Consider the following 106,590-nt stretch of genomic DNA (forward strand, 5'->3'; position numbering starts at 1 on the left):
CAAGCTACGTGTTTTAAGCATGTCATCATGCAATCTCTCTGGACCTGTTGATTCTTCATTTGCTAAGCTTCAGTCACTGACTGTTCTAAACTTGAGCCACAATAATATGTCAAGCACAGTGCCAGAATCCTTTGCAAAATTGTCTAAGTTAGTCCAATTGCAGCTCAGAAGTTGTGGTTTGAATGGCTCATTTCCAAAAGATATCTTCCAAATTCCAGCATTGCGAATCCTTGACATATCAGACAATAAGGGTCTTAGGGGTTCTTTACCAAACTTCCGATCACATGGTTCTCTTTACGACATGAATCTTAGCAATACAAATTTCTCAGGAATGCTTCCAGGTGCGATTTCTAATCTGAAGCAGTTGTCTAGAATTGATTTATCTAGCTGCCAATTTAATGGAACACTTCCAAGTTCAATCTCTGAACTCACCCAACTTGTTTATCTAGATTTGTCTTACAATAACTTCATAGGTTCACTCCCTTCTTTTAATATGTCCAAGAATCTCACATATTTATCCCTCTATCATAATCATTTGGCTGGTGTGTTATCACCCAATCATTTTGAGGTTCATAAAAATCTTGTCAGCATTGATTTAGGATTTAACTTTTTCAGTGGGAAACTCCCCTCATCTCTTCTTAAACTCCCCTGTTTGAGAGAACTTAAAGTACCTTTTAATCAATTCAACGGTTCCTTGGATGAGTTTGTTATTGCCTCCCCTTTATTAGAGATGCTTGATTTAGGTAACAACAACATTCATGGTACAATTCCTGCGTCTATTTTTAACACTACAACACTTCGCCTCATCCAACTGAATGGAAATAAGCTCAATGGCACAATACAATTGGACAAGATTCGAAAGCTTGGTAACCTAACTTCATTAGGTCTCTCAGGTAACAATTTGTCAGTTGATACATACTATAGGGATGTTCATGACCTGTCCAACTATCCTAATCTCAGAATTCTGATGTTGTCATCTTGCAAGTTGCGAGAAATCCCCAGTTTCTTGAGAAATCAGTCCACACTACTACGGCTTGATCTAGCTGACAACGAGATCGAGGGCTCAATACCACACTGGATATGGGAAAATGAATATCTTTCTCACTTTAATCTTTCAAAAAATTTTCTGACGAGTTTTGAAGGAAGTTTCTGGAACCTTAGTTCAAACCTTTTGCTCTTGGATCTTAGTTTCAATCAACTACAAGGGTCTATTCCTTTCATTCCAACGTTAGCAAATTGCTTGGACTACTCCAACAATAGATTCAACTCTGTCATTCCACTGGACATTGGAAATCGTCTTCCTTTCATAAATTTGTTGTCTTTTTCAAACAACAGCTTTCAGGGACAAATTCCTGAATCCTTTTGCAATGCTTCAAGTCTTCACCTGCTAGATCTTTCCCACAATAACTTGGTTGGGACGATTCCCAAGTGTTTTGCTATGATGAGTAGTCTAAGGGTGTTGAATTTTGGTGCTAATAAACTCCGTGGTTATATTCCTAATTCAGTGCCAACTTCATGTAATCTAAAGTTGTTGGACCTAAATGAAAATCTCTTGGAGGGTACCATCCCAAAATCTTTAGCCCATTGCCAGAATCTACAAGTCCTAAATCTTCGAAAAAACTCATTAACTGACAGATTTCCATGCTTCTTAAGTAATATTTCCACCTTGAGAATTATGGATTTAGGGTTAAACAAACTTCACGGCTCAATTCGATGCCCAAGAAGCAGTGGTGATTGGAAAATGCTGCATATTGTTGATCTAGCCTCCAATAATTTCCATGGTGCTATACCAGGAGCACTATTAAACAGTTGGAAAGCAATGATGCGTGATGATAATGGTGTGTCCGAATTTGGCCACTTATTTATTGATCTCTATGATCACTACGATCCCAAGAATTTTCAGGATTTATTGTCCAGTGTGGACAAATCTCTGTTAACAAGAATAACTAAACTTTTTACAAACGTCTCTCGCTCCATCCTTGACCAGTCATCGACTGAATCTTATAATGCAGTGGATATTTCTCGACTTCAGAATTCAATTACCATTACCAACAAAGGTAAACAAATGGAGTTGGTCAGAATCCAAAAGATCTTCACGTACTTGGATATGTCGAGCAACAATTTTGAGGGTCCAATACCAAATGAGCTAATGCAGTTCAAGGCCTTGAATGCTCTTAATTTGTCAAATAATGCCCTTTCTGGTCACATACCATCATCTATTTCAAATTTGAAGAATCTCGAGTCTTTAGATTTGTCAGAAAATTATTTTGATGGGCTAATTCCAACAGAGCTTGCAAGTCTATCTTTCCTTGCATATTTGAATCTCTCATTTAATCACCTAGTTGGAGAAATTCCAAAGGGTACACAAATTCAATCCTTTGATGCAGATTCCTTTGAAGGGAATGAAGAGTTGTGTGGAGTTCCTCTGATCCATAGTTGCAGCAATGATGAAGGGACATCACCTGAAACACCAATTGCACATTCCCACAGTGAGAGGTCCATTGATTGGAATATTTTAAGTGCAGAGTTGGGATGTATTTTTGGCTTTGGAATTTTCATCCTCCCTCTTATTTTCTCTAGGAGATGGAAGTTATGGTATTCCGAACATGTAGATGAGATGCTTCACAGGATCATTCCTCAACTTGAATTTGTGTATGAACACAGTGGAGAGAATAGATACAAAACTCTAAGGTGGAAGAACTGAAGGTAAAATCCTTTACTCAGTTGGCTTCTGCAACAGGGAAAGCTTGTGCTTCTGTGTTTCATCCTTCTGTAATATTTAGTTTCAATCACTGTTGTTAGGAATGCGGATGCTTTTCCTGCCTATATTATTCTTGTTCAACCTACAATTCTCTATTTTCTTTTCTTGTTGTAGGACCAGATAATTTCTCTAAGTGGTGCTAAACAGAATTTGAAATACATTGCCCCTTAAAAGTCTTGACTTTTATTGGAGATTGATGTCATCACTTGTTTCTCTCTTTCCGTTATTGGGTTGTTGGCTTCTGTTTTGGTGTTCATCGAATTTGACCAAATATTGGGGTTGGAAAAAAGTAGAGAAATCTGGAAAAAAAATTATGTGGGTCCTTGTAACAGTTAGAAATTTATATACTGAAACTAGTTTTATATGAATTTTACTTGCATTTTTTATTAAATAGCACCTACTTTCGGAAAAAGTACAAATACCTGTATCGAACCCTTATTGTATTATATTTTTTTTTTTCTTTTATCTATGCTTACCCAAAAAGAGAGTACCATGAAAATCATATTGAAATACTAATATTTCAAAAATACAAGTATTGTAACCAAATCCTTTTATGGGTAATGGCCTTATGCGAGAGGTTAGGGGTTAGGTATTTTACTGATAGACATTTTTCTATAAGCAAAAAATATATTGGGTTAAGTATATTTTTAGTCTCCCAATTTTGATTTAAAATTGGAATTCGTCCCTGTCTAAAACTTCGATACATTTTGGTCCCTAAACTTTAGAAATGAATGAATATAGTCCTTTTAACCCAATTATGTTAACTTTTTTGACGTGTCAAACACTTTTCATATTAGTATTAGAGTTTTTTACACTGTTTGACACATTCTTGGTTCAATATCTATTGAAAAGTATGTTCGACACTTCAAAAAAAGTTAATGTAATTGAGTTAAAAGGACTATATTCATTCATTTTTTAAAGTTTAGGGACCAAAATATATTGAAGTTTCGGACATGGATGAATTCCAATTGTAACGTCTCATTTAATTATTAAGCGAAATTAAAAGAGACGTCACACAACATAGTAACATGGAGTAGTCCGGGGTTCCTTGACACAACCCCTACAACCTGGGCACACCACAATGCCAACGGGAAACCAGATACAAGTATATCAAAGAGAGTAGAGTAGTAATGCATAAAGCGTTACATGGGCCATAGCCCTAAAGAAATCATGAATAAGATAAATCCAGCCCAAAAGGCTAAGCAGCGGAATCATCATTTCCTTGTTGACCACGAGAACCTCGCCCATCTGCTCCTATCAATCAAATTGATGATCATCGCAAGAAAGAAGAACCACATACAAGACAACCATACAACAAACAGGGTAAGCTAGAGCCAACAATATTTCCATCATACAGTCAAATATACTTTCACCATCTAATATCCATACAACAACCAAGCATGTTTTGACTTTTCAATCAATACACTACGACTCGACTCGACTTATCCGGATACGTATAACTTGATCGGATTCAGCAGATGTCCGCACTTGTGGTGGATACCTCTGCTCACCCCCGAGCTATGTGTTACAAGTGTCACGATGGATCAATTTTCCCTCACCACAAGGTTAGCCCTTAATGAATTTCGGGCCTCCTACTACTCTCACCACAGGAGTCAGTCCACTCTAGGTGAAACTAACTGACCCCTTAGAGTGTCAGGATGCAACCTTACCTTGAATCCTTACCTAGTTATACAGATGGGGCACCACCATAGACACCCACTACCAGAGGCCATGAGATTACGTCCTGACCACTGAAGCGCAACCCCGGAGGTCCCACCTAGAGACCCCAAGGAATTACACGCTGACACGGACCAACATTCATTAATCAGCAGTAAGAGAACATTAAATCATATTTACAATTTCATACCAACCCCTGAGATTAATTCCTCATACACATCACATTTTGAATCCATACATCTGATCATCACCACCCATGAGTCTAGGGCCTCATCTCATATCAATACCATGTTCCTTTAGTTCCAAACCACTCATTCATCTCACGCATATATAGCAATCCATTAGGCATATATCCATACATATGTACATGTTTCTCATCATGGCAGTCATACCCATACAATTCCAATCATAAGAGTGTAAACACACAACCAAACACAACACTATCTCGCCCAATCCCTCGCTCAGGTTGAAGGGTCTCGCTTAGGCAAGTCCCCTTCGCCTAGGCGAGGGCTCGAAAAGAGCATCAGAAAGCAACGCTGGATCTCGCTTAGGTGAGACCCCTCTCGCCTGGGCGAGATGCTCGCTCGCTCAAAATAAGGAGCGGGTCGCCTGGGCAACCACTCGCGTAAACTGGCCTACGCGAGCCCCTGTTTGTCTCACCTGGGCAAGATTAACAGGTCTCACCACTGTTTCACCTGCAGCAGCCATGTTTTCCAACCAAACAAATCATGCAAGATATTCTCACGCATCAAAACGAAAGATCGAACCATAAAATCAACAACCAACTCATACACAGTTCAAAACGACTCGAAACTAGAAACCCTAACTTCACGTAACTGGAAAAGGGTTAACTGAGCTTCGACACAGGACCTCGGAGCGCAACAACTCAAAGATGGGTTCGCAGAACTGGCGGGACAGCGGAACAGAACCAGGGAAACTGAGTTAATGGAGGCTTTTAATCGAAAACCCAAAACAGGATAGCAAAAAGGGAACTAGCACGGCTGGAAGAGACACTTACATGGAGTACAAGTTCCTTTAGCTTAACGTGACAGTGGAACAAAACCCTAGCGGAGGGGGGTTGACGGCTGCAGCTCAAGTTCTCTAAAAATGGAATGAAAATGTAACTTAAAGCAACTGGAAAGGATTTTATCTACTGGGCCAACCCCTTAGACCCACTTATAAGGGCAGCCCTTTAGTTTAGGGCAAAAAGAATAATGAATAATATTAACGGGCCTTACACCAATTTTGAGTCAAAGTTTAAGGACTAAAAACATACTTAACCCAAAATATATTAATACTATGTCACTTGCTCTAACCCTGTTACAAAACTATTTAAAAAAACCATAAACACAAGATTTCATGAGACATACAAATCAAAGCACTCCAAAGTTCTTCTATTTAAACTTTCATAAAGTTAGAATTCCTATACCTTCCCACATGTGGTTCTCTTGGATGCAGATATCATATGCCTCATTCCTTTCCTTCCTTTCTATGCATCCATTAGTGTTTTGTGGTACGGCTTCATATTGATTGTCCCATTAGAGCATGTTATTATTGATATTTTCATTTCAGCATCAATCACAATTAATCCACATTGTTGTCTTATGAATTGAAGTTGAGGAAAGTTGAATTTATCATAATCATAGACCTTACAAGCTAGAATAACGCTCATTTATAAAATTATTTTTATAATTATAATATTTTTTTATTTTTTCTTAATTACTCGGATGGTCCCAACTTTGGTAGGGTTTTTGAATTTGATTCCCCCTTTTAAAAAAGTTTCAATTGCGTTCTAATTTTTGAAAAAGTGTCTCAATTAGGTCCCTTTCATAAGAAAAAATTACTAACGCTATTAACGGCGTGTCACGTGTCAATTTATGATTTTTTTAAATTTTTTAATATTTTAAATTTTTAAATTTTTTTAATTGTTTATTTTTATTTTTGTAAAAAACTTTTGTTACCATGTGTCAAGTCCCTAGTGTGACATGTGGTACTGTCAATGTCATGTGACAAGATAATGCCACGTGTTAGTGTCACTATGAAATTTCGTTGTCTTGATTTCAATTTAGTCTCTGTATTTGTCTCTTTAATTCAATTTACTCCCTACTTACGTCTCTTTTGATTCAATTTTGTTCCATTTTTTTTTCAAAATAGAGCAATATTGTCTCTATCCAATTTGAGACGAAATTTATTATTTATATAAATGTTATACTAATTTTTTTATTCAAAATGACTTTCTAAGATATTACATTATTTTATATTGTTGACTAATGTTTTGTTAATCATTACTTTTTTTTTCAAAATTAAACAATATTGTTTCTCTTCAATTTTAGACCAAATTTATTATTTGTATAAATGTTATACTAATTTTATTACAAATAACTTTTTAACTTATTATATTATTGTATATTATTAACCCATACTTTGTTAATCATTCCTTTTACCACTAAATTTTAATATAAATATGAGTACTTAATTTTGTAAGAATATTTATACTTAATAATTTTTAATTTATAAAAAAATGAATTAAAAAAATATTTCAATTATTAAAAATGTTAAAACAGAATTGAATCATATATATATATATATATAAAGACTAAATTGAAATCAAGAGAATAATATTTGAGAGTGATATTGACATGTGGCATTGTCCTACCACTTAGTAGTGATAGTGTCTATTTCACACCAAGGACCTGACACGTGACAACAAATTTTTTTGCAAAAAAAAAAATAAAAATAAAAAGACAATATATTGACATGTGACATGTCATTAACGATGTTAGTAATCTTTTTTTCAAAAAGGACCTATTTGAGGCATGTTTTCCAAAATTGGGGTGCAATTGAAACTTTTTTGAAAAGCAAAGATCAAATTGACACACCCCTATCAAGATGGGAACAATCTGAATAATTAAACATTTATTTTCTTACTAATTTTAAAGTAGACAGACATATAATACATGTTTTTCTCCTTAAAAATATAATTATTTGGTATAATCTAGAATTACTTCTGTTGTTGTCCAACAAAGAAAATTGTCCAAAATATTTAAAAATTCAGTTGAGAATTCCTTCCTACAATATCTTTTTCCATGTAAGATATGATTATAGATAAATATACAATAACCACACAAGCATGCAAAACAAGGTAAGCAAGTGTTTTAAATTTTGGCATGTATGTATATATAAAAAATTATATACTTAAATTTTATAATGTATGCATGCCATTGAAGTTACCCATTCATTAACATACATGTTTCACAATATCATTAAGCATTAAGCATATATCATAGTGAAGTGTCTAACTCATAGTTCACTTGCTACCTCTCATGTCAAAACTCATATATCAATATCATAAAATACTTTACTAAATCTAGAAGACATGTTTATTGAAGATTCAAATATATGCATATTTCATACTATATTCAGCATTTTCTTTACGTAAACAATTAGCAATCATATTTAAATTAACTTTTCTTCGTAAAAAAATTTACTTTTTAATCTCTTTAAAAAGATAGCTTTGTCACATCATTAAATATTATGTAAACAATACACTTCCCTCCTCTCACAAAAGTAGCCTTTTATAAAGATTCCAATCTTTCTAGTGATATGCGGGAAAAACTTCATTATAAGTTGTCCAAGTTGCCAAGAAATATATGAGATCTTTCAAATTTCTCGTATCGTTTTTTCATGGATTAGCATCTCGATTATGTCAATTTTTTTCTTATTGGAACAGGAGAGACAAAAATAGACATATGAACTATGATGCTCTAACACGTCTCATAAATGGCGTGTTCTGTGTCCGATACGTAACAGACATCGACACTCGACACGCATATGATACTTGTAGGACACATTATGTCTAATTTGAAAGATATTTTTTTATCTTTTCCATGATTTTGACAACTAAATTAAGGAACAAATCTTATATTATCACTACTTTTCGCATATTTGATATTAGATAGAGAGATTATATTCATTTTTCTGTTAGTTGAAAATTTGTTAGTTGATAGTTTCAAACTTAACATGTATATACACGACGTTTCCTGTGTCCTATATTTTTTTAATTTAACCATATCTTTGTGTCCATGTCCGTGTCGTATCCATACCCGTTTCCATATCCAAACAACATAGCATATGAATGTCCTAATAATAACAAATATAGATTATTGTGTTCCTTGTTAAAATATAACAATATGCTCTCATTGTCTGAGTCTTGAAAAAAATTGACTTTCTTAGAGGCAGAACTCAAACAATTATTGAATTTGGAGAAATAAAAATGAAGAAATATAACATTTATCATGAGTTTTTCACTTACTTGCTCACTGCTATTAATTAATAGCTAATGTTGCCATCTTAGAGTTGCATAGGTTTGACCTCTGTTGGTTGCATATTCAAACAGAGAATTTGGTTAATAACTTTCCAATACCATATCATGCATTGCTTCCAAAACAAGAGTGGACCAAAAATCATTCCATGGCCAAATATGAGTCCTACTTCCACACTAATAAAATTCCACTCAATTGTAGAAATTAATGTTTCATGTTCTTGTACCATTCGTGGCTGTTTGGGATCTAGTTCTTTAGTCAATGGAGGACCGTAGAGTCCATCATTTCCTTGAAAGGAAGAAGCTGGAAGTGACTGAAGTTGGGACATGTTGCGATCTTTCCCACTAAATGATTAAAGGAGAGGTTCATGACTGATAGGAAGGATAAAGTTTCAAGTTTTGTGGGAATGTTTTGTTGACAAACAAGTTTCTCTGGATAAACACTCTTTGTATTCAGATTTGTTGTGTATTGAAATGAAGCACTACATGGTCCTTTTATAGGCCTTTGGACATGACCCTTCAACTACATTCATTAAATATAACTACTACCTAACTCACAATTAATGAACTCTATTGCATGCTTAATCATAGCTAAACCCACTCTCAACCTTTTGCAATCTCCTAGACAATTAATATAGCAACTTCCAACTACCCACATTTAAGTTTACCTAACAAAATTCCCCCGTAAACTTAAATGCTCTTCTTATCCTTCATTCCAAGTATCATCTTGTTGTTCTCAAAAAGAGAGGATGGCAACGGCTTTGTAAACATATCTACAGCTTGTGCTCGACTTTCAACGTGCTCCAACTCTACATTTCCCCCTTTCACTTGTTCTCGGATGAAGTAAAATCGAACATCAATGTGCTTGCTTCTCTCATGATTGACCGGGTTCTTCGCCAATTCAATGGCCGACTTGTTATCAACTCGGATCACGGTCCCCTTTTCTTGCTTCAATTCCAGTTTGCTTAGAAGGTTTCTAAGCCAAACTGCATGGCAAACACTCCAGGATGTTGCAACATACTCTGCTTCACATGTTGACAGTGTTACAATGGGTTGTTTCTTTGAAAGCCAGGTGAACGCTGTGCTCCCCATGAAGAATACATATCCAGACGTGCTTTTCCGGTCATCAACATCTCCACACAAATCACTGTCTGAGTAGCCGACTAGTCGGTAATCATCCGTCCTAGTATACATCAGACCAAGTGACACAGTTCCTCTTACATACCTTAAAATTCTCTTTAGGGCCTTCCAATGAGTATACCTTGGTTCCTCCATAAACCGACTTGTTATTCCAACACTCAGCATTAAATCTGGTTTGGTATTTGTAAGATACCTAAGACTTCCAATCAAACTTCGATATTTGCTCGCATCAACTCGGTCTCCATCTGCATACTTAGAAAGTTTTGTGCCCGGTTCCATAGGGGTGGAAACCGGGTTGCAACTCGTCATCTAGAACTTCTTTAAGACATCCTCAGCATACCTTTCCAGCGACACAAAAATACCGTCCTTCCCTTGAATGACTTCCAAATCAAGGAAATACTTCATCAGACCTAAGTCGGTCATCTCGAACTCCTTCTTGATCACTTTTTTAAATGCTTCAATTAGCTCAACATTATTCCCCGTGAAGATAAGATCATCGACATAGAGGGCAATGAACATCACATCTTCTCCTTTCTTCTTTATGTAAAGAGCATGTTCATAAGGGCACTGCTTATACCCATTCTTCTTGAAGTAAGTGTCGATTCTTTCATTCCATGCTCGTGGAGCTTGCTTCAGCCCATAAAGTGCCTTCTTCAATCTCAGGACTTTCTTCTCTTCGCCTCTTCGCATGTATCCACGTGGTTGTTCAATATATACTTCCTCCTCCAAGACTCCATTCAGAAATGCTGACTTCACATCCATCTGCAAGATTGTCCATCTGTGTTGAGCTGCTAAGGAAATCAACAACCTGATTGTTTCCATCCTCGTCACTGGAGAGTATACTTCATCATAGTCTATTCCTTCCTTCTGCTTGTACCCCTTCACTACGAGTCAAGCTTTGTATCGCTCAACTTCTCCTTCAGCGTTTGTTTTCTTCTTGTACACCCACTTTACGCCAATAGGTCGAGCTCCTTTGGGTAGATCGGTTAGCTCCCACGTGTTGTTGCGTTCGATTGCTCCAATCTCTTCATTCATTGCCATTTGCCACTTTTCCTCCTGCACGGCCTCTTCAAAGCTCAAGTCTTCTGAATCTGCCAAGAAACATACAACATGTACTTCGTCAGTCGAGTTGTATATGTCTTGCAAGCTTCGCGCTCTAGGCTGTAGAGGTTCATCTTCTTCATTAGAAGTCTCATGATCTCTCACAGCTGGTGGTATATCTACTTCCAAGCTTCTAGACTCCTTCTCCGAGTTGTTCCACTTGCACTCGCTCTCTTCATCAACTTGAACATCTCGGCTAATAATCACCTTCTTTGTTATTGGGTTGAACAACCTATACGCCTTAGTTTTTTTATCGTACCCAATAAACACGTACTTCTTGCTCCGATCTTCAAGTTTGGTCCTTTGTTGAACTGGAACATGACCATAAGCAATGCTGCAAAACACTTTGAGGTGAGACACACTCGGCTTTCTTCCACTCCAGACTTCTTGCGGTGTCTTCTCGTTCAGCTTAGCATGTGGACATCTATTTTGCACATAGATGGCACATTACACTGCTTCCGCCCAGAACTCCTTAGGCACGTTCTTGCTTTTCAACATTGTACGAACCATGTCAAGTATGGTTCGATTTTTCCTCTCAACTACTCCATTCTGTTGGGGTGAGTATGGTGCTGTCAGAAATCTCCTTATTCCTTGCTCCTCACAATACTTCATGAGCTCGGATGAGATGAACTCACCTCCTCGGTCAGACCTAACAAATTTGATAGGCATGTCGGTCTCCTTTTCAACCATTGCTTTGAACTTTTTAAACACTTGGAACACCTCAGATTTCTCCTTCAAAAAATACACCCATGTTTTTCTTGAAAAATCATCTATGAAAGAAATGAAATACCTTTTCCCACTGAAAGATTCAGGGGTAATTGGTCCACAAATGTTTGTGTAAATTAATCTGAGTTGTTTCTTTGCCCGGTACTCGGCAGTCCTCGGAAATGAGGTCCTTGGATGCTTCCCGAGCACGCACTCTTCACAAAATTTCTTTTCAAACTCCACTGTCGAGAGTCCTCGCACCATCTCCTTTTTCACCAACTCGGCTAGTCCACCAAAATGCAAGTGGCCAAACCGGAAGTGCCACATCATAGCTTCATCCTTCACATCAAGTTTCAAGCACCTCTCTTGGACTATTTTCAAGTCCAGCTTGTACATCCGGTTCTTCTTCATCTCTACTCGGGCAATCAATCGATCTGACTTGTCTTTCAAGTATAGTACTCGGTCTTTCATCAAAATCGAGTAGCCTTTCTCCATCAGCTGGCCCATGCTCAATATGTTGCTCTTCAGATCGGGTACATAGTACACATCTCTGATTTCTCCAACTCGGTTGTTCTTCTGCAGGTATCAGATTGTACCCCGGCCTTTTACTGCCACCTTTGATGCATCCCCAAATGATATGTGTCCAGCATCAACTTTGGTGAGCTCCTTAAAAAGATTCTTGTCCCCACACATGTGGTTGCTTGCTCTTGTATCAAGGTACCAAACTGAGTTGTCAGAACAACTCGGAATTAGCTCGGCACCTGATCTCCTGGACATCATCAATATTCCTTCTTCTTCAGCATCTTCAGAAAGGAAGTTCGTTTCCTTCTTGTTTTCAGATCGGCAATCCTTCGCGAAATGTCCAACCTTCCCACAATTGTAACATTTGATTCCTGAGTAGCAGTCTTTAGCAAAATGACCGTACTTACCACATTTGAAGCACTCAACTCCTGAGTTGTTCGAATGACCTCCTCGGCCTCTATCACCACGACCTCCACCCTGTCCTCGTCCACGCCAATTTTGTTGGCCGACCTGTTCTTGACCTCTTTCATATCCTCCCCTACCTCTACCACCTCAGCCTCGAGTGTTCTGAGTATAAGGAACCTTCTTCTCCCTAATGGTTGCCTTTGCTTGGAGTGCTTGATCAAGGGACTCCTCCTCCTTCTTCCTTATCTGTTGCTCATGCGATTCAAGCGACCCAGCAAGCACTTCCACTGAGAGCGTTGTCAAGTCCTTTGATTCCTCTATTGCACAAACTATATTCTCGAAGTCGTCGGTTAACGACCTCAAGATTTTCTCCACCACTCGGCAAGCGGGCAGCGTCTCTCCATTTCTACCGAGCTGATTCGCTACGGTCTTAACTCGGGAGACGTACTCGGCAACCCCTTCATCTTCCTTCATCCTCATTCTTTCAAGCTCGCCTCTGAGAGTTTGAAGCCGAACTTGCTTCACACGATTATCTCACCCTTTGTATGCCTTCTCCAGAATATCCCACGCTTCTTTTGAAGACATAGCATTTGCTATCTTCTCAAAGCCGGACTCATCAACAGCTCGGTACAACACGTACAAAGCCGTTTTGTCCTTTGCTCGTGTTGCTTTTAACGTAGCAATCTGGGCTATCGTCATTTCTCCAACATCCTCTGGCTCTTGGTGCCCATTTTCGACCACCTCCCATACTTCTTGGGAACCAAGGAGAGCCTTCATTTGTAGACTCCAGTCATCATAGCTGACGCCTTTTGATAACTTCGGCAGGGGCATGCTATTAGCTAAGCTGGCCATCTCGATCAAACTCTCTAACTCACTCAAACACTCAGGCTCTCAAGCTCTGATGCCAATTTGTTGATAAACAAGTCTCTCTGGATAAACACTCTTTGTATTCGAATTTGTTGTGTATTGAAATGAAGCACTACATGGTCCTTTTATAGGCCTTTGGACATGACCCTTCAACTACATTTATTAAATATAACTACTACCTAACTCACAAGTAATGAACTCTATTGCATGCTTAATCATAACTAGACTCACTCTCAACCTTTTGCAATCTCCTAAACAATTAATATAGCAACTTCCAACTACCCACACTTAAGTTTACCTAAAATGTTTCCTTCCGGTGAATTGTTTGATAAGTCACGGCATCATCCAAAAGCACAAAAGGGGGATTTCAATGAAAGAACACTTTCAAATAATTGCTTTTAACAGTCGATCAACTAATGCATTCATTCGAAACAAATTTGCAAACTAACTCTAGCAAACCCTCTTTTTCTCCCCAATGCAACCTCTTCCGGCGATGAACCAAACACCACCGTAGAAGAGAAGAAGGAAGCACCTTCGTCAAAAGAAAAAACATAATCAGCGAAAGGTGCGAAACCCTCGTGCAAAATCACCACACGTTGCGCCTGAGCCACCAACGCCTGCGACCAGACCCACCGCAAGCTCTGTCGCGACGCAACTGCCGAGGAAGAAGAAGGTGCCATGCCCGTCGCAAGAAGATACAGCGCAATACGTCTCCACCCAAATCGCCACTGAAACCCCCGCGACGATACAAGGTCTTGACGACAAAGCCATTACGACGCTCAGGCCCATGGCAGGTCACCTTCGCTATAGAGATCGACGCCGAACGCGCCACTGCTACAAAACCATTGGTCCAAAAGTTGCAGGATTTAACCTGTGCAAACATAAATGGCCTCGTCGGTGGTTGCGGCTAGATTGGCCATGGAAGACAAAAGAGCATCGCTTGGGTTGCGAGCTCTATATACCCACGAGATTGGGTTTGTCGAAAGAGAGAAATATGAGAGATGAAACCAGATACATGAAATGGCATGCACATAACAGTGAAAAACACATTCGTCATAAGGGTTGCAATCCAATTGCACAATTCATTCGATTCAAAAAGAGATTTAATAATACATGGCAGCGGAAAAACAACATTAACAATTATTTATGATCTCAATTTGAAATCAAATTGCAGCTGAAGACAATAAAAATACCCAAAATTAAAAATTAGGGTTAGGGAAAAAAATTAGGGTTTATGCCAATTAGGGGTTAAAATTTAATTACAAATCTAACATGCTGTAATACCAATTGTTAGATTATGTATCACAAAGATCAATCATATAAATAATAAACATTAAAATAATTAGACAGTTCTCAATACTAAAAAACAGAACGTGGAAGTGTATCTGGTTATTGAGAGAGTATGTGAAAGATTAGCACATTTAGAGCACATGAAATCAATGAAAGATCTATCTTTCTATAAGTGTGTTGAGACTATATTGTTCTCTTCCTTGTACTAAAACATATCTGAGTATAATTTTAGGTCATCATAAAAGCTAATTAATGAGTATCAATTTTATAACCTTATCAGCAGAAAGACGAGTGACCTCTCAACAAGTTATTGAATATTTAAGTTCATCACATATCATTTATTGAACAATCTAATCCATCACGGACCGTTCATCATAAACCAAATATGTATTATTCATAAATTAATAATAATTGTGTCATATAATTGATATTTACAAATAATAAAATTTATTAATTAATTAATATTAACCTACGATAATAACAAAATAGAGAATAATAATTTTATATAATAAAATTATATAAAATACAACATGTAGACGATAATTATGATAAAGACACCCATAGACAAATGTTTTAATTGTAGAAAAACGGAAACAAAAATAGTTATTCCCATTTCCAAACGCTTGTTTTTTATGTTTGAAAGCTCGCAACCTCTACGGGAAAGTCTTTGATCAATGTTGGCTTTCGTTCCGAACCCACTCATCCTCACTCGGGGAATGTCCGCGTTTTGCCTGTTGAATTTTCGTACAATACTTCATGTCTACACTTATAATTAAACTTGGAAAATGTTTCACATACGTTTAAATTAGTGCTTATACATTGTATACACATACAAAATCATTTCACAGACGTGATCTATATCTTATATACGCATACATAGAGGAAAGAGAGTGACATGTTTACGTAGATATAAGTTAGAACAATGAATTAGTTTTTCATACGTTTAAAACAAGAATCTGTTGCAAAGTCTGAATAGTCTAATCTGAAAATTAATACATAGGTTGCTCTTTTTCGTTTTTGTGATTGTTATTGCATTAATGTTAAAAAGTTTCCCATTTAAAACCACTTGCATCTTCAAATAGATTTTTCTTGACAAAATCACAAAGGTGGATGAATTTATTGAATACATAACATTTATATAGTATTTCAGATCTTTATATGAAAATATATGTTGAATAAACTTAACGAAGGTAGTTGAGAAAATGCAAAAGATAGGAGTGCTTCATAGTAATAATTATGGAGTTCATTTAAAGTTTGGGGTTTAAGTCTAGAAGTTCATTAATAAGACTTTGATAGTAGTTGTGTAGCTCTATTAATTGTGGCTTAGTAGTAATTATATTTAATGTATGTGGTTAAAGGGTCCATAACATGTAGTACTCATTGTGAAATACAACAAGTTGTAATATACAAAAGTTTGCAGATGAAGGCCTTCCCTGCTTCCTAGGATGTATTATACATCTCGTGTTGAGATATATACATCTCATGCGTGGGTAGGGATGGCAACAGGGCGGGGCGGGGACGGATTTCGCTATCCCATACCCATTTTCGTAGAAAAAATTCATCCTCATCTCCATACCCAAATCCAACGGGTATTAAATTTTTGTCTTATCCCCATCCCCACCGGATAACGGGTATAATCTCGTACCCATACCCATACCCGTTTTTTTACTACTTCAATATTAATTTTAATTAATTTAATAAAATAATAAAAAATTACAGTAAAGGAAACATAATATTATCAAATATTCAATATTAGGAGGATGATTGTTTCTATCAAATACTTTGAAATAAATTATAATTGTTTACATTTTAAATTAGAATACCAAATAAAATTTTATGAGAACCAAAACATTTATTAAATTTGCAAACTACAAACATTAATGAAACCTAGTCGATAAAATTTAAAAATATTTAAAAAATATATATAAAAGGAAAACAAATATTCAAATTAAAATATATTTTAAATGTTTGTTTACTTTAATTTTTTAAATTCTAATGAATCTCTTTTTTATGCAGTAATAAAAATGATAATACATCACTTCATCAAAATGACGCAAAGAACAAATAATAAACATAATAATAAAATTTTGACATAGGTCTTGTATCTTTTGAACTCTAATTTATGTTGAATGGTGATAAAAAAATTCATGGCAATTACATTAAATTTTTATATTATAGTAAATAAAAGTTATTTATACAAATATGGTGAAAAAATTACAGTATGATTGATAATGAGTTAGAAAATAAATTAGATAAAATATATCAAAATAGTATTCTACATGATGAACATAAACAATAAGTAAAAATATTTAAAAAATTAACAAATGTGTGTCTGAGAAATAATTTGAAAGACTATTGAAAGAAATCGCACAAAGGAAAACAAATGTATAATTAAGAGTATGATAAGATGAAAAATACCTTACAGATCTAAGAAAACTTTTTAAATATCAATATATATACTTAATGGTTAAGAAATAACGAAAATTATTTTAGTGAAACAAAAAAGTTCTTTAAATAAAACAAAAATTAATAATAATAAGTAAAAAAATTATATTACCTAGTAAATGAAATGTTTATGGTATTAAACACTTAAATTAAGAATATTAAACATACTCATTGAAAGAAAAATATACAATAAATAAAAATATTAAAAAAATAATAGAAATATTCAAATATGAGACATAAAAAGTTTTTTATTAGAGATACGAATGCGTTTCATGACAAACCAAATAATTAAAAGAAATAAAAAGTATATATATATATATATATATATATATATATATATATATATATATATATATATATGTATGTATAGATATATATATATATATATATATCTATATATCTATATATATATACATATACATGTATATATATATACATATATATACTATACATGTATATACATGTATATGTATATACATGTATATATATATACATACATGTATATATATATACATGTATATATATATATATATATATATATATATACATGTATATACATATACATGTATATACATGTATATATATATACATGTATATATATATATATAGGGTTACTTAATTAATAGTGAATATTTTAATAATTTAAACGAGGACGGAGATATGACGGGGACGGGTATTATGGAGGGGATATGTACATCCCCATACCCATCCCCATACCCAATTAAAGAAGTCAGGGATTCCTCATACCCATATCCAAACCTAGTCAATGTGGGGATTCCCTGTCAAAACGGAGACGGGTTCGGGCAATACCCACGGGGGCGGGTGTATTTGCCATCTTTATGCGTACATGTATATATATATATATATATATATATATATATATATATATATATATGTATATACATATATATATGTATATACATATATATATATATATATATACATATATATATATATATATATATATGTATATATATATATATATAGGGTTACTTAATTAATAGTGAATATTTTAATAATTTAAACGAGGACGGAGATATGGCGGGGACGGGTACTATGGAGGGGATATGTACATCCCCATACCCATCCCCATACCCAATTAAAAAAGTCAGGGATTCCCCATACCCATATCCAAACCTAGTCAATGTGGGGATTCCCTGTCAAAACGGAGACGGGTTCGGGCAATACCCACGGGGGCGGGTGTATTTGTCATCTCTATGCGTGGGTCTAAAAATGGGTGGTTTGTTAGCGGCCTGGTTTCAGGTGGAACAGACAAAATCGACTTGTAAGGTGAGGATTGCACTCACTTATATATTGTGAATTGGCCTTATCTTTAGTTGATGTGGGACTTCCAACACACCTCCTCACACCGAGGTATATTCATCTTGTGCGTGGGACTAGAAATTAATGGGTGATCCGTTAGCGACCCGATATTGGGTGGAACAAAATGTCCAAGAAAGCTCGCTGATATAGGCTCTAACTTGGCTTTAATACCATGTTAGAAGTGGAGTTTAAGCCTAACTCAACTCCACCAAATCGATTTGTAAGGTGAGGTTTGCACCTCACTTATATACTAAGAAATGGTCTTATCTCTAGTCAATGTGAGACTTCCAATGAGTTTTGAACTGGCATCTGGGCTAAGAGTTAACTTTTCCAAAATCAAAGTTGGGGGTTGGGCTTGGATGCATCTTTGTTAAACGTATTCTTAACCATCCTAAACTGCAAACATATGAAAATTCTTTTTGTGTACCTTGGAATGCCAATTGGAGGTAATCCAAGGTCTAAACAATTCTGGCAGCCTATGATTGAGAAAGTCAGTAGCCGGTTATCTAATTGGAAAGGTAAACTAATAAGTATGGCTGGTCGGGTATGTCTAATTAAATCATTCCTATCTGGTGTTCCTTTATATTACATGTCTTTTTATAAAATGTTAAGAGGTGTGAGCAATAAAATTTTAAGAATCCAAAGAAACTTCCTTTGGGGATGGGGCTCGAAAGCTAAGAAAATAGCATGGGTTAAATGGAAAAATATATGTAAATCTAAGGAGGTAGGGGGCCTGGGCATAAGAGATATTCAGAATTTTAATGACGCACTATTAGCAAAATGGAAATGGAGACTAGGAATGGAGGATAAAGGTTTATGGACACAAGTCCTAGAGTCAAAGTACGGATCGTGGAGGAACCTTAACGATTCTAACATATCAAGGTCTGCTTCTAGATGGTTGTTGGACAATTACAACGTGTGTGGAAGTACGACGAAAGGACTTTGGTTTAATAATAACTTGGAGTGGGTTGTTAGGTGAAGGGAACAAAGCGAAATTCTGGGAAGATAAATGGGCAGGGGAAGAAACACTTAAATGTAGGTTCCTTAGATTATACTCAATATTAGAGTGTAAAGATAAAGTTATTGGGGAGGTTGGCCACTAGGAAGACAACTGTTGGTGTGGAACCTAACCTGGAGGAGACAAAAATTTGTTTGGGAGTCAAATATGGAGGAACAACTTCCCCTGGCTATTAATGGGCCACGATTACGTAAAGGACATCTAGATACCTGGAAATGGAAAGAAGGTGAGGATGGGATGTTTTCAGTAAAATCGGCCTACAAAGCATTGCAAAAAAATGATGAAGAAGAAGCGATTGAAGAGTTTACAATGTTATGGAGCACAAGGGTAACCCCAAAGGCTCAAATACTATGGTGGAAGGTATTCTTGGAGAAAATACCGACTAAGGATAAGTTACTAGTGAGGGGTTCAATTACAACATAATCTTTGTGACTTGTGTGGTAATCACGAAGAGATCTAATATGTACATATTAGATCAGTTGAAAAAACAACCGATCTAATATGTTTTCTGCACTACAAATTGCGAAAACCCTTTTCATTTTTCAAACTTCGTCTTTTCTCTCGTGCCTCCTTTGGTCTTCTCTCTTGCACCTCCACTGCTTATTCTTCTCTTCCAAGCGCCATTGACCACTGTCGCTGTGCCCTACCACCGTCGCACCGTGCTTCAACAAGCTTCTTCTTCTTTTCCATGCCATTCTTCAACAGCCAATGCCAAGTTAGTGTTTTTTTCCCTCATTTTCTCATGCCTACGGTTTTTGTTTGTGGAGAAAGCTTTCCTTGTAGTTTTCTTTCTCGGTGCTTGGTGCTTTCCCATCTCCTTTGCAAATGAAGCAAATTTGTGACGCTGCTACTTTACCGAATGTGTGCCGCTAGTCCTCATGGTGTTTCGTGAAGTCCTTTAGTCAAGTTTGTGGTTGGGGTGCGGTGTTCTCCATGGTGGTTCGTTGGTGGTTCACTTGGTGGTTCGTTGGTGTTGGTCCGTGGTGGTTTGTTGGTGGTCTTTGGTGGTTCGTTTCTCCTTTGCCCCTTCGCATGCTTACTTTCAATTTTTTTTTTCTTTTCAGTAAAAGATATTAGATCAGTTGTTTCAGAACCGATCTAATATGTCTTTGACATATTACATCAGTGTATATTAGATCGGTTGCGGAACCGATCTAATATGCGCTCCAGAACGATCTAATATACTTATTTTGCACTAGTGATAGAGGTGGTGCCTGGGTAGAAAGGAACTCACATCAAGGTTAAATTCATAGTGCTCCTACATGAGAGGCCGATGGAATCTGGGACAACTAGGATTCTATTGTTGGAGGTTTAAAAGGATATATCTGTAGTGATTATGATCTCCCTCCACTGTATTAGAGTTGATTTTTTGCTGTAGCACTTTTTGCATTTTACCACTTTCGTCTGTTCGGTTCTGCAGCAAAGAAAATATGCACAGAAGCATTGTTTGAGGAAGTTGGTTGCTGTTACAATTGACTAATATCCTTGAAAGTGCTAAGATTAGGCCTGGTGTAATTTCACTACCTTAGAAGGGAATTAGGCTAGCAATTCATAGAAGGCAGATTAACTTTGTTTTGCAGAATCTGTTGTTTCTGTGTTGGGTTCACTAAATTATTTCACATCTCTTTGTTTTGGCTCTAGTTTTTGTTTTGTTTGGTAGTGCTATGATGCTAAACTAGAGCGTTTATATGTTCATGTTTGATTTTTGTATAAGGGTTCGAGTACCTCTTAAGTGCTCTTTTAATTTTATATTCATTCATTGCTGATAAAAAAAAATGGGAAGTAGTTGAAAATTGGTACCAAGAGTCATCAGACACGTAAGGTTTTTCGAATGGCTAGCTCACTATGTTGAGAGCATCACGAGTGAAGAACAAAGCAACTTTGTATGTGTTCTATTCACAATAGAATCTGGGATCACATACTTCTAAAAAGAAAATTTTATTTGAAAATTTATTTATTTAATTAGTTATTATTTTATTTTGCATTCATTTTTTATTTTTTTTTAAACTTTGTATATATTTTTTTGTAATTTTAATAAATGACGAATTTACCTATGGAGAGAGTTTTGTTAAAAAAAAAGAAAATTTGACCAATCCCGTAAAAAGTACTCATAAGAAACTAAATTGATGAAATATAAGAAAAACAGATTTTTTATTTTTTATATTTTTATACTTTTCAATCAAAAAAGTAAATATTCTTTCATTTTTTTATTTTCATATTTCACAAAAGCGGTGTGCCAAAAGTAAAAAAGTATCGTGGAGACATGATAAATGAAATAAAATAAAAAAATAAAAGTCAAGTCTAAAAAATGAAAAATGAAAAATGAAAAATAAAATAAAACAAATAAAGTAAAATAAAAATGAGTACGTGTGAAAAAAAAAAAAGAGTATTAACGAAAAAATTGTTGCTACGACTAAAGCGTATACACTCAAATATTCTCATCCGTTAATAAACCATGCAACAATTATATTATGTAGAAAAAAGACACATGCGTGCACGAAAATCAAAGGCACCAAAGAAGTACACACCAAAACCACAACCGAAAGCTTTGTCAATTGATACCCAAAGGAAAATAACAGATGAAACAGAGGAAGACAACAAACCAAAATAATGAGGAAGAGAGGAATGAATACCTTACATAGACTTGGGATTTGGAAGGAAAACCTATACTGCTACTTGTGCTACATATGTGGTGCTTATCTTCTGGGTGTTTCCTATGTTAAAACCCTTTGTGTTTTCCTCCTCTAAGTTTTCTGTTATTCTCGTATGTCTTCCGTATTATACATTAGGCTTTTATAATGAGAAGGGGTTTAGCAGGGAGTGTAACTCCAACGTCATGAACCACAAAGAAATTAATCCCGATACTTGGTGCGTGTTTGATTCTATATTAAAGTGATGTAAAATTAATTAGAATTTATTTTCTAACACAAAATTAGTATTTGATTTTCAAAATCAATTAAAAAATATAAAATTTATGTTGAATAAAAAGCAACTAATTTTTGTTTTTTATTAGAGAATCATCGATTCTCCAACGCTGAACCAAATGCAGCATCAGAGTGATGAAACAGATCTTCTTCTTTCTCTATTTGCTCCTTTTTTATTTTTTATTTATTTTTCTTCTTTTAAGAATCATGTATTAGATGTATTTGCTTTAAATTATGTAAAAGTTACGACACATTTATACTTTCGAAGTGGATTCTTTTTAATTTGCTTTGTTAAAAATAAATTTATCTGCGTGCTTATGAATTTTGTCAACTGAGCAGTTACTAGGAAAAGATTGAGTGGAAAATCAAGATAATGTGTAATTCAATCATTTCTTCTTCTTTTATTTTATTAGGCTTTGATTACTTTAATTGTAATTGGTTTTGGTATGAGGAGGGGATAGAAAAGAAGTCACCGCACTCTTTGTTTGGACTATAAAAATGAAACCTTTTTATAGCTTTATAACTTTTTTAAAGAATTACCAACCCTCCTAGGGACGTAATAAGCTGAGTTTCTCGGTGCTTATGAGTTTTGTCAACTAAGCAGTTGCTGGGAAAGATTGTGAGTGGACAATCAAGATAATGTGTGTTGGAATGCGTTTCCTTTTCTTTTATCAGGCTTAGATTATATTAATTGTTATTGGTTTTCGTGTGTGGAGGGGACAGGAAAGAAGTCACCGCTCAATTTCATTTTCTTTGGACTATAAAAAGTGAAACCCTTTTTTGTAGCTTTATAAAATTTTTAAAGAATTACGGGCGGTTCTGCCAATAGTTTTCTGTAATTCCAAAATTTACTATTTTGCTCTTATTTAACATATAGGTAAAAGTTGGCGAAAGTGGTTTGGGACATAGTAAATTTTATTTACTGTGTCGTTAATTTGCCTGTACTCCCAAAACATACGATTACTATTTCATCTTCTCCTGTTTCTTCTCCCTCCTTCATTTAAAAAATCAAAATGTTGGGGAAACGGATTACATAATCTGTTTCATAGTGAAACGGATTCTGTAATCCGTTTCCCATACATTTTAACGCGAAACAGCTTAAATTCCAATCATCTCACCCCATTACTTTTAAACCTTACTCTTTTCACCCTCTTGGTAAATAAACTTTGCATCATAATCTCTTCAATTATGCATATTCATCACTTTAATCTTTTTTACAGTCAGTTTTCTTTGTTCTCGATTCCATTTCCAGTTCCGACAACACAATGTGCAAAGAAAAGAAGTGGTGAATAAGATAGCCAAAACATAAAATAGAAACCAAACATATAAGGTTCTGACAACATAAAACATACAAGTTCTGAAGCATACGTTCACATCGACCCACTGTTAATTAAGCGTATGCTTTTCATGTATGGAATATAGATACTGTTTCAGACAACCTGATATAAGGCATGATCATTCATCAAAATACGTTTGAACCTTTTCATTAGTGATTTAAATATAATAATAGGTAGAGTTTGAAGTGTTTGTTATTGTTTGTCACTTTCTCAAGTGATCTGCCAGGTCAAAAAAACGGTTTTCAAATTCCGTTTCACTTTTGTAAGAAACGAAATTGGTATTCCATTTCCCAAAAATATCTAATTTTTACATATTTTTTTTGCAAACGAGTTCTGGGATCTGTTTCATATGTTTGTGAAACGGATCAGGATTTCATATTTGTATTTTGTGTGTTAATGGATTCTAAAATCCGTTTCGGTGTCCTACACGGATTCCATAATCAGTTTGGGGTGCAGGAAGAAGCCCCCCAAACTCAGTGTCAAGGAGGTCCCTATCAGCCCAATATCAAACCAGTACACTGCCGCCCAACTCAGAAACACATGGAGCAACAACGTAGCCCTGGAGATGTAAGTGCTTGGCGCCACCACACTCTGCGCCTGCAGAAACTTCTGTATGGGGAAGTTCACCGCGTAACCGAAGATCTGCGAGATCAAACCGTACACAAAGACCGCCGCAACTGAAGCAAGCTCACGGGGTTCACCCAACAACAGAAGAATAGGCTCGCAGAAGATATACGCCACCGTTAATGGAATCCCAGTCACAACTAAAAGAATAATTGTTCTCTGCATGTACACGCCCAACATCTCATGCTTATTTGCTCCGTACGCTTGTCCACATAAAGTTTCCACAGCACTTCCCATACCCAGCTAAATCAGTTAAACACACAAAAACAAATACATAATCACAACTATTTATGAGTAGAAAAGAGAAAGTTTGTAAATGGTGATCCGTATGCAAATTTACCAGTAGGCCATAGGCGAAGAGCTGAATGCCACTGTTCCCGAGATTGGCCGTAGCGAGTTCGAGGTTTCCGAGCTTGCCGGCGAAGGCTTGAGTGACGAGGGACATGAGGTTGTTGATGACATAAATTGCAGGTCCTGCAAGGGGAAATAGGAGGTTGAATTCGATCCATGTGGCTGAGAGGATGCGCTTGGAGAAGGGTATGGTGGTGTCCGATAGCACCTCTTCCAGACGGAATTCTGTTACGTGTGATGATTCATCATCATGGCTTGAGCTCAAGAAGGCTTCATGTAGTTCCTCTTCCCGTTCCATGTCTTATGCTTCACCAACCTTTCAATAACTTTAAATAGTAATAAAATGTAAAATTAAATTATTTAATTAAAATGTATACTAAAATATTAAAAAAATAATAATAATAACTAGCTGTATAGTAGTAGTGCAAATTTACGGAGTTGTTCATGGACCATTAATCTGTCAGAAAGGAAAAAAAGCTTGATAGATACCCGTACCATGCAAAACTAAATAAATACAAATAAGCAATATATGGCACTTACTATCATAGTACATGATTAAAAGGTTGTATAAAGTTAGTTATAGAATTTTACAAATTTAAAAATAAATTAGATATCTATTTTAAAAAAATTATTTTATAAAACACTTATCATATCTTATCATTTTTTTAAAAGGAGTGCATGTAGAATACCACATGTTTTTTTATGAAAGCAACCAATTGAAGCTGCCAACAACCAAATGCAAGTTTGTTGAATGGAATCATTGCAACTTACACATACAAACCCCTTTTGGTTCTTAGGTGCAACTTTAAGCTCGGAATTGCAAACTTGTGATTTAGGATTGCACTAAGGGACGGAAGCACCGTTACTCTGGAGTCACATGGCTCCCCCTTCACGTCTCAAAACGGATTCTAAAATCCGTTTCAGCGTCTTATACGGATTCCATAATTCGTTCCTGTAAAAATAAAAATAAAAATAAAACGGAATGTGTATTCCGTTTCATCGTCCACCGACACTGATTCTACAATCCATTTCACTAAAATTCAAAAAAAAATGTAAAAACAGAATGTGTATTCCATTTCATCGTCCACTGCCACGGATTCCACAATCCGTTTTACTAAAATTCAAAAAGAAAAAAAAAACGGAATGTGTATTCCGTTTCAGCATTTAGGAAAACGGATTTCACATTCCGTTGTTTCGGTGCACTCTTAAAACGAAAAACGTTTCTCAATTTTGATGAAACGGGTCTTGGGATCTATTACTAAAATCAATTAAAATACACACACAACCATTCCTAAAATAAATTACAAATTTAAAAACATTACTAACTGGCCAAATGGAGTTGCGCGAGAAAACGAGAAAAGGGAGGCCGCAGATGAATACTGTGTGGACGCTCCAGAGAAGAACTGTGTGGAGGTTGTGTGCGAGAATGTGTGGGAAAAGAGGAGAAGACAAATGAAGACTGTGTGGAGGCTGTGTGGGAGAAGAGGAGAATGAGGGAGAAGAGATGGTGCACTAGGTCAAAGATTACTGATAGGGTGGAGGGAATCAGATTCTTGCTGGGATTTGTTTTGGGAATGCAGACCGTCAAGTGGTTTTCACTGGGGTGCAGGACATTTTACTGTGTTTTCTCTTTCTTCGTTACCTTTTTACTGTGGGCAAAGCTGAAAATATATAAAGTTTTGGGGTACAGGAGAAAGGGTTGGGAGTGCAGGGAGAAGCTCCCAAGAATTACCCACCTTACTTAGGACAGAATAAGCTGAGTTCAGAAAACTTCAAAGAAATTCCTGTGAATTTGGAGGATAAAGAAACCTCCAAGATCCACGATAGCAGCAACCATGAGATGGAGGAGGGACTACTTTTAAAGAGAGGATACAATGTGGTTTTAGCATTTGTAATTTTTTTTTACAATTTAATGATTTCTTTTAGGTTTAGTTTAGTGTAAACTTTAAACATTTTTCCCTTCTATTCTTTAGTTTTGATTTTTTAATACTGTTGAATTATTTAATTGTCTTTGGAGGTTTTTATTGTACAAAAATCATTCATTTTAACGTTATTACTTTTTCTTATTAACTATTTCATTTTATGGTGGACACATTTATATTTGAGTGTTTTTTTATTTCTCTATATATAACTTCTTCATAAATATTATTTGATCAAGTTTATTTAACGATTTGTTTAGATGTTATTATTTTTTCTTTAGTAAATGCTCCTTTAGTGCATGATTGGTTTAGATGTTATTATTTGCTTTCTATGTTTATATGTGTTTTCCCAAGTATATGCAATCAATTTCAATCATCATACTGTATAATTGTCAATGTTATAATATCTATAAATTTAATGTAGTTTAGTGCTTTTATATTTATCAATATATATTTAATATATTTAATTATTTAGTCAGATGAATTCTAAATTGATTTTTAATATTTAATTGTTTACTCATAATCAATTGTGTTTAATAAGTTCTATGTGTGCACTATTTCTTTTTAGTTCCCAAGGCATGCAATAAATTCAAATATTGGGATGTACAGTTATTACTCTTGAACATTGGTGGAGACCCGTGACATTGGAGACTGTTCAATGCTTTAATATTTCTCAATATATAATTAATTATTTATATTTAATTATTTAATCATAATCGTTGTTATTTAATAAAGAGTGTAAGTGCAATGTTTATGTGTACTTTCCAAGGATATGTAATAAATTTGAACCATTATGATGTAAAGAGTTGTTACTCTTTGAATACCTATCATTAATTTTTCTCTTTATATAAAATTACCGTTGATTTCATTTATATTTCTCAAAAAGTAACGATCTTCTCCTTCTCTTATTAATATTCTTCTATTACCACTCTCCAAAGAATTTGTTTATGGAAATATGACAAATAATGAATCTGACGACATATATGAATTGTTGTAAAGTTGATACTACATAATTTATTTTTCTACAGTTAATAAAACATACTAACAGTTAACCAAATAATTAAAAAAACATTTTAAAAATAAAATTAAGTGGAAAGATATTTTACTTCATCATTGTGAATAAAAATTTGGAATTTTACTAAAAAATATGTTTGTATATAATGTTCCATTATATTTTAATAAGTCTTTATGTATATTACAAAAGATAAATTTGAGTGAAAATATTAGATTTAATGTGAAAATAATATTAAACAAAAATTCAGCGACAATGATTTTAAATTGATTTAAATGTTTTATAAATAATTACAACATATTAAAATATCTTAATTGCATAATAGCCAGAATTTATAATATACTATCATCATCATAATTTTACATTGTTCAAAAATATTTTCATCTTACAACACTTTTTTATCATTACATTGTTCGGATTCCAACACATTGTCATCTAAATTGCATAGCAAAACGTAATTTTGAAATAATAAACTTTTATTTTTCAAATTTATCACAAAATCAATTGACATTGTTTCTCCAACGACTTTTGTATAGGATTGAAAGATAGCAATAAAGTTTGAATTTGAAATTTAAAATCAAAAAAACTATAATAATGTGGAAATAAAGTTTTATTAATTGTTTAATTCTGAATTAATCAATTTGGTAGAACATATAACATCAACATTAATTAATTTTGACACTAACATATTTTAAAAGTATGTTTACAGAAGAGTAGTCTCATTTATCTATGTATGCAGTGATTAAAAATGACAATTTCATAATTAAAATTTTAAATATTGTAATTGATTATTCAAGTATTAAACGTCATAATCTTCATAACACAGGGAGTCTTCCAAAAGGATAGTTTCATAATTTAAGTCTTTCATAATTTAAGTCTTAATTTTATTTATTTATTTATTTGCTTATTTATTTTTTAGTTATTATTTATATTTATTTATTATTGTATTAAATGTTGTGTAATCATTGTTTCTGGATTCCTAAACCACTTTTTTATAATTTTAAATAAATATTAACATAATTGAAATATTAACAAATGGCGACACATATCAATTGAATTTATTTAATAAATTAGTTGGACCTTCTCATTTAGTCTTTTGAATTTAGAGTTTAGGGAATAACGAGGTTCTCACTTCAGAATTTCAAAATGCCATTATTTTTTGTATATTTACCATTAATTTATTGATTTATTCATCCATTTATTGGTTACTTATTATTTATATTTATATTTATTTGTAATCATTGTTTCAAATTTTTATAAAACTTTTCAGATTATTGATCTTCACTTTATTATTCAATCACACAGGAAGATTGTATGTTTATTTTAAATTTTAAATTTTAAATTTATATTCTAAAAAATAAGATAATTTAAATAATAATAAATCACACACATATATATATTTATTAAATATAATGTTACCTACAACATATAAATTTCTAAACTTGTGAACCACATACAAGTCGTCATTTATGGATTTCAATATCAATATCAAAATTATATCCCAAATCAAAATCAAAATAAGAATCATATACATAATTAGAAATATATTAAATTTAAATATTCAAATATAAACAACATTTACACATGTAAAAAATAAAAATTATAAAGTTTTTAAACTTTTGAAGATATGAAAATACTTACCATTTAAATTTCAATCTTATTTCAAGATTAAGATTCATATAGTAAAATTTGAAATATATATAAATAAAGTTTGACTTTTAAATTTGAAATTTCAAAAAACTATGAAAATATCCTACTTAAGTTTGATTTTGAAATTCAAAATCCAAAAGAAATAAAAAATTTAAGTCTTTTTAATGGATTATTTTAATACATTTAAACAACTCTCAAATATTTCTAATCTATGAGAAAAGTCACTTATTAAGTTATTTATACAATTTACAATTTGTTATTTCAAAGTAAAGTTTATAAATAAAAGTTTGAAACATGAATTTGTGGTAAAACATGACAACTTTATCACTAGACAATCTATTTTTTATATTTTTTTTGCAATGTCTTTCATTTGTAGTTTTAAATTGTTTACTATTTAACATTTGTATTTTGAGAGAATATAATAACATTAATACTAAACCTGAATGTTGATTAGCTTCTCTCACAATTTTTAATAATAATATTAATATTAAAATTTTATTGCTATACATTTATTTTTAAAATAGAAAGAAATTAATATTAAAATATTCAAAATATTAATAATATGTGGTTCAATATTAACACATATTAACACTTGAAACAAATTTATGTAAATATGTCGTAAAATATATTAATGTTAATAAATAATTTTTAAAAAATTATTTGTACTTATTTATATAAATATTAATATTTAAATTGGATTAGACGTAGACAACGGCGGATGTTTTGAGGGGTACGGAGGGGCTATGGTCCCCCCTAATTTTTTAAAATTTTTTATATATTATATGTAATTTAGAAAATGTTAATGTTTTTTAAAAAGTTTAAATTATATGTAGTTTATATTAAAAAAAATATGATTATTAAATTAGGTATTTTTTTAATTTGTTATAAAGTATAACATTTAATAATAATAAATGATAAAATATAAAATCAAATATAATAAAAATTAAAAATATTTATTAAGATACCTCTTTTTTATTATCTTTTTGAGCTTTTTTACATATTAGATTTATCTCTTATTCTCACATGTTTTCTTTTTGTTTTTGAAAAAAAAAAAGTTGGATACAAACTTTTTTTTTCTTTTCATTTCATTTGTTCTCTTTCACTATTGAAGAAAAAAAGGAAATTCTCATGTCTTTCTTGATCCTAAAATATTTGTTTAATAGTTAGCATTATCTTTTATCTCATAAGTCTTATGTTTATTTTTTATGAATATAGAAGTAAAAGTAATGTATGATGTGTTTTTTCATAACCGATTTTGAATTGTGACTTTATTATCATAGATTTTTTTAGGAACTCTCATTTTTTAATTAGATTGTAATAACTTATTTTTTGATTTTAATCATTTTTAAGAACTCTCAATCTTTTATTAGGTTGTGATAAATATTAATGAAGAATAAGATAATAGATTCATTGTTTTAAAGTGATAAAAGAAAAGCTACATGTAAAGATGAAAACAAGACTAATTCAATTTTTTACATATTTTGAAACATAATACTAATGATCATATTGTTCAATTAGAGGATCATTTTCTTAAAGTTCAACGAGTTACATGAGAAATTTCCTATTAATTATTTAGAAAGGTTTTCATATTTATATTAAAAGAAATAGCTGAAAATTTTAGTTTTTATTTAATTATTGATGAGTTCAAGAATCTGAAAAAACAATACTTTAGATATGTGTGATTTGTTTTGTAATTACGGTTATATTAAATTATGTATTAATTTTTATTGTATAGTGACAATAATTAAAAATATAAATTTTGAGTACATTTTTTGGCTCCCCCAATATTATTGGGCAAGATCCGCCACTGGATGAAGACCTCTATTTCAAATTTGAAAAACTTCTCTTACATATAAATCCACATCACAAATGCATTCCAATATACTATTCCTTTTCCTATGTATTAATTGGATATGCACACATTCTTTTGTTTCCCTTTCTCATTAATACTATTATATTCTTCATTTTTCAGTCTTCATGTTCATTGCAGACCATCTTTTTAAGTAAGTTCTTTTTACTACTCTCTCCCTAAACATTTGGAAGTTTGCACAAAAGATGTGATATGATAAATTGTTCTATTACTTTTTCAGAGGTGTTGACTAACTATTGGAACTTTAGTTCATAAAAAAATAAACCTTTTTTAATGTTTTTGAACAACTGTCACGTATTTTCACCTTTCAATAAAGCTTAAACATTAATTTAAAACATTATTTTGATAACAATGACATAGGTGTATTATTACAAAGTGAAAATTATAAATTCTTAAAAATTTTAAAGATATAAAAATCATTAAAGATTTTAATTTCAAACTTTTTTCTAAAATTAAGATATATATTGCCAAATTTCAAAATCGAAATATATAATAATAAAATTTGAAATTAAAATTTAAAATCTTAAAAAACTATAAAAGTAAAGTAACAAAGTTTTAATTTGGAATTCAAATTAAAAAAAAAAATCTAAACTTTACCAAATAAATAAAAGTATATGTAATTTAATATATAAATACGATACTTATATTTAACAAAATTTATTATCTTATTAAAACGATTTATTTTATATAAAATTATATATAAAATCAAACATGACAATAACTAAATAATATATATATATATATAATTTTCTTTTTAAGTTATAGAATATCAATTGATTTTCGTCTATTTTATTTATTTTTTTTAAAACTATTATAGAATCATTTCCTTATTATTAAATAGAAAACAAATAGATAAGTTATTTTTTATAAGGATTTTAAAAAATGAGTTACAATCTGAAATTTAAACTATACAATAATGATTTTTTTTTAATTAACATTTATATTGTCAACAATACAGAAAATTTACAATTTAAAATTTAAAATTTAAAATAGCAAAAATTGGGTAAAAATATGATATCAAAGTTTAAATCTAAAATTTAGCATCCAAAGAATCGTAAAACATTAATGTCTTTCTAATGAATTTTTAAATATTTTTGAACAACTTTCACTTCTTGACATTTTCTTAAACAATAATTAAAAAAATTAATTTTATAACATAAAGGTCGGTGTATTGTTACAAAGTAAAAATTACAAATTTTAAATATTTTTAAAGATATAAAAATCACTAATGATTTTAATTTTAATATATTTTTTTTCTAAAATAAGATACATATTGTCAATTTTAAAATTCAAAATATAAAGTAATAAAATTTGAATTTAAAATTTAAAATTATAGCAAATTATTAAAATATCTAAATATCTAACATTTAAAGTAACAAAGTTTAAATTTGAAATTTAAAATCCAATAAAACTATGAAAAAATAACTCCAATAGAAGAATCTGCAAAATATCTAACATTTGTATCTTGGTAGAGTATACTTTTTATATTTTCTTAAAATCTAACAATTACATCTTGAAAGAATTTATTATTTACATTTATATGCACAGTCTATCATTTATAGTTCTATGTCGTCTACTTTTCCTATTTTTTATATTGTCTAACTTTTGTATTTTTATTGAGTTTACTCAACAATTTTTATATTGTTCATTGTTTTTATTATCAAAGAATCTACTGTTACATTTTTTTACATTGTCTACTCAATAAATTATTTAAAACTGAATTTGATTTCTTAATTTTATTAACTCATTCTTAATATATTATTTAAAATAATTATACACAATATATTTTGTTAAAAATATATATAAACAACTTAAATATATTTTTACCATAAAATCATAAAAAATATTATTTAATTTTATAAAATAAAATATTTATATTAAATTTAATTATCTTTTTATAATTTTAAATTAATTTAATAAATATATTATAATTTTAAACTTTTAAAATCCTGTGTCCGTGCGTTGCACGGGTATAAATGGTAGTAACATACAATGAAACAAAAACGAACATGCAAACACTAGGTAATTATCATACATTCGTGCGAGAAAGAATAAGACAACCACATGTAAAGCAGATTAAAACGTGACAAGATCGCAGAAAGAAGTCAAAGAAAAGCTGGTCAATTATGACACATGTGCCAAAGGCCTATAGAACTAGGAAAAGTTATAACACACCTGATATACACGCATACACAGTGGTGTGACTCGTCGATGCAAGAATTATATCAAACAGATGGCAGACACATGCATAAACAAGACACCACAACTCTTGATACCACATGACATGAGTCTTTTCTCATATTTCTGATTGTTTTCAACACAGAAATTGATTCATGCGTGTTTTATTCGGTGGATCTATCAACCTAAGAGGAGCAAATCGTCTTTAAGTATTTTCAATCGGTTGAATCACATGAACTACACATTATAAGCGAATGAACCGATTTAAAGATCAAGAAAAAAGAAGGAACAACGATAAATAGAAGAACTTATGTGGTTGACGCTTCCTTGCTCAACCACGCACTCGAAGAGGTCTCTCCTTGCACCAGGGAACTCGAGCAGATCCATTGACCGTACTCCTCATGGGTTAGAAGAAAATCACCGAGAATTTGGAGACTAGATGTAAATACACACCACTTAGTGGACTGAGATAAGTATAGAACTGTTACTTGACTACAAGCTCAAGAGAAAGAGTTTCGCATTACAACGCTTCACACTCGAATTGCATTCAAACAGAGTGTGGCTACTATTATTCTCCAAAATTGTCATGATATCATTGTTGCTATCCATTTATAGAACGAAAGGCTACCATAATCAACAGCTAATCACATACTAAACTATGATTAAAAGAAGAGTATGAATCCAACTATCTACTAACAAGCGTGCAAGAGAAGCTAAAAGGTCAAACATGCACCCCACGCCATAGTTGTCTAAGTTCAAATGCTACGGTGCAAGCTGCCCTCAAGTTTGGGTGAAAACTGTCCACACTGAGATCAACCTGCCGTTGGCGCATAATCCTCTTCGGTTGGCGCCTATGAGTGCACCACACAAGTGAAATATGCTCTTGGTCACTATCTGTTGATCCTCAAGTCGCATCACTCTTCCCTCAACATTATAGAAACTTATGGTATAAGATTAAGTTTTACCTGCCCAAACAGTGAATGCCAAAATTTTCTAGTCAAAAACTGGAGAGACCTCAAGACTAAAAGCATTTAGTTTGTCATCATCTTTTTTTCTTCATATCTATACTCGTTTTCCTTTGGCCACCCAAATTCCTATCTCTTTAATATGATTAGAATCCTTTAAAGTCTTTATTCCCTCCAATAAACCGCCTAGTATAATAATAACGTCTATAATTTTGTTGCCCATCCCCTCAACTACCTATTCATGTCTATTCGTAAAATACCTAACCCCTAACCTCTCGCATAAGCCCCATTACACATAAAGTTTTGGTTATAATACTTGTATTTTGAGATAGGACGATGTTACTTTAACCCATTTTTTTTACCTACTTTTAACCCACCACTTCAATCACCGTTAGATCATCACATCACATCACTAAAAAGAATAAAGAATAAAAAAAAATGATCTAATGATGATTAAAGCAATGGGTTAAAAGTGAATCCAAAAAAGTGGGTTAAAATATCATTTTTCTTTGAGATATTAGTATTTCAATCAGATTTTCACGGTACTCTCTTTTGGGCAAGCATGGATAAAAGAAAAAAAAAATCATACAGTACAAGGGTTCGGCACATCAGTTTAAAAATATAAAAACAGGTCATTCTACTTTACCGAAAGGAGATGCTATTTAATCAAAAACCCAAGTAGAATTCATACAAAACTAGTTTCCAGTATATTACTTTTCACCTGTTACAAGGACCCACATAATTTATTTCCCAATTTCTCTACTTTTTTCCAACCCAATATTGGGCAAAATTCGATGAACACCCAAAACAGAAGCCAACAACTTTAAGTAGCATGGTAGTTCAAATTCTGTTTAGCACCACTTAGAGAAATTATTTGGTCCCACAACAAGAAAAGAAAATAGAAAATTGTATATGGTACAAGAATAATATAGCCATGAAAAGCATCCTCATTCCTAACAACAGTGTAGGAAACTAAATATTGCAGAAGGGTGAAATACAGAAGCGCAAGCTTTCCCTGTTGCAGAAGCCAAGTGAGTAGAGTTTTTTACCTTCAGTTCTTCCACCTTAGAGTTTTGTATCTATTCCCTCCACTGTGTTCATACACAAATTCAAGTTGGGGAATGATCCTGTGAAGCATCTCATCTACATGTTCGGAATACCATAATTTCCATCTCCTCGAGAAAATAAGGGGAAGGATGAAAATTCCAAAGCCAAAAATACATCCCAACTCTGCACTTAAAATATTCCAATCAATTGCACTCTCAGTATGGGAATGCGCATTTAGTGTTTCAGGTGTTGTCCCTTCATCATTGCTGCAACTATGGATCAGAGGAACTCCACACAACTCTTCATTCCCTTCAAAGGAATCTGCATCAAAGGATTGAATTTGTGTACCCTTTGGAATTTCTCCAACTAGGTGATTAAATGAGAGATTCAAATATGCAAGGAAAGATAGACTTGCAAGCTCTGTTGGAATTAGCCCATCAAAATAATTTTCTGACAAATCTAAAGACTCAAGATTCTTCAAATTTCCAATAGATGATGGGATGTGACCGGAGAGGGCATTATTTGACAAATTTAGAGCATTCAAGGCCTTCAACTGCATTAGCTCATTTGGTATTGGACCCTCAAAATTGTTGCTCGACATATCCAAGTACTTGAAGATCTTTTGGATTCTGACCAACTCCATTTGTCTACCTTTGTTGGTAATGGTAATTGAATTCTGAAGTCGAGAAATATCCACTGAATTGAAAAATTCGGTGGATAACTGGTCAAGGATAGACAGAGATACGTTTGTAATAAGTTTAGCAATTCTTACTAATAGATATTTATCCACATTGGACAATAATTCCTCAAAATTCTTGGGATCGCCGTGATCACTGAGATCGATAAATAAGTGGCCAGATTCAGGCACACCATTAGCATCATCACGCATCATTGCTTTCCAACTGTTTAATAGTTCTCCTGGTATAGCACCATTGAAATCATTGGAGGCTAGATTAACCATATGCAGCATTTTCCAATCACCACTGCTCCTTGGGCATCGAATTGAGCCGTGAAGTTTGTTTAACCCTAAATCCATAATTCTCAAGGTGGAAATATTACTTAAGAAGCATGGAAATCTGTCAGTTAATGAGTTTTTTCGAAGATTTAGGACTTGTAGATTCTGGCAATGGGCTAAAGATTTTGGGATGGTACCCTCCAAGAGATTGTCATTTAGGTCCAACAACTTTAGAATACATGAAGTTGGCATTGAATCAGGAATATAACCACGGAGTTTGTTTGCACCAAAATTCAGCACCCTTAGATTACTCATCGTAGCAAAACACTTGGGAATCGTCCCAACAAAGTTATTGTGGGAAAGATCTAGCAGGTCAAGACTTGAAGCATTGCAAAAAGATTCAGGGATTTGTCCCTGGAAGCTGTTGTTTGAAAAAGACAACAAACTTAAGAAAGGAAGACGATTTCCAATGTCCACTGGAATGACAGAGTTGAATCTGTTGTTTGAGTAGTCCAAGCAATTTACTAACGTTGGAATGAAAGGAAAAGACCCTTGTAGTTGATTGAAACTGAGATCCAGGAGAAAAAGGTTTGAACTAAGGTTCCAGAAACTTCCTTCAAAACTTGTCAGAAAATTTTTGGAAAGATTCAAGTGAGTGAGATATTCGTTTTGCCAGATCCAGTGTGGTATTGAGCCCTCGATCTCGTTGTCAGCTAGGTCAAGATGTAGTAGTGTAGATTGATTTCTCAAGAAACTGGGCATTCCTCGCAACTTGCAAGATGACAACATTAGAAATTTGAGGTTGGGATAGTTGGATGGGTCATGAACATCCCTATAGTTTATATCAACTGACAAATTGTTATTTGAAAGACCTAAATAAGTTAGATTACCAAGCTTTCGAATCTTGTCCAATTGTATTGTGCCATTGAGCTTATTTGCATTCAGTTGGATGAGGCGAAGTGTTGTAGTGTTAAAAATAGACACTGGAATTGTCCCATGAAAGTTGTTGTTACCTAAATTAAGCATTTCTAATAAAGGGGAGGCAATAACAAACTCATCCAATGAACCGTTGAATTGATTAAAAGGTACTTTAAGTTCTCTCAAACATGGGAGTTTAAGAAGAGATGAGGGGAGTTTCCCTCTGAAAAGGTTAAATCCTAAGTCAATGCTGACAAGATTTTTATGAACCTCAAAATGATTGGGTGATAACACACCAGCCAAATGATTATGATAGAGGGATAAATATGTGAGATTCTTGGACATATTAAAAGAAGGGAGTGAACCTATGAAGTTATTGTAAGACAAATCTATATAAACAAGTTGGCTGAGTTCAGATATTGAACTTGGAAGTGTTCCATTAAATTGGCAGCTAGATAAATCAATTCTAGACAACAGCTTCAGATTAGAAATCTCACCTGGAAGCATTCCTGAGAAATTTGTATTGCTAAGATTCATGTCGTAAAGAGAACCATGAGATCGGAAGTTTGGTAAAGAACCCCTAAGACCCTTATTGTCAGATATGTCAAGGATTCGCAATGTTGGAATTTGGAAGATATCTTTTGGAAATGAGCCATTCAAACCACAACTTCTGAGCTGCAATTGGACTAACTTAGACAATTTTGCAAAGGATTCTGGCACTGTGCTTGACATATTATTGTGGCTCAAGTTTAGAACAGTGAGTGACTGAAGCTTAGCAAATGAAGAATCAATAGGTCCAGAGAGATTGCATGATGACATGCTCAAAACACGTAGCTTGTGCAATGAAGATAGAGCACGACACCATTGTTGACCTTTGGCAGATATTGCTACACCATCAAGATACAATTCTGTTATATTTGTAACGTTTGGTAGTAAAAGCATTTGTAGATTTGGCTTCTCAAGTATTAGCCTGTGGCTTGAGGAAAACGAGGAAGACAAATCAAGAGTAACTAACCTTCTGAGTTGAGAAATCTCATGCGGAATCTGCCCCTCAAATCCAGCATTAGACAAGTTCAAATACCTCAAATCACTTAACTTGTACAGTTCTGAAGGAATCACTGAACTTAAGTTATTAAAAGCCAAATTCAAGCTTTGTAGATATTGAAGGTTGAAAAGAATGCTTGAATTAACAAGTCCTTCTGAGATAGACTCCTCACTGAGATCAAGGGCTATAACACGACCCTCGTTGCAGGTCACTCCAGGCCATTGACAACAATCTTCACTTTGGTTCCAAAGAATAAGTTTTTTTGATACTGCAGGGTTAAATATCAGGTTATTCTTTAAATGGAGAAGCATGGAACACTGATGGCCAAGAAAATAACCATATGCTGGAAAAATGTTGGCACTATAGTTTAATAAGTAGAATGGTATCAAGAAAAGCCACAAGAGAGTGTCTGTCCTCATTGTAAGCTTTGAGAAGGTGGCCTGTGTTTGTAAAAATTATGGTAAAGACATATTCTCATTCAAAACATATCACTATCGATTTATAGACTACACGTATAATTATTGATCATGTTCCAATCTCCTAAGTCTAACATAAATTGGAAAGCACAAGAACCACTACTATCAAAGTATTGTGAGTAGGTTTCCATTTTCCTAATTCATGTACTTCACATTAGTTATATTATTATGCTAAAAAAATATTTTAAATTTATCTCTACTCAGCATAGTTTTATTTTCTTTCCTTTCAAATATCTTCGTTTATTTCATAAAAAAGTTTAATAAAAGGTTGCAATAAATTTTAAGTTTAAGTTTCAGATTTTATTAATAATTAGTTTTTTAAAGGATATGTGAATTTGTTTTATTACCTAGTTATCTAGGGGTAGGTGAATCGAAGGTCGGAAGTGTTGAATTGTTCAAACAATGTTGATATGAGATGATCGAGTGCCATTTTGAATTATTCCTCCCTTAAAAGTCATCATGCTGGTCCAAATGGAAGTCTTTTTCGCACATTTATATATTGACAATGGTTCCACAAGAAGAAATTTAAAAAATTGATATTTTTCATATCGAAGTTGTGTATTTTTTTAGAATTTTATTATTTTAAAATTTTGAAAAAAATTATTGTTAAATATTTGTTTGACAGAGTATAATTAAGATTAAAATTTTAAGTAAATTTAAATAAAACATTGGCAGTCAAAGCTGAAAAAAAAAATATTTTTTACCTTCCATTATATTTATTGCAATAAACAAACAATATTTATTTTATATCTTACAATGTGAAGAGAGGGCAAATATATGTGATAGAGCACCGAGAAACTTGTAGAGTTTACTTTGCTTAAACGTAAGATATTTTTTTTTTCAAAATTACTTCAAGCACTGGTCTTTGGTTTTGTTTAGAAATTTTAGGTCATCATTATATATTCGTTGAAAAAACAAAAGCATCTCTAAATTTTTTAATGAAATAGTCGGACTTGGTCAACAGTCTCTTTTCCACAATTGCGGAAGAACATAGAATTTTTGTAGTAAGTGGAAGTAGCAAACAGATTTTGAAGACCACAAAGTGGAAAGTATTGTTTAGGAAGTCCAGATAATCACATTTAAATTTCTATACACAAATAAAAATTGTGATATTATAATAATAAATAACAATAGATTCGAGATAGACTTGATGAGAGTGAAGAAGAAAGGGTTGTTGATGATGATGATGGTGGATTTGGCATGGATAATGATAGTGTTGCACATGATGTGCCACGTCGAAATTTTTAGCAGGTATTGGAGAGGTGGAAAAGATTGAAAGTAAAGTCCAATTTGGTTAGGAAAAAGAGAGATGTTGGTGAAGGGTCATTTGTGACTAATGACTGCGTTGGACAACATGAAATCAATGAAGAATATGATAGTGAGCAACTGTGCTCTGATGTTGATATTGATGAAGGTGTTAGTGATAAAGTGCCAAAATTTGTGAAGTATAATGCTGAAGATATGAACAAAAGCTTCAAATTCAGATTAGAGATGAAATTATGTTCCATGAAGGATTTCAAGCATGCCCTTATGGAGCATAGTGTATTGAATGGGAAGGAAATCAAATTTGTCAAGAATGATGACAAAAGAGTAAGGGTTGTTTGTAAAAATAAGTGTGGCTTTCTAATAATAGTGAGTAAGGTTGGTGGTAGCCAAACCTTTAGAGTGAAGACACTTGTTGGTAGTCATAGATGTGGGAGGGTTATGTTCAACAAGAACGCAAATAAAGATTGGGTTGCACAGGTTTTGTTGGACAAATTTTTAGATGTGGGGAACATGATTGTAAACCAAATAATTGATGAAGTTAGAAATAATTATAGTGTTGGGGTAACACCTTGGAGAGCTGCCAGAGCAAAGGAAATTGCAATGGACTACATGGTGGGAGATGGTCAACGACAATATGCTCTCCTTTATGATTATGTGGCTGAGTTATTAAGAGTAAAGGCTGGAACCTTTAATTTCATATTCTTTACCTTCGAATTCAGATTCCTCTTCATTAACCCACTCAAAATAGTTATAGTGTGAATTAGACTGCAAAAGAAAAAAAATTAAACCATTATCGTAGATCAAACTCAAGCAAAAGTGATGGAATTTGTTATACTTACAGCCCAATTTCTACATCTCCAAAACAATCTGCCCTTGTTCTTCACAGTAGTTGCCTTTAGGAGTAACAATCTTTCCCCACACCCACATACTTTTGATGCTATTTCCGAAGACAAGGCACAACTCTGCGACATTTTCGAACCAATCTTCCTTTGCGTAAAATCGAAACATGTGCTACCACTCTTCATCACTGACTCCAGACGAATGTTGTTGCCTCAGTTTCCCCAACACGAACCAATCTTCCTCTTCAGTCACACTCTTTAGCACCTTAGCACCGTTCCAATCCTCAAATCGTAATGTTAGGGTTCAAATCCTCTCTTTGAAGCTTCTGAGTAAAATAAAGTAATTAACTTTCGTTTTGCCACGTTTCATTGTAGCTTAATTGATTCTTAAAATAACGGGTGACATGGAACTCTGTTTGCCTGCTAAAAAAAAAAAACTAACGGCGTCCTAAAATGGGGACCAATTCCACGAGTTTCAGAAGATGGGGGACCAAAATAGATTAAAGTTTGAAGGAGGGACCAAAACCAAAAACGCTCAATAGTTTGAGGACGTAAAACATAGTTAACCCAATTTTTAAATAGAATAGGTTTCTATTTACTCAATAATTTTTTTTTCTTACTTTTCAAATATATCAATTAAGACAATTAGTTCTATTTGAGGTCAATTTTAAATGAAATATAGCCTTTTGTATAAATAATGATTGAAAACACTCTAATAGGGTCGGTTTGAATAATTGATATGAGTGTGCAGACTTGTTGGACGATCCAACCAATTAGTGGCGAAAGTGAAAAAGCTAAATGAGCTTAGGTCACATTGGGAAAGCCAATTTCTCGCTAGAAGAGTTATTATGGTAAGAACTTTAAGACACTACTCGCTAGGTGATTATAACCTCTAGTGAGACAAGCAAGGCTTCTATAGCTAAGATAGAGAATTTTTTGAGAATTTTCAAAAAATTGTTTTTAAATGCTATAAAATGTTAAAATTATTGATTTTTCATGATATTGTTCTTTTGAATATATTTTTTTGAATATTTTTATATGATGATACTTGAAAATAAATTGAGATAAAAAAAATATGTATGATTAATGAGCTACTATGAAATTTGCATGTTATATGAAAAGAAGATGAGGGAGGTGTTCTTACACACCATAATATGCAGCATGGTTTGTAGACTAGTTAATTGGCTCACTTTTCATGGTTTGGCCCTGGCCCACATGGGTTGGGGCTAAAAAAGCCCACAGGGTCAAAAAACCCCTCATTGAAAAAGTCCATAAGGCCAAAAATCCCACAAAAGCCTTGTGGTATAAGGCCAGCCCATGGGCTTTTTGTTTTTAGAAAAAAATATTCATTCTAAATACAAGAAAAAATGGAAATAATTGAATAAAAAAACACAACAGAACAACATATGCATCTTCATTGTTGGGAAGATCCTCAACAATTCCTTTACATTAATCTATTTTACAAATGGAATGTTTGACTCAAATAATTAAACACCAAATATATTTAGATAATGGACTAAGCATATAAGAGAACTTGAAGAAATGTTATTGTTGGTGACTTTCAACATCTTCAAGAAGTTTAGACTCATCAATGATTCCCTCGTGGCCAAAAATATCTCCAACAACTTCATCTATCACATAACCAATTGATACAATCAAATCACTAGTCTAGAGTTAACTATTTAACATAAAGTGACTTCAAAACAAACAACATATAGACTTACCACTAGGATTTTCAGAAAATCCATGTAACCAATTTTGAGTACAAATCAACATTTGCACATGATTAGGAAGAATGGAGCTTCTATATTTAGAGAGTAATGGGAATACTAAGCACGTCTTGAGCCATTATAAACAATATAGAAAATTTTTTCTCATTAGTCTTCCAATATTTGAGCACATCAAAATCTTAATTGTCTTCATCATCATCTAGTGTTGGTTCATCTAAATAAGCATTTATCTCGTTATTGCCAACAATAGATTTTGATTCATTCCAATACATTTTAAAATCCTACAATGCATTACATATTAATTATCAAAACAAAACAAGAAAAAATAAAAACAATGAACACTAGGTATAAAATGCTTACAAAATTAATCCTCGATCTCTTCAACTTTCTCCCTTCGGTATTAGATTGAGACATTGAAATGGATTCATTAGGTGATTGGGAAAGAGAAATACCAAGAATAGACAAGTTTTTTACATATTCTTTAAACAACCTCTTGAACTTCTCTAACATTTTCTTTGTTTTCTGTCCATAGGTCTAAGGATCTAATTTTATAACAATACGTTATAAAATCAATCTTTAGTAGTGGGTCAAGAATAGCTCCAAAAGCTAATCCAATACTATATTCCTTCCAATACTTTTGAAACTTATATTTCATATTCAAAGTCATTTCCCTTAAGATGACATCTTCATTCAACAAATTCTCTTCACCCAATTTCGTCTGGGTAACAATGATAAAAAAAATTAATTAAAGTTTAATTGAAAAAAATAAATCAATAATTAATAAAATAAAAAAAAGGTAAAAAATATGTTTTAGTTTGAGAAAGAATAAATATCTATTTTATTTATTATTATTATATTTATTTTAATTTAATTTAATTTTGTTTTTGTTTTTGTTTTATTTTATTTATTTATTTATTTATTTATGCTTTTTATTTTATTTTTATTACTACTATTATTTCATTATTATATTATTTTTCTTTCTTTTTATTATAGTTCTATTTTGTTTTGCATCTCTCATTTTAGTTTAATTACAAAAAGAAATAGAAGAAAAAAAACAAAAGAAAAGAAAAAAAACAACAAAAAAGAGAAGGGAAAAGAGAAAGAGAGCTAGAAGTAACGTAAGGTCTCTATAAGCAGACCCATGCCTTTTTAGAGCAGACCTGTGTGTCAGCTATGCTATCATTGTTTTTGTATTGGGAATTACCTGATGCCTTTTTAGAGCAGACCTGTGCGTCAGCTATGCTATCATTGTTTTTGTATTGGGAATTACCTGATGCCTTTTTAGAGCAAACCTGTGCGTCAGCTATGCTATCATTGTTTTTGTATTGGGAATTACCTGTAATAGTTAGCTAAGCATGGTCATGATGGCTAAAGGAGCAAGAAGCAACATCTGCTCTCAGTCATATCCCACATCTCGAGATTGGAAGATGCAAAGAAAGGTGATCAGAATAAAAGAGAGAATTGCATAATAAAAGAAAAAGATTGATGAAAAGGGGCATGGGGATTTTTTTCGGAGAAAGGAAGGCACCAGAATTCAGAGAGGGAGAGAATGACTCAAAACTGAAAATGGAAGCAAACTGTTAATACATTGAGTTTTATCTTCAAGGTAACTACTTCTTAGCTTTTGTTACTATGACTTGATACTGATGTTCATGAATATATGAATTGGAGATGATGACTTGATACTGATGTTCATGAATATATGAATTGGAGATGATTTGAGTTAAGCATAGTTAAGTCTGTTATTTATTTTGTTCCCGTCCGCTCACCTGCGTAAAAACAAAAACAAATCATTATCAAATAATGGCTACCATACAACACCAACATAAAAAAATCATCCCATCCCCTTTTCCATTATCAATCCTTGTTTAGGAATCCATAACCAGTTAGAATCAACCACCAATCCCCACCCTTCTCTGCTCGTTCACTCTAATAGAGTTGGCATCATCAATAAACCCTTCTCCATTCGAATCCCGCAACATCCCATTCAACTCCTATAGCATTCCTAGAACCACCACCTCAACATCACATTTCAACCTGCACATAGAACGCACAAGCAAAAAAAACCAGAATCACAACTCCACCCCTACAATTCAAGTTCACACCGAAGCAGAGCCCCATTTTAGTGCCAAACATTATAATCTCATCTTCCCTAATCACCCACAACCAATCAAAACAGATGGATAAAAAAGAGTAAGGAAACAATTGTCGGCGGCCCTGGGTGTCGCGCGGAGGCAATTCGAGTCACGCTTGCGAGAGCAAAGGTCGAGCATCCCTGGGTTCTTGACGTAGACGCCCCTAGGGGAAGCTGGTGTCGCTGGTGGTGTCTTCGACTAGCTACGGCGGAGGCGGCGAAGTCTCAATCTTGGTTGGCTGTGGAGGTTCGACGGAGGGCACAACGGGAAGGATCTTGCGGAGACAAGGATCTCGTGGAGAAGAAGAGCAATCGCGTCAGGGTAGTGACCGCCGACGGTGACTCTAGCTTCGACTATCGCTAGTGATGGCAATGGCGTTGGGTGCTCGCGCGAAGGTGGTTCGAGTCGCACTTGAGAGGAGAGTGAAGTTTGCACGTCTCCGGGCTCTCGTCGTCAACGGGGATTGGCGTTGCTGGCAAGCCCGCTGCGTGGTGGCGTGGTGGTGTGGCGTGATGGTGTGGTGGTGCGACGGCTGCGAACTTCGCAAGGGAAGAGTCGCGTGTGAGAGGAAGATAAATAAACCCTTTAGGGTTTCTGTTTTTAAGAAAATAAGGGGTTGGGTTTGGGCTGGCAACCAGACCCATCATTCTTTGTGCATTCCCACCTTAATCTCTGCACCCCTGTTTTCACTTCAAACACCCCCATATTATGATAACTTACATCCCTATGTCTTTGTTTTTTCATTTTTGGGCCTATGTTTATGCATTACTCGCTACACCCTCACATTTACTTCACGCACTCCACCTACTTACTGCGTGCATCTCCATATTCTGATAACTCGCACCCCTTATGTCTTTGTTTTTCATTTTTTGGTCTGTGTTTATGCATTACTCGTTGCACCCTCACATTTACTTCACGCATCCCACCTACATACTGTGCACACCTCCCATATGTGATAGTTTCGCACCCCTATGTCTTTGTTTCTCATTTTTGGGCCTGTGTTTATGCATTACTCGCTGCACCCTCACATTTACTTCACGCGGCCCCTATGTCTTTGTTTCTCATTTTTGGGCCTGTGTTTTATGTTTACTTCATGCACCTCACACATTACTCATGCACCCTATTATTGCTATTTTTTTTTACTTTTATCTTTTTTGTTATTAATTTTTTTTTTCTATAAAAGAGAAAATGAAAATATTTTAAATTATAAAAAATTACAAAAAAATAGAAAAAATCTAAAAAATGAAAAATGTTCTCTTTTGCTTTATTATGTCTGTCTGGTCATTCGTACCGTGTGACACTCATATTCAAAAATACTAAAATAGTTTTCTTTCTCTTTTAGTATATGTCTGACCGCTCACGTCGTATGGCACATATTTTCAAGTAATTCAAAAACACCAAAAAAATACAAAATATAAACATAAAAATATCAATATTTTCAAATAAAAAAGGTTGTTTTAAAGAACTACGTGATCCTTGATTCTCCAGTGTGAGATACGTAGGAGCAAGGCCAGTCCTTGTTATGTTCACTTCCAAAAAATCAAATCATTTTCCAAATTTCTTTTTAAGAACTTTGTGACCTTGATTTCTCATTTTCAATGAGAATACGTAGGATCAAGGTCAATCATTGTTGGGCCCAAAAAAATTGTTTCTTTTACATATTTTTGTCTTATTATTTTTGGGGAAAATTAATATTTTGAAAACCACATCAACTTGTGTGTTTAATTAAGGGTACCGCCCTTGGGTGGGCGCGGTAGGGTGCTAACACCTTCCCTACGCGTAACCGACTTCCGGATCCAAAAATATAGTTTTTCGTAGACTTGTCTTATTTTTATAGTTTTCCAGAAATAACTATGGTGGCAACTTCAAATCTCTTTTAAAACCCGTTTCTTTTTTGGTTTGTCTTCCCGTCGCAATTTCGGTTACGACAAATGATAAGCTGAATTTTCCAAATTTGCATAAAATACAAATTTGAAGTGGGATAAGATGAGCATACATCATTTTGTGATCTTATAAAATGGTTCTAAGAATTGACACAATTTCTCTGCCCTATTCCATTCCTCAGAAGATGGATAATGTTTATAATTCCTATCAACCACTTTGAGAATTTCAAAAGCTTTCTTGTATTTGATTGAACTTTCAAGCATCAAATAAGTCGAATTTCATCTTGTAGTTACATCTAATCTCAAACCAATGCTTATATTTATGCTAGCATCACTAAAACATTCTTTGAATTTGAGAGTTCTTCCATCTGACGATTTAACATACTTAACACTCTCTCTAATATTATGAAGTGCTTTGTCAACCACCTTTAAACATCATAAGTAACTGCAATCCATGTTGGGTTATATTTTTCATCATACGGGCTATAATTATTGAAAGATTATGGTTTTATATATATGACATCGGTCTTACACATATATAAGACATTTGACATCACTTTAATCCCAAAACCTTAAGGCAATGGTGTTATGTAACTTTGTCTTTTTTATCCAATGTGGGACCCCTTTTTCCTATAGTTATGCAGTCAATCACTCTGAACCATCAACTCTGATACCACTGTTGGGTTTATATATTTTTCATATGTGGATTATGTTCATTGAGAGATTGTGGTTCTATATACCCAAAACCTTAAGGCAATGGTGTTATGAACCTTTATTCTTATATAGTGTTTAACTTTGTCTTTTTTATCCAATGTGGGACTTTGACTCACACTTGGACTATTCCCAACAGTCAAAACATGAGAAGTTAAACAAATTCTATTAGGAATCCTAGACATGCTTTGCTTAACTTTATCCATCTCTTCCATGTATTCCTTTTCCACATCTAAAGCAGTAGTGTTCTTACATTTCATGTCAACATTAGGATTAATGTATTTTATCCACTCTCTAATTCCTTCATGTTCAACAAAATTATAAGGAAGACTATGTTTAATTATGGCTCTCGCAAGTAACTTACGATGAATCTTTTGATTGATTCTTCATGTCCCAAACTTTCCTTCTTGATAAAGATTCATATCCATATTTAAGCTTGGAATACTTCTACACATATTGACATGCCAACTTAGATGTGAAGTCCCATAATTGTTTTTAGTAATAGGATTTTTTCCAACTTTATAGGTATTGCCACAATACTTACAAGTAGCCTTTTCAATGCCATCCTTGTATTTTCCTACTTTTGTGAAAAAATTCCAAACATTTATGACTTCCTTTTTATTTGTGGTTGCACTTTCAGATGGACTAGGAGTTTCAGATGCAAGATCATCAACCAAAACTAAAGGGTTATTCTTAGGGTGGTCCATATTTAAAACTCTTCAACCCACTATCTAAAACTCAAAAAAAAAAAAAATTGAAATGCGAGATCATACAGGATAAAAAAAATTATCATTATCTTTTGTATCCATTAAGCCAACCCAAGATAGAAGGAATAAAAAAATAAATCTACAACACTAATATGCATAAATCAAAACAAAATAATTTATTGCTAAGAAAATATGCCTTCTACATTAAAATATAACGACTAAGAAAGGTGAATGGGATAATATTATTAATATGTGATTGGATTCAAACAATTATAAATAGCATAGAAACATTACATGAGAAAAAAGCATTTAGTCAAAGTTCACAAGTACTAACCCTCTTCGTTTCTAGATGTGATCCAAGCAGTAGCTTCAAAATTTCTTCAACAAGATGCCTAAAAGATCAATAACATTCAACAATGTTTTAGTTGATCATCTAGACCGAATGGCATGCTGGACCAGTCGAATACTAACACTACAAGAAAATGCTTCATTAGTAACTAATTTTAGTGACTAAAAATTTGTAGTCACTATAGTGACCAATTTAGATACCAATTTACAAAGTAAAAAATTATTGGTTACTAAAATAGTCACTATTATGAATAAAAAAATATAATTGGTCACTAATTGGTCTTTAAAATTAGCTACCATAGTTTTGGCTACCAAAGAAAATTGGTCACTAAAAATTAGCTACATAGGTTTTGGTTACCAAAATGACTTAGTTTCTAAATTGGTCTATGTAACATCCCGACCTAATATTACAGGTTTAAATAATAAAATAAAATAAGAACACAAAATCTCATTAATTATAAATCCATTTTTCAAAAACGCGGAAAATTTCAAATAATTTATTTCATAATAAAGATAACTCTAAATTCAAATTTCTCAAAATTCAATAAAATACCAAAACAGTCTTATAATAGTTTACAACTTTATTCCAAAACCATAAGTGATAAAAACTCAATAAAATTGTTCCCATGAGTTTTCCCCGCTCCGCTGCTAAGCCTCACCAGATCCACCTGCAACATCATCTGGTCCCGTGTACCACGTACACGATCATCGTCAAACAAAAGCAGATATGGTGAGCTAACAAAATAAACACACACACACACACACATACACACACACACACATACACACACACACACACACACACACACACACACACACACACACACATATATATATATATATATATATATATATATCTATGGCACAATTATACAAATCACACAATCACACCAAAGGAATTCCATCCTTTGATATTCCATCACATGGCCACCACCATGTCAAACGTGTTCTACATTTTCTAATGAGTACCTCAAGGTGTCTTGCTGCTATACCTATCGGCCACAACCGATAGAGCACGTGTGGGAAACCATGGTACAGATCACACACCGTAACGCCAGGTGGAGTTCCCCAATACGAACATAGTCGTAATGTCCTAAGACTACCAAACTCGTCAACTAATTACTGAGGAGGGCAATCCATCTGGATCCATACGTACTGGCCACAACCAGCACACTCACACCGGCAACACTCACCAAACCGAGCCCAACTGAAGGGTTCCTTGTGTTCATCTGCCATCCCGAGCTCAACTCAAGGAATGCCACGTGCTTAACCCCTATCCCAAGCTCAACTCAAGGGATACGTTCTGAGCTCAACTCAAGAAACACCAGTAAGCCGACCTTTAAAGTATACTAAAAGCCTTGTAGATCATCCACAAAGAATTAGTAACCCAAGGTTGCTGCACCAAAATCGCCTGGCAGGGGACAAGTACCGCTAAACGCTGCAATTTCCAAACTGCTTGGCGGGGGACACGTACCGCTAGGCGCGTAGTGCCTCTCATTCATCAACATTGCAGATACCGCCTGGCGGGAAGACCCTCACCGCTAGGCACACACGTTCAAGTAGCTCTCTGTTGGGCAGCTATCGCTTGGCGGCTTCAACTTTGCCGCCAGGCGCTACACCAGTACAACAGTTGTACTGTTTTTCTGCACTTTGTTTATTTACAATCTTCCAGTCACACACTTACCCACTTCTAGAGTATCTATTACCCCTCTATTCAGTACTTTACTAGTCTATACATTGTATTCCTTGGCATATAATTTCCTTCTTACCTTTATTCACTTATAGTCCTTTGATTTAAGTCTTAGATTCAACATGTCTAAATCAGATTACCACTATTAGCTTCATGTCCTTCTATTAATTAACCAATTGTTACCAAGCCTTCCCCAAATTCTACATGAAATGGCCCCCATCACCTAGTCATATTTACATCATTCTTCCCACTTATCAATTCCAATTACTCTCACCATCCCTTATTTACCCTAGCAACGTCTTTTTATGATTCACATTACAGTAGATTATCCACACTTTATATCTCACACTAACTGCAGTTCCTACTGCACTACCATGACAGTCATCTTACATTCAAATCCTAGAGGTTACACCCCTAACCCTAGCATATCATCACCTCTGCTTCTATTCAATTAATCCTCTAATTCCCCAATTAGCACGACCTGACTCACCAAAAATCCAGAACCATAAACTAACACTCGTGACCACATCAAACCCCAGTCTCTGCGGTGGCGCATGGCGGCGAGCCCCGTGCCACCAGGCGGTGCATGCAATTCTGACGAAATCCCAGAATTTCTACATCTGCACTTCCCTGCTACCTATTACTTGAAACTTTCCTCTGCCTAAGGTCTTTGTTTCTTACACGATCCACTTCATAGTGATACCAAGACTCCAACTGGACTATATCCAACACAATTCTATGACCAATTTACCATAAACACACATAATCATAAAACCATCGATATGTCAACCCTAAAATTGGTTCATATATCACCACTTTCATTTAATTCTCTTGTGCCGCACTAAAAGTTCACAATTTAATCATCTCCTTTTTATGAATTTATAATCACAATACCAATTACGTTGACCAACATATCCCAGAACCCCGAAAATACGAAAATCAAGCCAATATGGCTTGCATCGCCTGGCGGTTCCATCACCACTAGGGATGTAAAAAATATCCGTACCCGCAAGTATCCGCGGATAAAACCCGCAATGGGTAGGAAACGGATATTAAAAATGGATACCTACTACCCGCGAGTACGGGTATTTTTGATTCCTGCATGTTAACGAGACGGTTACGGGTATCATAATATCCGTATCTGTGGATACCCGTACCCGCTAAACTTTAATTCACAAAAATTCCCTTATATATATATATATATATATATATATATATATATATATATATATATATATATATATATATATATATATATGTAAAAACCATTTTGACCTAATTTTTTCTCAAGAACCAATCGGAAAAAGTGGGCTCTTTGATCAAAAGACTAATTAAAGAATTTTCATTGTGTTGAACGTCATTTTATATTTATTTTTATGATTATTTGGACTTGTATGGACTTGAGTTTGTTTAAACTTTATTTAAAATTTATGATTAAATATTTATTTTTTAAATAATTTTATAAATACCCACGGATATCCGTGGATACCCGCAGATATGAAAAAAATAGTCGGGTATCCGACGGATATGGGTACGGGTACGGGGTGGATATTTATCCAGCGGGTAGGATGCGAGGGAGATACTACCAGTACCCTACCTGCCCCGTTGACATCCCTAATCACCACCGCCAGCCTCCTCATCAGAAAACCCTGAATTGGGTAAGCCACCAAGTGTCGCCTGGCGGGCCGTCTCGTGTCGCTAGGTAGTTCCATCTCTAGAACCCAAAATTAGCATAATAGGGAAGAGTCGCCTGGCGGAAATTCATCACCCGCCAGGCGGTTTCTGGAAAATTTCCAAAAACGTGAATTTGCACAGTTTTTGTAAGAGCCAGAAAAAAATAAACTAAAGGGAAACACATGGAAAAAAATTATAGTTTGATTAATATTGTTGAATTGTTTAATTTAATTAGGGTATAAATTTATTAAATATGGAATAATTATTATTTAAGTGATGGTTGTATTTTATTTAATTAAATGAGTGATTAAAGTTGCAATTTATCTAATTTAAGGAATTATGGTTTGTGGAGTATAAGTGCTTTAATTTTTATAATGCATATAATATTATGTTATGGTATGTAGCCTAGTAGTGAAAGTGGCCTACAGAGGTGAGTAGGTGCAGGGTTCGAACCTGGCTAGCGGAAAGTTGTGTTTTTGTTTGTTTTAGAATTCAAAATTTTTCTCTCCTTTAAAGGTGTGGGGCCCATGCAGCGTAAATGGATTGTGTTTCCATGAGCATGCAGAAATATTGGATTTCAAAACACTACAACCAATTTGTTTTATTTTTTATTCGAAAATGATATTCGAACATAATTTTCGAACTCATTTTTTACATAGGTGACGTGACAGCCTTTTTTATTTTTAATTTATTTTTTTAAATGAAACTGAAGGGGTTGTCATGTGCGTGGAAGTTAGCCTGTAAATTATTTTTGCCAAAACAAAATGAGACGGGGAGAGAGAAAGTAAGGCAAAGTTTCGACTTAGTAGAGTGTTGGTGAGACAGGGAGAGAGAAAGGCGAGAGGAAGGTGAGAGGGAGGCGTTGCAGAGTGGAGACAGCGTGAGAGAGAAAGTCGGAGGAGAGGCGGTGAAAGTGTTGTTTGTGCGACAGAGAGAGAAAGGCGTAATCAAACGGAGAGAGAGCAACGTCTGGGTAAACTCCAGTTGTTAGAGAGCAACGTTTTGGTATTCAGATTTTGAAATAAAAAATGGAACACCTAGCAAAAGGTGCACATCATCATCACCTCACATTCATGGAAATGAAATTAAATTAAAGTGACAAAGGGCTAAAAAATGCTTCATCTTCCTTGATTGGAGGTATTTCCAAATAAATAAAACAAACAACAGCTCCCAGAGGTGGGGAGTGCTCTCATATTACATGGGGAGTCATGGCAAAGATTTTGGTATTCAGATTTTGAAATATAAAATGGAACACCCACCATAAGGTGCACAACATCATCACCTCACATTCATGGAAATGAAATTAAATTAAAGTGATAAAGTGGGAGCGGTTGTTTGTTTTTATTAAACTCCCCATATAATTTGAGAGAACTCCCCACCTCTAGGAGCGGTTGTTTGTTTTATTTATTTAGAAATGCCTCCAAGCAAGGAAGATAAAGGATTTTTGAGCCCACTGTAACTTTAATTTAATTTCATTTCCATGAATGTGAGGTGATGATGATGTGCACCTTTTGCTGGGTGTTCCATTTTTTATTTCAAAATCTGAATACCAAAATCTTTGCCAGCACTCCCCAAATAATTTGAGAGAATTCCCCATCTCTGGGAGAGATTGTTTGTTTTTATTTATTTGGAAATGCCTCCAATCAAGGAAGATGAAGCATTTTTGAGCCCTTTGTCACTTTAATTTAATTTCATTTCCATGAATGTGAGGTGATGATGTTGTGCACCTTATGGTGGGTGTTCCATTTTTTATTTCAAAATTTGAATACCAAAATCTTTGCCATGACTCCACATGTAATATGAGAGCACTCCCCACCTCTGGGAGCGGTCGTTTGTTTTATTTATTTGGAAATGCCTCCAAGCAAGGAAGATAAAGGATTTTTTAGCCCACTGTAACTTTAATTTAATTTCATTTCCATGAATGTGAGGTGATGATGATGTGCACCTTTTGCTGGGTGTTCCATTTTTTATTTCAAAATCTGAATACCAAAATCTTTGCCAGCACTCCCCATAAAATATGAGAGAACTCCCCACCTCTGGGAGCGGTTGTTTGTTTTTATTTATTTGGAAATGCCTCCAAGCAAGGAAGATAAAAGATTTTTAAGCCCACTGCAATTTAATTTAATTTCATTTCCATGAATGTGAGGTCATGATGTTGTGCACCTTAGGGTGGGTGTTCCATTTTTTATTTGAAAATCGGAATGCCAAAATCTTTGTCAGCACTCCCCATATAATTTGAGAGAACTCCCCACCTCTGGGAGCGATTGTTTGCCGGGGGTGTTGGATTTTTGAAAGCTCTAGTGGCCGTCTTCTTTGATTAACTGTGGAAACGTCGCCGTCTATGACTTCTAGTCACACCTCTGTTCTCCGGCAACCACAAACATCTTCTTCTATGGCTTTGTATCTCTCTCTTTCTCCGTTTTTCTAACAACTGGAGTTTACCAAGACGTTGCTCTCTCCGTTTGATTACGCCTTTCTCTCTCTGTCGCACAAACAACACTTTCACCGCCTCTCCTCCGACTTTCTCTCTCACGCTGTCTCCACTCTGCAACGCCTTCCTCTCGCCTTCCTCTCTCCCTGTCTCACCAACACTCTACTAAGTCGAAACTTTGCCTTACTTTCTCTCTCCCCGTCTCATTTCGTTTTGGCAAAAATAATTTACAGGCTAACTTCCGCGCACGTGACAACCCCTTCAGTTTCATTTAAAAAAAATAAATTAAAAATAAAAAAAAGCCTGTCACGTCACCCATGTAAAAAATGAGTTCGAAAATTATATTCGAATATCATTTTCGTTTTTTATTTTTTTCCTTTCTGTTTTTTTTTCATATCTTTGGGAGTTAAATGATAAGAAAAATAAAATGGACTAGAAATCTTAACTGAATTATTGGGTGGGATTAGATAAAGCTAAACCCTAGAAGTTTCCGTTAGAAAAAAAAAAGGGTTAGGACGGGAGAAGGAAAAGAGAGAAAGAGTGCAAGTTGGAGTTTTTCGGTGACTTTGGTAGAGAAGAGGAATCATCTAGAGAGGTAAGAGAAGCCAACTTTTTGTATGTTATTCTTTTCGCTTTTGCTTCTTCTTTTGGTTGTTTATATTGTCATTGTTGTCATGGATTATGTGGTTGTATTATCATCCCAATATTGCATGAAGCTTTGTGATAATTTATACGTGTGCATGGTGCCACTGTTTTTAATTGCATTATTTTTCTCTTCTTCCATGCATGAGGGGCAGCCACGGATGATGGCTTAGTCAAGAGTTAATGGTATATAAGAGTGGAGTGAAGAACATGCGTAACTGCATGTTCTTTGCGGGTTCCGTTTTGTTTTTGGTGCATGTGGGAGCTTGCACTTGTCCGTTCTCTTTGGCTGCCATAGCCTCAGACCCTTGGTTTGGTTAACTGGGTTCCTTGTGAAATTGGGTTCTATGTGAAAGTGGGTTCTATGTGAGAGAGGGTTCTATTAACATGCAATTCATTTATCATTCTTCCTGTTACTCATGGTGGAGGGGTACACAAAATTCACTTTTCTCTCTCCTCTTAAAATCTTTCTCTTTTTTTTTTCTCTTTCCTTATTTCCGTTTGGTGCAGATAATTACATTCACGTTTCCTTCTCAATGGCACGGTTCCTTTTTCTTTCTTTTTCTCTTGGCAACCTAAAGTGTTAAAAGCTTGTATAAGTGATGGGATGGGGGGCCGAGAGTTTTGTGTTCCAGGGGCACCAAATAAGACTTAAAAATTTGGGTTAGAGTTATAATGTTTGGTTATTTGGTGGGACCTACAGGACTTTTGTTTTATTCCTTACAATTCATGGTGCAGGCTTGACTTTCTCTTTCATCACATATAGCATGGCGTTTCTCTTTGGTTTTATTAATGAGTTATGTATTAGTTTTTCTCTTTCTTCTTTTCTATTATCTCTCTCACGTAAATGAATGGGTTCATGAATTAGTTTCTCCCTTTCTTCTTTTCTATTCTCTCTCTCACTTAAAGGAATGGATTCTAACTTTGGAATTGGTGAGCCACACATATATATTAATGTTTTTGTTGTAGGGGTACAGTATGTTTATTGTATAGGTTTCTCATGTTTTTAGAAGGTTAGGTTGTTGCATGTGTGCATGAGTGCAACCTTTTGTTCCATGCGTTTAAATGAATCATGTGATAGTTTTCTCTTTCATCCTTTTTCTATGCTATTTCGAGTATAGGCATAGCATGTGTATACATTTATTTTGAGATGGTACCGTATGCATGCAGGTAGGTGGAAAGAGAAAGGTTAAGTGAGGATGTTAGAAGTTTGGTTTATTTTTCTTTCGTTGTTTAAATTGTTGGTTCTCTTTAATTTCTCATATTTTTTGTTGGTATTTTTCATTTGGTGTTACTAATTATTTTATGTGTTAATGTGTTGGTGGGATATTATGAGATGGGTGGTCCTTCTTAGTTTTCATGGGTTGTATGGTTATGGAGTTAAAGTGGTTGTTTGAGGATAATTACTTAAGTGTGATTTTATACTGTGTTTGAATGAATGTCACTCGTGGGGTTCATTATATGAATGTATTATTTGATAAGTTGATGGGTTTATATTATGGTTTATTTTCCATGCATGATGTGATAGTGAGTACTTTGTTGGCAATATGAAATTCTCATGTGTTGCATGTTGAGAATGTTTTGCCTTGCTTGAAAGCTCTTGGTGGAATTTAATGAAGATTTTGATGAATGTGATGCTACGTTTGGTTTAGTATGATTGTTTGGATTTGGGGTTTGTGTGTTCAAACCAAGGATGGATTGTGATCATAAAGTTTCCGTGTTACTTGAATGCGACATTGAGTATTATTGGACATGTTTTATTTATGAATTTCTTTTATGTATATCATTGTTTATGGTTAGCTTACCCTTATTTGTTTGTTTGTGTGTTTGTTGTATGTGCGATGATCGTATAACGTGTGTGTTATACGAGAGCAGATGATATTGCCGATAATCTTGGCATGGAGTAGATCGACGAGAGGCTGCGGTGAACTAGGGAGATTTTATAATTTATTTAGTTGTTTTAAATCAGATATTAAAATATATTAAATTTTATTTTGTCTGCAATTGATATTGGAAGTTTTTGACAAAGTGACGTTTGAAATTATGTAATTTAAATTCAATTAAAAGTTTTTTTATTAGTATATTTTCAATGATAATTTTTTTTCATCAAATGTGTTCATTTTCTAACTATTCGTGACATCCCAAAATTGGGGTGTTATAGTTTTATTCCACTACATGCATCTAATTATTCAATTAATCATGCAATATTAACAACACAAATAAAAAGAATGGAGTCCAACTCCCGTAACCTGGTTTCCTTTGCTTAAAACTTGAGTAGCCCTTGGTTCTCCCTTGCTTACTCTGATTTTCGTATTTAATGATCCAAAACGAAATTACAATTAAACTAAGGTTAATGCCATTCAATTTGTTGTCTTATGATGGGTTTTCAGCCCTCCCTTTGCTGCCAGGGTTTCCTTGCCCTTTCACCTTCATGCCAAACAACATTTTGGCAAAAATAAAGTTTAATTTGGATTCACCAAGGTTTGAATCCCTCACCATGCCAAAGCCAAATCAATGTTCAACCATTTAACCATTCATGTTTCATGATGATTAATATAATTTAGCCTAAGTCCTCTCGCACAATCAACATACTCTAAACCATTTAAACTAGTATTTTTCCACATCATAGCAATCTGCATTAAATGCCTTAAAGGCTCCCACTACCCGCATTTATTAAATAATTATTTAAATTTCTCGGGTCTTACATTCCCCCACCTTAAAAGATTTTTGTCCTCGAAAATTGGACTTACAAGGAAATAAGTGCGGATAGGATTGCCTCGTGAGGTCTTCCATCTCCCAAGTCATCTCTTGGGTTGCCTCGTCCCAAAGGACTTTCATAGTCTGAATCTCCTTCCCTCTGAGTGGCTTGACTTGAGAATCCAAGATTCTTACTGATCCAACTCTCACTATTAGATCCTCATGTACCTGAACGTCGTCATCCTCTTAGACAAGTGTAAGACTTGCAATGTACTTCCTTAACTGTAAATCCCATATACAAGTTTGCCAAGTGCAATGGTAAAGCGATCTCATAGGCTGCTGGACCTATTCTCCGTGTTATCTGATAAGGTCCAATGAATTTTCGAGTCTGCTTCCTTAGTTTGATCGTTCTTTCGTTGCCAGTAGTTGGAGTAATCCTGAGAATCGCATTCTCTCCAGCCTAAAACTTCCACGACCTACTCCTCATATTTGCATACAACTTTTGTCTGTTCTGTGATGCATTCATCTAATCTTGGATTAAACGAGATTTCTCTGTGGTTTGCTACAGCAACTCAATCTAATAATCGCCAACTCCCAATCATGGTATTCACACATCTATATTTTGCCTCTTTTACCACCCAACGCCTCATATAGTCCTATTCTGATCTTGATTAATACTTCACTAAATTGGTTTAAATCACTAGTTTCTTCTTAGCGATCCACTAAAACTTGCAATCATTATAGTGTTTACACTGAGTCCTTGTCATCAAGTCTTCAATATCTATTCCTCTGCTTCTCTTTCTTCCCATTCCCCGCGAAACCCTCCGATTAGAAACTATTGACACCAACTCTTCCTCAGGTACTAATGCAATAAAGAACTTCACCACTCCAAAGTGAAATTCTAGTATCTACTTGAAAACGAGTCTAGGACTCTTCCACCATTGAGATGCTCTACATTTATTTTTCTCTTGTCTTTGCTAAGTAACTCTAGTTCACATGACATTTTGTCCTCACCTTTTTGATCCATCTACAATTGATACAACATCGTCGATTTATCTCTTTAGATCATCGAACACCACTTTGTTGAGTACCACACCGTTCCAGAATTAGATTGGAAAATAACCTATCCACTCTTGTGTTGATGTCCCAGTCTCACAAAAGAGTCAATTTCAATTAACCTTGAGTATGAATTCTTCAATCATCTCGAGACACCACCAAACCCAAGTATTTCGCACTTAGCCGCAATTGTAGAGTAAACCAACATCTAACTACCAACTCCTTCTTGCAGACAACCAGAACCTAATTCTCATAATGGCAATACCAAGGAGTATATGATCTCGATTAAAACCAAAACGTATACCCCAAACACCACTTTTCTATCTTGTATCCTTTTAATTATTTACTTTAATTGATCTAACACCAATTAGTAGAGACATTCCTTCAGCTACATAAGAATTTTCTCTTTTCTTTTCATCCTCCCTTGTGCCATGACATTACCAATTGCCTCATTCCCACAAGAACAACTTGACGAAGTACTTCTTCTTTCGATACTTGAAACTGTTCATCTCATGTCCCAAGTCAAACCTTTCTCTCTTGTGAGCCCCTTACTTAGGACATCCATTATACTCCTAATTTAAATTGTGGTTATTGCCGAGAAGATTTAACTGCCTCTCATAGAGGTTGACCGGCATAAAACCTTGAACATACGGTATTCTTATCACGTGATTGGTTTTCCCCCTTTCTTAGAACATTGCCTAGTCGACCTATTCTTTCGAGTTCTGCCTCAACTTTACCTTCTGCTTGAGATTCTCACTTACTTGTCTATACTCTCTTAGTTTAGCCTTAGCCTCATAAGTTTCACTACTTTCCACTCCGACCTCAGACCCATGTTAGGATGTAGTACCAATTTGACTTCTCAACTTTGCTGCACAAGCATGCATTGAACACCTCTCCTTATTCTAACCTTTGAATTTGATTCCTCTCGCAAAACTTGTGGTATTCATTCCAAGAACCTATTCTTGCCCTCAGTTTAACGCGATGTTTCTAAACTCCTCCGGTGTTTTTCGCCTACAAATCCACAACTTAACTTCACTCGTACACTGATACACAACCTTCTACATATTTGTATCTTCGATCAAGAGACTATCTCAAAGGACCTACTCTAACCCCTGCAAGGCAAGCAGATCAAGTTTGACCTTGAATCTGCATTCCTTTGCCACCATAAATAACAAACACATACCACAAAAGTGCAAACATAACAAGAAAAGGTATAGGAATGAAACTCAACCTATAACTTCTCTCTTTTTTACCAAAACCTTTAGAATTAAGAAAGGAAACTATCTCAGATATAGTCATGAGTGTGCACCCCCATCACTCTACCAAGACATTTTATGTTCTTAATGCTTCCAGTTCACAAGTTCCTTTCCTGCGCACCAACGCTTCTTGGAAAAAACCTCTCCCCTTGCGCACCAACGTATCGGGAAAGACAAGTAATACCCCTTACCTGCTCACCAAAACCCGGTAAGAGCATTACTTTCCTTAGGTCTTATAAGCAACTACCCTTGCCTGCTCACCAAAACCCAGCAAGAGTATCACTCTTACCTGCTCACCAAAATCCAGTAAGAGCGTTGCTTCTTCTAAGACCCGCAGGCAACAACTCTTGCCTGCTCATCAAAACCCAACAAGAGTATCACCCTTACCTACTCACCAAAACCTGGTAAGAGCATTTCCTTCCCTAAGACTCACGAACAACAACCCTTGCCTGCTCACCAAAACCCGGTAAGAGTGTTGTTTTTCCAGAGCCTCACAAACACAACTCTTGTCTATTGAACAAAACTCGACAAGAGCCCCACCCTTACCTGTTCACCAAAACCCGATAAGAGCGTCATTTTTTCCTAAGCCTCACAAGCAACATTACTTGCCTGCTCAACAACACCCAACAAGGACACTGTTACTAAGCTTAGACATATAGAGTTAAGAATTAAAACTTAACCACAACACACAAGTTACAACCGAAACGAGTCAAGCTCACTCCCCAAGGCCCAAAAATCTTTTGAAAACCATTGCTCTGATACCAAATGTAACATCCCGACCGGATATTACGGGTTTAAATAATAAAATAAAATAAGAAAACAAAATCTCATTAATTATAAATCCATTTCCCAAAAATGCGAGAAATTTCAAATAATTTATTTCATAATAAAGATAACTCTAAATTCAAATTTCTCAAAATTCAATAAAATACCAAAACAGTCTTATAATAGTTTACAACTTTATTCCAAAACCATAAGTGATAAAAACTCAATAAAACTGTTCCCATGAGTTTTCCCCGCTCCGCTGCTAAGTCTCACCAGATCCACTTGCAAAATCATCTGGTCCCGTGTATCGCGTACACGATCATCGCTAAACACAAGCAGATATGGTGAGCTAACAAAATAAACATATATATATATATATATATATGGCAGAATTATACAAATCACACAATCACACCAAAGGAATTCCATCCTTTTATATTCCATCACATGGCCACAACCATGTTAATCGTGTTCTACGTCTTCTAATGAGTACCTCAAGGTGTCTTGTTGTCATACTTATCGGCCACAGCCGATAGAGCACGTGCGGAAAACCATGCTACGATCACACATCATAACGCCAGGTGGAGTTCCCAAATACGAACATACTCATAATGTCCAAAGACTACCAAACTCGTCAACTAATTACTGAGGAGGGCAATCCATCTAGACCCATCTGTATTGGCCACAACCAGCACACTCACACCGACAACACTCGCCAACCCAAGCTCAACTCAAGGGTTCCTCGTGTTCATCCGCCATCCCGAGCTCAACTCAATCCCGAGCTCAACTCAAGGAATGCCATTTCGAGCTCAACTCGAGGAATGCCACGTGCTTAACCTCTATCCCGAGCTCAACTCAAGGGATACGTTCCGAGCTCAACTCAAGGAACACCACCAAGCCGACCTTTAAAGTATACTAAAAGCCTTGTAGATCACCCACAAAGAATTAGTAACCCAAGGCTGCTGCACCAAAATCGCTTGGCGGGGGATAAGTACCGCCAGACGCTGCCATTTCCAAACTACTTGGCGGGGGACACGTACCGCCAGGCGCGTAGTGCCTCTCATTCATCAACATTGCAGATACCGCCTGGCGGGAAGACCCTCACTGCCAGGCGGGAAGATCCTCACCGCCAGGCACACACGTTCCAGTAGCTCTTTGTTGGGCAGCTATCGCTTGGCGACTTCAGCTCTGCCGCCAGGCACTACACCAGTACAATAGTTATACTATTTTTTTCTACACTTTGTTTATTTACAATCTTCCATTCACACACTTACACACTTCCAAAGTATCTATTACCCCTCTATTCAGTACTTTACTGGTCTATACATTGTATTCCTTGGCATACAATTTCCTTATTACCTTTATTCACTTATAGTCCTTTGATTTAAGTCTTAGATTCAGCATGTCTAAATCAGATTACCACTATTAGTTTCATGCCCTTCCTTCTATTAATTAACCAAATGTTACCAAGCCTTCCCCAAATTCTACATGACATGGCCCCCATCACCTAGTCATATTTACATCGTTCTTCCCACTTCTCAATTCCAATTACTCTCACCATCCTTTATTTACCCTAGCAACGTCTTATTATGATTCACATTACAGTAGATTATCCATACTTTATATCTCACTCTAACTGCAGTTCTTACTGCACTCCCATGGCATTCATCTTCCATTCAAATCCTAGAGGTTACACCCCTAACCCCAGCATATCATCACCTTTGCTTCTATTCAATTAATCCTTCCAATTCCCCAATTAGCACGACCTGACTCACCAAAAATCCAGAACCATAAACTAACACTTGCGACCACATCAAACCCCAGTCTCTGTGGTGGTGCTTGGAGGCGAGCCCCGTGCCGCCAGATGGTGCATGCGGTTCTGGTGAAATCCCAGAATTTCTACTCCTGCACTACCCTGCTACCTATTTCTTGAAACTTTCCTCTACCTAAGCTCTTTGTTTCTTACATGATCCACTTCATTGTGATACCAAGACTCCAACTAGACTATATCCAACATAATTCTATGACCAATTTACCATCAGCACACATAATCATAAAACCCCCAATGTGCCAACCCTAAAATTTGTTCATATATCACCACTTTCATTTAATTCTCTCGTGTCGCGCTAAAAATTCACAATTTAATCATCTCCTTTTTATGAATTCATAATCACAATACCAATTATGATGACCAACATGTTCCAAAACCCCAAAAACACTAAAATCGAGCCAATATGGCTTGTGCCGCCAGGCGGTTCCATCTTTGGAACCCAATTTTAGCATAACAGGGATGAGTTGCTTGGCGGAAATTCATCACCCTCCAGGCGGTTTCTAGAAAATTTCCAAAAATGTGAATTTGAACAGTTTTGTTCCACTACATGCATCCAATTATTCAATTAATTATGCAATATTAACAACACAAGTAAAAAAAACGGAGTCCATCTCCCTTAACCTGGTTTCCTTTGTTTAAAACTTGAGTAGCCCTTGGTTCTACCTTGCTTCCAATAGCCTTCCTTAGTTCTCCTCAATTTAGCCTCAATGTCTCACTCAATACACTCACCTAATTCCTCTACCTATCCAACAAAACCAGCCACAAAACCTCTCTCTTTTTCCCTTAATTTGCCAATAATTGGTGTCTTAATGTGGGTTTAATGATGCAAAACGAAATTACATATAAACTAAGGTTAATGCCATTCAATTTGTTGTCTTATGATGGTTTTGCAGCCCTGAGGCTAGAGTTTTCTTGCCCTTTCACCTTCATGCCAAACAACATTTTGGCAAAAATAAAGTTTAATTTGGATTCACCAAGGTTTGAATCCCTCACCATGCCAAAGCCAAATCAATGTTTCGTGATGATTAATATAATTTTATGATTATATTATCACTCAACATGCTTTAGCATATTATTAAAAATAATAATAATTAAATAACACACAAACAACATACATAGGACTTGAACCTAAGTCCTCTCACATAATTAAATACTCTCAACCACTTGAGTTAATACTTTTTCACGTCACATCAATCAATATTTAATGTCATAAAGGCTCCCACTACCCACATTTATTAATTAATTAATTATTTAATTAATTAATTTTCACATGTCTTACACTGACTATACCATAGACTTTAGTCCAACTTTCTCTAAATTCTTTAGCATTGCTACATGCTTAAATCCATAGATCCATAGCTATGAAGTAGTTCTCTCCTATGAATTGGAAGTTACAAATATACATTAAAACTAAGTACTTCAAAAAATAAAATCTGCTAGTATATTGTACAAAAAGTAAATGGGGATAACATTATAGGTTAGCCACTTTCATCTCACCCTATTTAATACCAACTCCTTTTTAGAATGAAGATAACAGAGGGCCTCATCCTCATCTTCTTTTTCTTTTCTAGAAAAGAAAAAATTAAAAGAGGAAAAATAAATCATTGCCCCATTCCTCCCATCTTTCCACAATAACCCCATTAATTGATTTTCAAACTCAAAGTATATAACTTTCCCAATCATTTTCAAAAGTTATAAAAATTAATGAGGAACATAACTCACAAAATATTTCTTAAACTATAACCAAACATAGTCATGTCTGCAAGTACCACAAATATATCCAAGCCAATTAAAAGTTATAATTTCCCTTGGCCAACATCCCTAGAAGAAAATTCATCGAACATCAATTGTATATTGTAATAATAAAAGTCTAAATCTAATAAAAATAAACAAAATGGGGTAGAATTTGACGAACCCATATAGGCAAGAATCAGATGAATTGGGGCAATAGGTTAAGGAGAATACGTTGTGGTCAACCTTGCACTCTCTATAAGCAACTAGAAGGTGATGAAGAAAAGAAGAAAGAGGATTTTGTAACACTCGAAGATGATGGAGGATAGTGAGCCCTTTCGCACCGTCGTGAAAGAGAGAGAACGACAAAACTTAGACGAACAAGTGAGTTCTGATTCGAGAAGAAGTGAGTTTTGATGGAAAGAAGTGGAAGAGAGAACAAATTAATTTAGTTATAGGGTCGGCCCCACCATAACCCTGTCCCACCACACTTTATATGGGGTTTAAGGGACGGGGGCTTTAGAAAAGTCCCCTTTTAAGTGGGCTAAAAATATAAGGTTTAATTTCAGATGGGGCTAGGGTCAGTCCATGGGTGAAAGGCTTAAATGACATCTCTAATGGTTTGTAATGAACTTACTCTGATTCTTTGTAGTCACATATATAGGATCATATATAAATTGATTAATTTAATTATTTAATATATGCGCCTATGTTCTAATAAAGATCTCCTAGCTTGAGTTATAGTGTAAGTCTATACTAAAATATCATCTCCAAACTTAATTACATATATTAGTCATGTCAGTCACGTGTGCAAACCTTTTAATCCACATATGCTTAAAATGTATTTCATTCCAAATATCCCTTTCTAGTACTAATAATATCAAAGTTAACATAATTTCTTTTGAAAAATAGTCTTATGTTAAGTTTTGTTAAGATGTGCAAGTTAACTACAAACAACTTAAAAAATGATTTGCAAATTCAAACTTGGATTTTCATCTTGTTATAGGCTTCATCTTCATCATTACATATTCTCTTAAATGATTTTATGATGAGTTACATCAAGAAAAAATTCATATATTAAATTATTTATTTTTTGCAAAAATTGAACATGTTTTCTATTTGCAGTTTGATTATGTTTATCACATGAAAACAATTAAAACAAAACATTAATTCACAAAAATATGATGTTATTTGTTATGATAAAACTATGAAATGTATTGTTAGGACTATTTAGATCGATAGACTAAATTGTCATGGAGATAAAATTATATTATTTAAATGTCACCTTACCCTATCACATACATAATCATAACATTTGTCATGGTTGTTGAAAAATGATCACAACAATATTGTAATTAAAAAATATTTAAAAATCAATAAAATTAAAAACAATTTAAAATTATAAAAAAATTATTTTCATTAACTGAATAATAAAAATAATGGTAATAATAATTTATAATCAATTATGAAAAAATGTAGAACTTTATTGTTGTTCCTGTTTTAAAATTAAAAGAAGTTCGAATGGAAATAAAAAATGTCATTTACTTAATGAAATCTTTTTTGTACGAAAATATTTATTCAAATAAATAAAAGGTTATACAAAATTTGTAACAATTCATTAAAAAAATAATTTATTGAAATTTGTATACTTTTAAATACTAATTAATCTTTTTGGAATTTTAAAATGTCAGTTTGAATGTAGTGAATTTGCTCTTTTAAACAGAAAATAGTCAGTAATCTATTATTAAAAAAAATATTTTAAATCCTGATTTAATACATGAAACTTTTTGATAAAACAATTATTTTAAAGCTCATTCAATAACTCTTAAATTAAATATAATTAGTGAAAGAAATAATTAGTTTAATTATGTTTTAAATGTCTTGTAAAATTAAAAACTTTCGATAAATTTTGGTGGTATATTTATTACTTAATAAATTTAATTATTTATTTTTTTGAATGTTTTGAATTTTTTGAATTGAGTCCAGTTGTTAAGTTTAAGTTAAATGAGTGAAGTGATAGCGAAGTGGATGATGTGTTATTATTTGTTATGCCGCCATGATCGATTGTTATTTTAATTTTTTTCAAATTATACTTTATGATTATATTTTTAAATTTTTAAAATATGATTTTTTTACAATTTTAATTAAAAATTGTATAATTAAAAATTATGATTTTACGATTTTAATTCAAAATTATAAATATATCACATTTTTATATTTTATTTAAAAATATATAACATCATAAAAACTCAATACTGATAAGAATATTCAAAATTCAAGAACTGTAAAATGATATATGTAACATCCCGTTTTCATAGTTTTTAAACTATTAAACAAAACATTTAAATTTCTAATAATTCAGAAGCAGATGATGACGTGGGTAAAAAAAAAAATACGATACAGTCATCCTCAAAATAACCATACATACAGGTTTCACTAAACAAGGGTTACAAAACACCCTAAGCATCTACAGATGAATATAGGACTAATATTGTTGGAAACATCCTGGAAACCCGATTAACACCTGTCAAGGAAGGGTGTATCTTCGCCTGCACCTTTATCTGCTCACGTCATTCAATAAGGACGATCATTGCAAAAGTAAAAGACACACGGGACACAAAAGAACTAGAAGAGTAAGCTAACTTGAACGAAAAACAAATCATGCAATTTTCATACTAAGGCAGAAAACAGACTTTCATTTCACAATCAAATAAATCATCCAATTTATCTTGACCATAACATCACACATCATTCTAGACTCGATATCCGGATTATGTAAGTGGCATTGGAGCTCTTGGTGACTTGCACTTGAGATGGTTCCTAAACTCTGCAGAGTGTTAGGCACAAGGGGTATTCAACGAACCACTCTCAAGGTAAATCCCATCACCTCTATGATGGATCGGAATCATAGACCAGGACCTCCTGCTACTCCCCCGACGTAATCCATCATACTCTACGTGAGTCTTAATGGTTACTAGGAACATTAGGATGTCACTAATCTGAGTCCTCATGCCCTTACATTCACTAAAACCACATTCCTTAGGACTCCCCTTGAGATCCTAACTCCAACATAATTCCATTCACTTCAATTTCGCACTCAATTCCATCACACAGTCTATCATGCATAAAGATCACATACAAGATCAACTATCATCATTTTAAAGCAATTCAACATAGCCTCATGTAAGCCAAACAGTGAGAAAGCTAACTTTTGCAGGGGATTTCGCTTAGGCTAGAGAGTCTCGCCTAAGCTAGAGAGTCTATCTCGCTTAGGCGAGTTGATCTCGCCTGGGCGAGACACCATACAGTGGCGAATTACAAATCCTGGGCGAATTCTCGCTCAGGCTAAACTGGCTCGCCTAGACGAGATGTTATCTCGCTCAGGCAACCCCAGCTCGCCTAGGCGAGATTTCGCACAATGACAGGGATGAGCTTCTGGTATTTTCGCTCAGGCGAGACCATCTCGCCTAGGAATAACTACCAGGAAATCATCCCTGTTCTGCACATGCAAGCTCGCACCAGGACGTCCCCCACTCAAATACACACATCAACAGTCTCAAACACCAATTAAACAAGCAATCATTCGATTAAAACACTCACAAACACAATTCACATCAAAATGGGTTACAGAGTTAGCTCCCCTTACCTTTTTGCCAAGACTTTAAATGGTGGACTCAAGCAGATTTACAAGACAACGGAGTTTTCAGCTTAACCTAGAGGAATTCATCACAACGACATGGAGAAGAAAGAATTTCGTGATTAGATTCAGAAATCAGCAAGTAACTAGAGGATTCTAGCTGGAACCGAACCCAATTTTAAAAGAAACCTACCTAGGAGAATGGAGGTTTGAGGGAGGGAGCTACTGAAGTTCCTGTGGATCACTCCTTCTTGAATCTGAGTATTGAATGGATGTATTAGTGAGAAGTGGCAGCAGCAAAGAAAAGGGATTAAGAGGTTGCTAGTTGTAGAGGAGTTGGGAAGTGAGGATAAAAGAAGTAAGGCTTCTGCCTTGAGGAAATTTTTTTTTTTAAAAGGGGTATCACAATATTTATGCGATTTCAAACCTTTTAATCTTATTTATCAAATGTCTTCATGACTTTCACAAACAAATCCAACTACATTTTTAGATTTGAAGATTCTATATGTAGTATTAAGTTTATAGAATGAAATATAACATTGTGATATATTTTTAATATTTAATTCAATTATAAATCATAATTTCATAATTATACAATTTTAAATTATAGTAAAATTATAAAAATATATAATTGTATAATTATAAAATTATAAAATAATAAATTACAAAATATAAATATAAAATTTTAAAATAATAAAATATTATGTTATGAATCAAGATAGCGTAACAAAATAATAACAGTCAAACACTTAACGATTACATGATACACGATTAACAGAAAAAGTGTTAAGAAAAAAAACTCAATTGAAAAAATTAAGTCTATTAAATATTTAATAAATTATAAAAAATTACAAAACTTTAATTAAAAACTTCCAAATTTATCAAAAACTTGAAAGATAAGCTCCGAAAACATAATCTTCTCGTACTCTAAACTTTAATTAAGGAGAAGGAGAAAGATCGAAGTTTTTCTCTTTAAAAACTGTACAAATATTAAAACCCGAATTTCACAGAAAACATCACATTATATTTTCATTGTTTGTGATCTAAATTCGCAATGACAGTTCGAACTTGAAGATGGACATGATGGACGTGGATGAAACTTCTGCACCCAGAGGTTTTCTTCTAGAACCTTCACTTCATTCACGAAATGAATCACGGAATTAAAACCCTTTTGGTGATTTTGTGTTTCTCCATGTCTTAAATGCAGAGGGCAAGCCCGTTTTGGTGATCCTGGTGGGAGCACCTGGGAGTGGCAAATCCACCTTCGGCGAAGATGTAATGCGTTCCTCTACTCGACACTGGGTCCGCGTTTGCCAGGTTTACTTCACACCCTTGTACCTGTTCGATGAAATGTCTCAATGAGTTCCACTTTTTCCACTGGACTTTTTGTTTTATTAGGTTAACTGTCGGATAACCATGAAAGGGGAACAAACAAAGTTTTATTTTTTAGTTGTTGTTTACGACCACAATCATATCATGGTCGTAATATGAAGGTTTCCTGATGCATTTGCTGCGGTTTTGGTATTGGTAGTACAGTAACAACTACGTTTCAAAGTGTTACGGAAAGGTTAACCCGTTCGTACAAGACACTAAAATCCCTTAAAAAATGTTTCTCCTTCTGGCACCTCTCACCTGACAGCCCAGTGAATTCGGAACTCCCCTTTGTTGGAGTAAGTTCCTCCCCAAGGTTCGAGACACTGGGTTCGTTGCAGGACTCTGATACCATCGTTACGAAAAAGTTAACCCGTCACCAAAATCCCTTAACAAAAGCCATTAAAACAGGCTTGGGGGTGTTAGTTCGTCGTGGGGAATTGATGGGAAATGGTTGATTTTGACAGTGTCAATAAGTCTGAGTTGAATCAGGGTAGCTTTTTGTGCCTTGGGCATTTGCGTATTTGTGAAAAGATGTAGACATTTGACATGTTTTTATTGCATGTGCCAGTTTATGCCTGAATAGGGGACTTAAGGGTATGTTTGGATGGAGGATAAGAGTAAAAGATGAAGGGTTTGGAAGATATATCTAAATATATATTTAATTGTTAAAATACATTTTTAGCAAAGTATATTCATTCTATAAAAGAAACTTTAACGTTAGAACAAAATAAATGAAAATTGTCATTTACCTTCCCTACTCCAGCCAACACTTTGCCCTTATCTGATTTTCTTTGATTTATTTTCTCTCTCCTTCCCAGCTCCTAACCAAATATACTTGTATAAAATGGTGCAATCAGTATACTTGGTGAAAGCAAATTTTATGTCTTTGTAACGATTGATTTGTTTTGGCCATATATAAACACAATTTGAATAATTTGATGCATCCCTTGATAAATCTGTTAGTTACTACCATATACAGAGAGATTGTGCGGTTCTGTGTGTTCGATGTACAAAATCTTATCTTTGTGTGCACAAGGACACTGTTATTGCTAAAATTAATGATGATGAAGTCTGAAGACAGTAAATTTACTATTTTTCTAAGGCTCATCATTTGGTTCAACTCTGTTGACAGAGAGAGAGAGAGAACAGGTTCACCCAAATGCCTCTGATCTTATCTAACACTGGTTATACTGTTTATTAAATTGTTTTAGGACACTATTGGAAATGGCAAAGCAGGAACTAAAGCTCAGTGCCTAAGCAGTGCAACTAGTGCATTGAAGGAAGGGAAGAGTGTATTTATTGACAGGTGCAATCTTGTCAGAGAACAGCGGTCAGAATTTATACAGCTTGGTGGTGGACTCCAAATAGATGTCCATGCAGTTGTACTTGATCTTCCTGCTAAGCTCTGTATTTCTCGATCAGTCAAACGAACTGGGCATGAAGGAAATTTGCAGGGTGGAAGAGCTGCTGCGGTTGTGAATAGAATGCTTCAACATAAAGAGCTTCCCAAATTAAGTGAAGGCTTTAACCGGATAACATTTTGTCAGAATGAGAATGATGTAAAAAATGCTATTAATACATACAGCTCACTTGGGCCACTGGATAGTCTTCCACATGGTTGCTTTGGCCAGAAGAATACAGATTCCAAAATTCAAGTTGGTATAATGAAGTTCCTAAAAAAAGCAGAGGTCCCACTTGCTGCTGCATCTACAACGAGTGGCACTGAAGACCCTACTTCCCAGACTCCGAGAAATAATTCATACTTCAAAAACAAGGAAACACTTTCCTCAATTTCAGATAATGCCAACTTAGAGACAAAGGAAGTAGAAGGGCAAGAAGTTGGTTCTGCTGATTCCCATGCCAATCAAGTTTGTCCGGATGATATTCCAACTCTGGCATTTCCCTCTATTTCAACATCTGATTTCCAATTCAACCTTGAGAAGGCAGCTGATATTATTGTTGAGAAGGTTGCAGAGTTCTCAAATAAGTTTAGGAATGCCAGACTTGTTCTTGTTGACTTATCTCATAAGTCAAAGATTTTGTCCTTAGTTAAAGCCAGAATCGCAGAAAAAAACATGGACACGCAAAAGTTTTTTACCCATGTTGGGGACATTACTCATCTTTATTCCAGGGGAGGTTTGCGATGCAATGCCATTGCTAATGCTGCCAACTGGTAAGTTCTATTGCTATGATTGCAATGTATAAGTAAATGCGTTTAACATTAATCCATAATTATGATTTAACAACTTGATAAACAGAAGACGACCCTCACCAGTGTACATGTGTGATTACTGACCATTATGACAGTTAGATGACATGCCACTTTGTAAATTAGTATTGCCCCGATCTCTCAACTTATCTGAAGTCACATGAGGAAGTTTTTGTCGACTTTAATTTGATGAGCAAATTCTATATCTAGCAATTATTGTATGCCAAGTACAATCAGCTGCTAATCAATCAACTAACTTCTTTGATTTTGGCTTCCATTCTAATTATTTCAGTTCACACGAACACCTGTGTGTTGATTGATGTGTATCTCATTATCTTTTACTTATTTCGGAGGCCCCACTGTTGCTCTTTAAACTTGTAATAAACTATATTTAAGTCAGATCTGCCACTTCCAAATTTTCTCTTGGTTAAGTGAAAAATCCTTTGCAGGAGGTTGAAACCTGGAGGTGGAGGTGTTAATGCAGCAATTTTTAATGCTGCAGGTCCTGAACTGGAGTCTGCAACAAAAGATAAAGTAAAATCTCTATCACCTGGAAATGCTGCTGTTGTCCCTCTGTCTTCATCTTCTCCTTTGTTCACAAGAGAGGGTGTAACCCATGTAATACATGTTCTTGGACCTAATATGAACCCACAAAGACCAAATTATCTAAATAATGATTATAATAAAGGCTGCAAAATTCTCGAAGATGCTTATACTTCACTCTTTGATGGTTTTGCATCTATTGTGAGGAACCAGCCAGGGATACCAGTTGGAAAAAGTGAAAAGGTTGAAAGGAAGTCATTGGAGTTGCCGGTTCAGTCTGATTGTTCTGCCAGAAAATATTTTACAAGTACTGAGCAAAAGAGTAAGAGAAGTGATGATCATGGTTCAGAGAAAAGCAAGAAATGCAAGGGAACTCTGGATGGCTTAGGATTGGCCTTTACTGATTCTAAGGATGAAAAGGTAGATTCAGAGCAGAGAAGAACCGAGAGGAGCAGGAGTAAGGCTTGGGGATCATGGGCTCAAGCTCTTCACCAAATAGCTATGCATCCTGAAAAGCATAAGGGTGATTTGCTTGAAATTTCCGATGATGTTGTTGTATTAAATGATATCTATCCAAAGGTTGAATTAGTCACTTTTCTTGGTTTTCCCTTTTTCATTTTTTGTTCTGAATCTGCTTCTAATGTATCAAACTGAATTTACTGATGTTTTGCAGGCACAGAAGCATGTTCTGGTGTTGGCACGAACTGGGGGTCTTGACTGCCTCGCTGATGTCCAAAAGGAGCAACTTCAGTTATTGAAGAAGATGCATGATGTGGGTGTAAAGTGGGCTGAGAAGTTCTTGACCGAGAATGCTTCTCTGGTATTTCGACTTGGATATCACTCGGTATGCAGAATGTAAATTCAAGAGCTATTTTTCCTCTATTCCGTAAAAAAAAAAAAAAAGAGGAAAAGAATGTTCTCCTTTTATTAATGATTGACTTTAGTACATATGTTTTCTGTGAAAACACATTTGAGTTAGGTGATTCTAAATTGGATTCACATTAAAAACTGAGTTTAAAGATGACTTCTTTTTGTGGTAAAACTTATCAATCAATAACTCAAGGTTTTACTGATAAATACTATCAGTGATGTTCAAGAAGGAAAGTTATTGAAAGGAATATTTTTAAAATTGTGAAAGAAATAAGCTACTAAAATATTTACTTGTACTGTTAGTACAAGGTTCAGGTGTGAGAAGATTAGTCATCGAGTTACTGCAAGTGAAACACTATGGGTGTGCTATTTTCATCTGTTGGTCATGGTTTTGAGTGTCTCATTTGTAAACTGAAATCTTCAGTAACTGCTAAAGTATTTTTGTTCTGTACTATCTGCAGGTACCATCGATGCGACAACTACATTTACATGTTATTAGCCAGGACTTTGAATCAACACAATTAAAGAATAAGAAGCACTGGAACTCGTTTAACACTGCCTTCTTTCGTGACTCGGTTGATGTAATGGATGAAGTCTCTAGTGATGGGAAGGCAACGTTGAAAGATGATGACAAGCTACTCTCTATGGAGTTGAGGTGCCACAGATGTAGAAGTGCCCATCCAAACATACCCCGGTTAAAATCTCATATCAGCAGCTGCCAATCTCCCTTTCCCGCTTACCTACTTCAGAATGGACGTTTAGTGCATGCTCCGGGGGAACCTCGCAACAGTGTCCAGTAGTACTAGTTTCTTTGCTTCCAAAGCTTTCAAGCAACACTAGTTTTGATGCTCTCTTTTGAGTACACGAGATAAAAACCATTAATGTGTAGTGAAAGATTGAAGTATTTTTGCGTTCTAGAGGAAGGAAAAGAAAGGAGAGTTTCTTTTCAGCTTACCTTGCATATACGAGTGGTGGTGATATTAGATGGTTTAATTTTAACTCCTGTAGAAGGAATATTTCTCCTTGAACTTGGTCGTTCCTTGAGATTGCATTCCGTATAAATATCACTACAAATTGGTTTGCAACATCTGCAATCGTGTCAAATTGGAATTTAATATTTAGGGATATATTCAGAATGAGTGGTAAATTCGACACTTTAGTCAATGGTTTTTAGTTTAGTGAGCCCAACTCTAGTTCAATATTATCTTTAGCTTAAATATGTTTCAGCAATAAATTTTTAAATTTATTCTGAGTGTCTAATAAAATTTAATTATTTTCTCTTACTAATAATTTATTTTTATTTTGTTAGTGGTTTTCAAATCTCTTTAGCTAGCTTCCAAAAAGATTTGGAAAAAAAATTCTTAAAGCATAACTGAACCTTTTTTTTTCTTTTGTTTTTGTGTTCAACCGAAGGAGAATGTAAAAAAAAAAAAAGAAACTTCGTAATAAATAGATATTTCCGTCAAAATTGTCAACATTTATTGATCCTTTTGTGACTTAAGTGAACAATAAGATCATTAGGTTCTACCAGGGGCTTGTATTTTTATTTTTGTTTGTGTGACATTATAAAATTCAGATTATTCCCCTGACACAAGTGCCCATAATGTGATTTAGTCAAGACTAGAAAGTAACAAACTATTCTTCCAAGGTTTGAGATCATTTTAAGTCACCAAATCTTAAGCTTAACAAATAAATGTTGCCAGAAACTAATTCAAGTACATATGGACTAACTATGTTTGCACCTCTTCCATGGTTTAAGTCACGTAAGGCTCTCCTTAACCTAAAAGCGCATATATATTCAGCTTTAACACATAACGTAATAATGAGTTTCACGCAAGCAGATTCATTTAAAACAAAAACCACTATAGATAAGGTAAAAAAAAATCAAATCAACTTTAACCGGGAGTAAAATTAAAATCATTGGGGCACAAAGTGATTGGTTGAAATCAATACAACTTGTACTAAAATCCAAAGATTGATTACAGAGTTTAGCCAGAGTGGAAATCTAAGAACAGCGAAGAAAACTAAAAACTAGCTGAGAAAAATCTTAGAACCAAACTCCGTAGCCGGTCTTTCCTTATCTTCTTATGGTGCTTTTTTCGATTTCAGGTTCAGCATCTAACATCATCATAGGCGAATTCTGTGGCTAGGGTTATCTCATGTAATGAAGCCTTCATCAGTTATGCTATCAATATCAGTTTTCTTTTTCCCATGGAAGAAAGTAACATCATTTCAAAACCCTTGATGAATTTTATATGTAATTATTCAAATGCATCAGCACAACTAAACAGGTTTTGAATCGATAATCCTTTGGGAATGCAATGCAAGTACTTCAAAAGCAAATTCATGCAATATGTTCAGCTGACCCGATAACTTTCACCGGCCCTTTAATGAGGTAATGGTTAATTCATCATTTGAAGTCTCTTGTTTTAGATTTGAGCTTAATTTTCCTTGGTCCGAAATCTTCGTGGGAAAGAAACCAGGCTCTTTTGGGTTAACCAGCTTCATTTCACTCCCTAACATTTGAATAACCGATGTCATGGTAGGCCTATCATCCGGGTATTGTTGCACGCACAACAGACTAACATGGATGCATCGAAGTACTTCTGAGACAACACATGAGCTTTTTATGCTTGAGTCAATCAATTCTAAAGCATTTTGCTCTTTCCAAAGTGTCCATGCCTGAAACATGAAAGAGAACAAAATTAGTTATTCATGTTCGAACTCTACCATAATCAACAAGTTCTTGCACTACTACATATTTATTCTTTCATGTGTGGTGCTACACTTGATTCTTTCAAATAAAGTCTCAAATTGTGTGGAAGAAAAGGAAGAACTTACCAAAGATTACAATCAATTTCTTAATGGAGATTAGTGATTGGTGAAACCAGTATTCGTGACAAGAAAAACCCCAACATAGATAATAATAAGTTTGTTGAGTGCTTACATAGCCAACAAGGTTCAGAGTTTGGTTTCCATGACAGAGAGCTCTATTTTTGTTGCCACATATAATCTCCAACAACAAAATACCAAAGCTGAAAACGTCCGATTTGATTGAATATAGTCCATCAACAGCGTATTCTGGGGCCATGTATCCACTGCACCAAACATTTAGATTAAAAATATATCATAACACTCAAAACTAAACAAGTGTGGTGTAGTATAGTTAGAGAAACAACACTCACTAGGTTCCAACAACTCTATTTGTGTTTCCTTCTATTTGGTCTCCTCCAAAAGCCTTGGCCATTCCAAAATCTGATATTTTTGGATTTAACTTTTGGTCAAGTAAAACATTACTTGCTTTCAGATCTCTGTGAATAATCCTCAACTGGGAATCTTGATGTAGATACAAAAGCCCTCTGGCAATCCCAAATATTATGTGCAAGCGTTGGGGCCATTCCAGCAATTCACCTTTTGTTTTATCTGTTTTATTTTTTTCACAAACATATATATGTTGTTTAACATCAGGTATACAAGAGGAATAAGCTGCAAAATATGACTGATCTAGGGCTGTTCAGTAAATTTATTTGTAACCACCTCTAGAGGAAGAAAATATTAAGAGAAAAGGTAACTAAAACTAACTTACACAAGTTCAAATATATTTTTTTAGAAATTAAATGAGAGAAATTCTATAAATTAGTTTCTACATAGCTTATTCTATAAATTGGTTTCTACATAGCTTATTTTAACTTTTGTAGAATTTTTGTTTTCTCTGCTAAATAAAGTGCTTGCGAGAATTTTTATCTCAACAGACTTCTCATCTATGCATTCCTCAAATTGCATACCGAAAAGGAAGGTGTCTAGGCTGCCATTAACCATGTATTCATATACTAGTAACTTTTCTTTTCCTTGAAAGCAACAACCAAGGAGCTTTACAAGATTTCGGTGTTGTAGCTTTGCTATCACATTCACTTCTGTCATGAACTCAGTTATTCCTTGTCCAGAGCTTTGTGAAAGTCTCTTCACAGCAATTTCACGATCATCCACTAATTTTCCCTGCGTAAATTCATTCATTTAATTTCAGGAGATGTTTTCATAACAATACATTTCTGGACTCTAGTTGTTTCTTTTGTGTTAAGTGCTTAAATATTTAATTACCTTATATACAGGTCCAAAACCACCCTGTCCAATCTTATTGTTCAATGAAAAATTGTTAGTGGCGGTTCTGATTGAAGAAAGATCAAACAAAGTCACATCCAGAACACGTAGCTGTCTTTCAATGTCCTCTTTTGTCTTTGACTTATCTGAAAAAGGAAGAAAGGAACAAACCATTCAATAATATTATGAAAGATGAGGGCATTGCAACTGATTTATGGACAAAGTTATAGGTGAATAATTTAGCAGCAACGTTCTTTAGGACTCTGTATATGACAAAATGAAAAATAAAAATGCCACTAATTGCACCAACTGTGGTAGCTATTATCTTTAGTTGTGTCCCTTCATGGTTTTTTTTGATCAAACACGTAAATAATCCGTGAGTGCAGTAATTATTGACAAATAAGTAATGAGAGATCTAGATCATCCACATATTTCATCGTTATTTTCTGCTTTTGGCTCCTCTGAGAAACGAAAACATGAGAATTTGAGATTGTTTTTATGTTCAATATCATTAAACTCTACTACTATGAAATTATGTCAAAGAGACACGGATATAAGGTAATTTAACCAAGATTCCAAAGGATTCTCCATAAGATGAATAACAGCACTTGTCAAGCGAATGAATGGACAAATAGCAGAATTTCCATTTGGAATATAATAATAGAACTATTCACTTATAATTGCAGTGAAATGTGAGAGAAGAGAAGAATAGTTTTACCTGAAGTTTTCCTTCTGTAGACAAAATAAATAGCAAGCATCACTCCACAAGTTGCAGCAATGGAGGTTACATATATTATTGCAGGGTTCTTGTTACTGATAGACTCTTCACAGTTGAATTGGATCAAATAAAACAACATTGGTTCAATTCCGTGTTGAAGGACCAAGATTAAACTCTCTCACACAGGATTGAAACTCGGAAGAGAGAAATAATAAGAGATCAAACTGCAAAAGTATTTACCTGATTTTGTAGGACTGGACCTTATATATAGGCGCTGCCCCATTTCTGGATTTGAATAGAGTTTGATGTCAAATAAATCACCAAACCACATGACACAGCCACTGCCTGCTCCACTTATATTTAAATTGGTATATGCCATGCAGGAACAATTATTCATGCACTTGGCTCTGCATTGTTTTAAATCAATAGTCTCATCCACAAACGTATATTCAGTATCCGGCACTTTCAAGCCATCCATGAAGAAAAAACTATCACCCAACTTGTCTTTGCAGCTAAGTGGATGTGTGAGGACACATCCTTGGGACCATTCCATTGAGTTCCATTTCTCAGGAGACTTAGGCTTGAATCCTTTTAAGCAACCACAAGTTGCTGATGCAGAAGTGGTGCAATAAGTATTGGATCCACAAACTCCATATTGATCACAGTGGTCATCTGGCATAGTTGAAGACCAAATCCATGATTTCTCTGACCATACATAAAGTTGACGCACTTGTGCAGTTTGGTTCAGTACCACTTTTGTCACTGAATTAGTTTCCTTGAGGCTCCATCTGAAATAAACCTCTTCCTGGTTGGAGACAAACTCGTAACGGTGAATGGTGTTAAGTGGCCTTCCACTGAAACGCAAACCATTCCATGGCCCAAGTCTCCAGTGCTTTTTTGGTCCCTTCATCATATACATCTCAGGATAAGGATGCAGAACAACGCCCCAGTATAAGTCTCCTGGTGTCGGATCATCATCACTTTTCCAAGCTTTCAGGAAAATATTAAGATTTCTTTTGAGGTCCCATCCAAGCTTCATTCCTGGCACCAATGTATTAGATGGATGATCAAAGCTTTGCCACAAATATGTCTCTGCCTTAGTTTCATTTTCATCTCTTATCACAAGATTTCCAGAATCCAAGAGCTCTGCCACTGGATTCTGTGCCTTTTCTGCAGAACTTGTGCACCAGACAACCGTGTTGTTTTGTGTGAGGACCAAATTGCCAGAACTGTTTAATTTCAAGATGGCTGAAGAGTCCTTGATTGAGATGGCACTGTTTGCAACCCATACTATGTTTTGTACAGGGATATTCTTATACCAGATTCCGAGGTAGTTTTTTTTGGGATTTCCTAGGTTGAAGAAACCGAGTTCAAAAATTCCACCGGGGGAAACTAAGGTCTCTCTGTTACTGAGAGATTGGGATTGTGTAAGGGATGAAGTCTCTGCTGCTATGAAAACTGTTTCAGAAGGTAAAAATAGTTTATGAACTATGCAACTCATTAGAAAAAGAATAAACTTCATGCTGCGGAGGACTAAGAAAACTGAAACCACTGAATATTTTGGAGGGGTTAACAAAATTTATGATGCACAAGCTATAATAATGAAGTCAAAATTTTTGGGTATTCTCTAACTCATGAAAACCAATAAGATGCATCATCAGTGGTGAGACTAGCACAATTTTCATCAACTCCAACGCATACATTTCATACATGCAACTAGATATTTGTTGGTGATATGATAAACATACAATAAAGGTCATACAGAAATTAGATATTTGTTGATGATCTAATCCAAGTTCAATAATGGATAAATGCCATAAGTCCATCAAAGACTCTATACATGTAGTTTAAACCTCATTTGACTTTAATTTTTGGGATGTAGAATGTCCAACAAACCATAACGGTCTGGTTTCACTCACAGATACAGTAGTCCTAGATGCCGTTTTCCATCTTTGACTTTGATAATTTAAAGTTGAGACTTAGTCTTTAATTTGACTATTATTTTCCCTTTTTTTAGAGTTTTATTTTTCTTTTAGTATTAATGTGAATGTAAAAGTGAACAAGTTGAAAACAACATAAATATAATGCCACTTTCAAGATCAAGTGTACTCATATGTTTGAATAACTCACTTGTTAATAAAGTTTTCTCCAGCCCTATATGAATTTTTCCATGAAACCATTCTGGTTGCTCAAAATGACAAAATTTCTTTCTTTCCTAGAGCATTCAACACGTCCAAAACCAGTTGAGTAGTTGTTACAAATAGACCAGAATAAATGATAGCTTGTGAGTGATGGTTAATGCCTATACGAAAAGTTTTAGTGAATAAGCTAAGATCATGCATTAGTTTTTCTAATGAATGGATTGTAATCAGGTCTTGTCAATAGACTATTCTTAAACGTTTTGCCGTGGGCATGGAACAGGGAGGATCTTTCAACACTTGTTAAACCTCATTTTCTTTTGAGTAACCAACGCGTCAAGCCTCTCTTTGACATGTTAAGATTTGTTAAAGGCTTTCCCTTCTTAAATGGACATTTCTACAATATATACTATGGATAATGATACACCGACCCCTTTTTTACCCCTTTTTGACCCTTTTTTACCCGCCTACATGGCATACCATATTTTAATGTTTTGTTAAATTTGAAATGAGAACTGACGCGTGAGGTTAAGAAGCGTTTGTAGGTCATGCGCGCGCACAACAAAACAGAGAAAGAAAAAGTGAAGAGTGCGGTTTTGGGAAAACAGAGTTTTCGTATCTTCTTCCTCCACAAGTGCAAGTCCTAATTTTTCTGTTGTTCTTCCCCAAATCAAAGGCTAATTTGGTATGTTTTTCTTCCCCGACTGATTTCCCGTATTTTTGTGTTGTTCTTCCCGAAATTAAACCCTATTTTCGTATGTTCTTCTTTTCGAATGAAAGGCCATGTTTATCTGTTCTTGTTCCCCAAATCGATGCTCTCTCAATCCTAAATGTTGTTGTGGACTGTTAATTCGAAGTGTGTTCAAAAAGCTAAGTAATTTTAGATCCCAAAAATATGTATTTATTTGAAACTGTTTTGAAAAAAAAGTGAACGGGTTTGTGTAAGCAAAAATGGTTCGAATGTGCGAATGCTTTTGAAGAAGAAGCGTTTCGACAGTTAAGCTTGGGTGGGTACAAAATGCGAAGTGGAGTTGTGTTATTGGATGTTAGAAAGTGAGTTTATTGATTTCGGCATTTAGACTTGGGTGGGTACAAAAAGAGAATTGGATTTGTGTTGTTGGATGTTAGAAAGTGAGTTTGTTGGTTTTTGACTATGTTGTGTGTAATTTTATTGATCTGTGCCGAATTTGTGTAAATTAAATTTGGTTAGTGCATTTGATAATGTCAGTTCAGTTGACATGAGTGACGTTAGTGAAGGTTCCGTATGTAGTGAAGGTTGTGAAGTTGGAGATTGTAGTGATATAAGTTAGGTATTTTAGTTTTTGTTGCTTTGTAATTTAATTTATATTTCAGTAGAATAAGTTTAACATATGGTTTGTAATACGAATATTTGCAGATTAATTTCAGGCATTTTTGTAGAACACAGTATATTGGTTTGTTTAACAAGAAGTTAAGTGTGGAGCAAAAACAATGTATTCAAGGAACACCGTTTTGGTGGTTTGTTTTGTTGCATGAAAGAGTTAAGATTAGTCGAAAGCTTCTATTTGAGTTAACTAATGTGTGGGTGGAGAGCAGAGGAAGTTTCATAATTAACTCTGAATTTGTAACGTTTAAGTTATTAGACGTATGTGTAGGCCTGGGGTTGAGGGTTTATGGAGATATAATTGATTTAGAGATTGACGTTGATAGTGTTTGTAGGAAGAAATTTTCTGAAAAAACGGTAACAGTTACTATACTAAATAATTATCTCTTGACTAAGTGTGTGTGTCTTGATGTAGAAGATTTTTGTCGGCTGTACATTCTGTTAGGCATATATGAGTTTCTTTTGCCTAATAGAAATGGAACAGTCTTTGTTTCACTTTTTAAAATTGTAGATGATTTGACTAGTCTAGTTAAATATAAGGGGTGGTATGGTTTATAAGTACTTGGTTGGTAGTTTGTGTATTCCGTCAGTTGTTTTGAAGAAGCAATTACATCGAAAACACTTCCATGTTGTCGGATGTGTATATTTATTGCAGGTAAGTAAGTTAGTTTTTCCTGAATTTTATGTTGTAGCATTTTGGTTTTTGTTATGAATCAGTAACTTTATTTTAAATGAATTGTATTTATGTATGTTGTAGCTATGGGCTTTTGATCACTTCCTATTTGTGAAGAGAAATGGTGCAGTTATTCAATCCAAATTTCCAAGGTTGTTACGTTGGATTGATTACAAAGTTGGAGATGTTTCAATAAGAAGTAGTTTCAAAAATAATGTGGTACTTTCTATTATTTTTTCGTCCAATGTTTTTTGTATGAGTTCTTTTAGCAATTTAATGATGTTGTTTCTTTGAAATTAAATTTCAGATTGTGCATGATCTTTGTCTAAGGAAGAACTATGTGTGTTAGTTGTGAAAGAAGCTTTATCAAAAGGTGATGGTGAGTGTGACAAAAGAAAGAGAAAATAGTGTGTCTCTGGTGGAACCAAAGAAAGCAGTAGCTTATGAGTGTAATTGAACAGCAAGAACATGATATTCAGGAACTTGCTGGAGTCATTGCTAAGTTAAAATCAACTTTGGATGAGAGGAAAACTAAAAGAACTAAAGATGAATTTGTTTCTCCTATTAATTTGAATGAAGTGCATGTTCCAAGTGAAGAGCAGCATATCCTTGAAAGACAAGCACGATGAAAGACTCCTGTGAAACGAAATGCCTTCAGAACTGCAAAGAACAACTTAGTTTCAACAATTGGCAGATCTTAGGTATTATGTTACTCTCAACGTTGTAAGGTGGAATACAATAGCCAAGGTGAAGCTACAAAAGATAAAGATGTAAGCAACAACAATATGTACGTGCGTATAATGAATCATCCACGATTACGATTCAAAAGCCGTGTAATCCAAACTTCGTTCGCAAGTTATGGTCCAAAGAAGAAAAGGATACCAAAATAGTTGTTGGAGTTGCAACAATATCTATTTGTTTTGTTTTGTTTGATGAAAATGAAATATCATTTTGATTTATGTAATTTAAATGTATGAAACATGTAGTTGTGAACAATTTGTTTTGTTGTGTTTGTGTACTGTTATGGTGCAGTTAATGAATAATGACTTTTCGAAAGTCTTTGTGGTGATTTGTAATGAAATTATTTAGCAGATAAATGATGTCAAAAAAGAATAATTCTGGTAACTTTGTGGTACAGAAACCATATCTCAGAAAGACACTTATTGAACTATAAGAAGGCATGTTTTGTGCGAGATATTAATAGGTTGTAGTTGACATGTGACTGATATTTGTATTATTTTGGCACTGAGAAGTTAAAGTTATGTACTTAAAATAAATTGTAATGAAAAATAAACTGTTTATAAAATGTCAAGTAAATAAAATTCAACATAGAAAGAATACCTAATATTTTTGTTCTTAGAATTAATTATATTCTTCTGCCTCAATAACTGTCTTTTTCAACTGTACATTTAGTTCAAGGAGTACTGGAAGTGTTTTTCAAGTATTTTTTTTTCAAAAACAGTACTATGCACCCAATGAAAAACAGGTTGAAATGTTTGGATTAATGTTAAATCATCAATAAACCTCTCAAACAAGTAAATAAAATTGAACATAGAAAAAATACCCAATATTTTTGTTCTTAAAATCAACTATATTCTCCTGCCTCAATAATTGTCTTTTTCAAGTGTACATTTAGTACAAGGAGTACTCGAAGTGTTTTTTTTTTCAAAAACAGTACTATGCACCCAATGCAAAACAGGTTGAAATGTTTGGATTAATGTTAAATCATCAATAAACCTCTCAAACAAGTAAATAAAATTGAACATAGAAAAAATACCCAATATTTTTGTTCTTAGAATTAACTATATTCCTCTGCCTCAATAACTATCTTTTTCAAGTCTACATTTAGTACAAGGAGTATTGGAAGTGTTTTTTTTTTCAAAAACAGTAATATGCACCCAAAACTAAACAGATTGAAAAAAATTCGATTAACGTAAACTGATAAATAAACTTCTCTCAATGAAGTCACTAAAATTGAATTAAAAAAATTAACATTTGTCTTTGTAAATTTAAGTATATTAATCTGCCTGTATAATTGTCTTTTTCAAGTGTACATATAGTACAAGGACTACTACAACTCTCTTTCGAGTCTGTTTTGACAACAAATTTCGTTTGCCATCAATGGTAATCACATTGAAATGGTTGGATTACCATCAAATCATCAATAAATCTGTTAATGTACAAACTAGCAATTAACTCTAGCAATGGACCAACTTGCATGGCAACAAAAAAAGAATGTACAAGAGTAAAATTTTTTATACAAAATCAGTGCTAAAGACCTCTTGCATGACAACCAGTAAGCTACAAAAAAGGTATTGTAGTCGCTTAATTTCAAAACACGTCTGTTTGTAACTCTTTTATTGTTGTCATGTAAAACGAAATTATGCATTCGACAAAGCACTTTGTCAATTTCAAAGAATTTTTATCAAAAAATCAAGTTCAACTAAATATGATAATAATACCGTGTATATGGGATTCATTATGATTCTTTGCAGCCTTTGATTCATCTTCCTTTCATTATACATCATAATATTTGTTGCAAACAATATAGTCCACAACAACACAATAGTCTACAATTAAATTATTGTACATTATACATTAATTACTAACATGAACACGTAATTTAGGTTCTTACCATTTAAATGGAGTATATTGTCGTTTAACTTTTGCCTTTCTAACACCCTTTTGTCCACAACCTTCAGAAACCTTATTGATGTCAACATGATCATGAACTTTATCTGTACTAACTTTTGTCATATCATCAAAACAAGAAGGCTTTTGTCCGCTTCTTTCAAAAATATCAACCTTATCATCTCCAACATTAGTCTCTTTTTGGGACGACCATTTACCACGTAAGAATACTTCATCCTGCAGCATCTTAAGCTCTTTCTTCATGACAATTAGTTCCCTTTCATTCATTTTCACTTTCTTCATGCAAGCCTCCTCAAAATTAGATTCAACATTGTCATCATCATCTTCATTGATTGCTTCACCATCAATATTCAGTGCAGCCCGAACATATGGATTTGATCTACATTCAATCGTTAATGCCCAATCCCAAATAATCTACAAAAGAGTTTAAAAAATCAATACATCATAATCAATGATATCAAAATAATGAATATAACCAAATAAATAATTTTAAATAACAAAATTCATTACCTTCGGTTTAATCAAAAGCCTCTCAATGCTAGTTGTCTTTAACTTCAAACTTGGCCATCACAAAATTCTTGGGAAAACAATTTCTCTATTGGGCCCGCCTAATCCAAGTTGCTCAAACGCCCAAATCTACAACATAACACATAAATGAATCAAATCTAAACACAACAACAATTACTAAACCTAATAAATAAACAATACAAAAATACATATTACCTGTAAGACCAAAACGCATCCAGGTAAGGTTATGTTATGTTGATTTTTTTGCTTGCAATCTACCAAATGTGCACAACTTAGTCCATTAACCAAAAATGTGTGAACTGCCCCACCCTAATTATAGTTCATCAAAGTATCAAGATTGTCTAATATCCTAAACAATATGTTACACACACATTTTGAATTTCTTGGAAAGTACAGAACAACAAAACACAATAATATATACAACCGACAAACACTGTCAACATCATCCTGCTCGGTGCCTATTTTACAACTAATCAGTTTAATAATACTTTTGATTGTTATACTTTCACCACTAAAAAGTGAACCAACACAACTACAACCATAAGCATCAAACTCAACATCCTCCCCAACTACACTCAAACCCAAGCTCATATATACATCGACAATAGCAAAGGGGACAAGACGCTGCCAGATACGAAAACATTGCTCACATGAATCCCATCGACGAACCATTTGTTGTTTTAAAGGAGTACATATATCTAAAGATCTCTTAATCTCCAAACAACATTTGAAAGGTGTCACTCCAATCCGTGAACGATGTGCATCCATCAACAAATTATTCATTTGAACAATATATTTTGTGTCCACAAAATTAATTAATTGCACCTCTCATTGAAAACAAGAAAACACACTGCATTATTAACTATTCATATCACAATTTTAAATTTTGCATGCAAAACATCAATTCAACACACTCACTTGTTCCTCTTCTACGACTTTCTCTTTTCTACTCTTTTCACCCATGATTCATCAACCTATAAAAATATAATAATAATACAATAAGGAATCACAACGAACTCCATTCAAGAAAAAATCCACTTCATAAATCAAGGAATGACAAAATACTCCATTATAAAACCACACTAATTAAATACAATCCCAAATGTAAAACAAAGACCACAAATACTTATGCCTAAACAACAACGAAACACACCATGTTCAACCGTAAATTCAGAACGTACCAGCAACGAAGTCAAAAAATACCCTGATTTTATTACGAAAGCCCTATTACATAACAATCAACACAACTTCAACTCCAATTTCACAGCCATTTATCCGCAAATTATTGTCAAAAATAAAACAATGAGTTCAAATGCAGAAAACTCGTTCAACTATGGAATAAAAAGCTTACATTCACCTACCTTCAACAACTAAGCATTTCAGGACTAACACCCTTCAAATAGGGGTTTTTGACAAAAACCTACCGGGCAAAGATTAGTTTTGTGAATGGCCTTCAATGAACCAAGAACAACGCGACTAATACTGCGGCCAAGCAATGCGCCCAACAGTAGCCACCAATTTCCGGTGAACTTCGGCGTCCAACAACCCAATCCACTCTCGACAACTCCGGTCTCCGCTCCGATTTATAACCACACAAAATATCAATGACAACAACCTTTGTGAAAGAAGCTTTGTAGAAGAAAAGGCTTTGTGGATGAAGAAGCTTTGTGGAATAGGAACCTTTGTAGAAGAAGAACGAGGGAAAACGTTTGTCCAAACTGTTCTTCTTTTATTGCAGCACGTTGGTTAATATTTTTTAAAATCTTCTTTCCCTTTCACGCGCGTGCACACCACACAAAGTAAGCTTATAGTCTGCCTCAAATCACGTTAACACTTTTAAAATAATTAAATATGGTATGCCACGTAGGCGGGTAAAAATGGGGTCAAAAAAAGGGTCAGTGTATCATTATCCATATACTATAGAGGACACAATTTACATTGGTCTTAAGGCAACAATGGTGTGTGTGGGCCAAGTAAAAAAAATTAAATTAACCCTATTTAGTGGTGCAGGTTCAGTTCATTGTAAAATTGTAGCCTATTCTTTAAGTGGCTGAGTATAGGCTATGAAGAGTGGAAACTATGTTTGTTAGAGTGAAAAATGGAGGTTTTCCCTCCCTAGGAAAGTTTTCCTTGAGCCTATTTTTCCTCTAGTGAACACTAGTGCACTAAAGGGATATGGTTCAGTTTTGTTCAACACTATACTACGATTCATTCATGAATCATAGTATATTCAAGCATAGTAAAAAAGGAAGGTTATTGGCTATAGTTGAAAATCGTACCTATAATCAAGGATAGGTTATAGTTTCATCAGATAACCATAGCCTAAAACCATTTTCAAAGAGGGGTATAGGCTATAGTTCTAGAGAAAATGTAGCCTAAAAGCTTCAGGACAACAATTTTTTTTTAAAAAAATAGAAGTATAACATACGATTTTGGGTAGAACTGTGACCTATACAACTAATAAAAAATATTTCTGTACCGCACCTAACCAAACTCGACCAAATAAATAAATAATGTATATATCAAGGTAGCCAAGTATTCAGCCTTGGCCGAATCAGCCTAATTGGTACCGATTTTAACCTACACCTCATGTAACCTCAGATAGGTAGCCGACCCAGGCCGGCTACTCCGGCAGACCCAATAAGATTAAATCCCAGACCGATAACTCCAATTAACTTAGTGAAAATAGAAGCCCCCGCATTCAATAGGTCTTAAGGGCCTGGGTTAGGGCCTGAGTCCATTCATGGCCCAAGCTAGAGCTCAAGTCAAGGCCCGACCCATGAGGTAATCATGCATCATTATTGCTCTATAAATACACATGGATCCCAGTAATTAAAGGTACGCATTCATTAATCACTAATTTGACCCTCTTAGAACTTTGACTTACTTGAGCTTCAGAGACTCTTCTGCAGGTAACCCCTCATGGGTTCAAACTGACATGTATCAACTGGGGAGAGGCCAACTGAGGAGATAGCGGACTACATGGTAAGGTGACGCTTGTGCCTAACTCATCTTATTTGTTCTCTGCAGGAATAATTGGCGCCCACCGTGGGGCACGAGACGAACACCTTTAGTACCCGTTCTTCTCTGAAGATGGTTTCCACCCGTAGCAAAGCTGGAGTGAACAAGCATGCGAATGCTGGTCCCTTTGGACCTCCTGGCATCACCCCTGATCTGGCCGCCATCCTAGACGGCCAAGCAAAGATGCAACAAGAACTCGCAGATTTGAAGAAACACAGCGTTAACGAAATGGAGGCGCTACGACAAGAGAACTCTCGCCTGAGGCGAAGGATCGAAGCTGATCCCAATCTGAAGGGAAAAGCCAAGGAAACCTCTGAAGCTGTGAAGTCTCCGGCCTTCCAGCCCACAAAGGAAGAAAGCGAGTACAACCTCACTCCTCACACCTTCACCACCACTCAACAAACACCCATTCCCTCTACCCATCCCCTTCACTTCCCATCTACTCAACCGGGGCTCACCGCACCCCCAACCCCTACCGCTACCCTCCCTACCACCCAGATCCCCTACAACATACCCACCACCCTACACACCACACATATTCCACCATACAACCCACAATACCTTCTGATAACCCACACCCCCCCTCACAACCTCACCTCTACCTTCCCCGCTATGATCAACCACCCCATCCCACCTCACCTACTCCGTCCCCACCAGCCCAGACGCCGTCACCCCTTCACTAACTTTATCGCCAACACCCCTCTTCCGGCCCAGTGGGAACCTTTCACCCTGGATCGCTATACTGGCGAAACTGACCCTGACGAGCACCTTAAAGTCTACATCACACATGTCGCCCTGTACACATCCCAAGACGCAGTCTTTTGCAAAGCCTTCCCCACCACCATCAAGGGCCCTGCCCTAGAATGGTTCACCACCCTTCCGCCTTATTCCATCGACAGTTTCGATGTCCTCTCCCACATGTTCTCCACCCATTTCGCCAGTAGCCGCCCACACCAAACTACCACCATCTCCCTCGTGGGCATCAAGCAAGAACAAAACGAACCACTCAGAGCGTTCATAGATCGCTTCAGTAAGGCAGCTCTTCGTACACCACACCTCAATCAGGAGATGATCCTCCAGTGCCACAACTCTTCTTATAACCCGACCCCTTCGCCAACAATGTCTATCTCCACCCACCTGCCTCCATGCACGAACTCAAGTTACGTGCAGCTAACTATGTCCGCATGGAGGAAATGCAAACCCTCCACACCAAATTTTGCAACGACTATGCAGCCACCACCGCCAACCCCACCCCACAACCTAACCCACGTCCTGATACCCGCCCACACGCTCCCGCATCCTCGACGAAGCCCTACAAGCTGATCTAATCCCTCCACCACGCAAGACAACCACACCTCCCAACGCCGATATGACCAAATATTGCTGCTACCACCGCAACCATGGTCACACTACAGAAGAATGCAAAGCACTCCAGGATAAAATAGAAGAACCGGTCCGTGCTGGCCACTTTTGCCGCTTCATCCGTAGAGAGGACCATTCCTCCTACTCTCGATCCCGCCACCCCCTCGATCTGATCACAAACGTCCTCCACATGACTCCCGTCACGACAAACACCCCGCCCAACCCACCAGTCAAGAACCGGAGCTGGCCCGCACTGACATCACCCCTACCGACCCTCCCTTGCGTGGCACCATTAACACCATCTCTGGTGGCTTTGCTAGCGGAGGATCCACCTCTTCTGCCAGAAAAAGACACCTCCGCCATATCTAATCTATCAACCACATCACCCATTCCCACCACCTGCCTCTAATCTACTTCACAGATGATGACTTTCACGGCCTCGACCATTAACAAGATGACCCCATGGTTATCACGGTTGAAATAGAAAATTACGCTGTTAAGAAAGTCCTCATTGATCAAGGCAGCTCCGTTGATATCCTCTACTAGGCCACCTACCAGAAACTTCAACTTCCTGACACCGCCATGGTTCCATATGACGAGCCAATATATGGCTTTTCTGGTGAACAGGTATCCACTCGGGGCTACATTGACCTCCACACCGTCTTTCGGGAGGGGACCCAAACTAAAACCATTCCAATCCGCTTCCTTATCGTCGACGCGCCAACATCCTACAACATCCTTTTGGGCCGTCCTTCCCTCAATACCCTTGTCGCCGTCATTTCCACCTCTCACTTGGCCATGAAGTTCCCTGCCCTGTCCGGCGACATCCTTACCATCCACTACGACCAGCGCTTGGAACGCGAATGCTACATGGCCAGGTTGCGACCACAACTCCTAATCCAACAAACCAACCATATCGAACGACCCCCTGGTTCTAGCATAGCCCTATCTGGCGAAGATCTTGACCCCAGAATAGGCTGGGATGTTCGCCTTGAACCAGTTGAGGACACCTCCCCTCTAGAGCTTCCCAATGGTCACTCTATTAACCTAGGCACCGGTTTAAACTCTGACGAGCGTGCCACCATTACACCCATCCTCATCAACAACACTAATCTTTTCACCTGGTCAGCCGCCGACCTCCTTGGAGTGGACCCCCAAGTCGCATCCCACAAACTATCCATATATAAAGAAGCCCGCTATGTATCCCAGAAAAAATGCAAGCTTGGCGAAGAACGACGACAAGCAACCAAGGTTGAAGCCGACAAGTTACTAAGCGCAGGATTTATAGAAGAAGCTCAGTACACCACTTGGCTTTCTAACGTTGTCTTGGTGAAGAAAGCCAATGGCAAATGGCGGATGTGCGTAGATTACACGGACCTAAACAAGGCTTGCCTTCGTGATGCTTACCCCTTACCCAACATTGATCGACTCGTGGACGGCGTGGCAGGGAACAAGGTGCTTAGTTTTTTGGATGCATATTCTAGGTATAACCAAATTCCCATGGCCGCATCAGACATGCACAAAACTGCCTTCATCACGGACGATGCCAATTACTTCTATAGGGTCATGCCCTTTGGCCTCAAAAACGCCGGAGCAACTTACCAACGACTAATGGACAAGGTTTTCAGCCACCTAATGGGACACTGTGTCGAAGTATACGTCGACGATATGGTTGTCAAGTCCCCAAGTCATCGCCAACATGCCGAGGACCTGTCAGCAGTCTTCTCCGCACTACGCCAATACAACATTCGCCTAAACCCTAACAAGTGTGTATTCGGCGTTGATCTGGGTAAATTCCTTGGTTTTATGTTAACCCAAAGCGGCATATAGGCCAACCCTGAAAAATGCAAGGCCATCATCGAAATGCGCAGCCCCACTACCATTAAGGAGGTCCAACGTCTCATTGGCCGTCTCATAGCCATTTCCCGCTTCCTACCCAAACTAGCCGAACAAACCCAACCCATAATCCAACTCCTAAAGAAATCCACCCAGTTCACGTGGACTGATGATTGTGAACAAATTTTCCAAAAATTGAAAACAACCCTAACCTCCCCACCTATCCTCCACAAGCCGGACACCCATCAACCCCTACTTGTATACATCACAACCACCGATTATACCGTCAGCGCCGCGCTTGTCCAAGAAATAGAAGAGATGCAACATCCTGTATATTTTGTGAGCAGAACGTTGCAAGATCCTGAAACGCTGGCCCTATCTTTGGTCCACGCGGCACGCCGCCTACGCCCATATTTCCAAAACCACACCATAACCGTGCAGTCATTCAATCCGCCTTCGAACAAGTCCGCATCGAACACATCCCAAGGACCGACAACATCAGGCTCGATATTCTCTCCAAATTGGCCAGAACCAAGCTGAAAAACGGTCACCAATCCTTACTACAACAAACATTATCCACGCCTTCCATCACACACACTTGTCAAAGTTTAACCCAAACCCCAGCTAACAACGTCACCCTCTCCCAAAGCCAAAACTGGATCACCCCCTACATCCAATACCTCCAAACCGGCACCCCCTAGATGCGGACAAAACTTGGTTGGCTAAAGCCGCCAGGTACACCATGATAGGCGATGACCTCTACAAACGCGGATATGGTCAACCCCTCCTTAAGTGTGTCACGACAGAGCAAGCACAGTATATTATCAAAGAGCTACACGAAGGTATTTGTGGTTATCATTTCGGCGCACGCACCATGGCTACTAGAGTTCTTAGAGCCGAATATTTCTAGCCGACCATAGAAGCAGATTGCCAAGATTATGTCAGAAAATGCAAACCATGTCAGAAACATGGCAACCTTATTCACTAAAAACAAGAATAACTACACCATATACTATCCCCATGGCCATTCACTAAGTGGAGAATGGACATTCTCGGCCCCTTTTCACCCAGCAAGGGGCAGGTAAAATTCCTAATTGTAGTCGTTGATTACTTCACTAAATGGATAGAAGCCAAGCCTCTAACTACCATCACGGCCCAGCAAGTTGAACAATTTGTGTGGAAGGACATTATATGCAGATATGGTGTGCCACATACCATCATCACAGACAACGATCGACAATTTATTGACAAAGAGTTAGCCAAATTCTACACTGGCCTAGGCATCAAGCACATCACAAGTTTTGTTGAACATCCACAAACCAATGGACAAGCAGAAGCGGCAAATAAAGTTATCCTCGTGGAGTTGCGCAAGAGATTGGATACCGCCAAAGGCCGATGGCCCGAAGAATTAATAGAAGTACTATGGGCTTACAAATGCACCCCTCAATCATCAACAAATGAATCCCCATTTAGCCTAGTCTACGGCGCAGACGCCATGATACCAGTAGAAATTGGCGAACCATCCCTACGTCGAGAACTGTACGACCCAAACCCACAATCACCAAAACATGACCTTACACCTTGACCTTCTACCCGAACTCAGAGAAAAAGCCCAGATACGCAATTTAGCTGCCAGGAAATATAATGCAAATTTATGTCCACGATCATTCGTCATCGGGGACCTAGTATGGAGAATGGCCAGCAGTGCTAGAAAGAAGGATGGCAAGTTCTCGACAAATTGTGACGGCCCGTACCGCATACGCGAATATGCAGGAGGAGGAGCTTATCACCTAGAACACTTATCTGGGGAAGAGATTCCCAACACTTGGAATGTATCCCACCTCAAGTTCTACTTCAGCTGAATGTATATTGTAATCAAACCAATACTTGTAACCCCGGGTGTACTCTTTTTCCTGACCTAGTCTTTTTTCCTTAAGGGTTTTGGCCAGGGAGGTTTTAACGAGGCACCCCTATTCAATAAATAAAAAGAAGGGTTCCCAACTATACGACTTTCCCATGTGTTTTCTTTCACATTCGTTTAAGTTCCCCACCCTTACTCCAAGTAAGCGGCCTAGGTCGAACATCCTCTACTCGTGGTTAATTCGTTTAAGTTCCCCACCCTTACCCCAAGTAAGCGGCCTGGGTCGAACACCCTCTACTCGTGGTTAATTCGTTTAAGTTCCCCACCGTTACCCCAAGTATGCGGCCTGGGTCGAACACCCTCTACTCGTGGTTAATTCGTTTAAGTTCCCCACCCTTACCCCAAGTAAGCGGCCTGGGTCAAACATCCTTTACTCGTGGTTAATTCGTTTAAGTTCCCCACCCTTACCCCAAGTAAGCGGCCTGGGTCGAACACCTTCTACTCATGGTTAATTCGTTTAAGTTCCTCACCCTTACCCCAAGTAAGCGGCCTGGGTCGAACACCCTCTACTCGTGGTTAATTCGTTTAATTTCCCCACCCTTACCCCAAGTAAGCGGCCTGGGTCGAACACCCTCTACTCGTGGTTAATTCGTTTAAGTTCCCCACCCTTACCCCAAGTAAGCATCCTGGGTCGAACACCCTTAACATACAATTCATCGCGTCACACATACATCACAAACTATCAAAACTCAGCATACATATAAAATACAGAACATTAATCACATTAAACATAAACGTAAGTATACCAACGTAACATAATTTACCGGCTATTACAGACATAGGCTCAAATATTTTCAAATCAATAAAAGTTAAAGTCCTATTCTGCTGCATCAGGAGCTACCTCCCCAGCATCAACCGCCTTATTCACCTCTTCAGCCGCCTTCTCCTCCACCCTCGCTTCCGCTTCCTCACCATCACTGTCGACATCTTGATTCACAAGCCTCTCGTCAATAACATCCTTGTTAACATCAAACTTCACGTCCGTAACATCGATTTTCCCATGGAAAAATGCCGCTTGGCGTAGCCCTTTCTCAAAACCGTTAATGTGTTCTTGTATGATGCTATTCTTCAAATCATCGAGCTCACCAACAACTTTGTCATACTTCTCCTTCAAATCGTCATAATCTTCTTCCAATTCCCCTATTCTCTTGTTTAATTTCTCCTCAAAATCTAAACAACGAACCCTCCAGGTAGTCAGCCTCTTTCTCTCTGCGTCCCAACTCTCCTTTGCCTTCTCCAGCGTAGCCTTCTCCTCTTCTAGCTTGTCAACCTTCCTCTGCAACTCCTCCACCCTCTCCCGACCCCCCTCCTTCACTTCTCTCTTATATAGAGACCCCACACGGCAGCTCAATACTAAAGCCTTGCTTCCAAACTCGACCATCGTCCTAACTATATGGTCCGCATCCATGCTGTCAATGGAGTTTACAATGGTATCTGGGAAGGTAATTGAAATATCCTTCCTGACAGATATCTCTAGCAATTCGATCAAACCAGATTCCGGCCCTTTCTCCCCACTGGCCGACCCTGCTCCACTAGCCGACCCCGTTCCGAGCAAAATCGCCCTCACTCTCTTCACATCTTTTCCTCTCCCGTGTCGAGGCGGCAACTCAGCCTTCTTCTTCGTCCCGCCGTGCACATGCACCTCCACCACAGATTCCTGCAAATTGGGAACGTCAGTCTTTCCAGCTGCCTTGGCCTTAGCGGTCATCTCCTTCCTCAGCGATTGGAAAAGCGCCAAGTTTTTCTTTCCAGATTGCGCCATGTGCCCTATAGTAATACATTACAACTCGAATAAAAAAAACTTAGAATTATTAACACAGTTTAAGTAATAAACAGAGACCTTCGATATCTATTATCGGATGCACTGAATTATAAACTCTAACTAGGCCCTTAGTGGGCAACTTATCAACAAACTTCAACAAGATCTCCACCACCTCCTTATCACCATCCGATAATTCATCCATCCCCATGTCCTTATACCGAGAAGGATTGCCTGTCCAACTAAAAGGGAATTTGGTACTCCCATCTGCGTTCAAAAAATGAGCCTTGCCTCCTTCTTTAACGACAACCTTGAAGTACCCGTCCTTGAAATTCTTGAAAGACTGGGAAAATGCGTCCAGTCTGCTAATACTAGGGCGACTTATCAAGGATAGCCAAGTAGCCGGCCGGCGGGGTCTAGTATTGTAAAAATATAAAAAACCGTAAGGAGTGGGCTCCAAATATAAGGATTGGCACAAGATGCGGAAAGCCTGCAAGTAGGTCCAACTATTTGGATGCAGCTGCGTAGGTGCCACATTCAATGCGCGCAATACGCCCATAGTGAAATCGTCTAACGGTAACCGCACATGAAGTTGAGAAAAATGGCACATATACATGTAGAAAAACTTCTCTATAGCACCCTCCTGCCCATGGCATACCCGATCGATGGCACTAACTCTCTCCAAGGAAACAATGTCCCCATTGACGCCCTTGGAGATGACAAGTGTGCAGTTCAACCAAGAGTTCAGTAGACAAGACCACCAGAACAAAGACGATTGGTTACGGACGTCGGCAACCACCCACCCATAGCCACCTTTAGCCGGCCAGTTACTTTCTGCCATCTCTTCAGGGGGATCTTCTCGAACCTCCCTCACCGTTTCCATTAGAATACCACTTGCCATGCCCCCAGAACTTGTACCCTCTTCGTCAAATTGTCTACCCCTACTTCTCTCAGACTCAGTACTCTCATTACTACTAGACGTAGATGACGATATACTATCGCTACTAGACATACCTGTTTTCGTGTTTACGGGGAGATGTAGGCTGAATTTGGGAACTGGTCGGACAGTATGGTGCGCACAAGATCTCTGAATTCAAAACTCTCGCAAATGAACCATATAACCCCTCACCTGTTTCGAAACATATATTTATAGTCCAGAATCCCAAACAACGAAAACCCCTTCCCGCCAAAACAATACCCCAGGCCAATCGACACCATCATTGCGAAAGATATAACTTTTAAAAAACGACGGCGCCAAACCTCATTGATTTGACCCCTGACACCCCTTCACCTACCTTCCGACGGTTACCACCTTTTAGCCTTAACACTGTTCATCACACTTAAAGGCTGGGGGACTAGTGTATCACACCTGGCCGGTTCCGCTAGCATATCAACACATATCACCCTTGACCGACAAATCTTATCGGACAAGGCTGAGGGACTGGTGTACCGCACCTAACCAAACTCGACCAAATAAATAAATAATGTATATATCAAGGCAGCCAAGTATTCAGCCTTGGCCGAGTCAGCCTAAGTGGTACCGATTTTAACCTACACCTCATGCAACCTCAGATAAGTAGCCGGCCCAGGCCGGCTACTCCGACAGACCCGATAAGATTAAAGCCTAGACAAATATCTCCAATTAACTTAGTGAAAATAGAAGCCCCCGCATTCAATAGGTCTTAAGGGCTTGGGTTAGGGCCTAGGCCCATTCATGGCCCAAGCTAGAGCCCAAGTCAAGGCCCGACCCATGAGGTAATCAGGCATCATTAATGCTCTATAAATACACGTGGACCCTAGTAATTAAAGGTATGCATTCATTAATCACTGATTTGACCTTCTTAGAACTTTGACTTACTTGAGCTTCGGAGACACTTCTGCAGGTAACCCCTCCTAGGTTCAAGCTGACATGTATCAACCGGGGAGAGGCCAACTGAGGAGATAGCGGACTACATGGTAAGGTGACGCTTGTGCCTAACTCATCTTATTTGTTCTCTGCAGGAACAATTTCAAAATAAGGCTTAAATATCTATTTGGTCCTCATTTTCGCAGTGTTTGTTGCTGGTGGTCCTAATTTTTTCCAAATGTTTAAAATAATCCTCATTTTTGCAATTTGTGTTTAATTTGGTTCTTTTGTGTCATGTCGTTTAAACGAGTAATGGAGCATTATACATGTGACATTGTTTGTATTACGTCTTCCATTTTATTTGATTACATGGACTATTTGTGTATAGTGAGCTAGATTAATTACAAAGTTGGGGATAAATAGGTGAAGTAGGGTTTTGAAAATGAAATGGTGGCCTAAAGAAATTTTGAGAGTATTCCTTCCTCCATTCCCAATTCGTTTTGGTGCCTTCATTATCTAGGTATGTCGTGCCCCCAATCTTCTTACTCTACCTCTGGTTGTAATCGTTGGAGGAAACAGTGTTGTAGCACTTCCTGCGATATTGATGGTTCAACAAGAAATGGTTTAACTCCCATTTGTAACTGTAGAGAGATGGCAACTTTGAAGATGGCAAGAACTCCTAAGAATATTGGTAGAAAATTTTTAGGTTGTCACAATTACAAGGTGAGATTAATTGTACAATATGAATATTTTTTTAATCAAATTTGGTGTGTTATTTTGGGTTTGTTGATTGATAGAGTGGTTATTCCAATATTTTGTGTTGTAACTTCTTCAAATGGTGGTGTGAGAAGATGTTGACGAAAGGGATGCCATCATCATGACACAAAGGAGGCAGATAAATGATTTGGAGAATTCATTGTAGCTTTCTAAGAAAATGATGCAATTAGTAATGGGGTTCACTTGTGTTCTTATTGTATTTAACGTAGTGTTGTTGTGAGACCCACAAAATTTAAATAATTAAATAATAATTATTTCATAAATGCGGGTAAGAGAAGCCTTAACCTTCTTGATGTGGAAAAGTGCTAGCTCAAGTGGTTGAGAGTACTTTGATTGTGTGAGAGAACTTGAGTTCGAGTCCTATGTATGCCAATTATGTTATTTAATTCTTAGTAATTTTTTAGAGATGCTTGGGTGTGATAAGTAAGGATATAATATTTGACATATGAATATTATCATGTAATCTGACTTGGTTGAATTGGTTGTACATTTGAAGTGGAATTGTGTGGTGATGGGTTCAAACCTTGGTTTGAACAAAGTACTTTCTTTTTGCTAAAATTTACTCTAGCATGCACATGAAGAGGCACGTAAACCCTAGGGTGTATGGCAGCAAGGGTGGCTAGGAAAATAGAAGGTAATAGGCCATTAAGGGAGGTTAATGATAGATTAATTGCAAAATTCGTTTTAAAGCAATTTAGCCATTTTAAGAACTCAATAAAAAGCTAATTAGGAGAAGGAGAAAAGGTTTGGTGAGGTTATCAGTGTGGGTACAGTAGAGAGCACGAATTGGTGGGTTTTGGGTGAGTTTTGAGTGAAGCTTGAGGGCTGTCTTGAGAGAAAGGAGAAGGAAGACATTGGTGATCAAGGGAAAGCTTGCGAGAGTCAAGGCGAAGCTAAGGAAATCCAGGTTAGGGGAGTTCTGAGTGTATGATTTATTGTTATTTTGTATGATGATGAATTTTGGATCGTGTTTGAACTATGAACGCTTGAATTTGTGGTGTTATTTGCATTTTCTGGATGAACTGCCGCCAGGCGGTACATGTGGGTACACTCAGTTTTTCTGGGTTACGGATGATCCGCCTAGCGGCCGGGAGTGAACCGCTAGGCGTTGTACTGCTGTTGTTGTTTTTCTTTCGTGGTTGATTGGTTAGTGATGTTGTTGTATTTGGATTGAATTCACATGAGGAAGTATTGTTGCAGTGACTAAGTTACTGGAAATTGTATGAATTCGCGAATGGAAATTAGGGATTAGGGTTATACTAGGATTGGGGACAATAATCGTTAAATGTTGCAATGAAAGGTGTATTGATTATCCATAATTGACGATAATATGAGTGTTGTATGAATTTTGTATGGTATATGCATATAGAAACATGTTAGGATGGAGGTTGGTATTGTAAAATCGAAATATTTGCGTGTAGTGCAGTGCTGGAAATTCTGGGCAGAACCCAGATTCGCATGCACCGCCTAGCGGCGCATGAACTGCCGCCAGGCGACCTAACAGTGCAGCCTATTTTGATTGATTGACATGGATTTCGTGGTGTTGGCTCTTCAATTAGAAATTCATTACAAATGTATATGTCTAAAATGGAAAATTTAGATGAATATGGCATGTTAGGGATTAAGGAAGGTTGGAGACAGCGAAGGTGGGAAAAGTGATATAATGAAATGGATGTCATAAATGTTTTGCTGTATGTGCTAAGGTATATTCCAGAAAGAATGCTAATTTGGTAAAACGAGGCATGTGTGCATTGCATGGGGGATTATTGTTGGAGAGATGGTATGCTAATAAATGAGAAAAAAAGTCAAATGCAATGTGTGAATTTCAATTCAGTTTTATGAACATATAGGGATGTATGAAAATTATGTTTATTGGGTGTTGTAGTTGATATGCTATATTGTTTGTGTTATTTTAAGAAGTTTATGCGATATTGGTAATTACAATTTACATGATTAAAAAGGTGTGTATGATATTCTAATGATAGAACTATGCTTGACGTGTCATAATTGTTCTACAAGTTGTTGTGTGTTATGATTTAAGGTTCGTTGGGATCTGTTTTAGGTGCCAAAAACCAGTAGCATTGCGCTACTGGTATAGCGCCTGGCGGCGAGAGCGAGCTGCCAGGCAGACGGAACACAAATCAGTGGCAGTGGCCACTGTTGACGCATGGCGCATAGCGGTAGGGGGTGTTCTGCCAGGCGAAATGGAACGACAGAGGGGCTGGAAGGAGACTGGCGCATGGCGGCACGAGACGGGTGCGCCAGGCGGTGGCGACGAGTGGTGCCTAGCGGCTGGGCGGAGTCCGCCAGGCGGTGACGGTGCAGTGATGATTCTGCAGGCGCGTGGCGCCTGGCGGTATGTGATGCCCGCTAGGCGGTTTGGACCTAGATTTCGCCTAACGGCGTGAGATGCGCGCCAGGCGGTTTTGGTTCAGTGATGGTGCGCGAGGAAAGGTATCTACATAGCTTTAGGTGATGTTCATGATGCGAGGCTTTGGCTGGGGGTGCAATTACGAGTGTAACCCGTATTGGAATAACACGTGACCACTCTAGGTTGTAGCCTGGTGGTTTAGGAAGTCGAGTGGAGTGTGCGAGTTGTGGCTCGTACGGTGAGGTTCAGGTGATTGCCCTCTTCAGAGTATTCTGATAAAGATTTGGTAGTCTGGAAGAGCTACAAACTTTATGTTTGTTTCGGGGAGCTCCACTCGGTGTCACGGTGAGATGTTGTGGCAAGGTTATTCCCACGTGTGGACTATCAGGTGGTGGCCTGTAGTCGGAGGTGCGAGTAGACACTCGTGCAGCGAAGATCGATCATTGTTCTCACCTAAAGGGTATAGAAATGATAGACGTCTAAAGGCAAGTGTTGGAAGTGAAGTAGTAAAAAGAAAAGGGGAATGTGTACTAACCCGGGTTTACATTTGTTAATATGGTATTTAATATTATATTGTTGATTTTATTTAAATGAGCTCACCCTATCTGTGTGTGTGGTGATGATCATGTAACTTGTTACATGAGAGCATATGTTGATTCAGGTGAGCAGGCACACGCTTAGAGACGGAGTGGGGATATCTCAAGGATTTTATTACTAGTTACTATGTTGCACAATGGATTTAATTGTAATAATTTTTAGACACTTTTGTTGGTAATATGAACGATGCGACTCATTTTTATTTGTAATGGCGCGTTGGATTTCTAAATTTAAATTTTCCCGCATTTTTTGGGAATTGATGATAAATAAATGAGGTTGTTATTTTATTTATATTCATATTTATTTTAATAAGTAATTTTTTGGCAAGGACGTTACAATTGTTATGTTGATATTAGTCACAAATTGTGTAAAATATTGGAAGATTATGTCCTCTTCATCAAAATCTTATTTGTACATCAGGATAAATGTAAATAAAGATTGGATAAAATAGATGAACATTGGATAAAATTCAGTACATTAATGTTTGGCAATGTTTGGCAACAATGAAATTCAACTAAGTTTGGTAAAAGTTAAAATACTTATAATGGCCTACTAAGTTTGTCCAAAGATACATCAGAAATGCCAAAAAAATAAATTGCATGTTGATGCCAAAAAATAAATTGCATGTAGGCAGTCATGGGCATGGCCTCCTAAACTACAATTTCATCCTGATGGTTGATGGCTATGACTGCACATTAACTAGTGTTGTTGGTGTTGGTGCTTCACTTTGATTCACTAGTTGCGGAGCTTGAGTGGATTCATTCTCCACTTCATTTTGTGGTGGTTGAGTTTTTCGAGGTCCTTCTGTTTCTTGTGTAGGTGGTGGTTGGTTAGTAAGGTCAGCAGGTTGTGCAAATTCCTTAGCCTCCACTTCTACTACAGTATTCATTTCATCCACAGGTCAAAGTGGGCAACTGTTCTTGTTATGCCCAACCTGACGGCATATGCTACATTTCTTTCTATGACCACCTTTGCTCATTTGGGTGTTATCCTTCCTTAAATCTCATTCTTTCAACCTTCTCTTTTTCTTGGGTCTTCCTGGTAAGATTCTCTTATATGGTGGGTGGACGTCAGAGTAGGGAGTTCTTTCCCACAGAACCTCACCATTAATTGGATAAATGATGGGTTGATAAATTTATTCATAGATGGACCTCCTAAACCATATTTGTATGTAGTCCTCAACATTCATATTGATGAAGTTCATTGCTGCAATAGCATGGCAGCAAAGGATAGCCATCAGAAGTCATTTCCTGCAGCTGCAGTGTTGAGCATCCACATTCACTGTGTACTTATCTCCAACCATGGATACGTGCCTTACTTCAAATAGTTTGTCTTCTGACCAACTGCATAAATGTGTTAATCAGTACACATAAATATAAAAAATAAGTGGAATGTGGGAAAAACAGAAAACCTAACCTTGGCATCCAATAATTTGTTAACTATTTTTCTTGGTCAAGTATGTCAAGGATCTTGGGGCAGATGGATCCTTCAAAAGTGGTAACCTTCTTCCTCTTGGTGGCCCACCTTTTCATCAAATAAAGTTTAATTTCCTTGAGCACGATAATAATTGGTTTGCCTCTTGCATCCACTATGACACTATTAAAAGCTTCACTCATATTGTTGACAAGTGTCACATATGGCTCGACCACTAAACCTAGATTTGGACCAAAACCTGCATCAATGATAGCGTCAGTGAATACAATTTATAAGGAAAGGACGAAATTTTTGTAGAAAAGTTTGATAAGAAAGAGGCAGAACCTTGGAGGTATAACAATCAGGTATTTGTAAGCATCAATATAAACAAAACACACACATTACGAATGTTCGATGAAGACAAAATTACTAACCTCGTCGATGATGACAATCTGCAAAGTTGAAAACGAAATCCCAAATGAAGAGAATGATGACAATCTTCCCTAGGTGCCTGAACGAGCCCAACAATCGTAGACCTCTGATTGCAAAATCTGCTCCCCAAATCCCTAATTAGATATTCCCCCAAATCCCTAATTTAAACCTAGTTTCTCCACCTCATTGTACTTGTAATAAACAAATTGGAAGACCTAATACAAACAATGCCATATGTGTAGTGCTTCGTTACTCATTTAAACTACGTGACACAAAAGGACCAAATTAAACACAAATTGCAAAAATAAGGATTATTTTAAACATTTAGAAAAAATTAGGACCATCAACAATAAACACTACGAAAATGAGGACCAAATAGGTATTTAAGCCTCAAAATAAAAAACAAAGGGAATGGGCTACGGTTGGATAGACAATTGTAGCTTAAAAGCTTCATACAAAATATTTTAAAAAAAGTATAGGCTACAATTTTGGATAAAAATGTAATATATACTCGACCATAGACTATGATTTAAGTAAAACTGTAGCTTATAGTCACTTTTTTTAGAATACTTTTTTTTTGTCTCTACCTAAATTTAAAAACGTGAAACAAAACAGTACACAAAATATATCCAAATACAACCAAAAGTCTGAATAGGATATATAGCAATTCTATTTTAGAGCAAATACTTAATGTACAAAGTATTTTAAGTACAAGGTACAAAGTATTCTACATACAAAATATACTAACATATGCAATTGAATCCGAAATCAGTGGTTGGGAATTGTTGAAATGCAACAAAAGAAAATAATTTCAATTAGTAAATAAGAAGACAAAATTTAAAGTACTTTGACTAATGTAAATTATTACCTGCTTCTAATTTGTTTGAATACCAGCACGAATAATGGTTGTCATCCATTCCATAACATAATAACTACACTCATACGAGTTGGGTTGTCTATTACACTACAAATGTATCAACACAACTATAAAAAAGAAACAAACAATTATAATTAAACCAAAATAACTAACCTTGAACGACATCCATGCCAGCTTCTTTTTACTAGCATTTTGGTTTGTCTTTGACCATGTTACTCAAGTGAATGCACTATGAAAAAAGACATTAGTTAGGATACACTTGTATAAGAAGAAAAGCTCATAAGATTAAGGTTCATATCAATCTATACATCTTTTATATGCGTGCGGCGAGGCTTGTACAATGACCAAAATCGTACAATAGTGTCATCAATGAGGAAGACTACAAGTAAATGCTAATGATGCCTAAATTGAAAATATAATCTTTGTTACTATCAAAAGTAACAGTCAAGTTTCCCTAAGAAACACCTTTCTCCCTAATGTTGTTTTCCATCTTGACTTTGGCAATTGAAGTTAAAAGTCCTTGTCTTTAATTTTACTATCAATTTCCCCTTTTAAGAGTTTTATTTTCTTTTAGTGTCCACATAGTACAAATGAATAAGTTGAAAACAATAGAAATGAAAAAAAAAAGATAATACCTTTTTAAAGATCAAGTGGACTCATGTACATGAGTAACTCATTAATTTACTGATAAAAATATTTGAGACCTTTATGAACTTTTTCATGAAATCATTTTAGTTGCTCAAAATGAAAAAAAAAAAGATATTGTCTTTCTTAGAGCATTCTACACGTCCAAAACTAGTGAACTAGTTATGTGAATTGAGGAGTAGTTAAGAATAGACAACTATAGCTTGTGAGTGATGACTAATGCCTAGAGGAAAAGTTTTATAAACTATGCTAAGGAGTGATAACGTCAATTTTTACCTCTTTTTGTGTGTTTATTGTCACGAATAAATCAACTATTTCCTACCTTTTATCTTGTTATATTCTCAAGTTTAGTGTGTTTTGTATTATTTTGTGTTTTAACTATTTTATGCTTGTTTTACCTCTAATCTCTCTTTTAAGTGTGTAAATAAATGAATAGGGCGCAATCCTAGTGGATGTAAACAAGCAAGAACCCAAGGGAGCATATTTTGGAAAACAAAAGTTTGATTTTGAGCCAAATACCCACGCTGGGCACCAAGGAATCACGCCCAATGCTTCAAATACAAAATGTTGTCAAACTGCACAAGGCTGAGTGATGGAAACTGAGGCTGAGCGCCATAAGGTTGAGCTATGGAAAGTGAGGCTGAGCGCTAACAAAGTTGAGCGATGAAAAGATGGGGTTGAGCGCCATTTAATTCGTAAAACTTGCCACTGGGCGGTGGAGACGTGCCGCTAGGAACTCAATCTTAAGAGTTGCCAGTTTCGCGACTTTACTGATAACGCCCAGCCGTGCAGAGATGGTGTCTGGCGGTGACGATGTTGATAGGTCAAAAATGGGTATTTAAACATGTTTTCTTGCGAGGGTTCAACATTTTTTCTTCCTCCTACAATTTCTCCTCACCTAGAGCAACTAAGAAAGGCCCTTGGAGGTTGATTGGGGTGCTAGGAAGCTCTCCCACTAGTCCTTGGGTCTTCAATCTTCATCCATGGTGTTTCTCCCTTTTGGGGTTGATGAGGGAGAGGATCTACAAATTGGAGGTGTTGATCTGAAAGGGAGGCACAATTGGAGCATGGAGCAGCTGCTAAGAACCTTGGGAGAGAACTTGCATCTTCTCTTTGGTTTCCATTTCTTCCCTATCTTTCTAATTTGTAAAACCTAGGTTATCCACCATGGAGAGCTAAACCTATGTGTTGAGATTAGATGTAATAAACTGAATCTTGTGCATTTTGTGATGTTAATCCATATGCTTTTCCATTTCTATATTAGTATTTGATTTTCATGCTTAATGCTTGTTGTGGTTTAGCCACCCATGCATGATTTGTGGATCTTGAGGTGTTGGAAAATGTCTTTTGAACCTATAACTAAAATTTAATGCCCAATGAAGCTTGTATCTAGGGATAGAACATGATTCATTAGTAATCTTAAGACTCTTGAACTTAATGCATGATTTCACTTGTTGAGGATTTAAGGAATTGAAACTTGATGAGTTATCATAGACTCTCATAGTCGCTAAGAATAGGATTTGAATATTCTTGTGAGTTGATTTTGACATGAAATTGGAATTGAGATGTTTGTGAATGCATGAGAATAAAGTGAATGAAATCTAGTATTGATAATTGTATATAATCTATGTTAAATTTATGTTGCACACCAACTATTTGATAACATACCAAAAATAGTTTCTTTATGTTTTGTGAGCTTTGTTGTCTCTTTGAGTTGTGAATTGTGAGATTTGTCATGTGTTGCACAAGTCCCTGTGGAGAAAACGATATATTTATTACTTATTATGTGTGACCGGTGCACTTGTCATTTTTCACTAACAAGAAGCATGCATTATTTCTTCCAATGAATTTATTGTAACTAAATATTGTCAATAGACTTCTAATTCTTAAAGGATTTTTTGTCGGCATACGAATAGGAAGATCTTTCACACTTGTTAGAGCTCATCTTCTATGGAGTAATCAATGCGCCAAGCCTTTCTTTGACATGTATAGATTTTTGAAAGACTTACCATTCTTACAAGGGACACCTCTACCATAGAGCACACATTTTACATTGGTATTAAGAAAATTGCTTCAATGATTGTAAGGTTTCCATATAAATATAAATGTAATATTGAACTTACAAATGATAGGAAAAAGAACTACTTTTTACTTTACCAGTATAAAATCATACATTTTTTACGTTAGTTATTGTAAAACTTGATAGAGCGAGGCACCATAATAAAAGAGCCCTCTAAAGAAAGGCACTAAGTTATTTGAACTAGTAACATTAAGCTCTCAAGAGTGCAACACTATAAACAAAAAGCCCTCCAAAGCGAGCCACCTTAAGAAAAAGCCCTCTAGAGACAGGCACTGACTTACTTAAACTAGTAACATAAAGCCCTCCAGAGCGAGGCACCTTAAGAAAAATCCCTCCAAAGAGGCATCGAGTTACTTGAACTAGTAACATTAAAACCCTCCAAAGTGAGGCACTTTAATCAAAAAGCCCTCTAGAGTGAGGCACCTTAACCACAAAGCCCTCTAAAGAGAGACACTAAGTTACTTGAACTAGTAACATTAAGCACTCCTTATAGATTCACCTTAATCATGAAGCCCTCCAAAGTGAGGCATTGAGTTACTGAAACTAGTAACGATAATCATTAAGCCCTCCGGAGCAAGGCACCGATCGAGTTACTTAGACAGTAACAAAAGC

At 35.8% G+C, this 106,590-nt stretch overlaps 5 protein-coding genes and 1 long non-coding RNA gene across 7 annotated transcripts in view; 2 read left to right on the forward strand and 4 right to left on the reverse strand.

Moving 5' to 3' along the window:
* Positions 1–2,846, forward strand: part of LOC114166413 (receptor-like protein 6) — a 3,504-nt gene extending 658 nt beyond the window's left edge. Inside the window, exon 1 of the mRNA XM_028051146.1 lies at positions 1–2,846. This exon is cut by the window's left edge and continues 658 nt beyond it. Within this exon, the coding sequence (XP_027906947.1) occupies positions 1–2,704 (2,704 nt within the window). The 3' untranslated portion in view covers positions 2,705–2,846.
* Positions 2,847–24,259: 21,413 nt separating this feature from the next.
* On the reverse strand, positions 24,260–25,109 carry LOC114165422 (protein DETOXIFICATION 40-like). Its single transcript, XM_028050052.1, has 2 exons — positions 24,801–25,109; positions 24,260–24,703 (listed from the first exon to the last, which is right to left on the reverse strand). Exons 1-2 carry the CDS (start codon positions 25,107–25,109, stop codon positions 24,260–24,262), a joined length of 753 nt encoding a protein of 250 aa, XP_027905853.1.
* Positions 25,110–35,089: 9,980 nt separating this feature from the next.
* LOC114166538 (receptor like protein 28-like) lies at positions 35,090–38,865 on the reverse strand. 2 transcript variants are annotated; one of them, XM_028051287.1, is made up of 2 exons: positions 38,341–38,628; positions 35,090–38,212 (listed from the first exon to the last, which is right to left on the reverse strand). In XM_028051287.1, exons 1-2 carry the CDS (start codon positions 38,387–38,389, stop codon positions 35,457–35,459), a joined length of 2,805 nt encoding a protein of 934 aa, XP_027907088.1. In that variant the 5' UTR covers positions 38,390–38,628; the 3' UTR covers positions 35,090–35,456. The 2 variants fall into 2 exon arrangements, with proteins under 2 accessions (XP_027907088.1, XP_027907087.1); XM_028051286.1 differs by having other exon boundaries at positions 35,090–38,865.
* Positions 38,866–44,248: 5,383 nt separating this feature from the next.
* LOC114166275 lies at positions 44,249–45,474 on the reverse strand. The gene is made up of 2 exons (XR_003599886.1): positions 44,592–45,474; positions 44,249–44,450 (listed from the first exon to the last, which is right to left on the reverse strand). It is a non-coding gene; the product is annotated as an uncharacterized LOC114166275 (long non-coding RNA).
* A 23,313-nt stretch (positions 45,475–68,787) lies between these two features.
* LOC114167226 (transcription factor bHLH140) lies at positions 68,788–73,958 on the forward strand. The gene is made up of 6 exons (XM_028052244.1): positions 68,788–68,989; positions 69,083–69,192; positions 70,461–71,422; positions 71,908–72,580; positions 72,675–72,845; positions 73,333–73,958. Exons 1-6 carry the CDS (start codon positions 68,950–68,952, stop codon positions 73,669–73,671), a joined length of 2,295 nt encoding a protein of 764 aa, XP_027908045.1. The 5' UTR covers positions 68,788–68,949; the 3' UTR covers positions 73,672–73,958.
* Positions 73,959–74,777: 819 nt separating this feature from the next.
* LOC114166171 (G-type lectin S-receptor-like serine/threonine-protein kinase At4g27290) lies at positions 74,778–79,468 on the reverse strand. The gene is made up of 7 exons (XM_028050850.1): positions 77,928–79,468; positions 77,688–77,792; positions 76,970–77,115; positions 76,657–76,867; positions 76,057–76,294; positions 75,819–75,969; positions 74,778–75,553 (listed from the first exon to the last, which is right to left on the reverse strand). Exons 1-7 carry the CDS (start codon positions 79,207–79,209, stop codon positions 75,248–75,250), a joined length of 2,439 nt encoding a protein of 812 aa, XP_027906651.1. The 5' UTR covers positions 79,210–79,468; the 3' UTR covers positions 74,778–75,247.
* Positions 79,469–106,590: the final 27,122 nt, after the last annotated feature.

The sequence above is a fragment of the Vigna unguiculata genome, chromosome 10 (genome assembly GCF_004118075.2).
Source record: "Vigna unguiculata cultivar IT97K-499-35 chromosome 10, ASM411807v1, whole genome shotgun sequence".
Lineage (NCBI taxonomy): Eukaryota > Viridiplantae > Streptophyta > Magnoliopsida > Fabales > Fabaceae > Vigna > Vigna unguiculata.

What these genes read in the sequence shown, in the direction of transcription:
- LOC114166171 (XM_028050850.1), bottom strand. Translation starts at nt 79,209, where the DNA reads ATGAAGTTTATTCTTTTTCTAATGAGTTGCATAGTTCATAAACTATTT. An exon ending in GTCCAGTCCTACAAAATCAG is followed by an intron (nt 77,793 to 77,927) that starts GTAAATACTTTT and finishes TCAACTGTGAAG; the next exon opens with AGTCTATCAGTAACAAGAAC. An exon ending in GTTTTGGACCTGTATATAAG is followed by an intron (nt 76,868 to 76,969) that starts GTAATTAAATAT and finishes GAATTTACGCAG; the next exon opens with GGAAAATTAGTGGATGATCG.
- LOC114167226 (XM_028052244.1), top strand. Translation starts at nt 68,950, where the DNA reads ATGGACATGATGGACGTGGATGAAACTTCTGCACCCAGAG. An exon ending in TGAAACTTCTGCACCCAGAG is followed by an intron (nt 68,990 to 69,082) that starts GTTTTCTTCTAG and finishes TCTTAAATGCAG; the next exon opens with AGGGCAAGCCCGTTTTGGTG. An exon ending in TTCGACTTGGATATCACTCG is followed by an intron (nt 72,846 to 73,332) that starts GTATGCAGAATG and finishes TACTATCTGCAG; the next exon opens with GTACCATCGATGCGACAACT.
- LOC114166538 (XM_028051286.1), bottom strand. Translation starts at nt 38,789, where the DNA reads ATGAGGACAGACACTCTCTTGTGGCTTTTCTTGATACCATTCTACTTA.
- LOC114165422 (XM_028050052.1), bottom strand. Translation starts at nt 25,109, where the DNA reads ATGGAACGGGAAGAGGAACTACATGAAGCCTTCTTGAGCTCAAGCCAT. An exon ending in TCTTCGCCTATGGCCTACTG is followed by an intron (nt 24,704 to 24,800) that starts GTAAATTTGCAT and finishes TAACTGATTTAG; the next exon opens with CTGGGTATGGGAAGTGCTGT.